The 144,179-nt window shown below is 46.8% G+C and overlaps 1 protein-coding gene across 1 annotated transcript; it reads left to right on the forward strand.

The window, feature by feature from the left end:
- Positions 1-7,480: 7,480 nt before the first annotated feature.
- Positions 7,481-65,106, forward strand: FMOD (fibromodulin). Its single transcript, XM_073666571.1, has 3 exons — positions 7,481-7,944; positions 8,401-9,331; positions 62,648-65,106. Exons 2-3 carry the CDS (start codon positions 8,410-8,412, stop codon positions 62,797-62,799), a joined length of 1,074 nt encoding a protein of 357 aa, XP_073522672.1. The 5' UTR covers positions 7,481-7,944; positions 8,401-8,409; the 3' UTR covers positions 62,800-65,106.
- Positions 65,107-144,179: the final 79,073 nt, after the last annotated feature.

Below are 144,179 nucleotides of genomic sequence, written 5' to 3' on the forward strand. Positions count from 1 at the left end.
AAAATGCTTCAAACTTTGAAATGTTAATAGTTTATTTTGTATTAATTAACAAAATGCAAAGTGAATTAACAAAAGAGAAATCTTAATCAAATCAATATTTTTGGTGTGCCCACCAAGGGCCGGCTCCAGGTTTTTGTGGGCCCTGGGCGAAAGAGTCTCAGTGGGCCCCTTTAACACATACCACGATTCATGATGCACAGATACAGCAGAGAAATATATATATAGTACAATGTCGAAGATTTCACTTCTTACATTATATGACCGATATCTTTTGTAAATTCCACAATAGCTCAGAAACCCGCGAATCCTCGCAGCGCACAGTGCAGACCGGACAGTATAGTCCTCCATACAGTATTATGGGCACCGCTAAGTCCTCCATACAGTATTAGGGGCCCCATGTAACTCTCCATACAGAATACTGGCCCCCATATAACGCTCCATACAGAATACTGGCCCCCATAAAATGCTCCATACAGGATACTGGCCCCGATATAACGCTCCATACAGGATACTGGCCCCCATATAATGCCCCATACAGGATACTGGCCCCCATATAATGCTCCATACAGAATACTGGCCCCCATATAACACTCCATGCAGGCTGTTCCCCCCACATAATGCCTCATGCAGGCTGTTCCCCCCACATAATGCCCCACACAGGCTGTTCCCCCCTTATAATACCCCACACAGGCTGTTCCCCCCACATAATGCCCCACTCAGGCTGTTCCCCCTTATAATACCCCATGCAGGTTGTTCCCCCCTTATAATACCCCATGCATGCTGTTCCCCCCCATATAATGCCCCATGCAGGATGTCACACCCCCTTATAATGCCCCATGCAGGATGTCACCCCCTTATAATGCCCCATGCATTATGTCACCCCCCTTATAATTCCCCATGCATTATGTCATCCCCCTTATAATGCCCCATGCAGGATGTCACCCTCCCTTATAATGCTCCATGCAGGATGTCACCCCCCTTATAATGCCCCATGCATTATATCACCCCCCTTATAATGCCCCATGTAGGATGTCACCCCCCCATATAATACTCCATGCAGGATGTCACATCCCCCCTTATAATGCCCCATGCAGGATGTCACCCCCCCATGTAATGCCCCATGCAGGATGTCACACCCCCCTCCCTTTTAATGCCCCATGCAGTATGTCACACACCCCCTTTTAATGCCCCATGCAGGATGTCACCCCCTTATAATGCCCCATGCAGTATGTCACTCCCCCCTTTTAATGCCCCATGCAGGATGTCACCCCCCCCTTATAATGCCCCATACAGGGTGTCACCCCCCTTATAATGCCCCATGCAGGATGTCACCCCCCTTATAATGCCCCATGCATTATGTCACCCCCTTATAATGCCCTGTGCAGGATGTCACACACACACACCCCCTCCATATAATGCCCCATGCAGGATGTCACACACACACCCCTCCCCCGCATAATGCCTCATGCAGGCTGTTCACCCCACATAATGCCCCACGCAGGCTGCTCCCCCCTTATAATACCCCACGCAGACTGTTCCTCCCACATAATGCCCCACACAGGTTGTTCCCCCTTATAATACCCCATGCAGGCTATTCCCCCCCTATAATACCCCATGCAGGCTGCCCCCCCATATAATGCCCCATACAGGATGTCATCCCCCTTATAATGCCCCATGCATTGTCACCCCCTTATAATGCCGCACGCATTATGTCACTCCCCCTTATAATGCCCCATGCAGGATGTCACCCTCCCTTATAATGCCCCATGCAGGATGTCACCCCCCTGATAATGCCCCATGCATTATGTCACCCCCCCTTATAATGCCCCATGTAGTATATCACACCCCCTTATAATTCCCCATGCAGGATGTCACCCCCCCTTAGAATGCCCCATGCAGAATGTCACCCCCCCTTATAATGCCCCTTGCAGGATGTTACTTCCCCCCCATATAATGCCCCATGCAGAATGTCACACACCCCCTCCCTTATAATGCCCCAAGCAGGATGTCACCCCCCTCCCTTATAATGCCCCATGCAGGATGTCACTCCCCCTTATAATGCCCCATGCAGGTTGTCACTCCCCCCCCTTATAATGCCCCATGCGGGATGTCACTCCCCCCCTTATAATGCCCCATGCAGGATGTCACCCCCTTTATAATGCCCCATGCAGGATGTCACCCCCCTTATAATGCCCCATGCAGGATGTCACTCCCCTCCCTTTTAATGCCCCATGTAGTATGTCACTCCCCCCCTTTTAATACCCCATGCAGTATGTCACCCCCCCTTATAATGCCCCATGCAGGATGTCACCCCCCTTATAATGCCCCATGCATTATGTCACCCCCCTTATAATGCCCCATGCAGGATGTCACACACACACTCACACCCCTCCATATAATGCCCCATGCAGGATGTCACACACACACACCCCCATCCCTCGCAGGATATCACTCCCCCCCTTTTAATGCCCCATGCAGGATGTCACCCCCCTTATAATGCCCCATGCAGTATGCCACCCCCCTATAATGCCCCATGCAGTATGTCTCCCACCTTATAATGCCCCATGCATTATGTCACCCCCGCCTTATAATGCCCCATGCAGGATGTCACACATACACATCCCCCTCCATATAATGCCCCATGCAGGATGTCACACCCCCCCCCCCCTTATATTGCCCCATGCCTCCATACATTAAAAAAAAAATCAAATACTCACCTCACTTCTCACCTGCTGCCGCTGCTCTGGACTCCAGCGTCGCCCTGCTCTGTGACGGCTCAGGAGAGAGCGCAGTGTAAAGACGTCACCGCACCCTCTGACCTGAGATGTCACTGTGCAGCAGCCGTGGAAGAGACAGGACCTGCTGCGGAGGCACGGGGAGAGGTAAGTATTGTGCCACCGGCTGCCGGAGCCCTGAGCAAGTGGGGGAGAGAGCGCTGACACCACTCTCCTCTGCTCACGGACCCCATAGCGCGGCGGGGTGCCCGACAGCGAGTGGGCCCCCCCGCCTGCTCAGGGCCCCGGCACTTGCCCAGGTGCGCTGGGTGCTGACGCCGGCCCTGTGCCCACCCTTGCCTTTAAAGCAGTATTGATTCTTCTTGCATACAGTTTTGAAAGAACTCAGAAGGAATGTTGCTTCAAACATCTTGGAGAATGAACCACAAATCTTTTGTGGATGTATGTAGGTTTGCACAGATCTTTCAGTTTCTTCATTTAATTCCAGACTGACTCAATGATATTCAGACCAGCACCATGTGGGGGTCATATAATAACTTTCAGGGCTCCTTAATGTGCTTTACACTTAAGATAAGTCTTAACCCCTTCACCCCTGGGCGATTTTCCGTTTTCGTTTTTTTCTCCCCCCCTTAACTTTTATAGGTTTCCAGCCGTATAATAGCCATATGAGGGCTTGTTTTTGTGGGATGAGTTGTACTTTTGAATTACCCTATATATTCTGCCACATAGTGTGCTGGAAAATGGGAAAAAAATACCAAGTGCGTTGAAAATGGAAAAAAATGCGGTTGCGCAATGTTTTTTATGTTTTTTTATTTACCATGTTAAATATATGGTAAAAATTGACTTTGCAATATGATTACCCATGTCAGTACAAGTACGCGGATAACAGACGTGCAGTTTTTCTTTTATTAAGTGGTGAAAAAATTCAGAAATTTGTAAAAAAATTGTGGGTTTTGTTGCCATTTTCCAAGATCTGTAACTGTCTCATTTTTTGGGGCTGTGTGAGGGCTTTTTGTTGTTCCCTGAGCTGATGATTTTACTAATACCATTTTGAGGTAGATATGATGTTTTGATCACCTTTTATTGAATTTTATGAAAGTATTGTCTGATCTCATCAGACAGTACTCATTGGTGGACACCACAAAGTCTTAGCAAGCAATTGGGAAAAGGGAAAAGGGAAAGGATGTGAGTAAAAATTAACTTCTATTGAAAATTAATAAAATATAGCTAATAATTTATAATCAACAACAGAACATACATCCAGTTGAGGATGCATATTGGATCACGGTTAATATTGGCTGTGTATTTCTAAATTACTGTGATCCACTAGAATCCTGATAGAACCAGACAGTAAATGTATTGATTAAATGTGTCCCTAACCAATGCCCCTTATAAATTAATGGCTGGGTTTATATGAAATAATTGCCATATGTGAAGAATATTGTAGATATAATCCCATGTCGATCATTGTGCCCTGTTTGGTGGGGTATTATAGAGATCTACAATGTACTGCTGTAATCTAGAGAAGGGAGGGGGCTGAGGGACAGTGAGTGACAAAACCCCCACCATCTTACTGTGTGCTGCTATATAAAGACCCCCTGGAGATCCCAGCCATGCGGCCGTCCCTTTGTGTCAAACAATTATAATTATGCTGAGTTATGGGAATACTATATGTCCCAGTTATTCATAACCTAGATTTTCGAGATCCCAGGAGAATGAGGAATGCCACTCTGGCTTCCAGCACAGTCTAGCACGTAGGGATAGGAAGATACACGGCACAGCCATTTCGGAAGCCCCTAGGGCCACTGTGTTTGGTCTCCACGCGTAACAGGGGACCGGCTGGATTCGATGACACCAGAACTGGCTCCCTAGGACCGTATTTCAGTGTTTTTTTTATGTGTTTTTTTATGAAAATTTGCAGCTGTGTTTTACAGTACCAGCATAGTCTATGAGATTCCAGAAATCTCATGCGCACATCTTGTTTTTTTCTTATCAGGATTTTGTGTTTTACATGTTTTTTTTGCAAGATACAGCATGTCACTTCTTTCAACGTTTTTTCAGCGTTTTTTCACCGATTGGAAGTAATGGATAGTGAAGAAACGCTGAAACGCCAAGTGTGAACATAGCTATTAGATTTTGCTGCATTTTTAGTTAAAATATGCAAGTACAACAGTATGTGAAACACATTTATTTTTGTGACTTTACCATCTTGTCTTGGTCACTGAGATGGTAGTTTGTATTAGGAGAGCTTAATTAAATTAATGTGAACAGTGTAAACATTGGCTGAGCTATGTGTGAGATTGAACAATGCCTGTGGCCCAAGGAGGTGTAAAATTGAACAATGTCTGTGCAACTGAATGTCAGAGGATAGTGTGAAAGTAAATAGTGTCATACAAACTCAATTCACTGCCAGTGTCTTAGATAAACTATTCCTGAACAATTCACCTCCCCCACTGTTACATTTGAAATTCCAGTTAATATGGTTTCACATATGTCTTGCATTGGTGACCTGTGTTCATGCTTCTGTGGTGGAAGCAAAGCTAAACTTTTGGATCCTGAAAAACGCACCAAAAAATGCACCAAAACCTGTGTTTTTGATGCAGCTTCTTTCCTGCCAAGAGATCAGGTTTTGCTGCAGAAAAAAAATGCTGAAAAAAATGCAATGTGTGAACATGGCCTAAGGCTATGTGCCACGATGCAGAAATGCTCAGGATTTTTTCCTGAGCGTTTCTGCATCTCCCTGGCAGAAAAAACGCATGCGGATTATACATGCGTTTTTCCTGCCAGGGACATGCGGATGTGAAGCGTTCTTCACATGCATTTCCGCATGCGGGTTGACAAGCGCTTTCCAAGCGATTTTAGCATCACTTGCAACTGGCATGGATTTATATAGTGTGACCGAAAGAATGGTAAAAAATAAAAAAATAAATTTATACTTACCTTCCGATGGCCCCCGCAGTCTTGCTTTGCTCCGTCCTCGCTTGCCGGCAGCTCACGGTACACTACACTGAAGGACCTGCTGTCACATGATTATGATGTCAGCGCAGGTCCTTCAGTCCACCGCGAGTTGCCGGCAAGTGAAGACAAGGACACCGGGGGCCGTCAGAAGGTAAATATAATATTTATTTTTTTATTTTATTCTTTTTTTTACAGATACTATGGTACCCGGGTCCGGAGGAGAGTCTCCTGTCCTCTACACCCGGGTACCATCCGCACATTGGAACGCATGGATTCCGCATGTACAGATGCAGTGATGCGTAATCCATGAGATCCAATGAAAGTCAAAGGTGGCGAAAACGCAGCGCTTCAGCAAAATAATTGGTAGTGCTGCGTTTTTTTACGCAATGATAACCCGCAGCGGAAGTTTCCGCAGCATGTGCACAGTATCGTGGACACACAGCCTTACACTTCTGAGAGAACCTTTTACCAGACCAAAATGAAGGTGTGTGTTCACTAATGCACTTATGCAAGGGAAGAAAAGTGTTATGCTATATAATTACTCTGACATAGTTGCCTTTTATTGACACACCAGTGCAGAGTGCCGCTTTTCACGTTCTATACATTCTGCTGTTCTAGATTAAATTTGGATCAATCAGTATTAAATCAATTGAAAATGGTATAGCTTGACGGATAAGTTTCTCCCTGTATTTCTCAGCATTGAGGACACCATTAATCATGTCTAAATTCCTAACTCCATTTCTGGAAATGCAGCCCTAAACTTGCAAGTAACCCCCACAATGATTCACTATTGTCTGCAGACACTCATTATTGTACCATTCTCCAGCCCTTTGGCTAACAAACTGGCCTTGTCTCGATGTCAAAGGTATGTTATCTGAAGACAATATTTCCATGAAGACAACTTCTGTCCAGACGTCTCCAAATAGTAGATTGTTGTAGCTGGGTCCTACTCGTTGCTGCCAGTTCTGAGCTGATGGCACTGCTGGACATCTTCAGATTTTGAAGGAAAGTAAACATGCTATGTTTTTCATCTGCTGCACTAAGATTCCTTGGCCGACTACTGAAATGTACGATTCTCAACATTGCCAATTTCTTTGTGCATCTTCAAAATAGCTTAATGAGCACTTCTTTGAACCCCAGTCTGCTTTGAAATCTTAGCCTGGGAGAGACCTTGCTGATGCAGTATAACTATTTTAGGTTTTGTTGCTGTGCTCAGTTTGTCCATGGTGTATGAGCTGTTTTATGAAAATGTCTTTAACAACCTCAAATTTGTAGCATAGTTTGCTGTTCTTCAACCAGTTTTAAGACTCCTACATAGCTGTTTCTGTTACAGTTAATGCCTGTGTTTCAACTTACCTATAAAACTGGTGATCGGCATTATTACCCGTTTGATATAATTGGATACACAAACACCTGACTATAGTTCTACAAAATCCCCGAATTTATGCAAGTTAAAATAGAAGAATTGATGCTGCTTTGAAGGCAAAGAGTGGCCAAACAGAATATTGATGGATTTAGATCTCTATTTTGTTCTTCCACTTTCCATCTTGATAAATGAAAATAATAAACTATCAACACTTCGATTTTTTGAAGGCTTTCCTTCTTTGCAGCCTCTTTCCACACCTGCTCAAATCAATAGCATTATACAGTATGTCAATTTTTATAAAAAAAAATACTGTGACTTAAAATAATTAGCTACAATTAAGTGCTTGTTACTGATAAAAAGAATAAGCTCATAATAGCATGCAGACATTCTAAGAGGGCCTTATTGCATGAGAATAACTCTGGCAGTACAGTTAAGGGCAGAAGTTAAGGAGGAGCCACAAAGAAGTTACAAGTGAAGGTTGTAATTGGCAGGAGACAGAGGAAAATTTCCACTTTCATCCCAGGTCTAAACTTCCATAAACACCTCATAGGAACACAGGGAAAGGAGCTCATCAGAAAGGAAAGAGAGAGCGTGACAGAGGAAAAGAAAAAAAAAAGAATCTAGCTAAATGAAAGGGGGAAGTATTTTTTTTTTACTAAGAAAAAAAAGAGTGTGAAAGGAAGTCGAGGGTATAGAGAGAAGAGATTTTTTGGTGACCTGAGAAAGACACATCATTTTGTTGGACTCACATGCACTACTGTATGCTATTAATAAAATACAACATAACGCAGTGTTCAGATGTAAACTCTGCAAGGCACCTGAAGAATCGACTTACCAGACAACCTTTAAGGATACTGGACTGAAGTTACAGAAAGGACCTATAAGGTAAATACATTACGATATATTTCATTTTAATTGTATATTGTGTCAGACTGCAAACCTTTAATTGTTCAAGAATTCAGGACTGAAAGCTTACTTATTCTTAAAATCACAAAATCACTATTTTCTTCCTAATTGTAAAATTGTAATAGAGGATAAAAATTGCTTTTGATTTTAAATATTGCATATCATAATGCATTGTAAAACCATTATATTTAATAAGAAATGCTTGCTTTCATGTTCAGTCGTCTGCCCAAACGGCAATGTATTTTAAATTTGTCTCCCTTACTATATGTCTCCTGTTTAAATATCCATACGTATTGTGATCCCATTGATCTCATAACTCTAATTATACTAGCTTTCAGTATATGGTTCTCAGTAAAAAAAACAATGTCAAGTCTTGTTACATTTTACAAAATTGTTTTATATGTCAAGTAAAGATTTTTCCTTTTTCTTCCTAAGGTGACCACAATGAAGTTCCTTGCTATCATTCTTTTGGTCTCCCTCTGTGAGGTCTCATGGTCACAATATTACGAATATGATTCCCATTGGTGGATTGCTTATTTGCACAGTCAGCAGTACAGCTATGGTCCCTCTTATGATTATGATCCAGATCCCCCAAGGTCATCTGTCAGCGACTGTCCTCAAGAGTGTGAGTGCCCCCCAAGTTTTCCCACTGCTTTGTATTGTGATGGACGCAATCTGAAATATTTGCCCTATGTTCCATCTCGTGTTAAGTATGCCTATTTTCAGAACAATCAGATTACTGCTATTCCAGATGGTGCTTTTGACAATGCCACTGAACTAGTGTGGCTGGCTCTGCATGGGAACCAAATTTTAAGTGATAAAGTCGGCAGAAAGATTTTCTCCAAACTTCGAGGGTTGGAAAGACTTTATATGCAAAATAATAATTTGACCCGCATTCCTAGTGGCCTGCCTCGCTCACTCCGTGAACTACACCTATCCTCGAATCAGATAAACCGAGTTCCCGCTAATGCACTGGAAGGGTTGGAAAATCTAACTGCTCTCTATCTTCATGAAAACCAGATTCAAGAAGTGGGAAACTCACTGAAAGGTCTGAAGTCTTTGGTGCACTTGGACCTTAGCAACAATCAGCTCCGTAAACTACCAGATTCCATTCCAGATTCTCTGGTGCAGATGTATTTGGAATACAATCAAATGAGCTCTGTGCCAAATGATTATTTCAAAGCTTACCCAAAACTACAATATGTTAGAATATCACATAATCGACTTACCAGTGATGGGTTGCCCGGAACCACATTCAATACGAGTAGCCTCGTGGAACTAGACCTGTCTTATAACCAACTTCATCGTATACCACCAGTTAACACCAACTTGCAACACCTGTACTTACAAGGGAACCAGATTGCAGGTGAGAGTAAGATGCATAAATACTCATAATTGTTCCTGTTGATGGTTGCACTATATAAAAGCTTAATTGTTGGGAAATGCTTTCGCATGCTTAGAACCGCTAGGGTCCGTACAAATTGAGAGCTTCAGCTAACTTGAAATGTTTTATAGCCTTTACATCAGCAATGATTCAAAAAGCTTGTTCTTTATACTAGTTCTCTATCAGATGCTTGTTTCAAACTTGAAAAGGTTGTCCAACCAGGAAATCAATTTTTTTTAGCTAATATGTGCTGTATTGTAATATACAACACCCCTATATATTTTGTTTTTTGTTTCTACCTTTCGTTCCTCCTGAATTTCACTTAATTCCCTGCATGCAGTTTGTTTATATCTGGCTCTACCAGACCAGGCACCTTACTGGGCTCTTTTTCTCTAAGCTCACAGCCAAAAGTGGCACCACCGCCAGCCTCATAGTCCAGCACTGCCCTGTGCCCGCCCACTGCACACTCATTGACTGCTAGTATCTGCCCCAGAACCGCCTTCTATCATTCATTCCATCATTGGAAGTGACAGAAGAGTGATCCTCGTCCTCTCATCTGTAGTGCATTAATCTACCTCACATCACATCCACAGTGGTGACAGAGCCGTCACATGTCCCCACATCACATTCACAGTAGTGACAGAGCCATCACATGTCCCCCCATTACTCCTGACATAGGAATACTATGATGTGAAAAGTGTATAGTCATGTATGTGTGCAAGAGTGTAAGTATATATGTATGTGAGTGTATTTAAATGTATATTTATGGTAGCCCATACCCAAACCTCAGCTGTTGCAGAGCATCATAATACACACCTCAGCTGCTGCAGAACCTCAAAATACACACCTCAGCTACTGCAGAACCTCATCATACACACCTCAGCTATTGCAGAACCTCATAATACATTCCTCAGATACTGCAGAACCTCATAATACACACCTCCGCTACTGAAGAACTTCATAATACATACTTCAGCTGCTGCAAAACATCATAATACACACCTTACCTACTGCAGGACCTCATAATACACACCTCAGCTGCTGCAGAACCTCATAACACATACTTAGGTTCTGCAGAACATCATAAAACATACATCAGCTACTGCAGAACCTTGTAATACATCTTAGCTGTTATCGTTGCATGAAATTGATAGAATCACTTTTATTTCCACATTGAGCCATTTAATGGTGATCTGGAAATAGCAGTATGTAATGTATGACTCTGAGGCTTCCAATGTTCTTTTTCCACACAGTAACCTGACAGCTGATTCTTACTGCACAACATCCCGGCCAGAATGAATCATATATTATTGCAGTCATGTATGTTTTATTCTGATTCTGCAGCTTTTCTGATAAAACATACATTTAATATCCGTCCAGTGATTATGATGACTAGCTCAATAGTCCGATACCCTGTGGCTTCTCCCTGCTTTGCTCCCCTAGACGGACAGGTGTCCCCTTGTGTTTGTAATCCTGCAAATTGACATTGACATGCTGAGACCTAAAGGTGTGTAATATGCGCTCTGTTAGGATTTTGCTCTACTTGCTGATTCCAGCAGTCGTCACGTAATCGCTCACATGCGATTTGCAGACTTGTGGTCATGTGACGACTGACGGTCCTCCTGCTTCTCTCAATTGAAAATTTGAACAAAGAGAGAAGCAGGAGGAATGTCAGTCATCATATGACCACAAGTCTACAAATCGCATGTGAGCTATCACATGATTGACACGCCCCCTGGGCCGTGTGTGTAGGGGAATACCCGGAGCCGGGTCTCTGTGTAATGCTGGGGGTTGTAGTCTCCGTGGCGGCGACCCGGTCCCATGGCTCAGGGTGGTCAAACCAGTGGCGGATCTGTTTCTTTGGTTTTGTAATGTTTAAATGTCCGACTACGCCACCCGTGGATTGCGGTCACTGAGAACCGCCGCTGTGGGGCAGACCGCTGAGGCTGATGTTGTGTGCGCAGCAGAGGGTAGTATAACTCCCCACGGGAGGAGTATAGCCTCAAGGCAGCGTCTATAGATGGTGAGGGTTGTGGTGCGTGGGTGCAGCAGAAATGACTCAGAGTCCATGCAGTGCAGTTCAGGGTCTTTACTGTTGGCAATGAAGAAGGCCCTGCCGGGAGTACTGGCTAACATTAGAGGCCTGGTCAGTCTGTGAGCAAACAAGAGTCCCCCTGGCCAGGTGGAGGTATAGGCCTTCCCGTCTGACTGCACTCTTCCTGGCTACCCTGCTGTAGTCGTGTAGTAGCCCACGTCCCTGAGTGTACCGTGTGGTGCTCACCCGTATGGCTGGTGACTTGGGGCCTTTGCTTCCTTCCGCTCCTCGATGGCGGTGCCGGTCCCTTGCGTGTGACTGAGCCTCCGGGCTTTCTATGGCCAGAGGACCTGAAATCCCCTGCCAGGTGTTTTCTGCTGCTGGATGTAGATATCCTCACAGCCTCGGACTCCAGTGTCCGGTTCTCTGCGTCTTTCTGCCAGGACGAGCTCTGCTGCTCCAGTCCCTGGTCTTCAGCTCCTGGCTCCTACAGAGCTCCTTGCTGCTGCTCTGTCCCTTCCTCTGGAACTAGACTGTCTAACCCCGCCCCAGATCCAGTTTATAAAGGGCAGGTTCCTCCCCTCCCTGGACTGGGGCAGGAGGTGTTGCATGCAAATGTGCTCCTGACCAGGAAAACCCATGCTCGCTCTCAGACATGGTATTTCTACCACTGTGGCAACCAGACCCCCTGAGGTGCCACATGATGACCACTCAAATGAGCAAGTACAGCGAAATCCTAACAGAGCACATATTAAACACATTTAGGACTTAGCATGTCAATGTCAACTTGCAGAATTACAAACATGTAAATGACATGTATATATGAGGCCTCCTTCACACGTCCACATTTCCAGTATCCGTGGTATCCATTTTTTTCACAGATATCACTCATACCCATTATAACCTAACCATGTGTCCATGCAAAAACCCACTGAGAGATGTCTATTTTTTTCTGGCAGCATAGATGACAAGGCCCAATACAAGTCAACGGGTCCGTGCTCTACATGTTTAATATTGTAAAGTACAGGAGAAGTTTTGTAATTTCTTCCTTCATTCCTTTCTTTCTTTCTCCATACTGGAAAAACACTAATGACCACACTGATGATAGAAACGGACACACGGATAACACACTGATGGAAAACACTGATGTCACCAGTACCGTTTTTTGTGGAGATCTTACATATATGTATATACAGTTGAAACCAGAAGTTTACATACACTATATAAAAAGACACATATGCATGTTTTTCTCAATATCTGACATGAAATCAGAATAAACCTTTCCCGGTTTAGGTCAATTAGGATTACCATAATTTTTAGTATTTGCCAAATGCCAGAATAATGAGAGAGAGAGAATGTTTAAAGGCATTTTTATTACTTACTGCTGTGTCAAAAGTTTACATACACTAAGATTACTATGCCTTTAAGCAATTCTAGATTCTAGAGAAACTAGATTGCAAAGGGTCACGAAGAGCATTATTTGAGACGGCAGTTAAACAGGAGTGGACCAAACATTCCAGAAGTTTAGAAATGAAGGGTAGATTAGAGACAGGTCTGTAGTGAACAGCGCGTTATGGTCGAGGGATGTTTTTTTAAGAAATGGGTGTATGCTGGTGTGTTTGAAGGAGGAAGGAAAGATACCGTATGAGAGAGAGTGGTTAAATATTTTAGTTAGGTGAGTGGTGACAGCCGAGAAAAGGGACTGGAGAAGACGTGAGGAAATAGGGTCACTGGTGCAGGTAGTAGGGCAAGAAGATGCTAGAAGCTTGGTAACCTTTTTCCTTGACCGGTTCAAAGACAGAAAGTGAGCTAGATGAAGTGCAGAAGGGAATGCATGATATTAGGGGATTGGGAGAAAATTTCCTGTCTGATATGGTCAATTTCTTCTTTGAAATAATTGGCCAGGTGGTCAGCCCTGAAGTTCATTGATGGGTCCTGAACTCTTGGACTGAGGAGGGATGAAAAGAGTCGAACAGTCATTTATAATTGTTGGATAGTGAGGTGATGAGGATGTTGAAGTAAGCTTGTTTGGACAGATGAAGGGCAGAGTTGAATGTGTAGCATTGGCGTCTCTGTCTCCTGCCCGGCAGAGACGCCGTTCCCCTCACCGCCGCGGTCCTCCTCTGGCGTCTTCCTGCTCCCCCACTGCTTTGGCGCGCACCACGCTCAGGGCACGTGCACTCCCTCCCTCTTAAAGGGGCCGCGCACGCCGTCCTAAAGAGTCCCCGACCAATGGCCGGAGGACTTCTCCTATATAAGGCACCTCCTCCAAAATGGAGGTGCCTGTGCAAGGTTGTTGTTCCGTGTGCTAACATTTGCTTCAGCCCTCAGATCCTGCTGTCTGTCAGTCCAGCCCTCCAGTCTGTCTAACAGTCCAGCCCGCCAGTCTGTCTACAGTTCAGCCCGCCAGTCTGTCTAACAGTTCTGCCTGCCAGCCTGCCTACCTGGAGCACCTGCCAGTTATCTGCGCTGCCCGCCAGCCTGTCTACCTGGAGCAACTACCAGTTACTTGTCGTGCCCGCCAGCTTGCCTACCCGGAGCACCTGCCAAGTAATCCGCCGTGCCCGCCTGCTTGCCTACCCGGAGCACCTGTCTGACTATCTGCCGCACCTGCCTGCTGATCTACCCGGACCACCCGTCTGCCTTCCTGCTGTGCTCATCTGCTGTACCGGTCAGTTCCTGTCATCTGACCCGTGGGAGTCACCTGCTCTCACACAAGGTCGGTCCCAGAGTGGCACCTGGTTCACCTGCCCGGTCCCTCCCTGGTTCACGGAGTCAACTAAGCCGCCATGTGACCTGGGTCAGGCCGAGTAGGCACTTAGTCGAGCCCCTCTGGTCCCTCCTTGCACCGAAGCACAGAGGTTCCACCACCCGGACCCATAACAGTTTGCACAGGCTATGGAACTCGGTGGCCCCCAGGCTCCTTCTCCTGTACCAGGAGGTCTCACGTCAGAGATCCCAACAGGAAACTATCCTGTCCTATTTGCGGGCTGTCAACCCCCGCCTGGACACGCTGTCCACCCCGTCTGTGTCCGTCTCTAGCCAAGCGGCACCCGCTCTGGCGGGACCTCAACTCAGTGGCGCTGTGGCACATGGCTTTGGACCCCGGCTCTCTGCGTCTCCATGTTTTGGTGGTGAATCCCGTCTTATGTCGGGGCTTCGTAAATCAGTGCACGCGGCACTTTGAACTCCTGGCACACCAGTTCACCTCCAACCGGGCCAAGGTGGCGTTCATCGTGTCTCACCTCACCAGGAAGGCATTGGCATGGCTAAACACTCTGTGGGAAAGAGGGGATCACCTGGTATCTCATCTTCTGGCTTTCCTCGCTGCCTTCTGGAAGGTCTTCGATGAGCCCGGACGAAAATCTTCTACTGCCTCCTCACTTCTCCGTCTCCACCAAGGGAGTCTCACTGTGGGCCAGTATGCCATACATTTCCAAACCCTTGCATCTGAACTTGCCTGGAACAACAAGGCCCTGGTGTCCACCGGTCGTGACATCCCTTCCACCCTGGATGACCTGGTGTCATTAGCTACCCGGATTGACATCCGTTTTCTGGAACATGCTAAGTAGACAACCCGGGAGAGAAGATTTCTGCGTCTCGCTCCAGCATTGCAAAGGCCAGCCTCGCAAACAGCAATTCCCTGGGCATGTTCGTCCGAGCCTATGCAAATTGACCAAACCAAGATGGTCAAGTCTCGCCTGGAGACACGCCGAGCCGAGGGGAGTTGCTTCTACTGTGGCAGTATAGAGCATCTTATCCGTTCCTGCCCGGTGAGGCCGGGAAACACCAGTGTCTAGGACCGCTCGGAGAGGTCGTCCTAGGCAAGAGTAAATCCTCTCCGTCCTTGACTCTGTCTGTCTCCATTTCCAGTGGTGAGACCCACTTCTTCGAGATGGCCCATTTGGATTCCGGAGCCGCTGGGAATCTCATTCAACAGGCTGTTGTGGAGCGGTATCAGATTCCTACCGTACTGTACGTCTGGCTGAACTGTTGGTGGTTGCCTTCGTGGATGGGAGGCTTCTTCCGGAGACCATCTTGCTCGTCACAGAGCCTGTAACCCTTCAGGTGGGAATGCTGCACTCGGAGAAGATCTCCTTTCATGTGCTGTCCAGTCTCTCTCACCCCCTATTACTTGGTCTACCCTGGTTACAAAGGCATGAGCCCGTCCTGAATTGGAGATCTGGTGAAGTGCTCCGTTGGGGGCAGGAATGCCATGAGACCTGTCTGGTTCCGGTTCGTCCAGCTCAACCCCCGTCTACTCCGGCTAATCTACCTGGTCTGCCGGCACCCTACTGGTCCTCTGTGGACGTCTTTGTCAAGAAGGAAGCGGAGACACTCCCACCTCATAGGCCATATGATTGCCCCATCGACCTGGTACCTGGTGCTTCTCCTCCCCGAGGGCAAATCTACCCCCTGTCGTTGGCTGAGACCTGGGCCATGTCTGAGTACATAGAAGAGTATCTTGCTAGGGGATTCATCCAGAAATCCACCTCTCCGGCTGGAGCAGGATTCTTCTTCGTCAAGAAGAAAGACGGCTCTCTACGTCCCTGTATCGATTACAGGGGTCTTAACCAGATTACCATCAAAAATAAGTACCCCCTGCCTCTCATCTCGGAGCTGTTTGACCGCCTTAAAGGTGTGAAGATCTTCACCAAGCTTGATCTTCGTGGGGCGAACAGTTTGGTCCGGATTCGCCAGGCAGATGAGTGGAACATGGCATTCAACACCCGGGAAGGTCACTACGAATACCGCGTGATGCCCTTTGGTCTCTGTAATGCTCCAGCCGTCTTCCAGGAGCTGGTTAATGACATCTTCCGTGATCTCCTGTATTCTTGCTTGGTGGTGTACCTGGACGATATCTTGGTTTTCTCTCTGGATCTGCCCTCATACCGGAGGGATGTTCGTCAGGTTCTGCTAAGGCTCCAAATTCGAGAAATGCCTCGTTGAAAAGACCTCCCTACCATTCCTGGGCTATATTATCTCTGAGACTGGTCTGCGGATGGATCCAGAGAAGGTGTCTGCCGTCTTAAAGTGGCCCCGACCGGAGGGGTTGAAGGCGATTCAGCAATTCCTGGGCTTCGCAAACTATTACCGCCTCTTCATTCCTCATTTCTTCTCCCGGACAGCTCCCATCCCCGCACTCACCCGTAAATGAGCAAATCCTAGGGAATGGACTTAAGAGGCGGAGAAGGCCTTCGTCTCCCTAAAACAAGCCTTCTCCTCCGCTCCTGTGCTACACCTTCCGGATTGCAACAAGCAGTTCTTCGTAGTGGTTGATGCATCCTCCTCCAGGCCGGAGCGGTGCTCACCCAGAAATCCTCATCCGGGAGAATGGTAACCTGCGGTTTCTTCTCCAAGCTCTTCTCCTCGTCCGAGCACAACTACTCCATAGGAGATCGTGAACTGCTGGCTTTGAAATTAGCGCTGGAGGAGTGGCGCTACTTGCTGGAGTGGGCTCTGCACCCGGTGGTAATCTATATTGACCACAAAAACCTTGCTTATTTGCAGAACGCCCAAAGAGTAAATCTGCGTCAGGCCAGGTGGTCTCTATTCTTTGCCCAATTCTGCTTCACTCTGCATTACCGCCCGGCGGACAAGAACATTAAGGCTGACGCTCTATCCCACTCATTCCTGTCTTCCGACCAAGAGGAGGAGCCTCTACATATCATTGACCCCTCCAAAGTAATGACTGTTGCTCCGTTTGACCTGTCTCATCTTCCACCCGGTAAGACCTTTGTAGCGGTTCCGGATCGAATGAAGGTTCTACTCTGGGGCCATTCATCCAAACTAGCCGGCCATGCTGGCCAGAGGAAGACCTTTCTGCTAGTCGCCCAACATTACTGGTGGCCTTCCCTGCGCAAGGATGTTGCGGACTTTGTCGCGGCTTGTTCCTCTTGTGCCTGTAACAAGGTTCCCAGGCACCTTCCATCCGGCCGTCTCCTTCCTCTTCCTATGCCTTCAGCTCCATGACAACACATTGCAATGGACTTCATCACGGATCTCCCTGTCTCTGCCAGTTGTACTGTCATTTGGGTGGTTGCTGACCGCTTTTCTAAAATGGCCCACTTCATCCCTCTGCCTGGTCTTCCGTCTGCATCTTTGCTGGCTAAGGACTTCATCCATCACATCTTCCGTCTTCACGGCCTACCCCCTCCACATTGTGTCGGATCGCGTGGCTCAGTTCACTTCGAGCTTCTGGAGAGCTGTGTGCAAGCTTCTGGATGTCTCCTTGGATTTCTCTTCTTCTTATCATCCTCAATCCAATGGTCAAGTGGAACGTATCATCCAGATCCTTACCAGCTTTCTTTGGCACTTTGTCAACGCTCACCATAACGGTTGGGTTGAGCTCCTGCCCTGGGCCGAGTTCTCCTATAACAACCAACAACCATGAGAGCGAGTCTTCTTCTAAATCTCAGTTTTTTGTGGTCTACGGTCGACACCCCCAGATTCCGTTTCCCGTCTCCTCTTCAGTGGACAATCCTGCGGCGGAGTCTCTTGTTAGCGATACTTCAGCTATTTGGGAAGACACTAGATCTGCACTTCTTCAGTCCTCCGAGCAGATGAAGAGACATGCTGATAAGAGACGTCTAGATCTGCCTCAATTCCGTCTGGGAGACAAGGTCTGGCTTTCCTTCAAATATGTCCATCTCAAGATACCTTCTTATAAGTTGGGTTCAGGGTTCATCGGTCCGTTCGAGGTTTTGAAACAAATCAATCCTGTGGCTTACAAGCTGAAACTCCCGGTCACCTTACGGATTCCCAACTCCTTTCATGTATCCCTCCTCAAACCAGTTGTCCTTAATTCTTTCTCTTACGATCCAGCTAGCACTCCAGCTCCAGTCTCCGCTGAGAACGTCTTTGAGGTAGAAAACATTTTGGCCACCAAGAGGGTAAGAGGAAAGACTTTCTTTCTTGTGGATTGGAAGGGGTTTGGCCCAGAGGAAAGGTCTAGGGAACCCAGGGAGAACATTCATGCACCTCATGTTCTTAAAAAATTTCTCACGGGCCTAAAGAAGAGGGGGCATAAAGGGGGGGTACTGTAGCATCGGCATCTCTGCCTCCTTCCGATGCTACAGTGCCCCTCCTTCCTTCCCCTCACCGCTGCAGTCCTGGTCCGGCGTCTTTCCTTTCCCCTGTTGCTGTGGCGCGCATCGCGCGCAGCTTCCCGGGCACTGTGCCATCCTAAAGAGTCCCCGGCCAATGGCCGGAGGACTTCTCCTATATAAGGCACCTCCTCCAAAATGGAGGTGCCTGTGCAAGGTTGTTGTTCCATGTGCTAACACTTGCTTCAGCCCTCAGGTCCCGCTGCCTATCAGTCCAGCCTGCCAGTCTGTCTAACAGTCCAGCCCGCCAGTCTGTCTACAGTTCAGCCCGCCAGTCTGTCTAGCAGTTCTGCCCGCCACCCTGCCTACCTGGAGCACCTGCCGGTTACCTGTCATGCCCACCAGCTTGCCTACCCGGAGCCCCTGCCAAGTAACCTGTCGTGCCCGCCAGTTTGCCTACCCGGAGCACCTGTCTGGCTATCCGCCGTGCCCGCCTGATTGCCTACCCGGAGCACCTGTCTGACTATCTGCCACACCTGCCTGCTGATCTACCCGGACCACTCATCTGCCTTCCTGGCGTGCTCATCCGCTGAACCGGTCAGTTCCTGTCATCTGACCCGTGGGAGTCACCTGCTCACACACAAGGTCAGTCCCAGAGTGGCACCTGGTTCACCTGCCCGGTCCCTCCCTGGTTCACGGAGTCGACTAAGCCGCCATGTGACCTGGGTCAGGCCGAGTAGGCACTTAGTCACGCCCCTCTGGTCCCTCTTTGCACCGAAGCACAGAGGTTCCACCACCCAGACCCGTAACAGAATGTTTTAAGAATAAACTTATAATGGATGACATTTTTTGCCAGATTGGATTTTCTCCACAGATGTTCGGCGCACTTGGAGCACTGCTGGAGAAAACGTGTTTGCAGAGTGTGCAAAGGTTATCGCCATATGTAGCGAGTTGTTCTATGTATAGGAGGTACAGCTTCATCCAGTGCACTTTGCAGTGTTTCATTATAATGTTTCAGAGCAAGTCGGGACAGAGGGAGGAGATTAAAGCCAATGATGACTGCAAATTCTTCTAACGTTTCTGGGTAATAAAGACACGTATATTCTTATAAGAGTGGTAAGTGGGAGCATGCTGAGCGGGGTGACAGTTCTTTATAAAGAATGAAAGATGGTTGTGATCAGAGAGAAGGGGAGGCGAGTTAGTAAAATCATGCACTGAACAGAGCTGGGAGAAGATCACGTCCAGTGAATTCCCATCTTCATGTGTAGGAGAGTTAGTTAGCTGTGAAAAGCCGAGAGAGGATGTTAGAGATGAAAGATGACCGGCAGATGAGGAGATGCGATTTTCAATAGGGACGTTAAAGTCCCCCATAATGAGAGTGGCAATGTCACAGAATAGTAAGTGTAGAAGCCAGATGGCAAAGTGATCGATGAACTGACGGGAAGGCCATACACAATTGTCACTCACAGGGAGAAGGGCTGGAAAAGTCTGACAGTCTGGACCTCAAAAGAAGTGAAGATAAGTGAGGGTACTGGTTGGATAAAATGAAAAGTACATTTTGTTTAAAGGAAAATACTAACACCTCCACCTTGTCTGCTCTCAGGTCTGAAGGTATGTGAAAAATGTAGGCCGCCCTACAAGAGAGCAGCAGCGGTGGTGATGTCCGACTGCTGGATCCAGGTTTCAGTAAGAGCAGATTAAAGGAGTTTGAAAGGAAAAAGTCATGGATGTAGGAGCGTTTCTGACACGCTGACCGTGAGTTTCAAAGGGCACAGTTAAAGAGTATATAACGCGCCCCCTGGGCCATGGGGTACCCGGTGCCGGGCCGGCAGATGCTGGGGGGATGTCACAGTGGCGGTGACCCGGTCCGTGACCCAGGGCGGTCAATAAAAAAAGGGGTTATTGATAGGGGATTAATAGTGTTTGTATAAAGTTCGTGACGCCATCTGTGGTATGCGGCTAGGGGAGCCGCCGCTGCGAGCAGGTCCTCTGGAACTGATGTTACTGCAGCAGGGATAGTGTGGCTCTCCACAGGTAGAGCTTGGCTGCAGGGCAGTGTAGATGTTATGGGCTATGCTGGGCGTTGTAGTGCAGGGGTTGATGGCGCAGCAATAATCAGTCCACAACTTAATGGCGGTTTCCTCTTATCTTTACTGGTGGTGATTAGACAAGCCGGGACAAGGGCACTGGCTAGAAGTGGAAGCAAGTAAAGAATCCTCCTTGCCAGGTGAAGTTGGAGGCCTTCCCTTTCCACTAAACTCTTTGGCCCTGCTGCTTGAAGCTGTGCGGTGGACCTCGTCCCTGAGTGCAACGTTTCTTTGCTCACCTGTATGGCAGGCAGCTCGGGCCTTGCTGGTGCGTCGCCCCCCGCGTGACCGTGCTGGGCCCTCTGTGCTGCTGAGCCTCCGGGTGACTGATGGGGCCAGGAACCTGCAGTCTCCTGCCCTCCGGTTTCTACTCCTGGGCCTTCGGTACCCCACTGCCTCGGACTCCCGTGTCCGGTTCTTCTGTGCTGGTTCTTCTCGGGTGAGCTGCCGCACAGCTCCAGTCCCCAGCTCCTCTCTCCTCGACGTCCTGACTTCAACTCCTCACACTAAGTCTAACTAACCCCGCCTCCAGATCCCAGTTGCCAAGGGGAGGAACTCCCCTTGCTGGTCTGGAGCCAGGAAAGTGTTGCATGCTTAGTAAAACCTGATTAGGGGACCCCTGCTTGCTTCCAGGCATGGCATCACCTCTTGTGAGGGAGGCAATGCCACTGTGGCAACCGAACCCCTGGGGTGCCACATATATAAGGTATATTAAAGGGAATCTGTCAGCAGGTTTTTGCTATGTAATCTGAAGACAGCAGGAGATAGAAGTTAAAAGAGAATTCAAGGATGTGTCACTTGTCAAAGTGCATACTGTTGTTTATGCTATTTGTGTCTTCAGAGAAGAAGAGAACTAAAACTCTAGTGCCACCTATTGGAAGTAGCAATCCTAAAAGTCAATATTGACCCTTTATCGAGCCTTGTTACATGAGTTAGGATATAAGTCAAAACCAGAAACTCAATTTGCAGACACTGTGTTTCTTTTTTTTTTTTAAAACCATTCAGGTTAGTTACAAACAAATCAATATAAGCTCATCAACTTAAACGTATTTGTTTCAAACTGTCATCATAATGGTTCATATTTATTCTAGTATATAACAAACCAAAGGTATAAAAGAAAAAGACCCTTTCGCTAAACATCAATAAAACTCACTGATATTTGATCAAGTGCTGCCATTTTTTAAACTTCCAAACGCCCTCTACATCAGAACCACCACCGCCTTTGCTGTCTAATTTATAAATCAAGAATAACCTAGAAAGGATCAGCCTGACACACTTATTCACAGATAGATGCTTCTCTTTGAAAAGTCCTAAATTCCTCACATCCCACAAACTCTGCATCACACAACTCATAATTAACCATAATATAATACTCTATTTTTCACATGACCCCATGCAACAATTCCAAACATCGCAACATGCCAATCAATAAAACTGACACCCGCTAACTCTTTACACAAACCACCTACACTCTTCCACACACTGTACGCATAATCACAGTCGCACATAGTATGGCACACAGTTTCACATCCTCCACATCCTTCTCTCGGGCACACATCCGTTCTTGTCAGACCTCTTCTCTTCTGAACCTGTCTCACAGGCAAAATATTGTGCAAGGACATCCATACAATATCCCTTTGTCTGTTAGACGTCCCATGTATTCCCAAACTCTTCCATGCAACCGAAACTTCATTCCCTCTCAACCCCACAATATTACTCTCCACCTCTTACATATTATTTTCATCACATTCTTAGCCATTCTAAAAGCATTCATCGCCACACTCAGTAAATCATGCTTCCTCACATGGGCTTACCCACCGTGGGGCAAGGGGGGCAGCTGCCCCCCCATAGAAGCAGGCACGCAAGCCGCACACCAGGGCCGGCGTCAGCACCCGGCGCACCCGGGCAAATGCCAGGGCCCTGAGCAGGGGGGGACCCCTCACCGTCAGCGCCCGCTCCCCCCCGCTTGCTCAGGGCCCCGGCACCCGGCACAATACTTACCTCTCCCCGTGCCTCCGCAGCAGCTCCTGCATCCTCCACAGCTGCTGCACTGTGACGTCTCAGGTCAGAGGGCGCGGTGACGTCTTTACACCGTGCTCTCTCCTGAGCAGTCACAGCGCAGAGCGGGATGAGGCCGGCGACGCTGGAGTCCGGAGCAGCGGCAGCAGGTGAGATGTGAGGTGAGTATTTGATTTTTTTTTTATTGTATGGAGGCCTGTGGCAGTATAAGGGAGGGGGGTGAGGTGGGTGTGTGTGACATCCTGCATGGGGCATTATAAGGGGGGGTGACATCCAGCATGGGGCATTATAAGGGGGGGGATGTGTCATCCTGCATGGGGCATTATCAGGGGGGGTGACATCCTGCATGGGGCATTATAAGGGAGGGGGGTGTGACATCCTGCATGGGGCATTATAAGGGAGGGGGGTGTGACATCTTGCATGGGGCATTATAAGGGAGGGGGGATGTGTGACATCCTGCATGGGGCATTATAAGGGAGTGGTGTGTGTGACATCCTGCATGGGGCATTATAAGGGAGGGGGGTGTGACATCCTGCATGGGGCATTATAAGGGAGGGGGGTGTGTGACATCCTGCATGGGGCATTATAAGGAAGGGGATGTGTGTGTCATACTGCATGGGGCATTATAAGGTGGGGTGACATCCTACATGGGGCATTATATGGGGGGAACAGTCTGCATGGGGCATTATGTGGGGGGAACAGCCTGCGTGGGGCATTGTGTGGGGGGAACAGCCTGCGTCGGGCATTATGTGGGGGGGAACAGCCTGCATGAGGCATTATGTGTGGGGAACAGCCTGCATGGAGCGTTATATGGGGGCCAGTATTCTGTATGGAGCGTTATATGGGGGCTAGTATTCTGTATGGAGCGTTATATGGGGACCAGTATCCTGCAAGGAGCATTATCTGGGGGCCAATATCCTGCATGGAGCGTTATATGGGGGCCAGTATCCTGCATGGAGCGTTATATGGGGGCCAGTATCCTGTATGGATTGTTATATGGGGGCCAGTATTCCGTATGGGGCATTATATGGGGGCCAGTATCCTGTATGGAGTGTTATATGGGGGCCAGTATTCCATATGGAGCATTATATGGGGGCCAGTATTCTGTATGGAGCATTTTATGGGGACCAGTATTCTGTGTGGAGCATTATATGGGGGCCAGTATCCTGTATGGAGCATTGTATGGGGGTCAGTATTCTGTATGGAGCGTTATATGGGGGCCAGTATTCTGTATGGAGCGTTATATGGGGGCCAGTATTCTGTAAGGAGCATTATATGGGGGCCAGTATCCTGTATGGAGAGTTATATGGGAGCCAGTATTCTGTATGGAGCGTTATATGGGGGCCAGTATTCTGTATGGAGCGTTATATGGGGGCCAGTATCCTGTATGGAGCGTTATATGAGGACCTGTATCCTGTATGGGGCATTTTATGGCGGTCAGTATACTGTGTGGAGCGATTCGCCGGTTTTCTGAGCTATTGTGGAATTTACAATAGATATCACTCATGTAATGTAAGAAGTGAAATCTTTGCATTGTACTATATATATATTTCTCTTCGGTATCTGTGACCATGGCTTGCCCCCCCTAGTTTTGATCCTGGGTACACCCATGCTTCCTCACAAAGTTTTCAATCACCTCATAGCAGACCGGACACTTGAAAGCAACAGGCACACTAGCATCCCTCTTTCTTCAACATAATCCATACAACATCCAACCAGCTGAATAACTTGCCATATACGCTCCCTTATTCTCTTTATTCAACAACATAACTACCGTTTTGATATACTGAAGCCCCAGAAAAATCTCAATGTTTGGAAAGGCCATGCCACCATGGTGACAAGCCTTGAAAAGAGTTTCTCTCTTAAGTTTCTCAATTTTACTGCTCCAGAAAAAAGTAAAAACCAACTTCTCCACTATTTTGATTTTTCCATAAGATGGTGGAAAAACTGTTGGAATAAAAAGCAAAATCGGAAGAATCACCACTTTTATGATCAAAATCGTACCACTCAAGGTCAAGTCTCTCAAGCGCCAAAAATGTAACTTACGTTCTATGCGCAATCCACACTCCTCCCAGCTCTCCTTACCTTCCAAATCCTTATTAAATAATACTCCGAGCACTTTGATATCACCCTCCTCACACTTTACCCCCTCCATTTTAACCATGTCATCCTCAAAATATTTAAAACAACATTTATTTCAATTCACTCTAAAGACAGACGTACCACAGAAAAAATCTAAAAGCAACTTAATCCTACTCATAGACACAACATCATCCATATATCCAAGAAGTTTCACATGCTTCCCACCACTCCCAGGTACCAACAATCCTAGCACCATTTTATCACATCTCACCAAGCACAACAAAGGTTCAATCACACATACAAACAAGACAGGGGACATGAGACACCCCTGCCTTACACCAGACATAACATTCGCTTTCTCACTCAACCATCCATTAACAAGAAACTCACTAGACACACGATCATGCAAAGACATTATCCCATTCACAATTTTTTTAGGAAATCCCATTCTCTCCAGAACTTTAAACAAAAACACATGTGAGACCCTATCAAACGCTTTCTCAAAATCAATTGCAAGAACCATACACTTCTGTTTCCTCACCATACAATCTCCAATCAAATCCCTTAATAATAACAAGTTATCACTCATACTCCTTCCAGGCACAGCACACACTTGATCCTCACCCACAACACTACCAATCACTTCACGCATACGATTCGCCAACAATTTGCTGTAGATTTTGTAATCTGAATTCAACAACATTATAGGTCTCCAATTCTGTAGACACTTTATCTCACCTTTCTTGTACACAAACACAACCACACCCGCTTTCATAGATTCACACAACTTACCATTCTCCCACATATACTTACATATCTCAGTCAAATCAGCACCCAGAAAATCCCATGCTTTCACATAGAACTCTACCGGCAATCCATCTTTACCTGGTGTCTTATTCTTTTTACTACTCTTCATCACATTTTCCACTTCATCCATAATCACATCTTCATTCAAAATATCATATTCATCACTATCCAACTTATTCTCTAACCCATTCAGCACTTCTGAAACAAGACCAGACTCAATCCATTTTTTATCATATAACTTACTATAGAATCTATTCACCTCCTTTATCACATTCTCACTTGACGCACACAAACCGTTCCTATCCAAGACTTTATCCATATTAACCTTTCTCCCATTCATTTTCTTAAAAAAGAACCTCATGCACTTTTCATCTTTCTCAAGATTTTCTATTTTGGTACGATAAATTATTTCTTTCCCTTTTTCATCCATAACACACTTTAATTCACTCTTTGTCTCAACCAGCAGATCAGACACATCCATCCCACTTGCTCCACACTTTCTTAACCAGTCTATCTGCCTGTTTAAATGATTAAATCTGCTCTGATAAATAGCAGCTTTTTTATAGCCCCATTTTTTGAAGAATTTTTTGCAACACACCTTAACCCAGTCCCACCATTCAAGCACACATGCAAAATTCCTTTCCTGTTACATACTCTCCACTCTTTATACTCTATTTTTAATTCATTCATCACATCCTCATCTTCTAACAATCTTATATTCAACTTCCATACCCCCCCCCCATACACACGGTCATCGATCGCACTAAACACACCTCTCAAACATTCATTCATGAAAAAGGTACAACATTTTGTTCAAAATTCATGCACAACATATTTTTGGAAAGCAAAATTTTATCTATTCTGGATACAATACCACCCCTATCAGCATGGTATGTTGGTGGTGATGGGATGTCAAATTCAAGAACAGCAACATCTAGAAGGGAGAAATCAGAAATAAAATTGGATAACTTTTTAACAGTTATGTCACAATTCCCTTCTGTGATGCAATTAAAGTCCACAACTAAAACTGTAGGCATTTTGCCCCAAAGAAACAAACTTAATTTTTCCAAAAGAGCCAGCCGCTCCTTTTTTTGTCCTTTCCTGATGGACAGTACACATTAATAATTCTAACCCGTCACCCTCTATAGCTAACATGTGTAATTATACATCTACCCACCTCTACCACTGTGTAGCTATCTAATCTAATCTCCCTGTTACCCATTAATATCCCTACATGATCAGTCCTATTAACACATGAGCCAGATCATACATGCTGTAAGTAAGGACAGTACTTATCACTTGGAGAGTCCACAATCCCGCATTCCTGAAGACAGAAGATGTCAGCATTCATCTGTTTGATATAATCAAGGACGGTTGCCCTCATGGATTTGGATCTAATTTGCCTGACATTCAGGGACGCAATCCCCCAACCAGCCTGGGGAGCCATAACATGATGGTATTATATACATGACGTAAACAGGCCACTTCCTCTTCAACCGTTTTCGTCTTCCATCTGGAACTGCAACTCCTCAAATCTATTTACGTCTGCGGGAATGCCTAAAAAAGCACTGGTGCCAGGAGAGAAGACATTTTGAGGGTAGCTATGTTCAAGCACCGGACTTAAAACATTTTCACCGGCGTCTGCCCAATCCGTTCTGGGCTTCTTACAGGAAGTTCCATGCTCCTCATCTTCAGAGGACCTTACAAGAGTGAAGTCATCTTGACCTCCACAACTGGCCAACTCCTCCTCAGTGGCTATCCAAGTCCTGGGGGACTTACCAAGAGAACCGCCCAACTCCACCTCCCCGCAGACATCAGACTGATGAGGGAGTTCACACTCAACTTCAGCAAGTTCCAAACTCGCTGCCTCTGGGTTGGGAGACTCCGTTTGGGGCAGGGCCTCCTCATGTGCATACATGATTTCAGGTTCCTCATTAAGATCCGAGCCTGTAACCTGTGGAATGTCAACAACAGCAGCAGCAGGGGCACAGCCGCTTCACCTGAGACCTCAGTGTAAGACCTACGACTGGTCCTTGCCTTACAGTCCCGATACTCATGGCCCTCCTCACCACAAGCATTGCACATAACAGGATTTGTGCAGTCTTTTGCCATATGGTCATAACCATTGTAATGCCTGCAAGTTGGCATCTCCCCACAACTATCCTGGATATGCCCGAAATTCTTACACCTCCTGCAGTACATCGGGGCATCCGGGAAAAACAAAACACACTATTCTTCCCAATTGAAAAATTAAAGGGGTAATGGATGCCTCCGGGGCATTGGGGATCCATCCCAAATCTCACAAAAAAATTGTACTTCCCAGTCCAGAGCCCTTCTCCATTCAGGACCCTGTGGGAATACTGAACATAAATGCAATGTCTTTTTAAAAATAAAGTAATGTCATCCAGGCAAACAAAAGGGTTGTGCATAAAAACTACAAGTGGGACATCACCCTTAGAGTAGAGCACAGTAAAGGTAAGACCTTCCAGCAAAGGATTTGCAACTCCATTTGTCAGGGCAGTAAACATATTCTGACCAGCAGCCATAGAAGATATTACCAGCACATATCTGCCTTCTCTCCTGAACGCCTGCAGGCATATTATCTCACACTTGTGAATCTTCAGGTTGTCATAAAACACCATGTTGACCAAATGTCCCAGAGAAAAATGCAAGTTCTTATCTTCAGCAATGTCAATCCTAAATCCATTTTTGACCCGGCTATCACCGGTGCCAGAGAACTGAAGTTTGACTCCCATCATTCACAGCTTCCAGAATCTCCCTTCCGACACCTCCTGGCTAACTCCCAAAAACAGCGACAGGCTTAAGTCGCTGGAGTAGCGATGACGGAAGGCCAAGAGACAGCACTCAAGGTGTTCAGGAGACTTTGCACCTCGTCAGTGCAAAGTGTGAGTTCTGGCTTGGCTGGGTGAGAGGCGTCAGACCGGTCTCTAAGTAGTGACATTTCTCCTTGTGGAGAGCGACATGCTAAGCACGTCAAGGGGAGGAGACTTTGCTCCTCTGGGAAATATGCTAATTGTCTCTTCTGACAATTAGAATATTGGAAGTAGCAATCCTGAAAGTCAATATTGACCCTTTAACGAGCCTTGTCACATGACTTGGGATAAAAGGCAAGACTAGAAACTCAATTTGCAGACACTGTGTTTCGGGGTACTGCCCCTCGTCAGTGCAAAGTGTGAGTTCTGTTTAGCTGGGTGAGAGGCATTAGACTGGTATCTGAGAAGTAACGTTTCTCCTTGCGGAGAGCAACATGCTAAGCACGTCAAGGTAAGGAGACTGTTGTTTACTAACTGTGAAGGATTTATCACTAAGAAAATAAAATTGATGAACTACATTAGTTCAGAAACGCCCCCTCCTATGGTCAGTACTTCACTGTCTATCGACTTTGTATGTAGAGAGCCTGCTGTGGACAGGGTTAGCTTTCTCGGTTCTGCTTCATTCTAAATCTAAAAGCTCTGATTGTGTCAGAGCTGCTGCACCCAGTGAACAAAGTGATACATCATTGGATTCAACTTCTCTTTGCCTACATTACGCTGCTCTCAGATGAGGTAGCAAAAACCTGATGACACATTCCCTTTAGTGAGATTTGCAGGGTTTCTAAGTGTAGCAGGAAAGGCATAAAAGTTACTATTACAAGAAGAGCCTGGGTTCGGGTAGATACCTCCTGCGACTAGGAGTAGGATAATTGAGAGAGTGAGAAGAAAGTTAAGTAATTTGTGAGAGCGTCTCTTGTGTTGAATGGTGGGAGTAAATGGATTTGTGTGGTTTAAGACTGTAGAAAGAGCGTGACAGCTATACATAGGTGAGGGTAGGAGAGAGGTGCTGATATGGATGGCGTGCACAGAGTGTGTCAAAGGGTGGTAGATATGAGTGACTGCAGCAGCTACAACATAAATTGTACAAATACATTGGGTGAATACATTTAGCAGTAGACATGAACTGGGAACAAGATAGTTTGGACGTCTTAACTGTCTCCTGCCCTGTCCAACTGCCATGTTTAACTGCCCTGGCACTTTGAAAAATATGGCACTTCGATATAATCTGCACAAGTGCATTGGCTAGGTCTAAATATGTAGGGAAGTTTGTGCTTAGATCTAGCACTAATTTAACTCATTAACAGCTAAATAAATCTTCACTTCCTTCAAATTCAAAAGACTGCACTATGTCTTGGAAAATAGGCTCATGTTATAATTCTCGTTGAACCATAGTCTTGCTCCCAAACATATAAAGTGCCTTGAAAAAGTATTCATACCCAGTGAATGTTTCTACATGTTTTCAAGTTACACCCACAAACTTAAATGTATTTTATTGGGACTTTATGTGATATACCAACACAAAATAGAAAGTATTTGTGAAATGTAAAGGAAATGATGCCTGGTTTTCTAATAATTTTTAAAAGATTAATCTGAAAATTGTGACGTGCATTTGAATTCAGCTTCCTCTAGTCTGATACCCATAAATAAAATCCTGAGTGATCAATTGCCTCCAGAAGTCACAATTGAGTCCACCAGTGTGCAATTTATTCTCAGTATAACTACAGCTGTTCTGTGAAGTCCTCCAATGTTTTTTTGAGAACATTAGGGATCAAACATCAATATGTAAACCAAAGAACACACCAGACAAGTCAGAGATAAAGTTCTGAGGAAGAGTAAAGCATGGTTATTTTATAAAACAATAGCCAAAGCTCTGAACATCTCAGAGCACTGTTCAATCCATCATCCAAAAATAGAAGGGATATAGCACAACTGCAAACCTACCAAGACATGGCCATCCACCTAAACAGACATCCCAAGCATGGAGAACACTAATTAGACAAGCAGCCAAGAGGCCCATGGTTACACTTGAGGAGCTTCAGAGATCCACAGCTCAGGGGGGATAATCACTCCACATGACAACTATTAGTCATATACTCCACAAATCTGGCCTTTATGAAAGAGCAACAAGATGAAAGCCATTTTTTAAAGCAAATCACAAGAAGTCCCATTTTCAGTTTTGAAAAAGCCATGTAGTGGACACATGTAGCATGTGAAAGTAAATGCTTTACTCAGATGAGACCAAAGTAGAACTTTTTGGGCTAAATACAAAACGCTATGTGTGGTGGAAAAATGAAACTGCACTTCACACTGAGAACACCGTCCCCTCCGTCAAACATGGTGGTGGGAGCATCCTGCTGTGGGGATGCTCTTCAACAGGGACGGGGAAGCTGGTCAGAATTGATGGGAAGATGGAAAACCTGTTAGAGGCTGCAAAAGATTTGAGATTGGGGTGTAAGTTCACCTTTCAGCAGGACAACTACCCTAAACATACTGATAGAGCTACAATCGAATGGATTCAAACTGTATGCACATGTTTGAATGGTCCAGTCAAAATCTAGACGTAAATCCCATTGAGAATTTGTGGCATGACTTGAAAATTGCTGCTCACAGAGGCTCACCATCCAATCTCACTGAGCTAGAGTTAGTTTGCAAAGAAGAATGGGGAAAAAAATGTCAGCCTCTAGATATGCAAAGCTGATAGGGACACACTCCACAAGACTTGCCGCAGTAATTTCAGTGAAAGGTGTTCCTACAAAATATTGCCGTAGGGGGGGGGGTTGAATGCAAATGCACGTCACAATTTACAGAATTATAGTTTGAAAATATTTAGGAAAACATGTATCATTTAATTTACACGTCACAAATACTACTTTGTGTTTTTCACTTGCTATTTTATAGACACAATTATATAGGGAAGGGAGAGCATGCACTTAGTGAGTGTAATATACAAATCTACTTACATATTTAGTATAGAAAGGTGACACCAGCATCCTGCTAATTGAGCTACTGTCCCTTTTGACAGTTTAACAGTTGATTTGCCTAGTTTATGTCTGAACATGTGTTGAACCATAGCAACACATACCATCACATATATGGTTTGGTGCAAAGCTAATGAACACTCTGCTCATTGAGTATTATAACCTGATCCTATTTGCCAGTACATTGTGCAATTTGTGTATTTGAAACAACTGCACACAAACACATTTACTTTAAAATTGTAATTAATTAATTCAATATTTTATTTATACTCTTAATCATCTTTATTTTATTTTCCTTTCAAAATTAAACCTATAAAAACTGAACTGAAAAACAACAAAATAATAATGTTGGTACTCTCACACAATAACAGCAGTTAACAAAGGCCCGCTGGCACAAAGTCCATAGTCCAGTAATACAAATGTTCATAGAAATCTCAACCCAGGGTTCTTATGGATTAGGTTGTCAGTGTTAAAGGTCCAAGACGTGCTTGGCAACAAAAATTTAATTGGGCATATTGTAGACAAGATGCCACAAACTCTTTAATGTACTGCTTTCATTTTGGCCACCAGTAGAAGTAGGAAATGAGTTTTGCAGATCATTTTATTTCTGAGTGATAGATGAGAGAAAAATGGGGCCAAATGTAGTACTTTCAGCAAAGTGTTTTAAAGACAAGGGAACGTCCTTTAGTTGGATAACTAGTTGAAAAGGAAATGGAAGCATGAATATGTTTTAGTTCAATTACATGTGATGGTGTATGTACATCTGATTGGTGTACAGCTGGATCCTAATAAAAACAAGACTGAAGGTAATTGAAGGCTTGAGTAGCTAAATTTGCCAGTTCTGAGAATTAACACCTTTCTGAGCGAGGGTGGTAAGAGGGGCTATCACTTGGGAATAGTTTTTAATAAACAGCCAAATTCAAAACACAATTCAAAAGGCATGATGAGATATGCATGGTGATTATCTTGGGTATTGAACATGTTCTCCAATTCAACATTCCTCTTCAATGTGGATTAGGTTATATGCTGTATGCAGCTATAATTTGGTATAGATGGAGGCACCCTTAACCCAGTCAAAAAGTGTTCAGATGAGGGACATAGAATAGTTCTCTTTAACAGTGAGTTTATTTAAACCTCGCTAACCAATGCATGGTCCAAGAGACTCATCTTTTTTCTTTAGGAAAAGACATCTGCAAAAACCTTATATGGAATCAGCAGATTGGAAGGGATAGATGCAGAGAAAAGTTTTAGAGAAGGTAGTTGAAGTACAACTTTGATGCAATTTTGAAAAGTGAATTCCCACTAGGTGACCAGGTCAGTCAACCAATTCATTACCAGAGTATATAGTCTTAGCCAAAAAAGTCCTAAGAGCACCGATCATTAGTAAGTTGCAAAACTAAAAATGAAATGTCCTCAATAATACTCCAACTTGCAGAGTAACCTACTCAAAGAGGAAACTGGACGTGCCAAATGAGAATTGCAGAAAAAAGTTTCAGAGGCACCTGTAGAGAAATTAAAGGAATTTTCAGCCTTCTGGCTTATAAGAGACCAATAAAATCCTCTGCCGCTGCAGAATCTAAAAAAGCTTGTCCCGTGAACTTAGAGAAACTGAAAAAAATAGAGATAAGCATCACATGCCTGACGTGAAGGATACTGTTCACCCAGGGTCTATGATTTCCCTGTTTGGCCTTGAACTTGGAACAGTCCATGCGAGAATGATCATTTTCACTACAAAATAGGTAACGTCTTTCTGTCAAGAAGTAGGCAAACAAGATTTTTATGAGGGATAATTTGCATGGGCGCCAATGTGGCCTTTCTGTGAGGAGATTTAGAAGAAACTCTAATATTTGGGACTTGAGGATCTTGAGATTTCCCCCTTAACCTTCCTTTAAAATTTAAGTCCACACAGGTGGCAAGAGGAATCTTATTGTCAAAAGAAATAGGCAAAACTCTACTAGGAAGTTCATCCTTTATCCACCTAGATAGACCAATGTATAAGATTGCCATAAGAGTATCATAGTTCTATGCCATTTGTGATAACAAAGTTCATAATTGGATGGCATAGTTCCTTTCATTAGAATATAGATCAGTGGCAGAATCAGGAACAGAGTGAATTTGACCTAGTTCAATAAAAACACTTTACTGAAAGAAGAGAATAAGGCTAGTAAGAAGTACATCATTGAATCATCTCATTTCTATAAAGTTACGGCCAATGCCGAGGCTTCACTGAAAAGCAAAGAAAAAATATAGGCCACATTTGTCCAGTAAGAGTAAAATTGTTAAGTACAAAGTTCAAAAACTATGGTGCATTGGTTGACAAAACCATGTCAGGCTACTGGATCTCCATCACAGCGAGCAGGAGAAGTGAAATGTGAAGCTGATCCTGAGTTGTTAGTTAGTTATTGGAGCAATTTTTGTTTATATATAAGGATAGACCTGAATAATTTGCAGCACCCTTTATAAATATATACTAACTAGCTATTGAGCCCGTTCTACACCCGGGTAGCGAGCATTTTTATTGGTATATGGTCTCCCATTCTGGTATGTGCTGCCCCCATCCTGGTATTTGTGCTTCCCCCATCCTGGTATTTGAGCTGCCCCCATCCTGGTATTTGTGCTCCCCAATCCTGTTCCCCCATCCTGTTATGTGCTGCCCTCATCCCTATCCTGGTATGCATGGCACGCCTCAACCCTTTCCTGGTATGCATGGCACCCCTCACTTCCAACCCTGGTACGCATGGCACCCCCCACCCTCAATCCTGGTATGCATGGCAACCCTCACCCTCAATCCTGGTATGTATGGTACCCCTCATCTGTATCCTGCTATACATGGTACACTTCATGCCTATCCTGGTATGCATGGCCCCTCATCCAAATCCTGGTATGCATGGCCCTCCCAGATCCCTATCCTGGTATGCATGGTACCCCTCATCCCCCAATCCTGGTATGCATGGTACCCCTCATCCCCCAATCCAGGTAAGCATGGTACCCCTCATCCCTGGTATGCATGGTACCCTTCACCCCTCAATCCTGGTATGCATGGCACCACTCTTCCCCCAATCCTGGTATGCATGGCACCCCTCATCCCAATCCTGGTATGCATGGCACCCCTCGCCATCCCCAATCATGGTATGCATGGCACCCCTCATTTCAAATTTGGTATACATGGCACCCCTCATCCCAATCCTGGTATGCATGGCACACCATCTCTCATCCTGGTATGTATGGCACCCCCATCCCTCCATCCTGGTATGTATGGTACCCAATCCCTCATCCTGGTATGCAAGGCTTTCTCATCCCCAATCCTGGTATGTATGGCACCCCTCATCCCTATCCTGTTATGCATGGTGCCCCTCATCCCCCAGTCCTGGTATGTATGGTACCCCTCATCACCCAATCCTGGTATGCATGGTACCCCTCATCCCCCAATCCTGGTAAGCATGGTACCCTCACCCCCAATCCTGGTATGCATGGTCCCCTCACCCCCAATCTTGGTATGCATGGTCCCCTCATCACCAATCCTGGTATGCATGGCACACCTCATCCTCCAGTCCTGGTATGTGTGGTCCCCTCACCCCTCAATCCTGGTATGCATGGTCCCCTCATCCACCAATCCTGGTATGCATAGTCCCCTCATCCCCCAATCCTGGTATGCATGGTCCCCTCACCCCCCCAATCCTGGTATATATGGTACCCCTCACCCCCAATCCTGGTATGCGTGGTACCCTCAGCCCCAATCCTGGTATGCATGGTCCCCTCAGCCCCAATCCTGGTAATCATGGTCCCCTCATCCCCAATCCTGGTATGAATGGCACCCCTCATCCCCCAATCCTGTTATGAGTGGTCCCCTCACCCCCAATCCTTGTATGCATGGCCCCCCTCATCCCCTAATCCTGGTATGTCTGGTACCCCTCATCCCCCAATCCTGGTATGTATGGTACCCCTCATCCCCCAATCCTGGTATACATGTCCCCCTTATCCCTCAATCCTGGTATGCATGGTTCCCTCACCCCCAATCCTGGTATGCATGGCACACCTCATCCTCCAATCCTGGTATGTGTGGTCCCCTCACCCCTCAATCCTGGTATGCATGGTCGCCTCATCCGCCAATCCAGGTATGCATAGTCCCCTCATCCCCCAATCCTGGTATGTATGGTCCCCTCACCCCCCCAATCCTGGTATGTATGGTACCCCTCACCCCCAATCCTGGTATGCATGGTACCCTCACCCCCAATCCTGGTATGCATGGTCCCCTCAGCCCCAATCCTGGTATGCATGGTCCCCTCATCCCCAATTCTGGTATGAATGGCACCCCTCATCCCCCAATCCTAGTATGTGTGGTCCCCTCACCCCCTATCCTGGTATGCATGGCCCCCCTCATCCCATAATCCTGGTATGTATGGTACCCCTCATCCCCCAATCCTGGTATGTATGGTACCCCTCATCCCACAATCCTGGTATACGTGTCCCCCTTATCCCTCAATCGTGGTATGCATGGTTCTCTCACCCACAATCCTGGTATGCATGCTCACCTCATCCCCCAATCCTGGTATGCATAGTCCCCTCACCCCCCAATCCTGGTATGTATGGTACCTCTCATCCCCCAATACTGGTATGTATTGTCCCCTCACCCCCCAATTTTGGTATATATGGTACCCCTCATCCCCCAATCCTGGCATGCATGGTCCCCTCATCCCCCAATCCTGTTATGCATGGTCCCCTCACCCCCAATCCTGGTATGCATGGTCCCCTCATCCCTCCAGTTCTGATATGTGTGGCACCCCTCATTCCCCAATCCGGGTATGTGTGGCCCCCCTCATCCACCAATCCTGGTATGTGTGGCCCCCTCATCCCCCAATCCTGGTATGTATGGCACCCCTCATCCCTTTCACGCTGCACACATGCAAAAAAAACCCCACTTACACTCACCTTTCTTCCCTGTGCTCAAGCGCTGCTGTGTCCTGTTCTGCCGGAAGCCAGGGGAGGAGTGCGGCGTCGGAGCACCGCGTTGTCAAGCGCCATTTTTCTGAAGACACACTGTAAATGTGTCTTCAGCAAAATGTCGCCGGATAGCGCTATGTGCATGCGCCGATTCCGACGCCTTCACTCCCCCTGGTCAAGAAGAGAGGCGCTGCGTCAACACTCCTGCCGGTCAGGTAAGTATGTAAGTATGGTGCTGGAGATCGCGGTATGCATTCAGTGTCTACGCATACCGCGATCTCCGGCGCCATACACTCCTCTTACCTGTAATGGCTCCATGCGTTCTTCTGTCTGGAGCCAGACTGCGCGTTGCGCATGCGCAGTCTATAGAGGCTTCAGACAGAGGGACGCTTGGCCGATTAAATTATAGATTCAGGAATGGCTATACATTGTATAATTTCTAATGGAATGTCCATGATTGAATTTACAGTAGAGCTGGAATCGGTTAGGTACAAATGAGCAATCTGATGTCCTTGGCAAGTCAAAGAAATAGCTGGATAACTTTCCGTACTGGGCAGTGAACAGACAAAATGACATCTTGTTTAAATATCTACTGACTTAAAGTATTAAGGTTAAGGTACTATGGATATTTTAAGCCACTGTGAAAAGGGATCAAATACAGTATTTAATTGATAAAAGATGATGTGCCTTCTACTAAAGGTAATCTTAACCTACACAGTTTATAAGGATATTGCTGATCTAAAATGCTGAAAATTTTCTGAAGTACTGCTTCGGCAAAGAGTGGTTAGAAACAATGGTACCTAACGGTTTGCCATTTTTATATAAAATTTAAAATATCATTAGAGGTTCCTTCATTATAAAGCCACATATCTGATCAAAAACAACCATGAAGGATTGTTTCTACAGTGCCACAAAAGGGCCATCATTTTAAGTGTAGAAAGGGATGCAAAGTAAACTCAGCTCAAATTTTTAGCTAGATTTAGCTAATTTTTGCTACCTTTGTGCATTTCGCTGATAAAGAGTTTTTATGCTGAAGATGGGCTCTTTGCATACTACCTAGAGAAGACAGAAAGTACCAGCAATCAGAAAATTCTTAGCTACCTTTCTGGCTATTGTTAATTGTTAACTGCATTATTCCCACCAGGGCTAGGGGCACTGACAAACTAATAATAATCAAAATAATCTAGTGGACCGCACATTTATATATAAATAAATCTACTGCGGTTAAGCAAAATTCACAAAAACAAACATAAGGTTCATAAGAAACCTTTTTATTAAAATTGTTTGGCGTATTACCAAGTCATAGCAACCTCTGTAAGCTGGTCCCTACTCTATGGGATGCATCATTGCATGAAGATCCCCTCTACCGGAGAGAGCGACTCAGGTGCCCAATAGCACCCCTGCTGCCAGGCTAAGCCCCTTTGGCTTCAACCCACCACCCCCCAAAGGCATCAAAACAACTTTTGCTTCTCCAGTAAAGTTCACCTTTTCATATAGACTGCTGACTGAGGTGAAATAGATGGGATTATTTGTATTTTTTTCCAATTAAAACATCTGGAAAATATGGGAGGAGTGCTGATACGAAGGGAAAAAATGACTTGGCGGTTGTCTTACACAGTTTGATCAAAATACCTAAATAATGACTCTTCCTTCTCACATGTGAAATGGGCAAAGCATATTGCCATGTAAATAGAGAAATATGAGTGTTTTTTCACACAATGGGGATGATGGATGAATGAATAAATAGGTAGTGTAGTGATATGATGTTTTCCCGGCATACCAAAGTTTTTTGATGGTCCTTATGTAGAGAGGAGCACCCAGGGCCGTTACCATCATGCTATGTGCTGGAACTATCTTTTCTTCACCTAATATTCCCTCTACTATTAAGGACTGAGACCGGAGTGAGTGCTGCAATGGAGGATTTGCTGTACTCACAGTTACACCGTTCATGGAACCGACACCGACATCAAGCAAGACAGGAGATCATAGATCCGGGTTAACAGACTCACTTTACTGTGCAATTCTTCCATGCACGGCTGCAGTATACAGATCAAGACAAATCCTTTGGTTAGTGAAGTACCCTTGGTAATGGGCCTTTCCAGTGTTTGCTCTCGTCCCTTCCTGAGACCCAGCATAATCCACTTATTCTGCAACCCAGCTGAGATTCTCCCCTCTAGGGATATAAAGGCCTTGCCTTGAGCACCTCTGACAGGCCATGAGCCTAGGACTGTGCCGTCGTCCAGATTCCGTTTCAAATGTGTCCTCATTCTGTTCTGATAACTTGAACTAGTAAAACACTTCATCACTGCTGCTACTGCTGATGGAGTCTGTTTTCCTGTCTGCTCAGTCTTCCTCTAAACTCCGTCTCTCTCTGTACGTAGGACAGAACCTACACCGGTCCTGTGCAATCGTGTCTTGAACCTAGGGATGAGGTGGCCTGACACAGGCCTCCCTTGACAGCAGGCGTACACTGCCTAATGCTCCTCATTGCTCACTCTCCCCAACTCTCTGCAACCCGGAAATTATTTTCTATAAAAACAAAAACTGCTCTAATGGTGTAACTCCTCCCAGCTAACGATGTAGCCCCTGTATTAACTACCTAGTGTCTAAGCAGTGTAGTGTACTAAATGCCTATCTCTATTGTATGGTTCCCCCTTCTCAGCAGATCTCCCGCATCCCAGGGACAGCCTTAGGCAAAGCCTATAGGAGAACCGGCATACAATAATCGGCCATAGGGATTTCACACAAGAAACACTTTTATCACATAAATAACCATCATCACATATAACAATTATTAACCTCTTCTTCAACTCGACGTCTTCATCACCCCCAGCCCCCTACACTTATGGCATCCATTTTTTTTCTCACACTGAACTGATTTCAGAATTAAATCGCAGCATGCTGCAAATGTTTCCTTATTCCAAATACAGATCAGAAAAAAACGTAGAACTGCACTGCCTCATTGAATGACATGGGTCTGACTGCAATATCTTTTTTTATCGGATTGCACTCATCTGAGTTGTACTCTCGTGTGAGTGAGCCCTTACATCAAGTCTCTCAGACTTACACTGGGAAAGCAACTTCATGTCTACACTAGCAGGTATGTGATTTGAGATTATGTGGTTCAGAAGAGGATAGGAAATATTTGAACGCATGCGCACTAGATTACATATACACTCCTCAATATTGAAATAACAACACCAAGATGGAAAAGTCATGCAGTTGTTGAAATCTCAAGATTTTTTGAAAGGTTAATAATATGCAAATCATAAAAATTTGAAACTAAATTTTCAAAACACTGCGATTAATTCAGCATTGAGTATGAGTGCAACTTGCCAATTTCATACATTTGGTATGCTATCAGTGGAGTTATTAATGGTTATCTGAGGAATATCCTGCCACATTGAATGTACTTGGCCGGGCATGCAAATCATCAAGATCCATTGCTGGCAGCTACCTTTGCAATTGTCGACCAATGATATCCCAGATGTCTTTGATGGGAGACAAGTCAAGAAACGCTGCAGGCCATCACAGCACAATTAGGCCAAGTAGGTTGCTCACAGTAATTTTGAAAAACTGAAGAGGATAGACCAACTTTCCAGCCTCCATTGCTCTACTCCAGCCTCTGGTATTCATGACAAGGTAGGCAATGCTACGAAGAGCTCAAAGTGCATAAAGTGTGACAGACATGGCAGTTTAGAGGGCATGCTCCCCCGATTCCCTTTGAGAGATCATGTGATAGGTCACATGATAAACTCAGGTGCTCTGGTGCACATCTACATATGCAAAATGACAGAAACAGTCAGTAGAAGTTGTGATCACTAAAGGCTGATTGGGACAGGATCAGCGTCGATAAAAGATCTCCCACTCCATTCCAGCGCTGAAATAAAAAAGCGCTGGATAAACAAACTCTACTACACCACGTTCTACTAAGTCACCCAAGTGGTGATGTTTAACGTCGATATGTTTAGTCCTTGCACTAATCTTCTCACTGCTGGTAAGTTTAATACTAGTGTTGAGCCACCCCCGTAGTGTTCGAGTTCGGTTCGGTTCGTCGAACACCCGTGTGTTCGCCGAACTGTTCGTCGAACACCTTCGAACACCGTTAAAACCAATGGCAGGCAAACAAAAACACATAGAAACACATAGAAAACACCTTCAAAGGTGTCCAAAAGCTGACAAACTGCTCAGAAGACATAACTAACACATGGAAAAGTGACAAGTACATATAGTCATGCGAAAATAAAAGAGGTGGAGGAGTAAAAGGAGGGGGAGACACAGATATAGGCATGTCATGCCCTTCTAAAATCCAAAAAGTGAGAAGCCGACACGGCCAGTCCGCTCCTGCCCGTGCCACCTCCGTGTCGCCGGGTTTGTGCCAGAGCCGCGGTGAGCCCTGACGGCCAGCCCCCCTCTCCCAATACTGGTGCCTGTCCGCTGGTGGGTCGAGCGAGCCCCCCTGTGGTGGAGGCAGCTCTAAGCTTTTTAATTTAAATTGTCTCTCTAATTTGAATGAATACACTTTAAATCCATTTACAAGGATCTATTGGAGGGCAAGTCTCATGCCAGCAGCCGCGGTAATTCCAGCTCCAGTAGCGTCCACTAAAGCTGCTGCAGTTAAAAAGCTTTTATAAGGATCGAGCTCGGCTGTCCACCGCAAGGCATCCTACTGCCAGTCCCAGCCCCTATGCCTTGGGGTGCCTCCTGATGCTCTTCACTAAGTATCCCATGGTCCCGAAGCATTTCCTTTGAAAAAATTAAGTGTCTAAACTACAGGTGGTGCAGCTTGCTTAACAGCCGGGATAATCCGCTGACTAGCAGACACTGCTACTAGGCACAAAGTATTTCCTGGGCTAGATACAGTTAAAAATTTGTAATTAGATACTCTCGTTGGATGCTGAGAAAGCATTCCATAGAGTCTCCTGGCACACCATATATGATTCTCTTAAAAAGCTTGGGGTAGGGGTCTAGGGGACCCTTTTATAGCCAAAATCATGGCCCTGTATCACAATACGTCACCTAGGCTGAAGATAAATGGAACTGTAGCACCCTGAGGGCTCGGTTGCTACAGACGTATTGCACCTCACCCAGAGGTGTGATATCTCACTCTCAGGTAAGGATGGAGTGTGGATCAGGACCCGACACCTGCATGCATTACACCACATTGCCGTGGGGCAGGGCGACCAATATGCCCCTGAGATGGGCACGACAGTCCCTGTCCCTGGCTGGAGTGGGGGGAGGGAACACTGAGGAAGGGGAACCCTGTAGTGCAGGAGCAGGGAGGAAGCAGTTCCTGGGTGCATTGAGAAGGGAGTATAAAAGGTGGGCACCATCTTAGTTCAGTGCAGAGAAGTCTGAGCAGAAGTGGCAGGGAGCAGGGGCTCTGCATGAGCTCTGCTCCGGAGGCGGGCCTAGTAACAGAGGCCCAGGCCTGGAAGAGGGAGAAGGAAGGAAGAGGAGCGGAGAAGGCTCCAGGAACGAGGAATGAAGGGATCCCAGGGGTGCGGACGGGCGAGTCGCCACCGCACGCCTGAATCCACCTGCGTGGAGGGGCCAGGCCAAAGGGGGAGACCGGTCCCCGAACTAGTGGAGGCAGGAAACGACCCTCAGCTAGAAACCGGAGGCTCTGACATTTTATGTGGCGCAGCCCCTCGCTACACCCGCTAGGAAGGCACCACATAGGGTCAGGGAAACTGGCGCCAAGTTTACCAAGAGGAGGCCCGAGGCAGCCGGACAGAAGTGTTGGTAAGAAAGGCCAGACAAAGGACACACAAAGGGGGTCCTGTGAAGTGCTCCAAAGTTATCTGGGAGTTGTCTGAGCCCCTCACCTGGTGAGCACAGTACGACGTGGGCAGCCGTTACCTGCAGACGTGGTCTGGATAATAAGAACTGTGAGTAAAGGCCCTGAACTGCATCACTGACTCCGTGTCGTTACTGCTGCTGCCCTGCACCATCACCCCCATCCTCCGCATACACTGCCCTGAGGCTATACTCCTCCCGTGGGGAGTTATGCTACGCTCTGCTGCACCCACAACACCAGCCTCAGCGGTCTGCCCTGTAGCGGCGGTTCACTCTGACCGCAATCCACGGGTGGCGTAGTCGGACATTTAAACATCAAAACCACATAAATAGTTCCGCCACTGGTTTGACCGCCCTGAGCCACGGAACCGGGTCGCCGCCACGAAGACTACAACCACCAGCATCCACCAAAAAGGGTCCGGCTCCGGGTGTCCCAAGGCCCAGGGGGTGCGTCAGAACATTTTCATCACCTTTCACAATCACCAATGGGACAAGGCAGTGATGTCCTCTGTCCCCTCTCTTATACATCCTAGTGACGGAGCACCTGCTCTCATTAATTCGCCATAACCCCAATATTAGGTGGATTGAGGTGGGAGGCACCGAGTACAAGTGCTCTCTATTTGCTGATGATGTCCTAGTATATATCACTCAATCACATATATCCATCCATGCTGTTATGGCTGAAATAGATCACTTTGTTACATGGTAAAATTTTAAAATCAATGCAGCGAAGTCTGAGGCCCTCGATGTCTCCCTCCCCAAATCCATATAGGATTCCATCCAGTCCAACTTTCCCTTTGCCTGGCCCTCACAGGGTATCAAATACTTAGGAATTCCTATTCATAGAGACCTCTCCCATCTATGTTATCTTAATTTTGGGCCCTTTATTGAACAACTCCATACAGACCACGGTTGGCAAGTTAGAACTGTAAGATTCACTACGTGAACCACTGGTGTTTTGTGGAAAAGCACATGTACACTGCGTTCCAAATTATTATGCAAAAAGTGTTTAGGAGTGATAAGGGAAGAATTTGTTTATTTGTCAGTTAAACTCATTGATGGTGATGTGTGTCAGGGCTCTTTATATCACTGTAAGCAATTGCAGACACCTGTGCTAATTAGTTTGGCAGGTGTGTCCAATGAAAGGCAAGACTACTTAAGAAGGGTCTCTCACATTATTAAGCAGCCTACATTTTCTGCCAAAATGGGAAAGAAAAAGGATGTGTCGGCTGCTGAGAAGCAACAAATTGTGGAGTGTTTAGGTCAAGGCATGACTACAATCAACATTGTGCGATGATCAGGATGAAGTGTCTTGGCAATCAAGAAGTATGTAGCTGATTCACAGTACACACGTGTGCGTGCTGATAAGGGCAAATTGAGGACTCTTTCCTACAGGCAATTACGTCAGGTTGAAAGAGCAGCGGCAAAAAAGCCTTGTCATAGCAGCAGACAAGTTTTTGAAGCTGCTTGTGCCTCCAACGTCCCCCGAACAACAAGATGCAGGGTCCTTCAGAGGTTTGCAGCTGTGCATGCGCCATCCTGTCGACCTCCTCTATCCACTTCACACAAGCAGAAACGGCTCCAGTGGGCCAAACATTACATGAAGACTGATTTCAAAACTGTTTTGTTCACGGATGAGTGCCGTGCAGCGCTCGATGGTCCAGATGGATGGAGTGGAGGATGGCTGGTTGATGGACACCCCACGCAAACACGGCTACAGCGCCAACAAGGAGGAGGTGGAGTAATGTTTTGGGCTGGAATCATGGGGAGAGAGATTGTCGGCCCCTTTAGGATCCCTGAAGGCGCTAAAGATGAACTCCATAATGTATGTGGATTTTCTCAAACAGCACTTCCTGCCATGGTTCAAGAAGAAGAACCGTGTATTTCACAGCAAGATCATTTTTCTGCATGATAATGCACCATCTCATGCTGCACATAAAACATCTGCATCTCTGGCTGATATGGGCATAAAAGGGGACAAACTTATGGTGTGACCCCCATGCTCCCCTGACCTCTACCCCATTCAGAACCTTTGGAGCATCATTAAAAGGAGTGTCTATGATGGCGGGAGGCAGTTCACATCTGAGCAACAGCTCTGGGAGGGTATTCTGTCCTCATGCAAAACAATTGAAGCAGAAACCATCCAAAACCTGACAAATTCAATGGACGAGAGAGTTCAGAAGCTCCTTTCGAACAAGGGGTCCTATGTGAAAATGTAACATCACCTAGAATAAAGTTTTGAGTTGAAAACTGTTTGATTTCAGTTTCTAACAACCTGCTAATGCTTATAATTTCAAAAATGACCATTTTTTTGGTCTTTATTAAAATGAAAAGGTTGATCGAAAAGTTTGGGGGATCTAAGAGTGTGGCAACCCAGTAGTCATGATTACTTCGAATTCTGACAATATGAGGGTCATGCTGCAGGTAGTGCAGCAAGAAGGCACTTATGTGCCTTGCGCATCTTGGAGCCCCAAAATTATTTTCCGGGCTAGATGCAGCTAAAAATATTATTTTTAATTTTAAATCTGGTGAAGCTTTAGTATAGATGGCCTAATAGGATCAGTGCTGCACACTGCTACAAAGCCCAAATTATTTTCCAGTCAAGATACAGATAAACATGATTAGTAATTTGAAAGCTTAAAACGGTTGGTAGGGTGATTTTAACCAATCATCAAGCTTTTACTCTCCCCAGGATGACACAGGGGTAGAAAAGTCGTTTCGGATCCATGATTTGTTCATCTTTATGAACGTGAGTCTGTCTACATTATCAGTGGAGAGCCGCGTGCGCTTATCTGTCAGCACACCACCAGCAGCGCTGAACACACGTTCAGACAGAACGCTGGCTGCGGGGCATGACAAGATCTCCAAGGCGTAAGTGGCTAGCTCCGGCCATTTATCCAGATTGGAAGCCCAAAAAGAGCAAGGGTCCAGTGACACAGTCGTGGCTTCAATGTTTACTTGGAGATACTCCTGTACCATCGTCTCTAGGCGTTGACTATGTGTCAGACTTCTTGTCTCCTGTGGCCTTGCAAAGGATGGGCTAAAAAAGTGGTGAAATGATTCCGCGAAATTGATGTTACCAGCAGATACTGTGGTTCTGTTACGGTTTGAGTGCTGAACACTTGACGGTCCCACGGTTGGCAAGTTGGAACTGTGAGATTCACTACGTGCACCACTGGTATTTTGTGGAAAAGCACATGTAAGATTCTGCAACAGTCTCTGCTGATACTCCTGCATGCGTGCATCCCTTTCTATGGCAGGAATAATTTCTGCAAATTTACTTTTGTACCGGGGATCTAACAGTGTGGCAACCCAGTAGTCAGGATTATTTCTAATTCTCACAATTCGAGGGTCATGTTGCAGGTAGTGCAGCAAGAAGGCACTCATGTGTGTTGCGTATCCAGGAGCACCAAGTCCCTGTTGTGTTGGTGGCGAGGTAACAATCATGCTTCCTTCCTCTGTCCTCTCCCCCCAACCTCGCACAACAGAAATGTGATCAAGGTCTCCCTCATCTGATGAGTCTTCCATCAGTTCGTCCTCCACTTCTTCCTGGGCTCCTGCACCTTCCTCACTAGTTTGGCTGCTACCATGCGCCCTGGTAAAACCATCTCCCCCACCCTCACATGCCTGCCGCCTTGGTGCTGCCGACCGTCTGGACCTTGCAGATGTTAGCCCTTCCGCATACAACTCCTCCTCCTCTACTTCCTCCACCTCCTCTTGTGCCACCACCTGACTCCGAATTCTGTTTAACATGTGCTCCAGCATGTAAATCACCGGAATAGTCATGCTGATAATGGCATCGTCAGCACTAAACATCTTCGTCGCAATTTCAAAACTGTGCAGAAGGGTGCATAGGTCCCTGATCTGAGACCACTCCTCCAGCGTGATTTGCCCCACCTCTGAATCTCGTTGGCCCAGGCTATACATCAGAACGTATTGCACCAGGGCTTGTCGGTGCTGCCACAGTCGCTGCAACATGTGCAGAGTTGAATTCCACCTGGTAGGCACATCGCATTTTAGCCGGTGAAGTGGCAGGCCCAACGACTTCTGTAGAGATGTAAGTCGCTGAGCTGCGGGATGCGAACGGCGGAAGTGAGCACACAGCGACCGTGCCCTCTGCAGAAGGCCATCTAGTCTGGGATAGTGGGCTAAAAATTGCTGGACAACCAGGTTCAACACGTGAGCCATACAAGGCACGTGTGTGACATTGCCCCGGCGAAGGGCCGCACCCAGGTTTGCAGCATTGTCGCACACGGCCTTCCCTGGTTTCAGGTCCAGTGGAGACAACCATTCATGAAATTGGTTCTCCAGAGCTGACCACAACTCCTCAGCTGTGTGACTCACATTTCCCAGACATTTCAATGTAAAAACCGCCTGATGACGTTGAGCCCTACTGCCAGCATAGTAAGGAGGTGTGCAGGATCCCTTCTGCGCAGTTAGAAAGCTTGTGGCATGACCAGACAGGCTTTGGGTGCAGGTGGAAGACCGAGAGGAGGTTGAGGAGGCAGAAGCAGTGGAGGAACTCTGACATAAAGAGGATTGACGCACAACTCGTGGGGACGGCAAGACTTGGACAGCAGCCCCTTGTCCTGCTGTCACCATAGTTACCCAGTGCCCAGTCAGCGACATGTAACGCCCCTGTCCATGCCTACTCGTCCAAGTGTCTGTGGTGAAATGCACCCTGTCACACACAGAGTTTCTCAAAGAAACGGTGATGTTATGTGCGACATGCTGGTGGAGCGCAGGCACACCTTTCTTTGAGAAGTAGTGCCGACTGGGCATCTGGTACTGGGGCACTGCGACGGACATAAGGTCTCGAAAATCCTCTGTGTCCAGCAGGCGGAAAGGCAGCATTTCTGTAGCCAAGAGCTTGCAGATGGTGAAATTCAACCTCTTAGCTTTCTCATGGCTAGGAGGAAATGGTGTTTTACTTGTCCACATCTGAGGGACCGAGGGCTGGCTATTGTGCTTATATTGTTGATAAGGGTGTCCCCGGCAAACTGCCGGTCTGTGAGGAAGATGCAGGCGGACATGTTAGGTTGCCTTGATCCAAAGGTGGTGCTATCGATGTCGGACAGCGCTCAACACCAGCTGGTGTTACCACCTCCAAAGAAAATGATGACCTGCCAATCACGCTGGCTGTTGCGGGTAAAGAGGTGGCAGGTCTGCGCCCCAAAACAGGTGTGACTGCTGTCCCCCCAGTCACAGAGGATGAAGAGGCCGCGGATGCACAAGATATGGCAGACGGTGATTGGCCCGGCCGGCTAGGCCGCATTGTAGCACACTGAGCTTCCCACTGCAACTTATGCTTCATGTCCATGTGCCGGTTCATGCATGAAGTACTCAAACTATGTATTTTTTGGCCTCTACTTAGCTTTTGCTGACAAATGTTACAGATAACACGAGTTGGGTCATCTTTATCGATCTGAAAAAATGCCCAGGCTATGCAAGGCTTAGCACCCATGCGACCTGAAGAGCCACCACGACTTGTGGTGAGAGGCAGAGTTGTGTTTGAGGATGCAGTTGTTGACGTGCTTCCAGTACTACGTCTCTGTCCAGGAAGGCGCAACCTGACCTCGTCGTCACTAGCATCTTCCTCCACCTCCTCTGCTGACCTCATCTCTTGGCTGACTGTGGGTTGACAGTAAGTGGGATCTCCGACCTCATCATCATCACCCTGTGCGTTATCACACCCGTCGTCCTCAGAGCCAACCTGTTCCTGTCCTGACAAAAAACTAAAGTTGTCGCTCCAATCAGGTATTTGAGTCTTATCATCGTCTTCCTCATTGTCTCCACCAACAGGAGTTACAGTTTGGGAATGAGGGTCTACATTATGGTCAGAACCTTCTGTGTCTGGTCCTGGATCCGACTCATAAAGATTCTGGGCATCAGTGCAGATCATTTCCTCGTCTGGATTCACAGAAGCGCTGGAGTCGACCTCTGATTCCCAGGCTAGTATGAGTAAACAGCTCTGCAGACTCAACCATCTGTTCTACCTCATACTCAGACGGGCAGCTCCAGATTTGGGAGCTGTGAGGAAGCAAGTGCGATTTGGGTGACACCTTTGAGGACTGGAGTATTTGTGATGTTGAAGTTGATGTGGAGGAGAGCCCACTTAAAGGAGCACTTGATATCCGTTGAAGCACCTGCTGTTTTTGTGCCTCATCTGGAATTTGTAGCGATTGGCGTGGCCGTAAGAAAGGGATCTTATCACATTGTCCGCTAAAAGAAGTAGACATTTTAGTTTGGCTGGAAGATGGTCTTTCTTCTGCAGATGTTACTGTTGCTTTAACACCTACCCCACGGACACAACCTTTTTTCCCCTTCCCAACACGCCTATTCCCCTTTCCACCAGCAGCAGGCCTTTTTCCACTCATTTTGGTGGTTAACTAATTCACAACTCCGGAGTTGTTTGCACAAAAAAACAATGGATGGTAACCGAGCAGAGCTGAGTGGCCAAACTGTGGTATTAGGCCAAAACTATTGGCTGGGTTAGATGCAGAAAAAAATTATTTTGAATTTGCAACCTGATGGAGGTCAGTATAGATGGATTAATAGAACAAGACCCACACACAGCTAGAAGCCCAATATTTTTTCAGAGGTAGATGCAGGAAAAAAATATATTCAGTTTGCAACCTGATGGAGGTCAGTATAGATGGACTAATACAACAAGTCCCACACACAGCTAGAAGCCCAAATATTTTTTCAGAGGTACTGTAGATGCAGATAAAAATTAGTTTTAATTTGCAACCTGATGGAGGTCAGTATAGATGGACTAATAGAGAAAGTCCGACACACTACTAGAAGGCCAAATATTTTTTCAGAGGTAGATGCAGAAAAAAATATATTCAGTTTGCAACCTGATGGAGGTCAGTATAGATGGACTAATAGAGAAAGTCCGACACACTACTAGAAGGCCAAATATTTTTTCAGAGCTAGATGCAGAAAAAAATTATATTCAGTTTGCAACCTGATGGAGGTCAGTATAGATGGATTAATAGAACAAGACCCACACACAGCTAGAAGCCCAATATTTTTTCAGAGGTAGATGCAGAAAAAAATATATTCAGTTTGCAACCTGATGGAGGTCAGTATAGATGGACTAATACAACAAGTCCCACACACAGCTAGAAGCCCAAATATTTTTTCAGAGGTACTGTAGATGCAGATAAAAATTAGTTTTAATTTGCAACCTGATGGAGGTCAGTATAGATGGACTAATAGAGAAAGTCCAACACACTACTAGAAGGCCAAATATTTTTTCAGAGCTAGATGCAGAAAAAAATTATATTCAGTTTGCAACCTGATGGAGGTCAGTATAGATGGATTAATAGAACAAGACCCACACACAGCTAGAAGCCCAATATTTTTTCAGAGGTAGATGCAGAAAAAAATATATTCAGTTTGCAACCTGATGGAGGTCAGTATAGATGAACTAATACAACAAGTCCCACACACAGCTAGAAGCCCAATATTTTTTCAGAGGTAGATGCAGAAAAAAATATATTCAGTTTGCAACCTGATGGAGGTCAGTATAGATGGACTAATAGAGAAAGTCCGACACACTACTAGAAGGCCAAATATTTTTTCAGAGGTAGATGCAGAAAAAAATATATTCAGTTTGCAACCTGATGGAGGTCAGTATAGATGGACTAATACAACAAGTCCCACACACAGCTAGAAGCCCAATATTTTTTCAGAGGTAGATGCAGAAAAAAATATTTTCAGTTTGCAACCTGATGGAGGTCAGTATAGATGGACTAATACAACAAGTCCCACACACAGCTAGAAGCCCAAATATTTTTTCAGAGGTACTGTAGATGCAGATAAAAATTAGTTTTAATTTGCAACCTGATGGAGGTCAGTATAGATGGACTAATAGAGAAAGTCCGACACACTACTAGAAGGCCAAATATTTTTTCAGAGCTAGATGCAGAAAAAAATTATATTCAGTTTGCAACCTGATGGAGGTCAGTATAGATGGACTAATAGAGAAAGTCCGACACACTACTAGAAGGCCAAATATTTTTTCAGAGCTAGATGCAGAAAAAAATTATATTCAGTTTGCAACCTGATGGAGGTCAGTATAGATGGATTAATAGAACAAGACCCACACACAGCTAGAAGCCCAATATTTTTTCAGAGGTAGATGCAGGAAAAAAATATATTCAGTTTGCAACCTGATGGAGGTCAGTATAGATGGACTAATACAACAAGTCCCACACACAGGTAGAAGCCCAAATATTTTTTCAGAGGTACTGTAGATGCAGATAAAAATTAGTTTTAATTTGCAACCTGATGGAGGTCAGTATAGATGGACTAATAGAATGATGCTATGCCCAAAAGATTTTACTTCACTAGGTGCAGTAAAAAAATTGGTATTCTATACACAGGTGGTATATCTTGCAACACAGATAGGCTACTCCACTGACTAACACACTCTGCAATAGGCCAAAAAGGATTTGCTTTGCTAGATTCAGCCAAATGCTGTGAAAAAAACTTGCACAGCACTGGCACAGACCTGCCTGGCAAAAACTGATAGGAACTGATGTAACCTAGTCCTGAAAAGGACTCCAATTACAATTAGTCTTTACTCCCACAACCTATCTATTTAAGAGCACAGACCTGCCTGATAAAAGTCGTAGGAAATGCTGTAACCTAGTCCTTAAAAGGACTGCAATCACAACTATTCCCTACTCCCAAGCTATCTGTATATTTGTGCGAAAATTGGCTTGAAATTAACAAGGTATAGCGCACACATCAACAGCGGTGCCGTCTAACACGCAGCTGCAGCAGTGAGAAAATGGTGGCGACGGGGAAAATGGCTTGGTCTTATAGGGCAAGGACATGTGACATACACTGCCAATGACACATGCCCTTGCTTGTGTGAAAAAAAGCACTTCGCTCCGTGTGTGCGCTGCTGATAGGCTGACAGATTGCACCTCCCCACTGTAAATGCGGGAAAGAGAAAAAAAAATGGAGATCTTCATTGTTCCTGCAGAGATCCATCCCCTGCCCCTCCCCCCACCCCGCTGTACACTCAAACTGCGTATTAACATCAATTTTCATCATTACTGAGAAAAAATCCAGTTATGATTTTGGTGCACGAACAGTTATCGAACATAACCTCGAACAGCCGAATTTTTCTCAAATTGTTCGTGTTCGCCGAACGGCTCGAACACCGCCCAAAACAGCTCGAATTTGAGATTGGCGAACAGTTCGAGTAGAACAACGCTCATCTCTATTTAATACCTCCTTGGTTGTCCTCATAGATAACTTTTGGCTGAGCTAGTGGCTTGCCGAAATCTTCCAAAAGTTGTTTCAACCAAATAACTTCTTGACTTGCATAAGCAGCTGACACATATTCTGCTTCTGTAGAAGACAATGCAACTGACACTTGTTTTCTGCTGGACCAAGAAATTGAATTTTCTCCTAACCTGAACAAGTAACCACTTGTTGATTTCCGATCACTTGTATCTCCAGCCCAATCTGCATCCACATAACCTCTGAGAGTGAGATCTCCTGATGCAGATATCTTAAGATTAAGCCTTTGAGTTTCCTTAAGATATTGTATAATTCTCTTAGTTGCGTTCCAGTCTCTTTGGCGTGGCTTGCTTTCATGTCATCAGAGAATTCCAACTGCGGCTGTAATATCTGGACGAGTTGTGGTTGCTATGTACAGAAGCGCCCCCACTGCTTGTCTGTAACTCTCATTGGTGGGTAGCAGATCTTCTTCTCCTTCCAACTTTAAGTAGGATGGATCAATTGATGTTGACGCACCTTTGGCTTCTGACAGTCCAAATTGGTTCAGGAAGTGTTCTGACCATATAAGAAAGGCGTATAGCTGGGATACCTTTGTTTGGTCTTTCTGATCTCCTGACTGGAGGTTGACTTGGTTCTTCTGTTTCTTTCTTGCTGGCTTCAGAGCTTATCCAGACTTCAGTGTTTTCTTTTTCAGTGTCTTGGTTTGGTGATTGAGATTCTTGTTCTTGTTTCTTGGCTTGAATGGCTGGTGTAACTTCATGGAATTTGAGCGAAACTGAGTTATCATCAATCACTACTTCTCTGCAGATTGTTACTGTGTTGGTCTCTGGGTGCAAGATTCTGCATCCCTTTTCAGTTTCGCTATAGCCCACCAGGACTCCTTGCTTTGCATGTGATTCCCACTTGGAACTTTTTTCTTTGGAAACATACACAAACGTTTTACTTCCAAATATCCTTAGGTTCTTCAGGTTAGGCTTCTCACAGTTCCATAGCTCATATGGAGTTTTATTTGTGGCTTTACCTGGCAGTCTGTTTTGAAAATAGCAAGCTGTCGTGATGGCTTCTCCCCAATACGTTGTAGGTAGATTCTCATCAAACAACATACTTCTTCCACTTTCACAGAGAGTGCGTTTCTTTCTCTCTGCAATTCCGTTCTGTTCTGGATTGTATGGAATGGTAGTCTGGAACACGATTCCATTCTTTTTCAAAATGGTTTGTACCTTACCACTTGTATATTCAGTCCCATTATCTGCACGCAGGGCTTTTGGCATTCTTTCAAATTTGTTAAATACTATGGCAAGATATGCTTCAAGTTTCTGTGGAACTTCATCCTTACTGTGAAGCAGGTAGGCGACTATATATCTGGAGCAGTCATCAATAAATGTGAGAAAATATCTCTTCTTGCTTGGAGTTTGAACAGTCATTGGACCGCAAACATCTGTATGTATCAACTCCAGTGGCTGTGCAGATCTAGAGGTGTTTACTTTAGGAGAGGGTTTTCAGGACATTTTCCCTTTAAGACAGCTAGTGCACATCATCATTTGACTACATTGCTTGATTTGCACACCATTTGCAAGTTGACCTAGCTTCTTTATTGCTTCTGGGTCTCTGTGCCCAAGACATCTGTGCCATATATGGATACAGGTCTTATGCAGATCTTGTCTAGCACTGTACACTCTTTCTTTGCATTTTAGCTGATAAAGTTCATTTTGGATTTTTCCTTCTGAAAGAGTGTGACACTTCATTGATATAATGCATTTTGTCTTTAAAAGTAACTACATTCCCTTTTTGCGTAAGCTTCTTTACTGACAGAAGATTGCTTTCAAGACTGGGAACATAGAGAACATCCTTTACTGGGATCTTTCTGCTTTGTGCTGAGGAAACTGGACAGTGGAGGTAGCCGTCTCCTATTCCTTCTGAAGTCATATATTGACAATTAGCTAAGATGACCTTTTCTGGCTTGCTTTCATCAAGGTCAGTGAAGAAATCTTTGTTATTCGTCATATGGCTGCTAGCACCAGAGTCTATACACCACATATGCTTTTCAGATGAGCCTGTACTGGTATTATATGCAGTTTCAACACATGCAGACTTTTCCTCTACAGCTGTTTTCACCTTTTGATCACTGTTCTGCTTTTTAAGCTGAATCATTCTTGCTTTCCAAATTCTGCAGTCTGCTTTAAGGTGGCCGGGCTTTCTACAGACAAAACATTCACGAGTTTCCCTTAGATTGCTCTTATTTTTAGGAAAGTCCTGTGTCTTTAATGCTGCTTCTGCTCTAGATTCATTACTTCTGCTTACATTGTGTGTTTTTCGCTTGAATTCATCTACAAGCTTGCCTTTGACATATTCTAGTGTGAGCTCATCATCTGGCCGTGCATCTAGTGCAGTGACAAGTGTGTCATAACTTTCTGGAAGACCACTTAATAGTAGTGCAGCAACATGAAAGTCTTTAATTTCTTCTCCAATGCCCCTGAGACGCTCCACAATCTCTAGGGTGTTTCTTATATAGTCCTGCATATTCTGTCCATCACTTAGCTTAGACTGATACAGTTTTCTCATGAGATAAAGCTTATTGCTGAGATTTGATCTTACATGCACTTTCTGTAATTCATCCCACATCTCTTTGCAGTTGCACATTTGCATATATGCACAATCTGATCATCATCTACACTGAGGGAGATATTGCTTTGTGCTTTCTGATCCTTCTCTAGCCAATCATCTGGTAATGGATGAGGCACTTGTTCCTGCGTATATTTTCACGTACCTTCTCTTATGAGCAGCATTTTCACCTTAAATTTCCAAGATTGATAATTCTGATTGGTGTGACTTTGCACTGAGAACTTGCACTGATCCCTGCTTGTGGACATATTCTCTGTTGCTCTGTGCTGCTTTTGCTTTGGGCATCTGTTGCTGTATTACTCTTCTGAGTCACGCTGGGGTTCTGTGTCACGCTGGAGTTCTGTGTCACGCTGGGCCCATAACCTGTTGGCAGCGGATCATTCAGGATCATATCAAAGCATGTTGACAACAGAACAAAGCTTTAATTAGCTATAAACAGGTACAGATATGATAGGCTTTGTGGAATCAGGAATATACATATCTTAAGTGTCTCTGTGCAGCATCAGCAGGCTGCTTCTCCTCTCATGCACAGACACAGGAAACTGAACACAGTCACATGGCCTTTTCTGTGTGTGAGCCTCTGGGAGTTTTTTTAACTTTATAGACAATACACAAACCAAGCAATAGAACATTTACATACACAGGAATGGAGTTGTTGCACTAAACATATTCCAACAGAGTCTATATTTCTGTGGGTTGAGGTCATACTCCATACTGAAGAAATCTTGATGTTTTGAAAATTTTGTTTCCAAATTTTCATCATTTGTGAATCATCAGCATTTGTATTGATCCTATGATTTTCATAACTACATATATATACTTTAATGCAGGGGTCTCAAACTAAAACGGGGTCGGGAGCCTCTGTTAGGGTGTGGGCAGCATTGTTAAACTGTTAAATTTAGATTGGGGCTAGACAGCACTACAGAGGTTACGAGGCAAAAATTCATTCTGTGTAGCTGCTACATCATGGTGTCATACAAGTCAATGGTGTCACATTGTGTTGCCCAGTGTACTGCAACACCACAGTCAGTATAATGGTCCTATAAGTCCTCTACATATAATATGATGGCAAAATAGCCCCTCAAATACAAAATGATGGCCCCACAGTCATTATATACACAGTATGATGATCATAATGTCCCCATATATAGTGTGATGGCCCAAAAACTCCTATATACACAAAATGATATCCCCACAGCCCCTTATATATAGCATTATGGCCACATAGCCCCCCCACGTACAGAAAATAACTCCACAACTCATTTATACACATTATTTATGATAGCCCCAGAACTCCCCCTATTTAGAGATTGATAGTGCCACAGCTCTTCTATACACTGTACAATGTCTAAGCAGCCCTTTATATGCAGTATAATTGTCCCACAGGTCCATACGTACATACATATGATGACCCTAAAGCTCCCCTATATACATAATGATGGTGCCACAACCCTCTAACATACAGTATGATGGCCCACAGTCCCCATACATGTCTTGCACATAGTAGTGTAGCAGAGAGTGACGACTCCTACAGTGAGCTGTACTTTGACTGAGCTACCCTTGCTGACCACATTGAAGGCCCTTTATAGGAATAAACAGCTTGACATGGGCAGTACAAAAGCAGTAGAGATTGGTCTCAGCTATAATGATTGCAATACGACTTCCACATATAACTACTATTCCTAATTCCACTAAGTAATTTTCGTGAGAATGAATATTTATACAGTGCCCAGTATAAATGAGTACACCCCATTTGATAAGTAAGATTTTAGTCAATATCTCAACACAAGAACAATATGCAAGATTTTGACAAGACTGAGTTTCATATAACATGTTTTTAACCCATAACATGAAAGTAAGGTTAATATAACTTTTATTACAAAATCTTTAGTTTTACTCAAATTAGTTGATACAAAAATCAATACACCCCACATCAAAAACTACTGAATGTAGTATTTATATGACCTCCATGAGTTTTAAGGACAGCATCTTTATCTTTTCCCATTCTTCAAGAACAACCTCTTTTAGACCCTGGATGCTGGATGGAGAGTGATGTTCAACTTGCTACTTCAGAATTCACCATAGATGATCGATTGGGTTCAGATCATTAGGTATACTTGGATACTTGGCCACTGAATAATTTTCACCCTTTTCTTCTTCTTCAGAAATGCAATAGTTGACATGTTGAAAAAATGCACGTCAACTAATGGCACGGAGTGCTGGTAGCATCTTCTCTTTCAATACATCTGTGAATTCATGATACCATCAATGAAAGGTCAATATTGACTTGTCGGATTGCCACTACCTATAGGTGGCACTAGAGTTTAAGTCCTCTTCCTCTCAAAAGAGACAATTTGCATATTTGATACCATCAATGAAATGTAGCTTCCCAATACCAGTAGCACTCATACAACCCTATATAAGGACACTTTCAATGTAAGCACCATGCATTTTTCTTTGTACTCCTTACCTTTGCAATGTTATACCATTCAAGCACAGCTGTATTTGCTTGCTTTCCCATCCCATTGGCAACTTGCACCCAACAATTGCAAGTCACCTTTTGCTTCTCCGCCTGTCCTTTTAGGTGGGAAACATTCAGTGACAACAGCAAATACATTGTTTTGGGAAATTGAATCCTCTGTTTTGTTCGAATGCAAAACCTTGTTGTGCAAAAAAAGTTTTAGATATTATTATTATTTATTTATATAGCGCCATTGATTCCATGATATCAATCTTTTTTATGCAATAAACAGAAACGAGAAAAATAAATGGAAGAGTTATAAATCTTTCCGTTGCAATTTTCGATGTTTATTTGCAATTATCATGATTTTGTCGCACAAACACTGATACAAAATACTAACTAAATACAGATATGTGATTAACCCCTTAAGGACGGAACCAATTATGTCCTTAATGACCAAGCCAATTTTTACAATTCTGACGAGTGTCACTTTGAGGTAATAATTCTGGAACGCTTCAACGGATCCCCCAGATTCTGAGATTGTTTTTTCGTGACATATTGTACTTCATGATAGTGGTAAAATTTTTCAATAAGACTTGAGTTTACTTGTGAAAAAAACAGAAATATGGTGAAAATTTTGCAATTTTCAAACTTTTAATTTTTATACCCTTAAATCAGAGAGATATGTCACACAAAATAGTTAATAAATAACATTTCCCACATGTCTACTTTACATCAGAACTATTTTGGAACCAAAATTTTTTTTTTGTTCGGAAGTTATAAGGGTTAAAAGTTGATCAGCGATTTCTCATTTTTCCAACAAAATTTACAAAACCATTTTTTTAGGGACCACTTCACATTTGAAGTGACTTTGAGGGATCTATATGACAGAAAATACCCAAAAGTGACACCATTCTAAATTATTGACCCTTCACGTGCTTCACAGGAACTGAAGCAATGTGGAAGGAAAAAATGAACATTTAACTTTTTTCACAAAATGTTTATTTCAGACCCAATTTTTTTTTTATTTTTACAAGGGTAACGAGAGAAAAAGGACCACAAAATTTGTTGTGCAATTCCTCCTGAGCACGCTGATACCCCATATATGGGGGAAAACCACTGTTTGGGCGCACGGCAGGGTTCGGAAGGGAAGGAGCGCCATTTGACTTTTTGAATGTTAAATTTGCTTGAATAATTAGCGGACACCATGTCGCGTTTGGGGAGCCCTTGATGTGCCTAAACATTGGAAACCCCCAACAAGTGACACCATTTTGGAAACTAGACCCCTCAGGGAACTTATTTACATGTGTGGTGAGCACCTTAAACTGACAAGTGCTTCACAGAAGTTTATAACGTAAAGCTGTGAAATTAAGAAATCAAATTTGTTTCCACAAAAATGTACTTTTAGCCCTATTTTTTTTATTTTCACAAGGGTAACAGGAGAAAATAGACCCCAAAATTTTTTGTGCAATTGCTCCTGAGTATGGCCATACCCCATATATAGGGTAAAACTATTGTTTGGGCAGGGCAGGGCTTGGAAAGGAAGGAGTGACATTGGGAACATTTTATTTAGCAGTAATGCAGTTTAGCTCTTATGCTCCCAGTGTTTTCATATATCTTGGCCCTTACAGAGGGCTGCTGTGCTTTCTGTTTGTATGTTATGCAGTCATTTCAGCGCTCACCTGTTCACACTATATGGAGGTGCTGGTCAGCTTTTTTGTTCTTTGCAGTTTACTATGGAGGTTTTGACTGCCTCCTTTTCTGACTCTGCACTCCACCCATCAACCCAAGGGTACTTTTAATTAATGTTGGTTTTTACCTGCCCACTTAAATTTGTAGGTGTCTTGCCCAAGAGAGGCATGTTTGCCCATTTGTACTGCAGGCTTATAGCCCAAGAGAGGCATGTTTAGGAGGTTAGTTACCCATCATGCGGAGGCTACCTTGTCGTGGTTGATGGGCATATATGAATTGGCCAATTTATACGATAAGAGCCTTCATTTTTTGTAAGTACATTTTATTTAGCAGTAATGCAGTTTAACTCTTATGTTCTCAGTGTCTGCATATGTATTGGCCCTTACAGTGTGCTGCTGTGCTTTCTTACTGTTTGTTAGTGAGTCATGTCTGACTCACTGACTCTGCCTGTGAGATCCAGCTTATTGTTGGATCTCACAGGCCACCGTACCGTGGGATCATCTCATGATCTCAGGGTACCATGGTAGCCATTGGGACCCGCGATTCATATCGCGGGGCTCCGATGGTTACTAAGGGGGTCGTAAGACCCCTTGTAACAACTTAAATACCGCTGTCACAATTGACAGTGGTATGTAAAGGGTTAATCTGCTCCGATTGGAATCGATTCAGGAATCGCCGCCGCTAGGGCGGCGCTATTCACTTATTCCACAGCTCCACTTTTTAACGGAGCTGTGGAATAAATACACTTAATGACAGCAGTAAAAATGCGTTATGGTGGTCGTTAAGGGGTTAAGTTCAAGAGAAGATATTCTTAAAGTGACTGTGTCAGCACAGGATGACTGTTCAAACTAAGTCCCGCCGCTCGGTACTTTCCAGAACTGCCAATTATTTAAATACACCTTCCCAGCTGCTTGTTTTCTATCCATCTCCACCTCTTCTCTTCTTTGATTGACAGCTCTGGATTCATAGGGCCAGAGAAAGGTGGAGATATATGGAAAACAAGCAGGTGTGGAGGTCTATTTAAATTATTGACACAAAGCGTCTGTACTTGGTTTGAACGGTCGTTCTGTGCTGACATAGTCCCTTTAAGACTAAATTCACATTTATTTAGAGTATTTTGAAGTGGACCACTCCAAAATCCTTCTCAAAAACAGCTTCAAATGCTCTTTGAATACTCTTATTGTTCATTTAGAAGCAAAAATCCACTCTGCTGTTGATATTGAAGCTTTTCGAGAGAAAACAAACAAGTCTAATTGGCACATGACCGCAAGTATGCAAACTGTAGACATGTTGACCACTGACTAACAAGGGGAATAGTGACAACATGGACACCACTCGCTCTCATGATTTGGCAGTCTGATGTCACATGGAGTGACTGCAGACTATTGTCCCTAGCCTGGACAACCTGTTTAATTAAGGCATATGAACAAAAGTATTGGCATACACCTCTTAATCATTAAATTTAGTTTTTTCTTTTGGTCCCATTACTACAGTTTAAGGGTGGTGGACAATGGCTGTCTCATTGCAGCCCCGGAAGACACCAATCGCATTAGTGTGATGTTTACATCTTTAGTGTAATGCTTGCGTCATTTGTAAATATTGTTTCATGTGAATTGTATTGTATTGTGATGATTGCCAGTGTAATGCATAGTGTAAAGAGATTTGAGAGTTAATAGTTGGGACTAGCCAATAGTGGGAGGGGCTAGTACTAGGAAGACAGATAGCGTCTGGAGTGCAGAGTGAGCAGTGCCGCTTACGAGGTTGACCCTAAATGAGAGGAGAGTGAACAGGAGGGATAGTGAGATCCTGAGGATGTGACTAAGAGAGACAGAGTGGCTTCCGGAGACAGGACCTAGGAGAGGACAGCTAGCCACGACACCTTCGGCTAAACAGTACTGAGAGACTGGAACTAGTGAAGGGTCCAGAGCGGGGATTCCAGGGTACCAGTAGTGGAAGAAATAGGATGTGGAATCGCTGAACAGGTAGAGATTTGTTAATCAGGACTGTAGCGTTGAGGCTGGGTTGTGGTGAAGTAGGGAGAAAGAGCGGATGTAAAGATCACTAGATTATACAGCGGAAGGATACTGTGTGCAAAAAGCTTCATGTTGCAAAGGAAGCGTTCATAAGACTTTGTAGCCAGAATCCCTTATATATAACTCTTACCAAACTGCCGCTTAGTAAAGATTTTATTTTTGAACGGTGGTCTTCATCATTGAACTGTGAAACATCTGGTCCTGACAAAGCAGCAACATCAGTTACATGCGGACTGCACGGGTGTAATGAATTCACAGCAGTCCACACACCCAGCCAGGACCTCCATTTTCATGCAACGTGCCAGGGCGCCACAGACGAGTGCCTCACCGGCGGCGACCGCCCCATACCACGTTACAACAAATATATAAATTCCAGGCCCTAAACATGCAGTCTACCTCTGCAAACACTTGTGAAATAATGGCTTATTTTAAAGAGCTCACTGAAACCAAACTATGAATCTATGAAGTGGCAGTAACGTATGGAGCGGGGTTGCTAAGCACTGTATGTTGAGGTTTATATTGTATAAAAGTTGCCAAGGCTCTCCTGAATTTCTGCAGAGTTCACAAACCGCCTCTGTAATTAACATCAGCACAGAATCTTTGCACTAAGAGTTAATGACATGAGTTTCCATGACCGAGCAGCAGTATTCAAGCCTTACATCACCAAGCACAATGACATACATCTAATGGAGTTTTGAAAAGCAGCCACCAATGGACTCTGGAGTTTTGGAAATGTGGTCTGATGAGTGATGAATTAATCTTCTGTATCTAGCAAACTGATAAACCAGTCTGGTTTGATGAATGCCAGGAGAATGTTGCCTGCCTGCCTGCATTGTTCCAACTTTAAAGTTTGGTGGAGTATAGTTAATCTTATGGGGTGGTTTTTCAGGGGTTGACCTAGTTCCATTGAAGGGTAATCTTACGGCGGGGCCAATTTCCGTTTTTGCACTGTCGTTTTTTCCTCTCTTTCTTCCCAGAGCCATAGCTCTTTTATTTTCCTGTCCACATGGACATATGAGGATGTTTCTTTGTTGGACGAGTTGTACTTTTGAATGACACAATTCATTTTAAAAACATAATGTTCTAGAAAATGGGAAAAAAAATCCAAGTGGGGAGAAATTGTGAAAAAAAACACAATTCTGACATTGTTTTTTGATTGTTTTTATGGTGTACATTTTGTAGTAAAAATGAACTCACAATATGATTCTGCTCATCAGTATGATTACAGCAATACAAAACACGTCCAGTTTTTTTTTTATTATTTTAATGATGAAAAAAACAGAAGTTTGCAAAAAAAATGTTTTGGGTTGTGTTTCCTTTTTCCGAGACCCGTAACGTTTTTATTTTTTGGTCAATGGAGCTGTGTGGTGGCTTATTTTTTGCAGGAAGAGAAAATGTTTTTATTGATAGTATTTTAGGATAGATGTGACTTTTTTTTACAGCATTTTGCAGAATTGCAGACACCAAAAAAATGCAATTTTGGAGTTCTTGATTTTTTTTTCACTTATGGTATTTATTGTTCGGGTTAATTATGTTTATATTTTGATAGAATGGACTTTTCTGAATGCGGTGAGATCACATATGTGTATTTTTTTTCTTTTTAAATTATTTTAATGCGACAAAAGGGGGGTGATTTGTACTTTTACGAGTTTTTATATTTTTTTCATATTTTTTAAAATCTTTCTTTTAACTTTTCAATGTACTTGTTAGTCCCCTTAGGGGACTTGAATATGTGATTGTCTGATCATTTATGCTATACATCACTGCATATAGTGAAAATCACCATCTCTTTTGAAGCCTGGCCACAGAAGCCTGAAAATGATGTATGACAGAGCACACGTTGACTCTGTGAGCACTGTTATAGTCAATAGCCCCATCAGCACATACACCCGAATTTCGTTTTGCGGGGGGTTTGGACGTAAGCCCTGATGGGACCACTGAGCGTGGCGAAGAACACAATGTAAAATGACCCTAAAGAAGAATTGACTGGCCCACACAGAGCTCTGACTTCAATCACATAGAAAAACTTTGAAATGAAATAAAATAGATATTTTGAGCCAGGCCCTCTCATCCAACATCATTGGTCATTTGACCATACAAGTGAATTTTTTGAATGAATTGGCAAAAATTTCTTGAGACCCACTTTAAAATCTCATCCAAAGTCTTACCAGAACAGTAGAAGCTGTTTTAGCTGCAATGTGGAGGACCAACTCCATATTCATGCCATACTACATATAAATGCTAGTGTCATATTAATCCACAGATTTAGAAAGGGATGTCATAAAAGCTTCTGCAGGTGTGATGTGTAGTTGTCTCAATACTTTTCTCCATATAATAATAGTCTTATGTTATGCCCAATTGAAAAATAAAAGTTTTCCGAAAAACTAAAATATAGAGTCGTATTTATGTGTATGGTGAGTCTTGATAACCTAAGCAATCTTTAATGTACATACATTCTTTGCTTTTACCCTTCTGTGTGTTGTTGTAAAACTAATTGACTGCAAACTTGCATTACATGTTGCAGAATCTAATCTGTTGTGCATTCAATGCCTTGAATGATATTAAGTATGATAATAATTTTGATTTTCTCATCTCTAGAATTTACAGTCAAAAGTTTCTGCACTCATGTGGACATCACCACCTTCTCTCGGCTGCAAATTTTACGCTTGGATGGTAATGAGATTGAAAATAATAATATCCCTCCGGATACACCCTTATGCCTGCGAAATGCTGATATTATCAATATGTAACCAGCAAAGAGAACATGCTCCTTATATTCTCTATTCACTTATTCCTCCCTGCTCACAAATAACTGGGAAGCGACCAATGGCATATGCATGCAAAGCAAGCACTTGATTACAGAAGTTCTAGTTTAAAGAACACCATACTTCTTGCAAGACTAGTAGTACATTATAATTAAGATAACAGGGTAATTGTTAGTTTGATGAAAATAAGCAAGGCAAAGGTGAAATCATTGCTCACTGGTTAAAAATCCAGCACCATAAAAATGTTCTAGTTACAATGTCTTAAAGGGGTTATCCGGTCTTCTGATGTAAGTTTGCAGTCACTCTATGTGAACCCCTAAAGCACGCACGCCACATGCTTTCAGGAATCTTCATTATTGCTGCCAAGAGCAGCCAGACAAGTGACTACTGCAAGTATGGGAATTGCATACATGCAGTCACATGCAGACTAGATATGTGCAGCCTCACTCAATATAGGTGAATTGAGAGAGGCAGAGCATGTCTAGTCGGAATATAGCAGGAAGTATGCATATAGCTTACTTGTGGTTATGTGACCGCCTGCAGACTGGAGAATCCTGACAGTATGCAGTGAGCGCAATGTAAAGATGAAGAAGTGGCCTCATCTTCATAAATAGGAAAAATTCCTATGGACACCACTTGCAGCTCTTTGCTACAGAGCTTGTAAGTGCTGCTCTCAGGCTGGCCGGATTGCTGCATCTGATCCAGTCTCAGTGCCCCTATGCTCCTTTGAGACGCAAAACTGCTTGCAACATAGGAGAGCACACGCTGTTCGAGTTAGTGGCTCAGCCATGCTGCTGTCAATCATCAGGAGCACGCCATTCTCCAGCATGCAGGAAGCCAGAATGATGGGGAGAAGTGAGCAGCTGAAGAGAGAAGGTACTACAGCCCCTTTAATCAGAACTAGTCGGCTACATACAATTATAACAGAAGGTATAAATAGTGGTCATAAAGTGTTTTCTAGACATTACTCAAAAAGTTAGTGTCTTATCTTCTATAGCAGAACTATGTATGAATATGTTCGCACTGTTTAGAATGCATTTTCTTCATATTTAGTTAAATACACTTTGCACCAAAAATAGATCTGACATGAAACACATTGGCCTTGATTCATCAAGACTTACGATGCGCACAATGTTCTTGATAAAGGGGCTTTCTGGAGTCAGATGCACCTGATTCATTAAGAAGCACACACCTCTGAAAGGGGTTGTCCACTACTTGGACAACCCCTTCTTGAACTAAATGTTTGGCCCCGATAAAATAAAAAAAAGAATGCTTACTTCCCATGCCAGGGCCGTTCCAGCGGAGTCAGAACTCGCGGTCCCAGGACTGCTGTGTGGTTGTTGTGATACATTAGCCCAGCGCCCAATCAGCGCTGGCATCATTGTTTCTGGCTTAGGAAAAATCGAACATGAAGAGGAAGTCCAGGCTGCGGCTACTCTCTGACTTCCTCTTCTTGTTCAATTCGACAGGAGGCTGGAACAGTGAGGCCAGCGCTGATTGGCTTCCGACATCACAAGTCAACACAACAGTACTGGAGCCCCGGGGAGAGTGAGTGCTAACACTGTGGGAGTGGCGACAGCACAGTAGGTGAGTATAAGCTTTTTTATTTTATCAGGGCCAAGCGTGGGGTATGGGAAGGAGTAGTCCAAGTAGTGGACAACTTCTTTAATGAATCAGGAGCATATGACAAGTGGTGTGCGCCTCTGTGAGCCTAGTCACAGATCTTATTCCAGTCACAGACTGGAGTAAGAATTCTGGCAATAGGTGCACCACAGTCATCATGAATTCAATGAACTGTGGCGTCATGCCCCCATCACATCCCCTTCCCACCCCAGTCCATTTTGGTGGAGCTGGGCAAAACAGACGAAAGTTGCTACATTTTTGCACAACTCTGCATTGTGCAAAAATCTTGCAACTTTTCAAAGTGATTTGAAAAGCAAATCACTTTGATAAATCAGAGTCATTGTGTGTGATTTTGAAATTTGAGTCTTTTGTTGATGTAAGCAACTATATGGCATACAGATGCATAAATGAGGGACACATAAACAGTAGACTTCCGTAGTTTATATGCCAAGAACACATTGCCAGCGTGGTGCAAACAGAGACTAAGTCAAGCGTATGTCTGCTCCATGACATATCAGGTTTACAATATGTTCAATAAAATGCTAACATTTTCTTATGTGGAAGACAAGCATTTGACCTATTTTCCATCAGCATTTAAAAGCATAAGACATGCTGAATCACTCTGAAATGTTTTTTGCCTGCTTTTCGCAATATATCCGGCTTCATATATCTTTCTTGAGTTGATGTATATATAACAATTTTAATAAAAATATGTTTATTCATTCAAGCATCAAGAATCCCTTTATTTGATGTTTGCACGTGTCCCGCATAGAGGCCCACTCGTTGGTTGTGAAGTGGTGTTATTTCGCAGAGTGACTCACCCGTGCGTGCTGCAGCTGAAACTCTAGTATCACATTGTGGGTATGTCGCATATGAGGTGGTGAAGGCAGAAGAGAAGCTGCAGCGTAGACAGGCAAGCAGCAGCAGGATGAGAATGCAGAAAGCGCACACAGATGGCCCGCATTTTCAGGAGCAGCTATGATTTATCTGTGCAATGTTTAAGAATGTTCTGCACTACCAAATTCAGCACATGCGCCAGGCAAGGAATGTGCATCAAACCGGCTAGATCCAGAGATTTCGCCCATTATCGCACACCACCAGGCCGGGCTTGAAGTTCAGCGACACCAACCACTCATCTGTCTGTTCTTTGATCCCAATTCACAGCTCCTGCATGGTTTGTGATTTTTCCCACAAACGAGTTTCAGAACAGTCTGTTGTCATTTCCCGCTGGCTGTGCTGAAGCTGGTGGTGCAGGTGTTACACTGACCAGATGAGGAAGCGTTGGAGGAAGTGGATTAGGAAGAGGACATATAACATGGACAGAAAAACATCCGAAAAACATCCAGCAATCCTTGGTGATGTTTGGACATGCACCAAAACACTTTCTGCCTCACGCCCAGCTGCCACAACATTTACCCAGTTGGCAGTTAGAGATATATAATGTCCCTGCACATGCTTACTGGTCCATGTATCAGTGGGTATGTGGACCTTTACACTGATGGCATTGTGCAGTGCACACCTGATTTTGTCTGCAACACGTTCGTGCAAGGCAGGGATGGCTCACCTGGAAACCACGTACTGTGGTTCCCATGATCCCACCGTATTGTTAGCCCTTTAGAAATCATTTGTGAGGCCACATGTAGAATATGGAATCCAGTATTTGGGGGACGTACAGCTGAATGCTTCAATGGGATGGCGTGGAGATGCTCTGTGATGATGCTGTCACATCCTCTCTCTGCGGGGGGGCAGGTGGTCCTATTGTTTGGGAGGGGGAGGAAAAGGCTGAGACTATAGCAGAAGAGGGAGAAGGAGGAGGCTTATATCTTTCCTGTTTTTTCAGGTGTGTACTCCACTGCAGCTCATGCTTTGCATTCAGATGTCTCATCATGCAGGTGGTGCAAGGGTTAAGAACATTTATGCCACCCTTCAGACTCTGATGGCACAGTGTGCAAACCATCAGTGTATTGTCAGGGAGCTCCTTTGAGCTGGCTTTGGTGTGCGCATTTTGTCGGCGCGGTGTCCAGTAGCAGCCTGCTCCCTGCTCCCTCTTTTTCTGGGTAGCTGGGCCAGCGTGACCAACACCTCTTCCTCCTAACTGCCCACATCACTTGGATGGCCTTGACTCCATGTGGGGTCTATGACCTCAGCATCCTCCATAGCATTATCGTACCTCTCCAGTCTGTCCTTTACTTTGCTGTCCTACAAATCCACTTGTGTCCTCGCTACTCCTCCACTTTTTCCCTCTGCAAATCCCTTCATTGTCTCCCAATTCCACAATATATCCACTTCAAGCTACTAACAATGACCTACAAAGCTGTCCATAATCTGTCTCATATCTCTGAACTAATCTCCCAATATCTTCCACCATGCGATCTCTGGTCCTCCCTAAGACCTCCTTCTCTCCTCCACAATTGTACGTTCTTCATCCAATCGCCTGCAAGACTTCTCCTGAGTATTCTTCACCCTGTAGCATTCTGTGGCCCAACACATCCAAATGTCCCCTACATTCGGAACATTCAAGCGGTACGTGAAAACCCATGTCTTTAGAACTGCTTACAGCCTGCAATGATCCTGTTGCCACCTCACCAACACCAGAGATGCTGTAACCCCCGAACCTACTGTCTGCCTCTCCATTATCCTGTATAATGTAAGGCCGCAAACGTAGGGCCCTCTCCTTCTCAGTACCTGTCTGTCGGTATTAGCTTGTTCATTGTAATTTCTATTTGTGTTTTGTATGTAACCCCTCCTCATGTACAGCACCATGGAATTAATGGTACTCTAAAAGAATAATAATAATGCCCCGCATGATTTTCCAACCAGTCCTCACCCCTGCCGTCTTTGCCAGTCTACACACATCGGAAAGCTGCAGCAGTTGGCATCTGTGTTTCGTTATCATCATCATCAGAGATCAACTGCGGTGGTCCGCTGACCGTTTGCACTACCCCTCCCACGTACTCATCCTCAAACAGAACAAGTGGTTGGGCATCAGTGCACTCAACTGCTTCCAATTGTGGGGCAGAGCCAGGTGGATGGCCCACGGGTCCACAGCCAGCTGAGTCATCAAAAAGCAGAAATGACTGCTGCATTACTTGGGGCTCAGACTGCTTGCCTGGTTTGCAAGGGGGTGAGGTGGAAGACAGATGCTCATGGGCCACAGGTGAAAAATCTGCACTTTCAACAGGGGACCACATGGAAGACAAAGAGAAGGAACTGAAGGCACTCTCAGCCATCCAATCTAAAACCACCTCTACTTGCTCTGGCCTCACCATTTATACAGCGGTACTCAGGCCTATGCAATTACACAGAACGTCCTGTCGTCTGCATGCACCAGAGGAAGGTGTTTCATTTGGGTGCGTAGCAGGCACAGATCGACCACGTCCTCTCTCTCCCTACTGCAGCTACATGACCACCAGCAGCAACACGGCTATATCCCCTATTTGATGCTCTCCTTATTGTTTTCATCCAAAAAAGTGCAGAGTATTAATCGGCCAGTATACAGAGAGAAAGTGGCCAGCAGATAATTACGCTGCCTGTTTTCAGATTACCCCCCAAAAAAATCATTACAAAAACAGTGTTAGCCACCTCATCCTCCACCTACACCTACACCACCATGTCCACCTCCTCTTCAAACACCCACATCCAGTTGGACATCTGCTTCCTGGCTCTAGATTGTAAATTTTTATTTAATGTTATTTTAAATAATTTCCCTATCCACATTTGTTTGCAGGGCAATTGTCCTGCTCTTACCTCCATTTTGCTTCCTTTTTTCAGCTGTCATGGGTGTATTAGAGGTGACAGACAGTCGCCCTGTAGTTGGTTGCAGGAGATCTCTATGTTTGGCATTACAGACATCTTCTTAGATGAGAGGCTGTCTCTAGGACCTAGTGGCTACCTCCCTCTGGTAATTAGCTCCGTGGCCTGGGTGAATATATACCTGGTGTGTCTGAGAGGGAGGTGCCAGCTATATTAATTTCTACTTGTGAAGGCTTAGCGAGAGCAGTACTTCTTCCTATCTGGAGGTTGAGGCCGAGTTTGCATTTTTCTGGAGTCGTCTAAAGCTAAGCATTCTGCCCCTGTTTGTCTACCCTTGTTGTCTATAGAGTTTAGTGGAGATCGACTAGTGCTCATCTCCTCCCATCCCTAGCCTTAGCCTTAGCCATATGCCAGGGAAAGAAAGGACGAGGCACGCGTGCGGCGATTGCTGAAGAGTAGTGATGAGCGAATGTGCTCGCCACTGCTCGGTACTCACCCGAGCATCACTGTGCTCAACAAGCTCGGCGCTTGGTGAGTATTTCCGGGTTGCTTGGGCAGGAACTCAGGTCCCCTCCCTGCATGTTTGGCACTCATTAGAGAGCCAATGAACATGCAGGGATTGCCTGCCACAGACTGTAATGCCGTAGCCATGTTGGCTGTGGGCATTAGAGTAATTGGCTGGCCTCATGGCATGATCAGGTCTATATAAGACCTGGCGCCGCTATGCTCATCACAGTGTACTCCGGAATCAGGCAGAGTAGGGAGAGGTACTGCTGCGTCAGGGAGAGATTTGCCTGTTTATAGTTAGTATAGGTATTCCACAACATCTATAATATAACCGGGGATGCGTGTCTCTGTCTGAAGCCTTTATAGACTGAACATGCGCGACATGCAGTCTGGCTCCAGACAGAAGCACACATCCAGCCGTTACAGGTAAAAGGAGTGTATGGCGCCGGAGATCACGGTATGCGTAGACACTGAACGTATACCGTGATCTCCGGCCCCTCACCCACATCCTGGTATGCATGGCACCCCTCACCCCCATCCTGGTATGCATGGCACCCCTCATCCCCATACCCATCATATAACACTCCATACAGAATACTGGCCCCCATATAATGCTACATGCAGGCTGTGCCCCCACATAATGCTCCATACAGGCTGTTCCCCCCACATAATGCCCCACGCAGGCTGTTCCCCCCTTATAATGCCCCATGCAGGATGTCATCCCCCTTATAATGCCCCATGCAGGATGTCACCCCCCTTATAATGCCCCATGCAGGATGTCACCCCCTTATAATGCCCCATGCAGGATGTCACACACACCCTCCCATATAATGCCCCATGCAGGATGTCACTCCCCCCCATATAATGCCCCATGCAGGATGTCAGTTCCCCCCCTTTCAATGTCCCATGCAAGATGTCACACCCCACTCCCTTATAATGCCCCATGCAGGATGTCACCCCCCCCCTTTTAATGCCCCATGCAGGATGTCACTCCCCCCCTTTTAGTGCCCCATACAGGATGTCACCCCCCTCTCTTATAATGCCCCATGCAGGATGTCAACCACCCCTTTTAATGCCCCATGCAGGATGTCACTCCCCCCCTTTTAATGCCCCATACCCCCCCTTATAATGCCCCATGCAGGATGTCACTCCTCCCCCTTTTAATGCCCCATGCAGGATGTCACTCTCCCCCTTTTAATGCCCCATGCAGGATGTCACTCCCCCCACTTTTAATGCCCCATGCATGATGTCACTCCTCCCCCTTTTAATGTCCCATGCAGGATGTCACTCCCCCCCTTTTAATGCCCCATACAGGATGTCACTCCTCCCACTTTTAATGCCCAATGCAGGATTTCACCCCCCCATATAATTCCCCATGCAGGATGTCATCTCTCCCCCCATATAATTGCCCATGCAGTATGTCACCCCCCCATATAATGCCCCATGCAGGATGTTACCCCCCCCTTTAATGCCCCGTGCAGGATGTAACTTCCCCCCCATATAATACCCCATGCAGGATGTCACTTTCCCCCCCATATAATGCCCCATTCAGGATGTCACTCCCCCCCCATATAATGCCGCATGCAGTATGTCACTCTCCCCCATATAATTCCCCTTGCAAGATGTCACTCCCCCCCTTTAATGCCCCATGCAGGATGTAACTCCCCCCATATAATGCCCCATTCATGATGTCACTCCCTCCCATATAATGCCCCATGCAGTATGTCACTCCCCCCCATATAATGCCCCATGCAGGATGTCACTCCACCCCCCTTTTAATGCCCCATGCAGGATGTCACTCCCCCCCTTTTAATGCCCCATGCAGGATGTTATCCCCCCTCCCATATAATGCCCCATGCCTCCATACATTAAAAAAAAAATCAAATACTCACCTCAGGGGACGGAACCGACGTTGCCCGACAAGGCCCGCAGGTACCGGATTATATGATGGCCACAAAAACCTGGAGCCGGCCCTGTACACAGCAGTCTGCTACATACACTGCCTGCCTGCATAACACTGATTATATGCAGCTGGATTAGTCCTCAGAAGGACTGTTAGTTCAGTTGGACATATATATATACTAGCTATTGAATCCGTTCTACACCCGGGTGGCTAGGATTTTTATTGGTATATAGTCTCCCATGCTTGTATGTGCCGTGCCCCTCCTGGTATTTGTGCTGCCCCCATCCTGTCCCCACCATCCTATCCTGATATGTATGGCACCCTTCGCCCCCAATCCTGGTATGCATGGCACCCATCAACCCCAATCATGGTATGCATGACACCCCTCACCCCCAATCCTGGTATGCATGGCACCCCTCAACCCCAATACTGGAAGGCATGGCACCCCTCACCCCCCATCCTGGTATGCGTGGCATCCCTCATCCGCAATCCTGGTATGTGTGGTACTCCTCATCCCTATCCTGGTATGCATGGTACCCCTCATCCTGGTATGCATGGGCCCCTCACCCACATCCTGGTATGCATGGCACCCCTCACCCCCATCCTGGTATGCATGGCACCCCTCATCCCCATACCCATCATATAACACTCCATACAGAATACTGGCACCCATATAATGCTACATGCAGGCTGTGCCCCCACATAATGCTCCATGCAGGCTGTTCCCCCCACATAATGCCCCACGCAGGCTGTTCCCCCCTTATAATGCCCCATGCAGGATGTCATCCCCCTTATAATGCCCCATGCAGGATGTCACCTCCCCCTTATAATGCCCCATGCAGGATGTCACCCCCTTATAATGCCCCATGCAGGATGTCACTCCCCCCCATATAATGCCCCATGCAGGATGTCACTTCCCCCCCTTTTAATGTCCCATGCAAGATGTCACACCCCACTCCCTTATAATGCCCCATGCAGGAAGTCATTCCCCTCCCTTTTAATGCCCCATGCAGGATGTCACTCCCCCCCTTTTAGTGCCCCATACAGGATGTCACCCCCCTCTCTTATAATGCCCCATGCAGGATGTCAACCACCCCTTTTAATGCCCCATGCAGTATGTCACTCCCCCCCTTTTAATGCCCCATACCACCCCTTATAATGCCCCATGCAGGATGTCACTCCTCCCCCTTTTAATGCCCCATGCAGGATGTTACTCCCCCCCTTTTAATGCCCCATGCAGGATGTCACTCCCCCCACTTTTAATGCCCCATGCAGGATGTCACTCCTCCCCCTTTTAATGCCCCATGCAGGATGTCCCTCCCCCCCTTTTAATGCCCCATACAGGATGTCACTCCCCCCACTTTTAATGCCCAATGCAGGATTTCACTCCCCCATATAATTCCCCATGCAGGATGTCACTCCCCCCCCATATAATGCCCCATTCAGGATGTCACTCACCTGCTGCCGCTGCTCTGGACTCCAGCATCACAGGTGTCTTCCCGCTCTGTGCTGTGACGGCTCAGGAGAGAGTGTGGTGGAAAGACAACACCGCGCCCTCTGACCTGAGACGTCACAGTGCAGCAGCCGCAGAAGAGACCGGAGCTGCTGCGGAGGCACGGGGAGAGGTAAGTATTGTGCCAGCTGCCAGGGCCCTGAGCAAGCGGGGGGGGGGCCGGCGCTGACACTGGCACTGCACTGCTCACGGATCGGTCCCATAGCACACCGGGGTGCCCGACGGCGAATGGACCCCTCCCCTGCTCACAGCCCTGGCACTTGCCCGGGTGTGCCGGGTGCTGACGCTGCCCTGGCAGTGTATGTGGCAGGCTGCAGTGTATGATACAGCACAAGAGGGTCCATTGAAGTCCTGTTAGTATAGGTATTCCACAACAAATATATATATGCACTGTGTGCAAAATTATTAGGCAAATGAGTATTTTGATCACATGATACTTTTTATACATGTTGTCCTACTCCAAGCTGCATAGGCTTGAGAGCCAACTACCAATTAAGTAAATCTGGTGATGTGCATCTCTGTAATGAGGAGGGGTGTTGACTAATGACATCAACACCCTATATAAGGTGTGCTTAATTATTAGGCAACTTTCTTTCCTTTGGCAAAATGGGTCAGAAGAGAGATTTGACAGGCTCTGAAAAGTCCAAAATTGTGAGATGTCTAGCAGAGGGATGCAGCAGTCTTGAAATTTCCAAACTTTTGAAGCGTGATCACCGAACAATCAAGTGTTTCATGGCAAATAGCCAACAGGGTCGCAAGAAACGTGTTGGCCAAAAGTGCAAAATAACTGCCCATGAATTGAGGAAAATCAAGCGTGAAGCTGCCAGGATGCCATTCGCCACCAGTTTTGCCATATTTCAGAGCTGCAACGTTACTGGAGTATCAAAAAGCACAAGGTGTGCGATACTCAGGGACATGGCCAAGGTAAGGAAGGCTGAAAAACTACCACCTTTGAACAAGAAACATAAGATAAAACGTCAAGAATGGGCCAAGAAATATCTTAAGACTGATTTTTCAAAGGTTTTATGGACTGATGAAATGAGAGTGACTCTTGGCCAGATGGATGGGCCAGAGGCTGGATCGGTAAAGGGCAGAGAGCTCCACTCCGACTCAGACGCCAGCAAGGAGGAGGTGGGGTACTGGTATGGGCTGGTATCATCAAAGATGAACTTGTGGGACCTTTTCGGGTTGAGGATGGAGTGAAGCTCAACTCCCAGACCTACTGCCAGTTTCTGGAAGAAAATTTCTTCAAGCAGTGGTACAGGAAGAAGTCGGTATCGTTCAAGAAAAGCATGATTTTCATGCAGGACAATGCTCCATCACATGCATCCAACTACTCCACAGCATGGCTGGCCAGTAAAGGTCTAAAAGAAGAAAAATAATGACATGGCCCCCTTATTCACCTGATCTGAACCCCATAGAGAACCTGTGGTCCATCATAAAATGTGAGATCTACAGGGAGGGAAAACAGTACACCTCTCAGAACAGTGTCTGGGAGGCTGTGGTGGCTGCTGCACGCAATGTTGATCGAAAACAGATCAAGCAACTGACAGAATCTATGGATGGAAGGCTGTTGAGTATCATCATAAAGAAAGGTGGTTATATTGATCACTAATTTTTTGTTTTTTGTTTTTGCATGTCAGAAATGTTTATTTCTAAATTTTGTGCACTGATATTGGTTTACCTGGTGAAAATAAACAAGTGAGATGGGATATTTGTTGTTTATTAAGTTGCTTAATAATTCTGCACAGTAATAGTTGCCTGCACAAACAGATATCCTCCTAAGATAGCCAAATCTAAAAAAAAAGCACTCCAACTTCCAAAAATATTAAGCTTGGATATTTATGAGTCTTTTGGGTTGATTGAGAACATAGTTGTTGATTAATAATAAAAATAATACTCTAAAATACAACTTGCCTAATAATTCTGCACACAGTGTATATAGCTATCTGAACTAACAGTCCTACTGAGGACTAATCCAGCTGCATATAATCAGTGCAAGGCAGGCAGGCAGCGTATATGTGGCAGACAGCAGTGAATGATACAGCACAAGAGGGTCCATAGAAAGTCCTATCTTCTGCTGCTATAATAATTACAGATATTTGTAGACATAGCCCCAGATATCATGGGCCAGGACAATTTTTTTTATCTTAATCCTGGTTATTTGCTTAAAAAGCAATCCAGAGTACACCATTTTTCTGCTCCATTTGCTTGTTCTCACTGCAGAATAAAGCCAGATCTGTTCCATATTTCAGCAATAAAAATCCAGAAATTTGAACTGGACGTGGAAAATATTGGCCTCCTTTTCCATTCTGTTGCAGTGTGTCGGTCAAGTTATTCACACTAGGTGTCTGCGAAAAATAGTATTAGTAAATCACAGGCCAGCTATTTAAAACCGTGGTTCTCTGTCAGACATATCACCTATAAAACTGTTCCAAAATCAGACATTTTTTTCCATTTTAATTCCGTTGCAGTGTGTCAGTCAAGTTAGTCACACTAGGTGTCTGTGAAGAATACTATTAGTAAATCACAGGCCTGCTATTTAAAACCATGGTTCTCTGGAGACAGATGGGGGCAGCCATCCCTCGGTACTCGGTCCCCAGCCGCCACTATTTCTCCCAGTGTGCCGTCCCCACGTTACACCAGCACGTGTCCCACAACATTAGCCGTGCCATCAACAGCGCAGTTACTGGGAAAGTCCACCTAACCACAGCCACGTGGACAAGTGCTTGTGGCAGGGACAGTACATCTCAGTGACGGCACACTGAGTTAATATAGTGGAAGCCGGGACCCAGTCGGACCTTGGCACGGAACACGTCCTCCTGACGCTGAGGATTGCAGGCCATGGGTCAATCAGGGTTTCCCCCAAATTCTATAGCTCCTGCACCTCCTCCTCATCCTCTTCAGCCTCCATCTCCAAAATGACCACATCAGTCGCAAGCACTGCAGCAGTGCTTCAGCCAAGCGGCAACAGGCTGTGCTGAAGCTAATATGCATAGGTGACAAACCACACATCACTGAAGAGTTGTAGGCAGCTATCAAAAAGCAGGCAGATCTGTGTCTGACACCGCTGGTCGTGGGTCACACGCCGAAACCTGGTGGCGGCACTGAGGCGAGGCAAGCTCACACACATACCATGCCTGGCTCATGTGCTTAACCTCGTGGTTCAGCTGTTTCTCAAAACCTACCCGGATCTGCCAGATCTGCTTGTCAAAGTACGCCACCTGTGTGCCCATTTTATAAGGTCAGCTACAGCTTCCACCACCCTTGCCATGCTTCAGTAGCACTTGCAGCTTCCAGCTCACTGACTGATCTGCAATGTCCCCACATGTTGGAACTCTACATTGCAGATGTTGTGAAGGATTTGTGATGCGCAGTTTGGCTCCAGACAGAGGAACGCTTGGAGCCGTTACAGGTAAGAGGAGTGTGTATGGCGCCAGAGATCGTGGTATGCAAAGACACTGAACGCATACTGCGATCTCCGGCGCCATACTTACATACTTACCTGACCGGGAGGAGCGTTGCCATGGCGCCTCTATTCTAGCCGGAGACCGGGGGCGGAGTGAAGGCGTCGGAATCGGTGCATGAGCATAGCGCTATCCAGCGCCATTTTATTGAACACACATTTACAGTGTGTCTTCAGCAAAATGGCGCCAGACAGCATGGTGCTCCGGTGTCGCACTACTCCCCCAGCCTCTGGCAGAAGAGGACACAGCAGCGCTGAAGCACAGAGAAGAAAGGTGAGAATAAGTGTTTATTATTGTTTTATGTGTGCAGAGGATACCATGCATACCAGGATTGAGGGATGAGGGGTCCCATGCATACCAGGATTGGGGGATGAGGGGTACCATGCATACCAGGATTGGGGGATAAGGGGTACCATACATACCAGAATTGGTGGGAGAGGGGACCACACATACCAGGATTGGGGGATGAGGGGACCATGCATACCAGGATTGGAGGTGAGGGGACCATGCATACAAGAATTGAGAGATGAGGGGCCATGTATACCAGGATTGGGGGATGAGGGGTACCATACATATCAGGATTGGGGGAAGAGGGATGCCATGCAAACCAGGATTGAGGGGTGAGAGGTACTATGCATACCAGGATTGGTGGGTGAGGGGACCACACATACCAGGATTGGGGGATGAGGGGACCATGCATACCAGGATTGTGGGATGAGGGGACCATGCATACCAGGATTGGAGGTGAGGGGACCATGCATACCAGGATTGAGGGATGAGGGGGCCACTTATACCAGGATTGGGGGATGAGGGGTACCATACATACCAGGATTGGGAAAAGAGGGGTGCCATGCAAACCAGGACTGAGGGATGAGGGGGTGCCATTCATACCAGGATTGAGGGGTGAGGGGTACCATGCATACCAGCATTAGGGGTACCATGCATACCAGGATTGGGGGATGAGGGGTACCATGAAAACCAGGATAGAGATGTGGGGGGTACATGCATACCAGGATTTGGATGAGAGGTATCACGCATACCAGGATAGGGATGAGGGGTAACATGCATACCAGGATTGAGGGATGAGGGGTACCATGCATACCAGGATTGGGGGATGAGGGGTACCATGCATACCAGGATTGGGGGATGAGGGGCACCGTGCATACCAGGATTGGTGGGAGAGGGGACCACACATACCAGGATTGGCGGATGAGGGGACCATGCATACCAGGATTGGAGATGAGGGGACCATGCATACCAGGATTGAGTGATTAGGGGGCCATTTATACCAGGATTGGGGGATGAGGGGTACCATACATACCAGGATTGGGGGAAGAGTAGTGCCATGCAAACCAGGATTGAGCGGTGAGGGGTGCTATGCATACCAGGATTGAGGGGTGAGGGGTACCATGCATACCAGAATTAGGGGTACCATGCATACCAGGATTCGGGGATGAGGGGTACCATGAAAACCAGGATAGAGATGTGGGGGGTACATGCATACCAGGATTTGGATGAGAGGTATCACGCATACCAGGATAGGGATGAGGGGTAACATGCATACCAGGATTGAGGGATGAGGGGTACCATGCATGCCAGGATTGGGGGATGAGGGGACCACACACACCAGGATTGGCGGATGAGGGGACCATGCATACCAGGATTGGAGATGAGGGGACCATGCATACCAGGATTGAGTGATGAGGGGGCCATGTATACCAGGATTGGGGGATGAGGGGTACCATACATACCAGGATTGGGGGAAGAGTGGTGCCATGCAAACCAGGATTGAGGGGTGAGGGGTGCTATGCATACCAGGATTGAGGGGTGAGGGGTACTGTGCATACCAGGATTGGTGGGTGAGAGGACCACATATACCAGGATTGGGGGATGAGGGGACCATGCATACCAGGATTGGGGGATGAGGGGACCATGCATCCCAGGATTGGAGGTGAGGGGACCATGCATACCTGGATTGAGGGATGAGGGGGCCACGTATACCAGGGTTGGGGGATGAGGGGTACGATACATACCAGGATTGGGGGAAGAGGGGTGCCATGCAAACCAGGATTGAGGGGTGAGGGGTGCCATGCATACCAGGATTGAGGGGTGAGGGGTACCATGCATACCAGGATTGGGGGATGAGGGGTACCATGCATACCAAGATTAGGGGTACCATGCATACCAGGATTGGGGGATGAGGGGTACCATGAAAACCAGGATAGAGATCTGGGGGGGCCATGCATACCAGGATTTGGATGAGAGGTATCACACATACCAGGATAGGGATGAGGGGTAACATGCATACCAGGATTGAAGGATGAGGGGTACCATGCATACCAGGATTGGGGGATGAGGGGTACCATGCATACCAGGATTGGGGGATGAGGGGCACCGTGCATACCAGGATTGGTGGGAGAGGGGACCACACATACCAGGATTGGCGGATGAGGGGACCATGCATACCAGGATTGGAGGTGAGGGGACCATGCATACCAGGATTGAGTGATGGGGGGGCCATGTATACCAGGATTGGGGGATGAGGGGTACCATACATACCAGGATTGGGGGAAGAGGGGTGCCATGCAAACCATGATTGAGGTTTGAGGGGTGCTATGCATACCAGGATTGAGGGGTGAGGGATACTGTGCATACCAGGATTGGTGGGTGAGAGGACCATACATACCAGGATTGGGGGATTAGGGGACCATGCATACCAGGATTGGGGGATGAGGGGACCATGCATCCCAGGATTGGAGGTGAGGGGACCATGCATACCAGAATTGAGGGATGAGGGGGCCACGTATACCAGGATTGGAGGATGAGGGTACCATACATACCAGGATTGGGGGAAGAGGGGTGCCATGCAAACCAGGATTGAGGGGTGAGGTGTGCCATGCATACCAGGATTGAGGGGTGAGGGGTACCATGCAAACCAGGATTGGGGGATGAGGGGTACCATGCATACCAGGATTGGGGGATGAGGGGACCATGCATACCAGGATTGGAGGTGAGGGGACCATGCATACCAGAATTGAGTGATGAGGGGGCCATGTATACCAGGATTGGGGGATGAGGGGTACCATACATACCAGGATTGTGGGAAGAGGGGTGCCATGCAAACCAGGATTGAAGGGTGAGACGTAGTATGCATACCAGGATTGGTGGGTGAGGGGACCACACATACCAGGATTGGGGGATGAGGGGTACCATGCATACCAGGATTGGGGGAAGAGGGGACCATACATACCAGGATTGGAGGTGAGGGGACCATGCTTACCAGGATTGAGGGATGAGGGGGCCACGTATACCAGGATTGGGGGATGAGGGGTACCATACATACCAGGATTGGGGAATGAGGGGTGCCATGCAAACCAGGATTGAGGGATGAGGGGTACCATGCATACCAGGATTGAGGGGTGAGGGGTACCATGCATACCAGGATTGGGGGATGAGGGGTACCATGAAAACCAGGATAGAGATCTGGTGGGGCCATGCCAACCAGGATTTGGATGAGGAGTACCATGCATACCAGGATAGGGATGAGGGGTACCATGCATACCAGGATGAGGGATGAGGGGTAGCATGCATACCAGGATGAGGGATGAGGGGTACCATGCATACCAGAATGAGGGATGAGGGGTACCATGCATACCAGGATGAGGGATGCCATGCATGCCAGGATTGGGGATGAGGGGTGCCATGCATACCAGGATTGAGTATGAGGGGTGCCATGCATACCAGGGTTGGGGGTGAGGGGTGCCATGCATACCGAATTGGGGGTGAAGGGTGCCATGCATATCAGGATTATAGGTGAGCGGTGCCATGCATACCAGGATAGGGATGAGGCGTACCATGCATACCAGGATAGCGATGAGGGTTGCCATGCATACCAGGGTTAGTGGTGAGAGGTGCCATGCATACCAGGATTGGGGATGAGGAGTGCCATGCATACCAGGATTGGAGGTGAGGGGTGCCATGCATACCAGGATAGGGATGAGGCGTGCCATGCATACCAGGATAGGGATGAGGGGTGCCATGCATACTAGGATTGGGGGGGAGGGGTGCCATGCATACAAGGATTGAGGGTGAGGGGTGCCATGCGTACCAGGATTGGGGGGTGAGAGGTACCATGAATACCAGGATAGGGATGAGGGCAGCACATAACAGGATGGGGGAACAGGATTGGGGAGCACAGCTACCAGGATGAGGGCAGCACAAATACCAGGATGGGAGACCATATACCAATAAAAAAGCTCACCACCCAGGCGTAGAACGGGCTCAATAACTAATATATCTATATCTGCTACGCCAGATGACCTGGCCTCCACAGTCACCAGACCTGAACCCAATCGAGATGGTTTGGGGTGAGCTGGACCGCAGAGTGAAGGCAAAAGGGCCAACAAGTGCTCAGCATCTCTGGGATCTCCTTCAAGATTGTTGGAAGACCATTTCCAGTGACTACCTCTTGAAGCTCATCAAGAAAATGCCAAGAGTGTGCAAAGCAGTCATCAAAGCAAAGGTGGCTACTTTGAAGAACCTAGAATATAAGACATATTTTCAGTTGTTTCACACTTTTTTGTTAAGTATATAATTCCACATGTGTTAATTCATAGTTTTGATGCCTTCAGTGTGAATGTACAATTTTCATAGTCATGAAAATACAGAAAAATCTTTAAATGAAAAGGTGTGTCCAAACTTTTGGCATGTACTGTATATATAAAATAAAAAGCCACTTTCCATTTCAAAATAGAATAGGGCCAGAAAAATATTGGTAGAATTATGTCCCAATAGCAAGCTTTTGCAATTGGCCTCTGTATTCAGGTTGCGTGTGTATATGTCAAACATTAGACTATTAGAGCAATGAAGAGTGCTCAAAAAAGTATTTTAAGCAATGCCCACATTTTGGTAGGTAAACACTTGTGTTTAAGTTTGAGGATTAGGATGATTTCCCTTTAACTGCTTTACGACTACCAATCCAGGCAGTCCAGCTCCTTCTCTGCATCTAAATCATCATTGCGTAGGAGAGCAGCTACTGTACACGAGATTATGTAGTTAAGGGAACGCAGACCCAGCTAGCCCATTAAAGACGCTTCATTACCAACTGTGTCTTCTCTATCACTGTATACAAAGAGCTAAACATGCACTGTGCATGCAGTAATAGGTAGCAATCACGGTTCTTTCTCCTCCATACACAGTGATCATGTAATTGCTGTGTATAGGGAGTGAGCAGTATCTGCTGGGTTATAGAAAACCCAGACAGCTCTGCTATGCAGCCAGTGGTCATAAAACAATAAGAAAAACAGACACTTATTTCCCTACCGGTATTATAAAAAAAAAAGAGAATATGACATTGAAATAAAAATGAAACTCCTTTTATAAAAATAAAAGTGCAAAAATGATTTAAATATTGGAATGAGAAATTTTTTACAGCTCTTTAAACCGCATGTATGGAAAAAAACTGAAAATGTGCCCTGGCAGGAACAGGGGTATGTGGCCCTGTTTTCAACTGGTTAAAAAAATGGTGAGTCCCAAAATATGGGGCTCAAACTTTAATTTACAAATGCAAACAAGCCCTGAATTCAAAATTTGCATTTAGTTGCAATATTTGCAATGAGTGGTTTAATACTATCTTTGCTTTTTGTCACTGTGTGAGAAAAAAATAGCTCCTAAGATGCGGTTGTGACAGTGTATCAATGATTTATTAATTCACAGTCACACACTGAAAGCTGATGATGAGACACCTACAACAGCTCACAGTATATCACTTGAAACTTGGAATTCTATACAAAGACTGAGACTATCGCTTCCATTTTAAATCAATTTCAGCACTGAAGTAGTACACCACAGCCTTTTCCTATCCCTTTGCAGTGTGCTCTGATCGCTCCTATCCCTACACAATCCAGGTATAAAATTGTGTTCCTATGTTTTATACTGCCTGTGATAGCTCCCCTGCTTGACTGTGCTATACCATATGATCGGATTGTTGCAGGGTATTATGTGTAAGTCCATACCATCGCACCTGACACCACTATCAAAAGACAAACCATCACTTCCAAACAGGAAAAGACAAGAGTGAAAAGGTGCAAGCTAAGAGAACCTCTCTACCAGTGTTGAGCCACACCCCTAAGTGTTCGAGTTCGGTTCGGTTCGTCGAACACCCATATGTTCGACAAACTGTGCGTCGAACTGCTCAACGAACACCTTCGAACACCATTAGGCTATGTGCCCACGATGCAGAAATGAAGCAGAAAATTTCTGCAGCATTCCTGCATCTCCCTGGCAGAAAAAACGCATGCTGATTGTGCATGCGTTTTTCCTGCAGAATACATGCGGATCCACATGCGGATTCACATACGTTTCCACATGCAGATTGACAAGCGCTTTCCAGGCGATAGCATCACTTGGAAAGTGCTTGACAACTAGGTCACACTATATAAATCCATGCAACCGGCATGGATTTATACAGTGTGAACCGTAAAAATTAAAACAAATAAAGCTATACTCACCCCCGAGGCCCCGGCGTGTGCAGCAGCGCTCGTTCCTGTCTGGTTCCTGGCTGCCGGCATATCGCGAGACAGAGCGGTGAAGGGCCTGCGGTCACATGACTGTAACGTCACCGCAGGTCCTCAAGTGATGCCGGCATTCAGAGAGAAGCCGCCGGACAGGTGAATATAACTTTATTTGTTATTTTATTCTTTTTTTTACAGGTACAATGGTACCCAGGTCTGGAGGAGAGTCTCCTCTCCTCCAGAACTGGGTACCATCCGCACATAGAAACGCATAGAAGCCGCTTGTAGAAATGTACAGTCGCGGTTTCTATGCGTTTCAATGCAAGTCAATGGCGGGAGTTCCGCTGCGCTTCCGCAAAATTAAATGACATGCTGCGGATTTTTGTACGCAGCATAAACGCTGCGGAAAAATCCGCAGCATGTGCATAGAACATGCGGAATCCCCTTGGGGACCATGGGGTGCGGATTACCTAGCGTTTAACAAGCGTTTACGCTGCGGAAATTCCGCAGCATAAACGCTTGAAAAACGCTACGTGGGCACGCAGCCTTAAAACCAATGGCATGCAAACAAAAACACATAGCAACACATAGAAAACACATAGAAAACACTTCAAAGATGTCCAAAAGCTGACAAACTGCTCAGAAGACACAACTAACACATGGAAAAGTGACAAGTACACATAGTCATGTCAAAAGAAAAGAGGTGGAGGAGTAAAAGGATGGGGAGACACAGATATAGGCATGTCATGCCCTTCTAAAACCAAAAAAGTGCAAAGCTGACACGGCCAGTCCGTTCCTGCCCGTGCCACCTCCGTGTCGCCGGGTTTGTGCCAGAGCTGCGGTGGACCCTGACGGCCAGCCCCCCTCTCCCAATACTGGTGCCTGTCCGCTGGTGGGTCGAGCCCCCCTGCGGTGGGGGGGAGTAACATCTGCAGAAGAAAGACCATCTTCCAGCCAAACTAAGATGTCTACTTCTTTTCGTGGACAATGTGATACGATCCCTTTCTTACGGACACGCCCATCGCTACAAATTCCAGATGAGGCACAAAAACAGCAGGTGCTTCAACAGATATCAAGTGCTCCTTCAAGTGGGCTCTCCTCCACCTCAACTTCAACATCACAAATACTCCAGTCCTCAGAGGTCTCACCCCAATCGCACTTGCTTCCTCACAGCTCCCAAGTCTCCAACTGCCCGTCTGAGTATGGGGTAACACAGATGGTTAAGTCTGCAGAGCTGTTTACTCATACTATAGCCTGGGAAACGGAGGTCTGCTCGAGAGCTTCTGTTAATCAAGACGAGGAAATGATCTGCACTGATGCCCAGAATCTTTATAAGTCGGATCCAGGACCAGATGAAGAAGGTTCTGAGCATAATGTAGACCCTCGTTCCCAAACTGTAACTCCTGTTGGTGGAGACAATGATGAAGACGATGATGAGACTCAAATACCTGATTGGAGCGACAACTTGACTTTTCGGTAAGGGCAGGAAGAGGTTGGCTCTGAGGACGACAGGTGTGAGAACACACAAGGTGATGATGACGAGGTTGGAGATCCCACTTACTGTCAACCCACAGTCAGCCAGTCGATGAGATCAGCAGAGGAGGTGGAGGAGGATGTGACTAGCCCAGGGGATGGGGATGACTTGGTACCCGGGCCTTTGCCTGGCCTTGGGGATGTCGCGGTGGTCGGCTCCCGGGCCCGTACCCTGGGGTCACTCTTTAAAAGGGTGGATAATTGTTAATTTTATAAGAGTTCGTGACGCCACCTGTGGTATCTGATGAGAAGCAACAGCGCTGCAGCAGTCCACTGAGGCCAGTGATAAGGCAGCTCGATGGTATAGCTCCCCACAGGTGGAGCTAGGCCTCAGGGCAGCGTATGCAGGGGGAATGCAGGACAGGCGAGACCCAGCTGGGTCAGAGCAAGAACGGGAACGGACACGGTAGTCACTTCAGTACCTTTTACTGGTGGAAATTCAGGCACATCCCGGAGCACTGTAGGGTGAAGGGTGCATATCAGGATCCTCCACAATGAGCAGGTGTAGGGCCTCCTGTTTCTTGCCTCTGCGTAGTAAGTTTCTGACCTGCCTGGAGCTAGGCCTAACTTTGTCTCTGTCCTGCGCTGGCTGACCTTGTGGTAGGGCCTTGTCTTGGAGTTCACGCTCCCAGTATGCGGGGCCTAAGCGTCTCCTGGCTCTGTTACAGATCAGCACCTTAGCGATACTGGGACTTGTAGTTCTCCAGGGATTCCGGTTATGCCTTACTGGGTCATAGAGATCCCGGTAAGCTCGGATCCGGTGCCCGGTAAATGCTTCGGGGTGAGCTGGTTAAGCTCCTCTGCCCCCTATGTACAAACTCTCCACTCGCCTTCGGCCTACTCGGACCCTCACTAGGCTATGCACACTAACGGCAGCTTGCCGCGCTTCACCGATCTTACGGCGCCGGCACACCTTAAGCTCTAACTGGGCTCCCTGAATCTAGCTAGCAGGAGCCTCATGCTCCACTGCTGAACTATTAACTGAGTTCTCTAGACTAGACTGAGCTCCACTGCAGACTGACCTCTCTTAGGCTTCTCTACTGCAGGAACTCTTCAGAGTAACTGAACTGCCTAGCTCCACCTTCCCTATTTATATCCCTAACGGGCTCCCTCTGCTGGTCTGAGGTGGAAGGTGGAGATGTGTGAATGTTTATGGGGGCCTCTTGTGGAGGATTCCATCAATGCACTCTTCTAGGATCTGTGATACCAAGAGCAGCGGGGCGTCACAGATGCTATTGACGGCGAGGTTAGGTTGCGCCTTCCTGGACAGAGACGGAGTACTGGAAGCACGTCAACAACTGCATCCTTAACCACAACTCTGCCTCTGACCACAAGTCGTAGTGGCTCTTCAGGTCGCATGGGCTCTAAGCCTTGCATAGCCTGGGCATTTTTTCAGATCGATAAGGATGACCCAACTCGTGTTATCTGTAATATTTGTCACCAAAAGCTAAGTAGAGGCCAAAAAATCCATAGTTTGAGTACTTCATGCATGAACCGTCACATGGATATGAAGTATAAGTTGCAGTGGGAAGCTCACTGTGCTACAATGCGGCCTAGCGGGCCGGGCCAACCACCGTCTGCCCCATCTTGTGCATCCGCGGCCTCTTCATCCTCTGTGACTGGGGGGACAGCAGTCACACATGTTTTGGACACAGACCTGCCACCTCTTTACCCGCAACAGCCAGTGTGATTGGCAGGTCGTCAGTTCATTTGGAAGTGGAAACACCTGCTGGTGTTGAGCGCTCTCCGACATCGAGAGCACCACCTTTGGATCAAGGCAACCTAACATGTCCGCCTGCATCTTCCTCACAGACCGGCAGTTTGCCGGGGACACCCTACTCAACCCCGTCTAAGCACAACAGCCAGCCCTCGGTCCCTCAGATGTGGACAAGTAAAAGACCATTTTCTCCTAGCCATGACAAAGCTAAGAGGTTGAATTTCACCATCTGCAAGCTGTTGGCTACAGAAATGCTGCCTTTCCGCCTGGTGGACACAGAGGATTTTCGAAACCTTATGTCCGTCGCAGTGCCCCAGTACCAGATGCCCAGTTGGCACTACTTCTCAAAGAAAGGTGTGCCTGCGCTCCACCAGCATGTCGCACACAACATCACCGCTTCTTTGAGAAACTCTGTGTGTGACAGGGTGCATTTCACCTCAGACACTTGGACGAGTAGGCATGGACAGGGGCGTTACATGTCGCTGACTGGGCACTGGGTAACTATGGTGACAGCAGGACAAGGGGCTGCTGTCCAAGTCTTACCATCCCCACGAGTTGTGCATCAATCCTCTTTATCTCGAAGTTCCTCCACTGCTTCTGCATCCTCAACCTCCTCTCGGTCCTCCACCTGCACCCAAAGCCTGTCTGGTAATGCCGCCTGCTTTCTAACTGCACAAAAGGAATCCTGCACACCTCCTTACTATGCTGGCAGCAGGGCTCAACGGCATCAGTGTTTACTTTGAAATGTCTGGGAAATGTGAGTCACACAGCTGAGGAGTTGTGGTCAGCTCTGGAGACCCAGTTTCATGAATGGTTGTCTCCACTGGACCTGCAACCAGGGAAGGCCGTGTGCGACAATGCTGCAAACCTGGGTGTGGCCCTTCGCCGGAGCAATGTCACACACGTGCCTTGTATGGCTCACGTGTTGAACCTGGCTGTCCATCAATTTTTAGCCCACTATCCCGGACTAGATGGCCTTCTGCAGAGGGCACGGTCGCTGTGTGCTCACTTCCGCCGTTCGCATCCCGCAGCTCAACGACTTACATCTCTACAGAAGTCGTTGGGCCTGCCAGTTCACCGGCTGAAATGCGATGTGCCGACACGGTGGAATTCAACTCTGCACATGTTGCAGCGACTGTGGCAGCACCGACAAGCCCTGGTGCAATACGTTCTGACGTATAGCCTGGGCCAATGAGATCCAGAGGTGGGGTAAATCACGCTGCAGGAGTGGTCTCAGATCAGGGACCTATGAAGTTGATTTGCCCCCTGGGCCGTGGGGTACCCGGAGCCGGGCCGGTAGACGCTGGGGGTTGCAGTCACTGTGGCGGTGACCCGGTCCGTGACCCAGGGCGGTCAATCCAAGGGTAATTTGTATATATGGGTTTTATAATGTCCGACTACGCCACCTGGGGAGTGCGACCAAAGGGGCCGCCGCTGCGGAACAGTCCTCTGAAGCTGGTGGTTTTGCAGCAATGGTATTATTACTCCCCACAGGAAGAGTGTAGCTTCAGGGCAGTGTGGGTGGATGATGGTGGTTGTAGTGCAGGGAGTCAGTAATGAACACAGAGTCCGTGTGATGCAGTCCCAAGATCTTTACTCACAGTTGTTGCAGTCCAGATTACAGGTACCAGAGCAATCTCCCCCGTCGTGCTGTGCGTACTCAGTGAAGGGCTCAGTCCACCCCCAGATAGCTCCAGAGTACTTAGCAGGACCCCCTTCTGTGTGTCCTTTCTCTGGCCTTCTCCCTGCACCTCACACCCAGTGATACTTCTATCCGGTATCCTCGGGCCTTGGCGGGCGACGTGTGTTCCATCCCCTGGGTCCTATGTGGCTACCTTCTTAGTGAGACTGGTGTGGACTTTGGCCTGCAGTTCATGAAATGCTGCAGCCTCCGGTTTCTAGTTGAGCCTTGCTGTTTCTCCGCTAGTTGAGGGACCGGTTCCTCTTATCTGGCCTGACCCCTCTACCTCCTGGTAGCAGCGGGCGTACGGGTGGCCTTCTGCACGGCCCGTACCCCTAGGGTCCCTTCGGTTCCTGAAGCCTTCCTGCTCCCACTCCTCTCTTCTCTCCTTCAGTCCTGGGCCTCCCAGGCTAGGCCCGCCTCCGGAGCAAAGCTCATGCAGAGCCTCTGCTCCTGTCACTTTTCCTCCTCTGACTGGCTTGCTCTTTCTAAGATGGCTTCCTATTTATACTCTCCCTGTCATGTTCTCCCCTAAGCTGCTCCCCTAAGCACCCATTACATAGGACCCTCCCGCCAGCTAGGGACCTGGGACTGTGCTCTCGCTTAGGAGCAATCTCGCCCTACCCCCACTGCGGGTATGTGTTGGAAGCAGGTGTTAGGGTCCCGAGCCATACTCCTTCCCTGAGGGTGAGATACCACACCTCTGGGTGAGATGCAGTAACTCTGTGGCGACTGAACCCTCAGGGGCGCCACACATCCTTCTGCACAGTTTTGAAATGGCGTCGAAGATGTTTAGTGCTGACAACGATGCCATTATCAGCATGACTATTCCGGTGATTTACATGCTGGAGCACACATTAAACAGAATTCAGAGTCAGGTGGTGGGACAAGAGGAGGTGGAGGAAGTAGAGGAGGAGTCGTATGCGGAAAGGATAACATCTCCAAGGTCCAGACGGTCGGCAGCACCAAGGCGGCAGGCATGGAAGGGTGGGGGAGAGGGATTCACCAGGGCGCATGGTAGCAGCCAAACTGTTGAGGAAGGTGCAGGAGCCGAGGAAGAAGTGGAGGACGAACTGGCGATGGGCATGGAAGACTCATCAGATGAGGGAGACCTTAATCACATTTCTGTTGTGCGAGGTTGGGGGGAGAGGGCAGAGGAAGGAAGCATGATTCTTACCTCGCTACCAACACAACAAGGACTTGGTCCTCCTGGATGCGCAAGACACAAGAGTGCCTTCTTGCTGCACTACCTGCAACATGACCCTCGGATTGTCAGAATTCGAAGTAATCCCGACTACTGGGTTGCCACACTCTTAGATCCCCGGTACAGAAGTAAATTTGCCGAAATAATTCCTGCCATAGAAAGGGATTCACGCATGCAGGAGTATCTGCAGACGCTGTTGTAGAATCTTACATGTGCTTTTCCACAAAACACCAGTGGTGCACGTAGTGAATCTCACAGTTCAAACTTGCCAACCGTGGGACTGTCGAGTCTTCATCACTCAAACCGTAACAGTAACACAGTATCTACTGGTAACAGCAATTTTGTGGAATCATTTCACCACTTTTTTAGACCATCCTTTGCAAGGCCACAGGAGACAAGAAGTCTGACACATAGTCAATGCCTAGAGAGGATGGTACAGGAGTATCTCCAAGTGAACATCGAAGCCATGACTGTGTCACTGGACCCTTGCTCATTTTGGGATTCCAATCTGGAAAAATGGCCGGAGCTCGCCACTCACGCCTTGGAGATCTTGTCATGCCCTGCAGCCAGCGTTCTCTCTGAACGTGTGTTCAGCGCTGCTGGTGGTGTGCTGACAGATAAGCGCACGCAGCTGTCCACTGAGAATGTAGACAGACTCACATTCATAAAGATGAATAAATCATGGATTCGCAAGGACTTTTCTACCCCTGTGTCATCCTGGGGAGACTAAAAACTTGAGGATTTGGTAAAATCACCTCACCAAGCGTTTTAAGCAACTGTGGGGCAATTGATGCCACTTAACCCTAGAACGCATGACCATAAAAATCTACACTTTCACATACCTGGGGCCTTTTAGGCCCGTGTGCAAATAACATGGAATAACTCAAACTCAAATGACAAACAACTATATACATGAAGAATACCTAGAGTTTCAAAATTCTAACTAAAGTAATCTTGCAGAAAATAGAAAACAATTAAGTGGTGTCTGTGCCACAATTTGGGGAAAAAATGGAGACTGTTTTTGGAGTCCCCTTGCTGTGTCTTGCGTGACGTTGGCATCGTCAATTCCAGGTGGGTTGGGTCGCTCCCCCCCCTTTTAACTGTAAGAAACTACATACACTATGGCTTGGGGTAACACAGATGGTTGAGTCTGAAGAGCTGTTTACTCAGAGGTCTGCTCCAAAGCTTCAGTGTCTGCTAGTCAGCGCAGAATTTTTACCTGCATCTAGCCTAGGCAATACTTTGGGCATAGTAGCCCAGCTGCGAAGCAAGCTGCACCGCCTGTGTATCTAATAAGAATTTTTAAATGCATCTAGCCTAGGCAGACTGTGGGGACCCCCAACCAAACCCAGATGCTCAGCCCCCCTACCGCCCCCCTTTCCTTGACAATACAATAATGTAACTCTTACAACTGGATGGGTGAGGATCGGTCACAGCTTTATTAACTCTTTATACTCATTCCATTAGAAAGGCATTTTATTTCTAAAATAATTCAGCTTGTTGCAGCATGCCCTGGGTCTCCACTCCGGCAAGTTGGCCAACAAGTGTAACTCTCCAACATGTCCTTTCTATTTCCAGGCCACGGAGGATCCTACGTACTCGTATGCAGGACTCTGACCCCCACCCATCACTCTTAACGCTTGTTTCACTCCGTCCTGGAGTCCTGACAGGAATATGTCCAGTCCAATATCCATTAAGTGAACACTGTCGGGCCATATGAGGCCTGCTTTATCTCCTTCCAGTTGTCGGTGTCGTATCACTACACCGCTTCTGTCTCTTCTAAATTTTGCCATCCGAATATTTATTACCCGCCTTGTCCGTTCGATGGCCGTGATGTCTCGCGCACCTTGCCATACCGCTATCGGCACAATCTCTGACCATACTATAGTTAGTTTAGTGAAAAATTCTCTAAAGCGCTCAGTGTCTAGTTTCATTATTGCCATTAGTTATGCGCTCTTGTGATGACCTAGGTTGTTTCCCCCGGCCTGTATAACTAAGATGACCAGACCTCTTGCCTCTCTCCCTACCTTGATTACCTCCATTAGTACCTGTGGCCATAGCAGGCTTCTAATACCTCTCCAGTTGAAATATGTGTTATGAAACTCTAATTTCCTCCCGCCTGGGCGGACTTTCGCCCTTTTTTCTGCCCAATATATATACGAGGGGCCTATCACCCACACTGTTGGCTTAGCGTCACCTGTAAAAGAAACAAACCACGCTAGGATAACAAGTCCGGTCTTATGTATCTCGCCAAACACGTGGATCGCCATCTCCCTATCCTCTGAACTTCCGTTTCTGACAGTCCTGCTCTTACTGCTTCCGTGGCCGCGCCTATGCGGAATAAGTGTGTCCCGTAATCTTTGGGGTGGTTCCCTGCCGATGTTATGCATTTATTAAATATAGCTTGGAACTGGTATCTTGATAATGGTGTTCCATCAATGTGTGATAGGAAGAAATTACTTTGTGATCTGATGGTTATTTATGTTTTTACTATTGTTACCCGACTCAGTGTACCATTTGTGGGTTGTAGAAGTACCCAAGTGCCCTTGCCCGCTGGAACCGTTTTTGATTGGCTTATGCGTAGACGTATTGCATTATTGGCTATGACTATGTCCTGGTGTAATAAGCCTCCACTGGTGGTAATTTTGGATTGAGGGACTAATTCGCTTATGCATAGCGCCCCGAAGAAGGCGATCGCAAATGCAGTAGACAGTAGTGTTGCTTCAAATTGTGAGTGTCATGTTAATGGTGTTAGGGATATGATGTGAGAAATCAGTTTTAGTGACACGGGATGGGACGTCTACACTCCTGACTTGGCTGACCCCTTTTCCACCCTTTTATGGATTGTCTGATGATGAATCTTTGTCACATCTCCCCAATTCAGTAGTTGGAAGTGAAATGCTACTCCGGTCAGACACCGCTGCGCTGACGCCCCTGATATGCCCCTCATCATTAGCTGGTGGAGAAATTCTATGGTGACTTGTAATCTGGCTTGTTCACATTGGTCAACCCGTCTGCCTGCTACTAGTTGTGTCCACTCTTCCCATGCCTTACCGTATGCTTGCCACGTCGACGGGGCAACTGACGCTCTGATTAATAGCATCAACTATTCGCCACTAGATCCCATAGGGAGGGTGGGCAACTGTTGCCCGATGGGTGGGTGTTGAGGAAGAGCTCTGTGAAAATCTGCCAATTGAATTGTGATAAAGCGTTAGCAGCAGCTTTAGACCCCTCAGCATCGTGGCTAGCTCGGACCCATACATTGTGTTTTAGGCACAGGAATGCTAGCCGTCGTAGTAGGCCTAGCACTGGGAGAGACGATGATGCCATCTTATTAATGCAGTGTGCTAGGCTGGTGTTTTTTGTTATGAAGCGTATATTTTTGTTAGCCTGGCGCGCGCCCCATATTTCTATTGCTACCACTGTTGGGAAGAAAAATTATTTTCAGGGCTAGATGCAGCTAAAAATTATTATTAATTTCAAAGCTGGTGGAGCTTGGTATAGATGGCCTAATACAATGAGTACCACACACTGCTACAAGCCCAAATATTTTTTCAGAGCTAGATGCAGATAAAAATAATTTTTAATTTGCAACCTGGTGGAGGTTAGTATAGATGGACTAATAGAACAAGTCCCACACACTGCTGCAAGCCGAAATATTTTTTCAGAGCTAGATGCCGAAAAAAATTATATTGAATTTGCAACCTAGTGGAGGTTAGTATAGATGGACTAATAGAACAAGTCCCACACACTGCTACAAGCCCAAATATTTTTTCAGAGCTAGATGCAGATAAAAATTATATTGAATTTGCAACCTGGTGGAGGTTAGTATAGATGGACTAATAGAATGATGCTATGCCCAAAAGGTTTTACTTCACTAGGTGCAGTAAAAAAATTGGTATTCTATACACAGGTGGTGTAGCTTGCAACGCAGATAGACTACTCCACTGACTAACACACTGCAAGAGGCCAAAAAGGATTTGCTTTGCTAGATTTAGCCAAATGCTGTGAAAAAAACTTGCACAGCACTAAAACAGACCTGCCTGGCAAAAAGTGATAGGAACTGATGTAACCTAGCCCTCAAAAGGACTGCAATTACAATTATTCTTTACTCCCAACCTATCTATTTAAGAGCACAGACCTGCCTGATAAAAGTCGTAGAAAATGATGTAACCTAGTCCTTAAAAGGACTGCAATCACAACTATTCCCTACTACCAAGCTATGTGTAGATTTGTGCGAAAATTGGCTTGAAATTAACAAAGTATAGCGCACACAGCAACAGCGGTGCCGTCTAACACGCAGCTGCAGCAGTGAAAAAATGGTGGCGACGGGGAAAATGGCTGGGTCTTATAGGGCAAAGACATGTGACATACACTGCCAATGACACATGCCCTTGCTCGTGTGAAAAAAAGCAGTTCGCTCCGTGTGTGCGCTGCTGATAGGCTGACAGACTGCACCTCCCCACTGTAAATGCGGGAAAGAGAAAAAAAATGGAGATCTTCATTATTTATGCAGAGATCCATCCCCTGCCCCTCCCCCCGCCCCGCTGTACACTCAAACTGCGTATTAACATTGATTATCAGCATTACTGAGAAAAAATCCAGTTATGATTTTGCTGCACGAACAGTTATCGAACATAACCTCGAACAGCCGAATTTTTTTCAAATCGTTCGTGTTCACCGAACGGCTCGAACACCGCCCAAAACAGCTCGAATTTGAGATTGGCGAACAGTTCGAGTCGAACACCGCTCATCTCTACTCTCTACTAATAAATTAATGTTGTACAGTATTCTGAAAACCTAAAGTATGCAATCGTTGAATATATTAAATTGGAACTGCATTACTGCTGGAGAAAATAAGTTAAAAAAATGAAGATATTTAGTACATAAATTGGCCAATTTGTGTGAGCCCAACAGCCAGCAACAAGGCATATCCCTTTGCTGGGACCCTAAACCTAACATGATGCCTCTAGTGGATTTAAAGCCTACAATTATATGGGCAGGTAGGATCAAGCGCTATTTAAAACCACCTTAGGCTTATGGGAGGACTGCTCAGGCAGAAGGCATGCATTATAAATATCAAAAAACTGGCAGGCACTTCCAAACAGACAGACAAATATGAACAGGTGCAAGCTAAGAGAGTCACTCTATATGTAACTAACAAATTAAAGCTGCACTCTGAAGTGCTATAGTATGCCAACATGGAATATATGAAATTGTAACTGCATTACTGCTGGAGAGAAAAAAAGTAAAAAAATGAAGGTATTTAGCGCATAAATTGGCCAATTCATGTGTGCCTAACAGCTGACACCACTGTCCTACTCACTGTAACATGTGTGAAATGGCGCTGGAATTTTTTTTTTTTTTTTTTTCAAATAATCGCCCATCGCAGAATGTTCACATTTGCGTAGAATGGCGGTTTTGAGAAAATTCAGTTAGAATTTGATCCGCTCATCTCTACCATCCATTGCAACGAAGAACTCTTGAGAAGTAGATTGTAGACTGTTATTAGAAGTGCATTTATTAACTTGCTCCAATTGCTACAATCATGTTTTATCTAACAGAAAAGGAATGTAGATGAAGGAACTTGATCGGCATTATTAGACTCAGCCATTAATGCTTACATTATTGCACCTTGGGCGTTTCCCACATACAAGTGCTTCTCATTAAATTAGAATATCATCAAAAAGTTAATTTATTTCAGTTCTTCAATACAAAAAATGAAACTCATACTGTATATTATATAGAGTCATTGCAAACAGAGTGACCTACTTCAAGTGTTTATTTCTGTTAATGTTGATGATTATGGCTTACAGCCAATGAAAACTCAAAAGTCATTATCTCAGTAAATTAAAATAATTAACAAAAAACACCTGCAAAGGCTTCCTAAGTGTTTAAAATGGTCCCTTAGTCTGTTTCAGTAGGCTCCACAATCATTGGGAAGACTGCTGACTTGACAAATGTCCAGAAGGCAGTCATTGACACACTCCACAAGGAGGGTAAGCCACAAAAGGTCATTGCTAAAGAAGCTGACTGTTCACAGAGTGCTGTGTCCAAGCATATTAATGGAAAGTTGAGTGGAAGGAAAAAGGGTGGTAGAAAAAGGTGCAAAAGCAACCGGGATAACCTTGAAAGGATTGTTAAGAAAAGGCCATTCAAAAATTTGGGGGAGATTCACAAAGAGTGTCAAGCCACTCATGACCAATAGACAACACCAGAAGCATCTTACCTGGGCCAAGGAGAAAGACCTGGACTGATGCTCAGTGGTCCAAGGTGGTGTTTTCAGATGAAAGTACATTTTGCATTTCATTTGGAAATCAAGGTCCCAGAGTCTGGAGGAAGAGTGAAGAGGCCACAATCCAAGCTGCTTGAGGTCTAGTGTGAAGTTTCCACAATCATTGATGGTTTGGGGAGCCATGTCATCTGCTGGTGTAGGTCCACTGTGTTTTATCAAGATCAAAGTCAGCGCAGACGTCTACCAGGACATTTTAGAGCACTTCATGCTTCCCTCTGCCAACAAGCTTTTTGGAGATGGAAATGTCATTCTCCAGCAGGACTTGGCACCTGTCCACACTGCCAAAAGTACCAATACCTGGTTTAAAAACAACAGTATCACTGTGCTTGATTGGCCAGCAAACTCTCCTGACCTTAACCTCATAGGGTATTGTCAAGAGGAAGATGAGAGACACCAGACCCAACAATGCAGATGAGCTGAAGGCAGCTATCAAAGCAACCTGGGCTTCCATAACACCTCAGCAGAGCCACAGGCTGATCGCCTCCATGCCGCGCCGCATTGATGCAGTAATTGATGCAAAAGGAGCCCCGACCAAGTATTGAGTGCATTTACTGAACATACATTTCAGTAGGCCAACATTTTGGATTTTAAAGACATTTTTCAAGCTGTTATAAAGTATTCTAATTTACTGAGATAATGACTTTTGTGTTTTCATTGGCTGTAAGCCATAATCATCAACATTAACAGAAATAAACACTTGAAATAGATCACTGTGTAATGACTCTATATAATATAGGAGTTTCATTTTTTGTATTGAAGAACTGAAATAAATTAACTTTTTGATGATATTCTAATTTAGTGAGAAGCACTTGTATAATTTATTGGCTTCACCCATCATAAAATCACTCATAGGCAGTGCTGCTCAATTTTAGCCTCACGTCTGTCGCAACAGCATTCACAATACCAATCACATATTCAATCATTATCACAAATAGCAATGTAATGAGCCTTATCTAGCTTAAGGGGCTTAACACTGCAGTCCAGAGCAAAACAGTATAAGTTGGCAACAGTTCTTAATATTTGCAATATGACTGTGAAACCCATTTTCAACCGTCTTAACCCTCCCATACACATTAGACAAATCAATATTGACGGATTTTGATGATAATATGTTTGAGGAATTATTTATTGTCAAGAGAGTTAAGTATCTGGCATGTCCGATTTCTGACTGCTGATTTTTCTGCTCTCCAGGAGATAAGCCACCACCAGATATGCGAGCTCTCGTGTATGGACAGCCATCTAATGTGTGTGGGAAGCTATAGAAATCAGTCAAGTAAACTGAAGCTATATTACGTGTTGGATAGATGTATAATTACTTCACAGATCTCATTCTTATGATAAGACTACAATAAATACATACAGTATTGTAAAAGTAGATATTACTGAGAATGCAAAGAGTATTACTGCAATGCAACCACTAGATGTCACTGTTCTCGCAGAGAATGAAAACTGCTTCTCGCATGAGCCATAAATATACAAAAAAGGCAATACAAATGAATACTGTACAGTACTTATAGGCTTATAGGTTTATTCACATACACTTTGTGAGTTTCTAGATCAGAGCGATGCCAAAATGTCCTCCTGCCTGAAGCAAAAATTAGAAATCTTTCCCCTCCCATTAATGCAATTAGTGCATAAATGCAATTCCATCATTTTGGAGGGGAATTTGCTTTTACGGTATTCAGGATAGTGTAATAATTGATATGTGAACATGTTTATCCAGGTCAGTGTGATTACAATGATACCAAACTTTTTTTTGCTAAGTATTGTTTGTTTATGCCTTTTTTTAGACCTGTAACATTTTTTTTCCATCCATTGAACAGCAAAAGCTTGTTTTTGTGTTGTGAGCTGATAGTTTTATTGATATAAATTTGGGGGTATATATGACGTTTTTTATAGGGTTTTTTTTTTTTTTTTAGGGAGCTGTGGTAAACTCTGGTGTTTTTTCTCTTTACAGTACTGATGCAGAGATTTTTTGTTAACATCTTTGTTTTTAATAAGGGTGAAGGGATTAAAAATGTTTAATTTATTAGTCCCCTTAGGAGTCTTGAAACTATTATTGTTTGATTGCTTATACTATATACTGCAATACTCTAGCATTGTAGTAAATAGGACAAATAACAGTCTCCTATGAAGCTAAGCCTGTGGCACATTATGTGTGCTATTACAATATGACAGTGACGGTGGCCTTCAAATACAAAGTTTTAATGCTCCAAACGTAAGTTCATATTGTTGTAATGCCAGCCTCCCGGCATGCCTCCGTACCTTTTACCCCGCAAGGATGCCGACTTACTCACCGCCCAAGCCGCCCTACTGCGTCCCCTTATCCAGCTCTCGTGTCCCAGGGTCTGAGCACACCACGCACGTCATCTTAAAGAAACAGAATGCACACTCCTAATGTGTCCGCAGGCAATAGCTGGCAGGTACTTAATACTTAAGGCACCTCCATCTATTGGGAGGTACCTCAGCAACAATTCTGTTAGTTAGTCAGCAAGCTGCTAGTCAGTTTTCAGGTCCTTTTACCTGAAAATCTCACTTTATCAGATTGCCTTTACCAGCCTAGTCTGAATCTATACCTTGAATGTGAAACCACTTGTGCGCTACCTGAGTCTGAAACCGCACCTGCGGTACCTGAACTTGAAACAGCTCCGGCAGTACCTGAACCTTAAACCACTCTGGCGGAGCCTGAAACTAAAACTGCTCTGGCGATACTTGAGTCTGAAACTGAGCCTGCAGTACCTGAACCTGAAATCGCTCCAGCGGTAAATGAACCAGTACCTGTGCTTGAAACCCGGTCCTGTATGAACCAGTTCAAGTATCTGTTCCACCTGAATCCGGTCCCACCTTGGACTCAGAGTCCGTGTCTGCTGTCTGGACCCTTGGGGTCAGCTGGTGCGGTACCCAGATTTGCTCTGGAGTGGCACCTGGCATCTACCTGTAGCTCAAGTGTAACCACACCATCAAGGGCTCTAGTGAAAACCAAGATGCTCGCTTAGTTACACCCCTCCAGGCTCTCCTCGAACTGTAGCGGAGTGGGTCCATGATCCTCCAGCGTGGCAGATGTAATAATCCTTAACTTGTTAGACGGTAGAATAGTTTATTAACATAGCCCTTTGCATTGTCAACTGAAAAGTTATGAATAATAGTACACAAAAATCACTATCAGAACAGGAATACGACATAAGAACCATCATAAGGTGAATTTATCATCAGAGTTATTATCAGTACATGAATACTTCAAAATAATCACTACCAGGACACTCCTGCCCTGCGCTTCCCACTGTGAATCCTGTTCGGGTGCTGCGAGGTTTCCCCTGTCCGTCAGAGTTGCACAGACCTGCTTGACCTTACTTGGATTCGAGTGGGGGTTTGGCTTCTGGCTGTAGAAGTCAGAAGTCTCCGGTTTTTCCAGCCGAGGCCTGAAGCTGCACGACTGGGCCAGGGGCCGGTCCCCTTCTTGCGGCCTAGATCCTCCTGACACTTGGCAGGTTCGGGTGTACGGGTGCCGCCTGCACTCGCCGTACTCCCCTAGGATCCCTTCTACAGAACGGAGCTTACTCCCTGCTCCCCTCCTGGGCCTCAGTCCTGGGCCCTTGTAGTGGAGCAGAGCTCCTACAGAGACTCTGCTCCCAAACTGCTCCTCTGAACCACACTCTCCAACTACCGTTAAGATGTCTACCTTTTATATATCTACTATATGAGTGCTCCCATAAACTACTTCCTCCACCCACACCCACTACTAGTTCCCCCTAACTTTGGGTTCCCCCCACCCCAGCCAGGGTCAGCGCTCAGCAGAAAACTACATTGCGTCTTGTCCCTCCTGCTGGCCTGGGGTAGTGTATTGTTGGATGTAGGTGTTGGGGTCCCGTGCAGCACTCCCTCCTTACCCGAGAGAAGGGAGACAGCACACCTCTGGGTGAGGTGCAGTACCTCTGTGGCGACTGAACCCTCAGGGGCGCCACATTTCCAGTGGTTGGCCAGATCAGCACGAGTGCTGTGGTCATGATGTCACCATTACAACCTGTCAATAAAGATGGGAGCAGCAGAGAAAAGCAAGCATAGGTGCAGGGGAGGGTGAGCATTGGTGTGCTTGTCAGTTTCTAAGTATTTAAGCCTATTGGTTATTAAAATTTGTTATTGGTTATTAAAAATTAACTTGAGGGTAAACTGAGTAATGGAGTGGTGAGGGGAATGACAAAGTAAAGCAAAATTAGCCTTTCCTATGACTGGTATGGGGGAAGGGGAATATAGTATATATGGAAATACAGTCAATAACAGGAGCTACCACGCTAGTAAAGAATGAACCCTAATGCAATGGTTAAAAGAATTCAATAGGGTAATTGCAGTACATGCAAAGGTACCACTTGCTATTACAAGTGGGAAATCACATAATTTCAATCTGCACTTACTGCATCTATATGGTGCTCTGCATACTTGCAGTACATGTGAAAGTGTAAAGCCCCCGTCTCACATAGCGATATCGCTAGCGAGATCGCTGCTGTGTCACGGTTTTGGTGACGCAACAGCGACCTCACCAGCGATGTCGCTATGTGTGACACTTTGCAGCGATCAGGCCCCTGCTGTGAGGTCGCTGATCGCTGCAAAGTGTCCTGGACCATTTTTTGGTCGTTGGCCTCCCGCTGGCCAGCACACATCGCTGTGTGTGACCAGCGGGACCAACGATCAGGCTGGTATCCATGGTAAACATCGGGTTACTAGGGGCACGCGCGCACTTAGTAACCCGCTGTTTACCATGGATACCACTCTGCTACGGTGCGCGGGAGGTTACCGTTCACCTTAGCAGAGTTGTATCCACGATAAACATTGGGTTACTAAGTGCGGGTATGCCCCTAGTAACCCGATGTTTATCATGGATACGACTCTGCTAAGGTGAACGGTAACCTCCCGCGCACCGTAGTAGAGTGGTATCCATGGTAAACATCGGGTTACTAGGGGCACACGCGCACTTAGTAACCCGATGTTTATCATAGTTACCAGCCTGCTCCTGCTTCAGCAGGCTGGTAACCAGGAGCAGGACATCATGGAAAGATTCTTTCCACGATGTCGCTGCTCCCCTGATCGCTGGTGAGCCTGCCTGTTTGACAGCTCACCAGCGACCACATAGCGACGTAGCAACGATCCCTGACAGGTCGTATCGTTGTCGGGATCGCTGCTGCATTGCTTAGTGTGACGGGGCCTTAAGTTATCGGCATTACTAATCTGCCATCCATTTAATTACCCTATTGAATCCATTTAACCATTGCATTAGGGTTCATTGTTTACTAGCGTGATAGTTCCTGTTATTGACTATATTTCTATTTTTTATAGACAGGCACACACAGGGCCTGCCAAACTACCAGCAGTTTTCATAACCCACCTTATGTGAAGCACCAATCTGTATGTGGGGAGTACTACTGGGGACCATCAAAGTGGTATTGTAGTGTGTGGGTACAGTAATGTCTTCACAAAGAGAAATATTTCTGTTTGGGTGTATATAAGGGACTGGCCAAGGTGAGGGAACGGGCTTTGCTAATTCACATTGCAGTATTTGTCCCACTTTCCTGTATTTCGTATTTCAGTCTCTGCAGCACGTCTCTGTCATCACCTCAGCAGCTGCCAGCTCCACTGTCTAACACAGCGTGGCGCGTCATCACACCGCTGCGTCAGAAGCAGAAGAGGAATGATGGGAGAGGGAGTGTCACATGACGTTCCCTCCTCCATCATTGATATCAATCAGGGCTGACTCCAGGTTTTTGTGGGCCCCGGGTGAAAGAGTCTCAGTGGGCCCCTTTAACACATACCGTGATTCATGATGCACAGATACAGCAGAGAAATATAGGTATACAACACAGGGCCCAGGCTGTCCCTTCATCCTTCACATATGCAAATATGCACGCACACCCACAGTACGCAGACATGCACGCACACAGTATGCAGACATGAACACGTACAGTACGCAGACATGCACACACACACAGTATGCAGACATGCACACGCACACAGTATGTAGACATGCACACACACAGTACGCAGACATGCGCACACACACAGTAAGCAGACATGCACATACACAAACATACACAGATACGTACACATACAGGCATACATACATATTTGAACACATTCTTAAGAACACATAAAGCAGACATATATATATATATATATATATATATATACACAGTCATGCACACAAGACACATTAGAAATATATTTAATATGGGGATTGAGGAATCTGGCGAGAAGCCTCAGTTACCTACCCCAGGCTTGTGTCCCTTCCAGCAAATCAGGCATGTGACTGTGCAGGGCCGCCGGCGTGTCTTTGGCCATCAGACACATAGCCTTGGACTATCAGGGGAGCCCACTCGCCGTCGGGGCCCGAACCCCCTTGGGGCAGCAGTTGGTATCGGGGCAGCAGTCGGTAGCGGGGCAGCAGTCGTTATAGGGGCAGCAGTCGGTATAGAGGCAGCAGTCGGTATTGGGGCAGCAGTCGGTATGGGGCAGCAGTCAGTATTGGGGCAGCAGTCAGTATTGGGGCAGCAGTGAGTAGCATCTCCGCAGGGCGCAGGACCTCTGGTGATAGAATCCCGACACTTCATCTGGGCCCCCCTCTTTCTCACCGCCCCTGCATTGGAGGCCCCCTCCTGCTGTGCCACGTCTTCATCGGGGCCCCCCTCCTGCTGCGCCACCTCTTCATCGGGGTTCCCCTCCTGCTACGCCGCCTCTGCATCGGGGCTTCCCTCCTGCTACGCCGCCTCTGCATCGGGGCCCATCTCCTGCTCCGCCAGCGGTGCTTGAATGCCGGCACTTCTCCAGACATTGTGCGGCTGTGTCTGATAGTAATGACGTGGCAGGGGCGACACATAAGGACAATTAAAGGTGCAGTGTTACCCCTGCCGTGTCATTATCATTGCTACCAGACACGGCCACGCAGCAGACAGCGCTTGGCCATGACTGAAGTACCAGCATTCTTGCTGCAGCGCAGCAGGACGGGTGCCCCGATGAAGAGCCGGCGCAGCAGGAGGAGGCCCCTGATGCAGGGATGGCGGGGGTATATGATGCAAGTGACTGCTATGGGGCCACCCCGGCTCACAGGCCCCATAGCAGTTGCATGGCCTGCTGCCATTACACCATAAGTGTCCAACCCGCGGCCTGCATGCATGCCATATGTCCAATGGGCCTCAGTGCTTAAATGCACAATGAGCTGCCGGTCCAGTTTTTTCAGCAGCAGGCTCTTTAATTTTTGTGGAGAGAACCATGCATTAGCATTCAGTGTCCTGTACTAATTGCCACAGTGCAGCGAAGACCACATTAAGTCTAACACTGACCAGTATCTGCATCAGTACGTTCTCTGTGGGTAGATTTAGCACACTCTACCCTTCTGTTCCACTCCTGCCCTTGCAGATCTGTAGTTCCATAGCTTTGAATTTCCAGGGTCTGGGTGACTCTATATACTACAGACTCAAGGTATTCTATGATGTATACAGCAGACTCATGTCTCCTATGTATTGTATATACATCACATAGGAGACTGCTGTATACATCATACGATACACTCAGACTGTTGTATGTCTATACAGCAGTCTTAGTGTCTCCTATGTGATGTATATACATCAGTCACGTGTCCTATATTATGTATATAGCAATCTCTGTGTCTCCTATGTGATGTATATTAAACAGTCTCTGTGTCTCCTATGTGATGTAAATACAGCAGTCTCAGTGTCTCCTATGTAATGTATATAAGACTGAGTCTCAGTGTCTCCTATGTAATGTATATAGCAGTGTCTCAGTGTATCCTTTGTGATGTACATACAAGCCTCAGTGTAGTGTTTTTTTCTACTTTTTCTATATTAATGATTACAATCTTAGGACTTGCGTAATGATTTAAAATACTCTCCAAATGGGCCGATGCATAATTAGGATTATTACATAAGGACTTTTTACTTATCTGCTTTACACCAAAGTTTGAATGCAGCTGCTTGGTGACCAAGCTGTGTAACTTTACATGGTGCGTCACTTCATGGCTGAGCTGCTGTGGTTCTAGTTTTTAATAATAACACAGTTAATCTCTGCCCTTATCCATATGTACGTCACTTGACAAACGGTAAGGTTTTAATATTAGAGTTAGGACTGTCCCATAAAGGTTGCCGTGACGTGGGGAGATGGCTTTTACATTATTTTGATCAAAATTATGTTAACTAAATACCCTTTATTATTTATCATATTTTTTTGCACTGTGCGATTTATCCATTTACTTCCAGTTATTTGGGTATTTTGCTTGTCTTTGGTTTTCTCTGTCTAGTGGCCTTATGTGAACATGCATTTACATTTTGCATGCACATCAATTTACGTTTCAGTTCAGACTCCCAGGTTTTTTCTTTGTAGTTTAGTGTGCTTCAGTGCATATAAGGGTGTGGCCGCCCTTTGTCTGAGTTGAAAGGTTCATTCTGCCTCTCAGGTCTATGCTTCTACTAGGTGTTCAGTCTCTCTGCCCTTATCCATATGTACGTCACTTGACAAATGGTAAGGTTTTAATATTAGAGTTAGGACTGTCCCATAAGGGTTGCCGTGACGTGGCGGAATGGCTTTTACATTATTTTGATCAAAATTATGTTAACTAAATACCCTTTATTATTTATCATATTTTTTTGCACTGTGCGATTTATCCATTTACTTCCAGTTATTTGGGTATTTTGCTTGTCTTTGGTTTTTCTCTGTCTAGTGGCCTTATGTGAACATGCATTTACATTTTGCATGCGCATCAGTTTACGTTTCAGTTCAGACTCCCAGGTTTTTTCTTTGTAGTTTAGTGTGCTTCAGTGCATATTGTAACATCCCTGGCGGTGTGCTTGCATAGTGCACCACCTCCCACTATGCAAGACTGCAATCTTACCTGTCAGTCCAGCCTGCAAACCTTACTCCAGTTCATGCTGTGTGCATGTCTCTTGACTGACTGCTTAGGGCGGCGGCCAGGTTACTTCCTGATTCTTATAGCTGCTGTGGGCGCACCCCTAATGTGTCTCCAGCCTATTGCTGTGAGTCACTGGATATTTAAACCCCCTCCACCCAGAAGGAGGGGCCTGAGCAACACCTTCACTCAGTTAGTCTTTGCTACTGTATTGCCAGGTCCTGTCCTGTTTCTAGTCTGTTTCCGCCATTCTGGGGGCTGTATTCCCAGACCTGTTATCTGTGACTTCTAGTCTGTTTCCGCCTCTGGGGGCTGTACACCCAGGCTCGTTCTTGTATCTCAGTGCAGTAGCAGTTCCTGTCTGAACTGTATACTAGCCTGTTACCTGTTTGTCTCTATGTACGTACCTTCCCTTTTCCTGCAGTATCTGAACCTGCACCTAACTCCAACTCGTTGTCTCTGTACTTCTGTTTGTGAGTTTTGTGTCCACTCGCTACTTCATGTGAAGTACCTTGTGTGTATCTGGTTCTGCTTGTCCCTTTTCCCTTCCTCCGTATCTTCCTCCTGTGTTCTAGCCATCTTCCTGCATTTTCCTGTCTGTTCCATGTGAACAGAGCCCTGTCCTCTCTACCTTGTCCACCGCACCTGCGGTTTCGCTCCGCTCTGTCTTGCCCACCGCTCCGGCGGTTTCTCTCCGCTCTGACTTTCCCACCGCTCCGGTGGCTTCCCTCTGCTCTGCCTTACCCACCGCTCCGGTGGTTTCTCTCTGCTCTGCCTTGCTCACCACACCAGCGGTTGCTCTCTGCTCTGACTTGCCCACCGCTCCAGCGGTTCCGCTCTGCTCTGCCTTGTCCACCGCTCCGGCGGGTTTCTCTCTGCTCTGCCTTGTCCACTGCTCCGGCGGCTTCTCTCTGCTCTGCCTTGCTCACCGCACCAGCGGTTTCTCTTTGCTCTGACTTGCCCACCGCTCCGGCGGCTTCTCTCTGCTCTGCCTTGCCCACCACTCCGGCAGCTTCTCTCTGCTCTGCCTTGCCCACCGCTCCGGTGGCTCCGCTCTGCTCTGCCTTGTCCACCACATCTGCAGTTTCTCTCTGCTCTGCCTTGTCCACCGCTCCGGCGGTTCCGCTCTGCTCTGCCTTGCCCACCGCACCTGCGGTTTTCGCTCCGCTCTGCTTGCTCACCGCACCAGCAGTTCCTCTCTGCTCTGCCTTGTCCTCCGCTCCGGCAGTTTCGCTTTACTCTGCTTGTCTACCGCATCTGCGGCTCTGTACCGGTCTCCCAGTCTTTATTGGACCCTATCCAGCCTGCGCTCCAACCTGCTAGTACCTCCCTGTCTGCACTCCAGCCTTGCTTGCCAGTATCTCCCTGTCTGCATACCAGCCGTGCTTGCCAGTGCCCACCTGTCTGCATACCAGCCGTGCTTGCCATTACCCACCTGTCTGCATACCAGCCGTACTTGCCAGTACCCACCTGTCTGCATACCAGCCGTACTTGCCAATACCCACCTGCCTGTATGCCAGTCTAACCTGCCTGTTCCTGCATTCCCCGATGTGGGTCAACAACTGTGACCGGGGTCTGACCTGGAGTCGCACCTGGTCCCTCTGCTCGGTTCCTCCTTGGTCCACGGAGTCAACTAAGCCGCCGTGCGACCTTGGTCGGATCGGGTTGGTACTTAGTTATGCCCCTCCAGGCACTCCTCGGTTCATGGTACAGTGGGATCACTAATCACGCTCACGCCAGTCAGTCCAGGCACGAGCGTAACACATATAAGGGTGTGGCCGCCCTTTGTCTGAGCTGAAAGGTTCATTCTGCCTCTCAGGTCTATGCTTCTACTAGGGGTTCAGTCTCTCTGCCCTTATCCATATGTACGTCACTTGACAAATGGTAAGGTTTTAATATTAGAGTTAGGACTGTCCCATAAGAGTTGCCGTGACGTGGCGGGATGGCTTTTACATTATTTTGATCAAAATTATGTTAACTAAATACCCTTTATTATTTATCATATTTTTTTGCACTGTGTGATTTATCCATTTACTTCCAGTTATTTGGATATTTTGCTTGTCTTTGATTTTTCTCTCCTATGTGATGTATATTAAACAGTCTCTGTGTCTCCTATGTGATGTATATACAGCAGTCTCAGGGTCTCCTATGTAATGTATATAAGACTGAGTCTCAGTGTCTCCTATGTAATGTATATAGCAGAGTCTCAGTGTATCCTTTGTGATGTACATACAAGCCTCAGTGTAGTGTTTTATTCTACTTTTTCTATATTAATGATTACAATCTTAGGACTTGCGTAATGATTTAAAATACTCTCCAAATGGGCCGATGCATAATTAGGATTATTACATAAGGACTTTTTACTTATCTGCTTTACACCAAAGTTTGAATGCAGCTGCTTGGTGACCAAGCTGTATAACTTTACATGGTGCGTCACTTCATGGCTGAGCTGCTGTGGTTCTAGTTTTTAATAATAACACAGTTAATCGTGGAATATTTAGGAGGAAAGAAATTTCATGATTTGACTTCTTGCAATGGTGGCATCTTATTACAGTGTCATGCATAACCACCAGGGGGCACATGTGCATGCAGAGAAGAGTGAAGACACATAAAATCTGGATGTACTGTATGTACAATACATTTTAAACAATCTGACTGGTACTCTCAATTTTCCTATTTCAATGGCCATGAAACAAATATATAGTATGATTCATAAATATGTACGAAAATATATTTGGAGATTAACAGAAGTTGAGATGTGACAAATTACTGGACATGCCCATATAGTTTTTATGGATTACCTGACTATTATCCAATTAAAAAACATTAGTTTTCCTCTCGATAGCCAGAATTTATGCAAACACAATTTGTACCCTACAGGATACTTGTGCGATATTGATCAGAGTGTCAGATCAAACTAATCAGTGCAAGTTTATGGCTCCATGAAAAAATCAGACTGCATTCAGATGCCATATGTGTGTAGTTCATTTTTCACGGACTGTTTGATAGGAGAAGCTTGAGAAATGGCCATCAGTTTTTATTTCATCGGAGAAATCTGACACTGGCCAACTCTGATGACACACTGATTAGAAACACTAATGAAACTCAGACCTTTTTTTGGGTAAAAGAAAAAAATCTCAGGCTATCTTCATACATAGCTTTTTTAGTGACGTTTTGGTTTGCTTGTATTTAGTGTGTGTGTTTTTTTGTTTTCTTTTGTTTGCTTGGTATTTTCTACCCCAATGTCTATGCCTGAAAATATACCTGCTTTGTTTCGAAAAATGACCAAAAATAGTAGAAGCATACATATGCAACAAGATCATGCCACAAACATGCCGTTTGAGAACATGGGGATCCCATAAAGCCTCATTAAAGACCCGATTCATCATATGCTTCTCTTGATGAGATGTGCTGGAGTCAGACGCTCCTGATTCATGAAGAGGCATAAACCTTTTCAAGAATCCGTAGCGTTGGACAAGTAGCTTGCACCTCTGTGTGTGCCTCGCCACAAATCCTACTCCAGTCCCTGCTGAACAGCCCTAAATAACTCATTTACATATAAGAAAAACATACATTTCTCTGGAATAAGACATCTGATTACAGACATCAAGGTATCATTTTATTCTGCTTCCTACGACCTACGTGCTCATATACACGGCTTAGGAGCGTTGATCCTACTGGCAGATTCCCTTTAAACTTGAAAATCTTCCTGTATGTTCTTAGATAGCTGTCAGCTGTAGACTTTCCTCAGGCTCCTTCTCAGACTTCTGTGCTAGGTGGATCTGATAAATTCCTGGCTTCTAAGCTCTGCCCTGCAGAGATGTCTCCAGGGTTGTAACAGACGTGCCTACAGACAAAAACATGCTGCTTTTTTATAGTTTCTGCATTTACCCTTGAAAAAGGGACTTTATATTGAGTGTTACAAAAGACAAGGGTATATTCATTGCGAGTCTTTGTTTGGGTTGAGAGTAGTGTTGAGCCACCCCCGTAGTGTTCGAGTTCGGTTCGGTTCGTCGAACACCTTCGAACACCGTTAAAACCAATGGCAGGCAAACAAAAACACATAGAAACACATAGAAAACACCTTCAAAGGTGTCCAAAAGCTGACAAACTGCTCAGAAGACATAACTAACACATGGAAAAGTGACAAGTACATATAGTCATGCGAAAATAAAAGAGGTGGAGGAGTAAAAGGAGGGGGAGACACAGATATAGGCATGTCATGCCCTTCTAAAATCCAAAAAGTGAGAAGCCGACACGGCCAGTCCGCTCCTGCCCGTGCCACCTCCGTGTCGCCGGGTTTGTGCCAGAGCCGCGGTGAACCCTGACGGCCAGCCCCCCTCTCCCAATACTGGTGCCTGTCCGCTGGTGGGTCGAGCGAGCCCCCCTGTGGTGGAGGCAGCTCTAAGCTTTTTAATTTAAATTGTCTCTCTAATTGGAATGAGTACACTTTAAATCCATTTACAAGGATCTATTGGAGGGCAAGTCTCATGCCAGCAGCCGCGGTAATTCCAGCTCCAGTAGCGTCCACTAAAGCTGCTGCAGTTAAAAAGCTTTTATAAGGATCAAGCTCGGCTGTCCACCGCAAGGCATCCTACTGCCAGTCCCAGCCCCTATGCCTTGGGGTGCCTCCTGATGCTCTTCACTAAGTATCCCATGGTCCCGAAGCATTTCCTTTGAAAAAATTAAGTGTCTAAACTACAGGTGGTGCAGCTTGCTTAACAGCCGGGATAATCCGCTGACTAGCAGACACTGCTACTAGGCACAAAGTATTTCCTGGGCTAGATGCAGTTAAAAATTTGTAATTATATACTCTCGTTGGATGCTGAGAAAGCATTCCATAGAGTCTCCTGGCACGCCATATATGATTCTCTTAAAAAGCTTGGGGTAGGGGTCTAGGGGACCCTTTTATAGCCAAAATCACGGCCCTGTATCGCAATACGTCACCTAGGCTGAAGATAAATGGAACTGTAGCACCCTGAGGGCTCGGTTGCTACAGACGTATTGCACCTCACCCAGAGGTGTGATATCTCACTCTCAGGTAAGGATGGAGTGTGGATCAGGACCCGACACCTGCATGCATTACACCACATTGCCGTGGGGCAGGGCGACCAATATGCCCCTGAGATGGGCACGACAGTCCCTGTCCCTGGCTGGAGTGGGGGGAGGGAACACTGAGGAAGGGGAACCCTGTAGTGCAGGAGCAGGGAGGAAGCAGTTCCTGGGTGCATTGAGAAGGGAGTATAAAAGGTGGGCACCATCTTAGTTCAGTGCAGAGAAGTCTGAGCAGAAGTGGCAGGGAGCAGGGGCTCTGCATGAGCTCTGCTCCGGAGGCGGGCCTAGTAACAGAGGCCCAGGCCTGGAAGAGGGAGAAGGAAGGAAGAGGAGCGGAGAAGGCTCCAGGAACGAGGAATGAAGGGATCCCAGGGGTGCGGACGGGCGAGTCGCCACCGCACACCCGAATCCACCTGCGTGGAGGGGTCAGGCCAAAGGGGGAGACCGGTCCCCGAACTAGTGGAGGCAGGAAACGACCCTCAGCTAGAAACCGGAGGCTCTGACATTTTATGTGGCGCAGCCCCTCGCTACACCCGCTAGGAAGGCACCACATAGGGTCAGGGAAACTGGCGCCAAGTTTACCAAGAGGAGGCCCGAGGCAGCCGGACAGAAGTGTTGGTAAGAAAGGCCAGACAAAGGACACACAAAGGGGGTCCTGTGAAGTGCTCCAAAGTTATCTGGGAGTTGTCTGAGCCCCTCACCTGGTGAGCACAGTACGACGTGGGCAGCCGTTACCTGCAGACGTGGTCTGGATAATAAGAACTGTGAGTAAAGGCCCTGAACTGCATCACTGACTCTGTGTCGTTACTGCTGCTGCCCTGCACCATCACCCCCATCCTCCGCATACACTGCCCTGAGGCTATACTCCTCCCGTGGGGAGTTATGCTACGCTCTGCTGCACCCACAACACCAGCCTCAGCGGTCTGCCCTGTAGCGGCGGTTCACTCTGACCGCAATCCACGGGTGGCGTAGTCGGACATTTAAACATCAAAACCACATAAATAGTTCCGCCACTGGTTTGACCGCCCTGAGCCACGGAACCGGGTCGCCGCCACAAAGACTACAACCACCAGCATCCACCAAAAAGGGTCCGGCTCCGGGTGTCCCAAGGCCCAGGGGGTGCGTCAGAACATTTTCATCACCTTTCACAATCACCAATGGGACAAGGCAGTGATGTCCTCTGTCCCCTCTCTTATACATCCTAGTGACGGAGCACCTGCTCTCATCAATTCGCCATAACCCCAATATTAGGTGGATTGAGGTGGGAGGCACCGAGTACAAGTGTTCTCTATTTGCTGATGATGTCCTAGTATATATCACTCAATCACATATATCCATCCATGCTGTTATGGCTGAAATAGATCACTTTGTTACATGGTCAAATTTTAAAATCAATGCAGCGAAGTCTGAGGCCCTCGATGTCTCCCTCCCCAAATCCATATAGGATTCCATCCAGTCCAACTTTTCCTTTGCCTGGCCCTCACAGGGTATCAAATACTTAGGAATTCCTATTCATAGAGACCTCTCCCATCTATGTTATCTTAATTTTGGGCCCTTTATTGAACAACTCCATACAGACCACGGTTGGCAAGTTAGAACTGTAAGATTCACTACGTGAACCACTGGTGTTTTGTGGAAAAGCACATGTACACTGCGTTCCAAATTATTATGCAAAAAGTGTTTAGGAGTGATAAGGGAAGAATTTGTTTGTTTGTCAGTTAAACTCATTGATGGTGATGTGTGTCAGGGCTCTTTATATCACTGTAAGCAATTGCAGACACCTGTGCTAATTAGTTTGGCAGGTGTGTCCAATGAAAGGCAAGACTACTTAAGAAGGCTCTCTCACATTATTAAGCAGCCTACATTTTCTGCCAGAATGGGAAAGAAAAAGGATGTGTCGGCTGCTGAGAAGCAACAAATTGTGGAGTGTTTAGGTCAAGGCATGACTACAATCAACATTGTGCGATGATCAGGATGAAGTGTCTTGGCAATCAAGAAGTATGTAGCTGATTCACAGTACACACGTGTGCGTGCTGATAAGGGCAAATTGAGGACTCTTTCCTACAGGCAATTACGTCAGGTTGAAAGAGCAGCGGCAAAAAAGCCTTGTCATAGCAGCAGACAAGTTTTTGAAGCTGCTTGTGCCTCCAACGTCCCCCGAACAACAAGATGCAGGGTCCTTCAGAGGTTTGCAGCTGTGCATGCGCCATCCTGTCGACCTCCTCTATCCACTTCACACAAGCAGAAACGGCTCCAGTGGGCCAAACATTACATGAAGACTGATTTCAAAACTGTTTTGTTCACGGATGAGTGCCGTGCAGCGCTCGATGGTCCAGATGGATGGAGTGGAGGATGGCTGGTTGATGGACACCCCATGCAAACACGGCTACAGCGCCAACAAGGAGGAGGTGGAGTAATGTTTTGGGCTGGAATCATGGGGAGAGAGATTGTCGGCCCCTTTAGGATCCCTGAAGGCGCTAAAGATGAACTCCATAATGTATGTGGATTTTCTCAAACAGCACTTCCTGCCATGGTTCAAGAAGAAGAACCGTGTATTTCACAGCAAGATCATTTTTCTGCATGATAATGCACCATCTCATGCTGCACATAAAACATCTGCATCTCTGGCTGATATGGGCATAAAAGGGGACAAACTTATGGTGTGACCCCCATGCTCCCCTGACCTCTACCCCATTCAGAACCTTTGGAGCATCATTAAAAGGAGTGTCTATGATGGCGGGAGGCAGTTCACATCTAAGCAACAGCTCTGGGAGGGTATTCTGTCCTCATGCAAAACAATTGAAGCAGAAACCATCCAAAACCTGACAAATTCAATGGACGAGAGAGTTCAGAAGCTCCTTTCGAACAAGGGGTCCTATGTGAAAATGTAACATCACCTAGAATAAAGTTTTGAGTTGAAAACTGTTTGATTTCAGTTTCTAACAACCTGCTAATGCTTATAATTTCAAAAATGACCATTTTTTTGGTCTTTATTAAAATGAAAAGGTTGATCGAAAAGTTTGGGGGATCTAAGAGTGTGGCAACCCAGTAGTCATGATTACTTCGAATTCTGACAATATGAGGGTCATGCTGCAGGTAGTGCAGCAAGAAGGCACTTATGTGCCTTGCGCATCTCGGAGCCCCAAAATTATTTTCCGGGCTAGATGCAGCTAAAAATTATTTTTAATTTTAAATCTGGTGAAGCTTTAGTATAGATGGCCTAATAGGATCAGTGCTGCACACTGCTACAAAGCCCAAATTATTTTCCAGTCAAGATACAGATAAACATGATTAGTAATTTGAAAGCTTAAAACGGTTGGTAGGTTGATTTTAACCAATCATCAAGCTTTTACTCTCCCCAGGATGACACAGGGGTAGAAAAGTCGTTTCGGATCCATGATTTGTTCATCTTTATGAACGTGAGTCTGTCTACATTATCAGTGGAGAGCCGCGTGCGCTTATCTGTCAGCACACCACCAGCAGCGCTGAACACACGTTCAGACAGAACGCTGGCTGCGGGGCATGACAAGATCTCCAAGGCGTAAGTGGCTAGCTCCGGCCATTTATCCAGATTGGAAGCCCAAAAAGAGCAAGGGTCCAGTGACACAGTCGTGGCTTCAATGTTTACTTGGAGATACTCCTGTACCATCGTCTCTAGGCGTTGACTATGTGTCAGACTTCTTGTCTCCTGTGGCCTTGCAAAGGATGGGCTAAAAAAGTGGTGAAATGATTCCGCAAAATTGATGTTACCAGCAGATACTGTGGTTCTGTTACGGTTTGAGTGCTGAACACTTGACGGTCCCACAGTTGGCAAGTTGGAACTGTGAGATTCACTACGTGCACCACTGGTATTTTGTGGAAAAGCACATGTAAGATTCTGCAACAGTCTCTGCTGATACTCCTGCATGCGTGCATCCCTTTCTATGGCAGGAATAATTTCTGCAAATTTACTTTTGTACCGGGGATCTAACAGTGTGGCAACCCAGTAGTCAGGATTATTTCTAATTCTCACAATTCGAGGGTCATGTTGCAGGTAGTGCAGCAAGAAGGCACTCATGTGTGTTGCGCATCCAGGAGCACCAAGTCCCTGTTGTGTTGGTGGCGAGGTAACAATCATGCTTCCTTCCTCTGTCCTCTCCCCCCAACCTCGCACAACAGAAATGTGATCAAGGTCTCCCTCATCTGATGAGTCTTCCATCAGTTCGTCCTCCACTTCTTCCTGGGCTCCTGCACCTTCCTCACTAGTTTGGCTGCTACCATGCGCCCTGGTAAAACCATCTCCCCCACCCTCACATGCCTGCCGCCTTGGTGCTGCCGACCGTCTGGACCTTGCAGATGTTAGCCCTTCCGCATACAACTCCTCCTCCTCTACTTCCTCCACCTCCTCTTGTGCCACCACCTGACTCCGAATTCTTTTTAACATGTGCTCCAGCATGTAAATCACCGGAATAGTCATGCTGATAATGGCATCGTCAGCACTAAACATCTTCGTCGCCATTTCAAAACTGTGCAGAAGGGTGCATAGGTCCCTGATCTGAGACCACTCCTCCAGCGTGATTTGCCCCACTTCTGAATCTCGTTGGCCCAGGCTATACGTCAGAACGTATTGTACCAGGGCTTGTCGGTGCTGCCACAGTCGCTGCAACATGTGCAGAGTTGAATTCCACCGGGTAGGCACATCGCATTTTAGCCGGTGAAGTGGCAGGCCCAACGACTTCTGTAGAGATGTAAGTCGCTGAGCTGCGGGATGCGAACGGCGGAAGTGAGCACACAGCGACCGTGCCCTCTGCAGAAGGCCATCTAGTCTGGGATAGTGGGCTAAAAATTGCTGGACAACCAGGTTCAACACGTGAGCCATACAAGGCACGTGTGTGACATTGCCCCGGCGAAGGGCCGCATTCAGGTTTGCAGCATTGTCGCACACGGCCTTCCCTGGTTTCAGGTCCAGTGGAGACAACCATTCATGAAATTGGTTCTCCAGAGCTGACCACAACTCCTCAGCTGTGTGACTCACATTTCCCAGACATTTCAATGTAAAAACCGCCTGATGACGTTGAGCCCTACTGCCAGCATAGTAAGGAGGTGTGCAGGATCCCTTCTGCGCAGTTAGAAAGCTTGTGGCATGACCAGACAGGCTTTGGGTGCAGGTGGAAGACCGAGAGGAGGTTGAGGAGGCAGAAGCAGTGGAGGAACTTTGACATAAAGAGGATTGACGCACAACTCGTGGGGACGGCAAGACTTGGACAGCAGCCCCTTGTCCTGCTGTCACCATAGTTACCCAGTGCCCAGTCAGCGACATGTAACGACCCTGTCCATGCCTACTCGTCCAAGTGTCTGTGGTGAAATGCACCCTGTCACACACAGAGTTTCTCAAAGAAGCGGTGATGTTATGTGCGACATGCTGGTGGAGCGCAGGCACACCTTTCTTTGAGAAGTAGTGCCGACTGGGCATCTGGTACTGGGGCACTGCGACGGACATAAGGTCTCGAAAATCCTCTGTGTCCACCTGGCGGAAAGGCAGCATTTCTGTAGCCAAGAGCTTGCAGATGGTGAAATTCAACCTCTTAGCTTTCTCATGGCTAGGAGGAAATGGTCTTTTACTTGTCCACATCTGAGGGACCGAGGGCTGGCTATTGTGCTTAGACGGGGTTGATAAGGGTGTCCCCGGCAAACTGCCGGTCTGTGAGGAAGATGCAGGCGGACATGTTAGGTTGCCTTGATCCAAAGGCGGTGCTATCGATGTCGGACAGCGCTCAACACCAGCTGGTGTTACCACCTCCAAAGAAAATGATGACCTGCCAATCACGCTGGCTGTTGCGGGTAAAGAGGTGGCAGGTCTGCGCCCCAAAACAGGTGTGACTGCTGTCCCCCCAGTCACAGAGGATGAAGAGGCCGCGGATGCACAAGATATGGCAGACGGTGGTTGGCCCGGCCGGCTAGGCCGCATTGTAGCACACTGAGCTTCCCACTGCAACTTATGCTTCATGTCCATGTGCCGGTTCATGCATGAAGTACTCAAACTATGTATTTTTTGGCCTCTACTTAGCTTTTGCTGACAAATGTTACAGATAACACGAGTTGGGTCATCTTTATCGATCTGAAAAAATGCCCAGGCTATGCAAGGCTTAGCACCCATGCGACCTGAAGAGCCACCACGACTTGTGGTGAGAGGCAGAGTTGTGTTTGAGGATGCAGTTGTTGACGTGCTTCCAGTACTACGTCTCTGTCCAGGAAGGCGCAACCTGACCTCGTCGTCACTAGCATCTTCCTCCACCTCCTCTGCTGACCTCATCTCTTGGCTGACTGTGGGTTGACAGTAAGTGGGATCTCCGACCTCATCATCATCACCCTGTGCGTTATCACACCCGTCGTCCTCAGAGCCAACCTGTTCCTGCCCTGACAAAAAACTAAAGTTGTCGCTCCAATCAGGTATTTGAGTCTTATCATCGTCTTCCTCATTGTCTCCACCAACAGGAGTTACAGTTTGGGAATGAGGGTCTACATTATGGTCAGAACCTTCTGCGTCTGGTCCTGGATCCGACTCATAAAGATTCTGGGCATCAGTGCAGATCATTTCCTCGTCTGGATTCACAGAAGCGCTGGAGTCGACCTCTGATTCCCAGGCTATAGTATGAGTAAACAGCTCTGCAGACTCAACCATCTGTTCTACCTCATACTCAGACGGGCAGCTGGAGATTTGGGAGCTGTGAGGAAGCAAGTGCGATTTGGGTGACACCTTTGAGGACTGGAGTATTTGTGATGTTGAAGTTGATGTGGAGGAGAGCCCACTTAAAGGAGCACTTGATATCCGTTGAAGCACCTGCTGTTTTTGTGCCTCATCTGGAATTTGTAGCGATTGGCATGGCCGTAAGAAAGGGATCTTATCACATTGTCCGCTAAAAGAAGTAGACATTTTAGTTTGGCTGGAAGATGGTCTTTCTTCTGCAGATGTTACTGTTGCTTTAACACCTACCCCATGGACACAACCTTTTTTCCCCTTCCCAACACGCCTATTCCCCTTTCCACCAGCAGCAGGCCTTTTTCCACTGATTTTGGTGGTTAACTAATTCACAACTCTGGAGTTGTTTGCACAAAAAAACAATGGATGGTAACCGAGCAGAGCTGAGTGGCCAAACTGTGGTATTAGGCCAAAACTATTGGCTGGGTTAGATGCAGAAAAAAATTATTTTGAATTTGCAACCTGATGGAGGTCAGTATAGATGGATTAATAGAACAAGACCCACACACAGCTAGAAGCCCAATATTTTTTCAGAGGTACTGTAGATGCAGATAAAAATTAGTTTTAATTTGCAACCTGATGGAGGTCAGTATAGATGGACTAATAGAGAAAGTCCGACACACTACTAGAAGGCCAAACATTTTTTCAGAGGTAGATGCAGAAAAAAATATATTCAGTTTGCAACCTGATGGAGGTCAGTATAGATGGACTAATAGAGAAAGTCCGACACACTACTAGAAGGCCAAATATTTTTTCAGAGCTAGATGCAGAAAAAAATTATATTCAGTTTGCAACCTGATGGAGGTCAGTATAGATGGATTAATAGAACAAGACCCACACACAGCTAGAAGCCCAATATTTTTTCAGAGGTAGATGCAGAAAAAAATATATTCAGTTTGCAACCTGATGGAGGTCAGTATAGATGGACTAATACAACAAGTCCCACACACAGCTAGAAGCCCAATATTTTTTCAGAGGTAGATGCAGAAAAAAATATATTCAGTTTGCAACCTGATGGAGGTCAGTATAGATGGACTAATACAACAAGTCCCACACACAGCTAGAAGCCCAAATATTTTTTCAGAGGTACTGTAGATGCAGATAAAAATTAGTTTTAATTTGCAACCTGATGGAGGTCAGTATAGATGGACTAATAGAGAAAGTCCGACACACTACTAGAAGGCCAAATATTTTTTCAGAGCTAGATGCAGAAAAAAATTATATTCAGTTTGCAACCTGATGGAGGTCAGTATAGATGGATTAATAGAACAAGACCCACACACAGCTAGAAGCCCAATATTTTTTCAGAGCTAGATGCAGAAAAAAATTATATTCAGTTTGCAACCTGATGGAGGTCAGTATAGATGGATTAATAGAACAAGACCCACACACAGCTAGAAGCCCAATATTTTTTCAGAGGTAGATGCAGGAAAAAAATATATTCAGTTTGCAACCTGATGGAGGTCAGTATAGATGGACTAATACAACAAGTCCCACACACAGGTAGAAGCCCAAATGTTTTTTCAGAGGTACTGTAGATGCAGATAAAAATTAGTTTTAATTTGCAACCTGATGGAGGTCAGTATAGATGGACTAATAGAATGATGCTATGCCCAAAAGATTTTACTTCACTAGGTGCAGTAAAAAAATTGGTATTCTATACACAGGTGGTATATCTTGCAACACAGATAGGCTACTCCACTGACTAACACACTCTGCAATAGGCCAAAAAGGATTAGCTTTGCTAGATTCAGCCAAATGCTGTGAAAAAAACTTGCACAGCACTGGCACAGACCTGCCTGGCAAAAACTGATAGGAACTGATGTAACCTAGTCCTGAAAAGGACTCCAATTACAATTAGTCTTTACTCCCACAACCTATCTATTTAAGAGCACAGACCTGCCTGATAAAAGTCGTAGGAAATGCTGTAACCTAGTCCTTAAAAGGACTGCAATCACAACTATTCCCTACTCCCAAGCTATCTGTATATTTGTGCGAAAATTGGCTTGAAATTAACAAGGTATAGCGCACACAGCAACAGCGGTGCCGTCTAACACGCAGCTACAGCAGTGAGAAAATGGTGGCGACGGGGAAAATGGCTTGGTCTTATAGGGCAAGGACATGTGACATACACTGCCAATCACACATGCCCTTGCTTGTGTGAAAAAAAGCACTTCGCTCCGTGTGTGCGCTGCTGATAGGCTGACAGATTGCACCTCCCCACTGCAAATGCGGGAAAGAGAAAAAAAAATGGAGATCTTCATTATTCCTGCAGAGATCCATCCCCTGCCCCTCCCCCCACCCCGCTGTACACTCAAACTGCGTATTAACATTAATTTTCATCATTACTGAGAAAAAATCCAGTTATGATTTTGGTGCACGAACAGTTATCGAACATAACCTCGAACAGCCGAATTTTTCTCAAATTGTTCGTGTTCGCCGAACGGCTGGAACACCGCCCAAAACAGCTCGAATTTGAGATTGGCGAACAGTTCGAGTAGAACAACGCTCATCTCTAGTTGAGAGCAGCTGCAGCCTTGAGACAGTAACAAAGGCTGGTAATGCCAAGTGGTCTTCATAGCCAGGAAACAGGAGAAGAGGAGGTCAGCCAGACCCAGGGGTGGAAGACGAGGAGGCATCCTGTTTCTTCACCTGTTCTTAGTCTGTATGAGGTTTAACACCCATGTGTGCAGATCTGTGTTTGCTCATGTATGGATACTGCTTTAAAGCCATGGATCACATTCTCAATAAAAATATGATCAAATACGAGAACAAATATTTCATTATTTTCAGATGAACAGTATATGTAAAGAACACAACTTTTGCTGACTACTCACTGAGAAGATAATACAATAAGGCTAGGTTCACATGACAGTATAAAAAACGTCATCCAGAAAAGTGGGACTATTTTTTTCTCACTTGTCATCCGTGGGCAATCTATCTTTTTTGCAGCAGCTATTAATCCATTTACAGTTTCTATGTTACAGAACTGCAATGTATCCGTAAAAAATCAGATGCCATACTGATGGTCTGTACAGCATCCGATTTTTTACTCACATCCATAGACTTGAATGGGTGAGTCTCATCCGATTTATAGAAGAAACTAGTGCATGCTGCGATTTTTTTCACATGCAAATTCAGTCAGTGAAAAAATAGTTCCCCTGCACTGCCCCATTGAATAACATTGGTCTGAGTGCAATCTGATTTTTTAGCACTTGAACAGAAGGTACGGTTGTGTGCACACGCCCTATATAGAACTGATTAGTGAATAGCATTGGCTTGTTCACATGTTGTGTTTTGCCACGGAAAGAAAAATGCAGCGTTTTACAGTACCAGCAATGTGAATGAGATTTGTGAAATATCCAGTATGCGCTGCCTATTTTTACCCTGCAGGTTTGAACCATCAGTGCATTTTTTCATATCTGCAGCATGTCAAATCTGTTAGTATTTTGCAGCGTTTTTTATCCATTCACATGAATAGGGAAAAGAACGCATCAAAAATAACCGCAAAAATTTGTCAAAAAAAGTGTGTATTTTACACAGTGTTCTAGCTGACAACACTGGTTTTTGCTACAGACACATCTGCTGCAAATACACAACGTGTACACAAAGTCTATCTGTAATAGAACCGGAGATGCGTATCTCTGTCTGAAGCCTTTATAGACTGCGCAAGTGCGACACGCCAGACAGAAGAACGCATGGAGCCGTTACAAGTAAGAGGAGTGTACGGCGCCGGAGATCGTGGTATTCGTAGACACTAAACGCATACAGCAATCTCCGGCACCATACTTACATACTTACCTGACCGGGAGGAGCGTTGTCACGGCACCTCTCTTCTCGCCAGAGACCGGGGCAGGATTGAGGCGTCGGAATCGGCGCAGGCGCATAGCGCCATCCGACGCCATTTTACTGAAGACACATTTGCAGAGTGTCTTCAGCAAAATGGCACTGGACAGTGCGGTAAGAGCACACGCGTACTCCAGCGCCGCACTCCTCCCCCGGCCTCTGGCAGAACAGGACACAGCGGTGCTGGAGCACAGAGAAGAAAGGTGTTTATTTTTTTGTATGTGTGCAGCGTGAAAGAGATGAGGGTTGCCATACATACCAGGATTGGGGGGCAAGGGGGCCACACATAGCAGGATTGGGGGATGAGGGGGCCACACATGCATACCAGGATAGGAATGTGGGGTACCATGCATACCAGGATGAGGAATGGGGGACCATGCATACCAGGATTGGGGGGTGAGGGGACCATGCATACCAGAATTGGGGGATGAGGGGGTACCATACATACTAGGATTGGGGGGTTAGGGGACCATGCATACCAGGATTGGGGGGTGAGGGGTGCCATGCATTCCAGCAATGGGGATGAGGGGTACCATGCATACCAGAATAGGGATGAGGGGTACCATTCATACCAGGATAAGGGATGGGGTGCCATGCATACCAGGATTGAGGGATGAGGAGTGTCATGCATACCAGGACAGGGATGAGGGGGGCCATACATACCAGGATTGGGGGGTGAGGGGACCATGCATACCAGGATTGGGGGGTGAGGGGTGCCATGCATACCAGCAATGGGGATGAGGGGTACCATGCATACCAGAATAGGGATGAGGGGTACCATCCATACCCGGATAGGAATCCAGGGTACCATGCATACCAGGATGAGGGCTGGGGTGCCATGCATACCAGGATGAGGGGTACCATGCATACTAGAATAGTTATGAGGGGTACCATGCATACCAGAATAGGGATGAGGGGTACCATTCATACCAGGATAAGGGATGGGGTGCCATGCATACCAGGATTGGGGGATGAGGAGTGCCATGCATACCAGGACAGGGATGAGGGGGCCATACATACCAGGATTGGGGATGAGGGAGCCATGCAATCCAGGATGAGGGATTGGGTGCCATGCATACCAGGATTGGGGGATGAGGAGGCCATACATACCAGAATTGGGATGACGGGTGCCATGTTTACCAGGATGAGGGGTGCCATACATACCAGAATAGGGATGTGGGGTACCATGCATACCAGGATGAGGGATGGGGTGCCATGCATACCAGGATGAGGGGTACCATACATACCAGAATAGGGATGAGGGGTGGGGTGCCATGCATATCAGGATGAGCGGTACCATACATACCAGGACAGGGATGAGAGGTACCATACATGCCAGAATAGGGATGAGGGAACCATGCATACCAGGATAGGAAGGTGGAGCACCATGCATACCAGGATGAGGGATGGGGTGCCATGCATACCAGGATTGGGGGATGAGGAGGCCATACATACCAGGATTGGGAAGAGGGGTACCATATATACCAAATTTGGGATGAGGGGGCCATACATACCAGGATGAGGGATGGGGTGCCATGCATACCAGGATTGGGGGAAGAGTGGTGCCATGCATACCAGGATGAGGTATTGGGTACCATACATACCAGGATTGGGATGAGGAGTGCCATGTATAACAAATTGGGGATGAGGGGGTCATGCATGCCAGGATGAGAGATTGGGTGCCGTGCATACCAGGATTTGGATGAGGGGTGCAATGTATACCAGATTTGGAAAGAGGGGTGCCATGCATACCAGGATTGGGGATGAAGGGTGCCATGCATACCAGGATTGGGGATGAGGGGTGCCATGCATACCAGGATTGGGGATGAGGGGGCCATGCATACCAGGATTGGGGATGAGGGGTGCTATGCACACCAGGATAGGGATGAGGGGTACCATGCATACCAGGATAGGGATGTGGGGGGCCATGCATACAAGGATTCGGATGAGGGGCCATGCATACCAGGATAGGGATGAGGGGTACTATGCATACCTGGATAGGGATGAGGGGTGCCATGCATACCAGAATAGGGATGAGGGGTGCCATGCATACCAGGATAGGGATGAGGGGTCTCATGCATACCAGGATAGGATGGTGGGGACAGGATAGGGGCAGCACAAATACCAGGATAGGGGCAGCACAAATACCAGGAGGGGGGCAGCACATACCAGCATGGGAGACCATATACCAATAAAAATGCTCGCCACCTGGGCGTAGAACGAGTTCAATAGCCAGTAGGTAAATAAGGACACGTTCATTGATTGAACAACATGGGGATAAAACTTCATTTTTTTATAGAATCTCCTCTAATCTAGAGCCTGCTATTGGAATATCACCATCACTCCAAATGGCCAAGACAATGTTGGGAAGTTTGATCAGAGAGCAGATAATCCGCTGTGCCAGCTGCTTTGATAGCTGCCCCTCGTCTGAGTGAGACATGTCTAGCACAGGTTTATGATCTCGTCACAGGCTGATGCTTTAAGACCTTATGATTACGACACATACAGGATCTGTATGATGACACCTTTACAGTAATATGTCACATTAAGGGTTGTCCTCACTTGGGCTAGAAGGCTCCAGCCACTCTATGTGACTGCTGAGTGGTGACAGCATGTGGTGCGCTCACAATGACAATTCCCCAGTATTCCCAGGGCATATATATGATTTGCGCACATATGGTCACGTGACCGCACGCTTACACCGGAAATACATGGAAATTGTGACGGTGCGGCGTACGCTTAGTCACAATTTGGCAGCCCGCAGTTGCATACAGTGACTGCACCCTTTTGTCTCAAGTCTGGACAACACCTTTAAAATTGTGCCATGAATGTTATGTCTATATCTGGTTTTGGCCACATTGTCGGTCCACACTACACCTACAAAGCATCTGGCCATTATGGTATATTAAAGGGAACCTGTCAGGTCCCCTGGTGCTGCTATTTCTGGGGATTTCCATATACTGATCACGTGTTTTATGTACATACTAATGCTGAAGAGTGAGTTTACTCCTGCAGCTTCATATGCTAATAGGACAGTACTTGTCCTGCAGGGCATCTCTGCCCCTGGACTATGCTCTTCTAATCTTTCCTCCCTGGTGTGATTGATAGCCTGCAGAATGGTAGGACTGTTATGCGAGCTGTCAATCATGCCCAGTGGGGCATAATTAGAAGATCCCAGGAAGGACTAGTCAGGGGGAAGAGATGCCCTGTAGGACTAGCACTGCCCTATTAGCATGTGAAGCTGTTGGATTACTCACTCTTCATCCACTGCATTGTTAATATGTACATAAAACATGTTAACAGAATACAGAAGTCCTGATTTATACCGCTATATTAGCAATTTTGGACAGTCAAGGGACCTGACAGGTTCTCTTTAATCACAGAAAATATTTTTGGCCAGAACTGACCAATTATACATTAGTAGGGGTACAAAGCACTCATAATTGAAAAGTTTCGATGAGATACACTACCATTTTACCTCAATATTTCTCCTGCAATCTCATTCACCTTGAATTACAGAAGCACTCCCTCTAAACTTTTTATGGCCTATACCTGCCTAACTGTATTTGTAGCATAGTGTAATATACTTACCGATCACCATCTTCCCCGATTTCCATCACTGTTCCAGTCCTCTTCTGGATCACGTGGCTTTCGACTTGCCGCATCACACAGATGTTTATGTATGAGCCAGAAGCTGCTTCTATGGAGACTTGTTCTAACTCTGCACAGACTCACATTGTAAAAGCCATTTCTGGCTGACACATAAACCGCCCCTGGAAAGTCGGAAGTCACATGATCCAGAAGAGGATAAGAGCACTTTCACTAGGCAAAATATACATTTAAAGAGGTTTAGGCAATAAAAAGATTTGTGAGATTGCTTCTTTAACTCATCCAATACTCCAGCCTCTGAGAATCCACAACTCTTCAAAAACTAAGATGAGTCCTTATCAATATGAAGCTCCAGCATGTCTGTTCCACAAGAGTGCGGAGATCAAGAAACCTCAATCACTGCCAGAACACGGCAGAAAAATGTTATGTGCAGGAGCCTGTGAGATGGCACAAAGCCGCGGGGACTCCAGGTGCTTATGGTGTTTCCTCAGGGGCTGTGTCCGAGGGAGTATTATCTAAAATAAGAATGGAGAACTTTGCAATTCATTCAGAATTTAGCAAAAAATAACCTTCATATGAAATTGGAGTGATAAGAACGGTGGCTCACTGGTTAGCACTGTAGCATTGCAGCACTGGGGTCATGGGTTCCATTCACCAAGGACAACATCTATGAGGAGTTTGTAGGTACTCCCTGTGTTAGTGTGGGTGTCTTCACTCCACAGATATAATAAGCTGCCATAGTTCCTGTTTATACAGGATGATGCTCCGCTGAGAACGATGATCTTTTGTGCTGCAGAAAAGATCATTTTACCAGATGAACGAGCATTTTGCTCATTCTTCTGTCGATGGGCAGCCTGTTTACCAGTTTTAACAGCGCTCGTTCACAATTATCTTGCAGTGTAAATGTCCCTTACTAGGGCACCTCTAAGGGCCTTTAATTGGGTTTCCAATGAATTCGGCCTTTCATTAATGTTAGAATTTCCTCTCTGAATTGAACTATAATGATCTTGGGAAGCCATCGTTTCCTTTCTTCTATTTCTTATTTTGCATTAATAGAACAGCTTGGTGAATACAGACAGTTTAATACAGAATTGTTTGTGCAGTCATATATAGCATATACTTAGCAAATTCTAACATTTCTTATTGCCATTATACATTTGACAATATTATTTTGGTTATTTCAGAAAGAAACAAAAACATATAGATATGACAGTGCTTCACCTTTTTGCTGACTGTGATAAGTCTACATATTGCAGTGGAAGTTTGGGGTTTTATTTATGGCATAACTGTCTGAAATTGACCTGACAAATTTTAGAGTCGGAGACTTTATTCTCTGTATAAAATTGCATTGAAAAAGTGCATGCAACTAAACTTTTCAATTAGTTTAGTCTGTGAGATCCATAAGTACATAGCTACTAAACCTATTAAAAAAGACACCATATAGATATGCTGGCATATATTTGAAGAGACTTTTGCCTTACTTTGCAAACTGTTTGCATGCAGTCTTAGGCTCCTTTCAGACGTCAGTTTTTTAAGTACATGTGGTGTCTGTTTCCACATGTACTTGAGGCACATACATACAAGTAGACCCATTCAAATTAATGGGTCTGTGCACATGTTAGTGTGTTTCCACGGACAATGCATCCGTGGGCAAAACACGCTGACATGTCAGTTTTTTTCTCACAGCACGAGCTGCAAACCATCCCGCACACATACACAGTGATGACATACGGATGATGTCCGCGTGTCATCAGTGTGACATTTACCAATGCCTGGGAATCAGAGGTACAGGTAGTGCTGTTCACAAGCATCGGCTGCTGAACGCTGCCCTCTTCATTGTCCCCTGCCGGCGCTGCGATCAACACTAGCCAGGGACAATGATGAGAGTATTATTCTGTGTCCTGGTGTAAAAATAAGAATAATATTAAAAAATCCTTGTACTCACCTGTCTTAAATGTCCCCTGCTGTAATCCATCTGACCGCTCACACCAAGAAGCTAAGGAGAATGACTTGCTGCAGTGAGCGAGCCCCAGACCTTCACTGAGCTCAGTGAGTGACAAGACACCACTCAGTGAGCTCAGAGCAGATCAGATGGATTACAGCGGACTTAGGACAGATGAGTATAAGGATTTTTTTATTTTATTCTTATTTTTTTTTACACCAGGACACATCAAGAGAAGAATACCACTCTCAACATTGTCCTTTGCTAGCGCTGATTGCAGAGCAAGCAGGGGACAATGTTGAGGGCAGCGTTCATCACCCGGCGCTTGGGTACAGAGCTAACTGTACCGCTGTGCCAGTTCGTGTGATACTGATGCAGCACACATTTCCATACGTATGCCACACAGGTGCACACCGGCACGGATATCTCCGGTACTGTTTTTTCCAGTACCGGAAATATCCAGACGTCTGAAACGCGCCTTAGGGTGCGTTTACATGGATCCACTAAAGGAACCCTTTCCGTTGCCTGTTTACACCTGCATACCAAAGTAAACCATGCACTCTGCGTGATCTATAGTAGATAGTTCGGTGCATATAGGCTGCCATAGTTCTCGGCAGTGCACTGCTGAGAACAATGATTATTTTAGCAAAAAATATAATTTCACCCAATAAACAAACGTTTTGCTTGTTCATTAGTTAATTAGTAGCCTGTTTACACGGCAAGATAATCATGAAACAAGCATTTTTAACAACACTCCTTCATGATTCTCTTGCAGTGTAAATGCAGCTTTAGGTTACGTTCATATTCAGTGGCCATGTGGTGGCTTTTAACTGCAGAACCCTGTACCTCTGTGGTCTTCCCAGTGTTTCTCTGCAGAATCACTTAATCTTTTCCCTGCGAGACTAAGGGATTGTGCAAGGAATCAATGCAAAGACCACAGAGGCACAGGGCTGATGCAGTTAAAAACTGCAGCATGACCTCTGCATGTGAACGTAACGTAAAAATTTCCTTTTCAATATGGAAGTAGTACAAATCTTGGATATTTGGAACATTCAATTTCTCACTACAGTAGATTAACATGTAAAGTGTCAGGATTTAGAATCAAGCTAAGAATATAGAACTAAACAATCTATATAGCATCACTCCAAAGCCATCTACATCCTGGCAATTTATTCACTTGTAACCACTAGAATTTCACTATTGTTCTCAAACCCTGTACAGACACTGTGTATACACAAGATAAAATAGAGTTGTGTAAGCATCATACATATGGCTTCAGTATCTAAAAATACACTAAACACAGGCATCTCTCCCACAAGCAAAATATTTTCTTAAAATATGTATCCAAAAAAAGGTATTAATACATTCATTCCATATTGACACATAAAAGATAAACAATATAAAATATATTTATTTGGTAAATAAATACTAAGTTTTTCAGCAAATATTGCATATACATAGTATGTCAGCCATTTAGATCTACACAGAGGCATAAAGAGGGGTTCAGCTAAGGGAGGGTGGGGATTCATAACTTATGAGTGGGCCCCTAACAAGGTATTTTTGAAACTATGGTGATACACCCTAAGCCCACGGCCCCACTATCAGTATTTGGTCAGTGTTCGCTCAGTATTTTTTCTCAGGAGTGGGAGCCAAAACCAGGTGAGGAACAATCAGAGAAAAGGTATAATAGAAACAAGTCACCAATTCTGCATTGATCACCCTCTCCTGGTTTTGGCTCCAGTAAAAATACTGACCGAATTCTGACAAAATACTGATAGTGGGGCAGTGGCCTAATAGAGGAACCTCAGCAGATGACCATGCTGATTCTTAAGATAAATATCTATACAAAGACTAACACCAATATTATTATATGGTGACATATAGTGGTAAAAACCAATCCTGCAGAACATATAAGAGATTACAGTACAGTTATAGATAGTGATTTAAAGATGACGTTCCTTCGTTCAGATGTTCACTTTTCCCATATATTCCAACTGGCCCAGACTGACATGAAAATTTTTTCCAGCCACAACTCATCTGCAGAGTTTACAATAAAGACACATTTGACTTCTCACATTTTTAGCACCATCTCCATTTATTCCCAACCTGCACAACCACCGCATACTGCTGATACCCCAATGCTGAGCCCTGCTCACTGCTGTTTCCCTATTACTGTACCTGCTGTGTGGTACAAAAACAGTGCCCCACATAATAATACCCACCATTGTGCTCCTTACAAAGCAAAATGCCTCCTTTATACCCTCTAGATGATAAAATTGCCCACAGCTCTCCTATACACAGAGTGATGGGCCCACAACTCCCCTCTACACAGTGTAATGGTCCCACAGTTCCCCTATACACAGTATGATGGGCACACAGCTCCCGTATACACAATGTGATGGTCCCACAGCTCCCCTATTCACAATGTGATGGGCCAACAGCTCCCCTATACACAATGTGATGGGCCCACAGCTCCCCTACACACAATGTGATGGGCCCACAGCTCCACTATGCACAATGTTATGAGCCCACAGCTCCACTATACACAATGTGATGGGCCCACAGCTCCCCTAAATGCAATGTGGTGGATGGGCGCAGAGCTTCCATTTACACAATGTGATTAGCCCAGAGCTTCCCTATGCACAATGTGATGAGAAAACAGCTTCGCTTTACACAATGTGATGAGCCCACAGCTTCCCTATACACAGTGTGATGGGTCCATAACTCCCAATACACAGTATGATGACCCCCAAAATGTATGATGTCCCACTTAGTAGCCCCACTCAGTAGGATGGCCTCCTTAGTAGTTCTCTTAGTATTCTTAGAAAAATAAACATCATATATTCATCTAACTCTGGTGAGTCCACTATCAGAGAGTCAAAAGACTTGAGTAGACTGATCCAGTGATGTTATCATTCCGAAGCATACACAGGATGTCACAGGAGTTCTGGCACAATGATGGCATCATGTTGCATCATCTGGGGCTTGTATTTCTGCAGTCTGCAGGCCTAAAACTACTGTGGCCTACAAAACGGAGAGCAGTAGTTCAGGTAGACCACGTCTCCCTGCTCTATCACAGAGATTAATTGTATCAGCGTGCTGCACATTGTTACGGGTCCGGGTGGTGGAACCTCTGTGCTTCGGTGCAAGAAGGGATCAGAGGGGCGTAACTAAGTGCCTACTCGGACCGACCCAGGTCAAATGGCGGCTTAGTCGACTCCGTGAACCAGGGAGGGACAGGACAGGTGAACCAGGTGCCACTCTGGGACTGACCTTGAGTGAGAGCAGGTGACTCCCACGCGTCAGATGACAGGAGCTGACCGGTACAGCGGATGAGCACGGCAAGAAGGCTGGCGGCTGATCCGGGTAGATAAGCCGGCAGGTACGGCTGATAGCCAGACAGGTGTACCGGGTAGGCAAGTTGGTGACCACGGCAGATAGCCAGACAGGTGCTCTGGGTAGGCAAGCTGGCGGGCACGGCAGGTAACTGGCAGGTGCTCCAGGTAGGCAGGCTGGCAGGCACGGCAGGTGACTGGCAGGTGCTCAAGGTAGGCAGGCTGGTGGGCATGGTAGGTAACTGGCAGGTGCTCCAGGTAGACAGACTGGAGGGCATGGCAGGTAACTGGCAGGTGCTCCAGGTAGACAGGCTGGCGGGCACGGCAGGTAACTGGCAGGTGCTCCAGTTAGACAGACTGGCGGGCAGGGCAGGTAACTGGCAGGTGCTCCAGGTAGGCAGACTGGTGAGCACGGCTGATAGACAGACTGGCGGGCTGGACTGTAGACAGACTGACGGGCAGGACTGTTAGACAGACTGGCGGGCAAGGCTGACAGACTGCGGGACCTGAGGGCTGAGGAAAGTGTTAGCACACAAAACAACAACCTTGCACAGGCACCTCCATTTTGGAGGAGGTGCCTTATAAAGGGGAAGTCCTCCGGCCATTGGCCGGGGACTCTTTGGGACGGCGCACGCGCCCCCTTTAAGAGGGTGGGAGCACGGTGCACGCCACAGCAGCAGCAAGAGGGCAGCAGGAAGACGCCGGACTGGGACCACGGCGGTGAGGGGAACGGCGTCTCTGCCCGGCAGGAGGCAGAGATGCCGATGCTACAGTACCTCCCCCTTTACGCCCCCTCTTCTTTAGGCCCACGAGAAATTTTTTAAGAAGATGAGGGGCATGAATCTTCTCCCTGGGTTCCCAAGACCTCTCCTCCGGGCCAAACCCGTTCCAATCCACAAGAAAGAAAGTCTTTCCTCTTACCCTCTTGGTGGCCAAAATGTTCTCTACCTCAAAGACGTCCTCAGAGGAGACTGGAGCTGGGGTGGTACCTAGATCTTCAGAGAAAGAATTAAGAACAACTGGTTTGAGGAGAGATACATGAAAGGAATTGGGAATCTGTAAGGTGACTGGGAGTTTCAGCTTGTAAGCCGCGGGATTAATTTGGTTCAGAACCTCGAATGGACCAATGAACCACGGACCCAACTTATAAGAAGGTATCTTGAGACAGACATATTTGGAGGAAAGCCAGACCTTGTCTCCCGGACGGAACTGAGGCGGATCCAGACGTCTCTTATCAACGTGTTTCTTCATCCACTCGGAGGACAGAAGAAGCGCAGATCTAGTGTCTTCCCAAATAGCCAAAAATTCACTGACGAGAGACTCCGGGGCAGGATTGTCCACTGAAGAGGAGACGGGAAACGGAATCCGGGGGTTTCGACCGTAGACCACAAAAAACGGGGATTTAGTAGAAGACTCGCTCTCATAGTTGTTATAGGAGAACTCGGTCCAGGCCAGGAGCTCAACCCAATCGCTATGGTGAGCGTTGACAAAGTGCCAAAGAAAGCTGGTAAGGATCTGGTTGATACGTTCCACTTAACCATTGGACTGAGGATGATAAGCAAAAGAGAAATCCAAAGAGACATCCAGCAGCTAGCACGTGGCTCTCCGGAAGCGCGAAGAGAATTGAACTCCGGGATCTGAGACAATGTGGAGGGGTAGGCCGTGGAGGCGGAAGATGTGATGGATGAAGTCCTTAGCCAGCACAGATGCAGACGGAAGACCAGGCAGAGGGATGAAGTGGGCCATTTTAGAAAAGCGGTCAGCGACTACCCAAATGACAGTACAACTGGCAGAAACAGGGAGATCCGTGATGAAGTCCATTGCAATGTGTTGCCACGGAGCGGAAGGCACGGGAAGAGGAAGGAGACGGAGGGCTGGAAGGTGCCTGGGAACCTTGCTACGGGCACAAGAGGAACAAGCCACGACAAAGTCCCCAACATCCTTGCGCAGGGAAAGCCACCAGTAATGTCAGGAAATGAGCAGAAAGGTCTTCCTCTGGCCAGCATGACCGGCTAGTTTGGATGAATGGCCCCAGAGTAGAACCATCTTACGACCCGGAACCGCTACAAAGGTCTTACCGGGTGGAAGGTGAGACAGGTCAAACGGAGCAACAGTCATTACTTTGGAGGGGTCAAAGATAGGAAGAGGCTCCTCCTCTTGGTCGGAAGACAGGAATGAGCGGGATAGAGCGTCAGCTTTAATGTTCTTGTCCGCCGGGCGGTAGTGCAGAGTGAAGCAGAATCGGGCAATGAATAGAGACCACCTGTTCTGACGCGGATTTAGTCTTTGGGCGTTCTGAAAATAAGCGAGGTTCTTATAGTCAGTGTAGATGACCACCGGGTGCAGAGCCTCCTCAAGCAAATAGCGCCACTCCCCCAGCGCTAACTTGATGGCCAGCAGTTCTCGATCTCCAATAGAGTAGTTACGTTTGGACGAGGACAAGAGTTTGGAGAAGAATCCGCAGGTCACCATTCGCCCGGACGAGGATTTCTGGGAGAGCACTGCTCCGGCCCCAGAGGAGGACGCATCAACCTCCAGGAACAACTGCTTGTTGCAATCCGGACGGTGTAGCACAGGAGCGGAAGAGAAGGCTTGTTTAAGGGAGACGAAGGCCTTCTCTGCTTCGGAAGTCCACTCCTTGGGATTTGCTCCTTTACGGGTGAGCACAGAGATGGGAGCAGTCCGGGAGGAGAAATGAGGAATGAAGAGGCGGTAATAGTTTGCGAAGCCCAGGAATCGCTGAATCGCCTTCAACCCCTCCGGTCGGGGCCAGTTTCAGACGGCAGACACCTTCTTGGGATCCATCCGCAGACCAGTCTTGGAGATAATATAGCCCAGGAACGGCAGAGAGGTCTGCTCAAAGAGGCATTTCTCGTATTTAGCGTATAGGCGATTCTTTTGGAGCCTCAGCAGAAGCTGACGAACATACCTCCGGTGTGAGGGCAGACCCAGAGAGGAGACCAATATATTGTCCAGGTACACGACCACACAAGAATACAGGAGATCACGGAAGATGTCGTTAACCAGCTCCTGGAAGACGGCTGGAGCATTACAGAGACCAAAGGGCATTACGCGGTATCTGTAGTGACCGTTCCGGGTGTTGAATGCCGTCTTCCATTCGTCTCCCTGGCAGATCTGGACCAAATTGTACGCCCCATGAAGATCAAGCTTGGTGAAGATCTTTGCGCCTTTAAGTCGGTCGAAACAGCTCCGAGATGAGAGGCAGGGGGTACTTATTTTTTATGGTAATCTGGTTAAGGCCCCTGCAATCAATACAGGGACGTAGAGAGCCGTCTTTCTTCTTGACGAAGAAGAATCCTGCTCCAGCCGGACAGGTGGATTTCTGGATAAATCCCCTAGCAAGATTATCCTCTATGTACTCAGACATGGCCCGGGTCTCAGCCAGCGACAAGGGGTAGATACGCCCGTGGAGAGGAGAAGCACCAGGTACCAGGTCGATGGGGCAATCATATGGCCTAAGTGGTGGTAGTGTCTCTGCTTCCTTTTTGTCGAAGACTTCCGCATTGGACCAGTAGGGTGCCGGCAGACCAGGTAGATTAGCCGGAGTAGACGGGGGTCGAGCTGGATGACCCAGAACCAGACAGGATTCATTGCATTCATGACTCCAATGGAGCACTTCACCAGATCTCCAATTCAGGACGGGCTCATGTCTTTGTAACCAGGGTAGACCAAGCAAGAGGGGGTGAGGGAGACCGGACAGCACATGAAAGGAGATCTTCTCCGAGTGCAGCCTTCCCACCTGAAGGGTTACAGGCTCTGTGACAAGCAAGATGGTCTCCGGAAGAAGCCTCCCATCCACGGAGGCAACCGCCAACAGTTCAGCCAGATGTACAGTAGGAATGTGATACCGCTCCAAAACAGCCTGATGAATGAGATTCCCAGCGGCTCCAGAATCCAGATGGGCAATCTCGAAGAAGCGGGTCTCACCACTGGAAATAGAAACAGACAGAGTCAAGGACAGAGAGGATTTACTCTTGCCTAGGTTGACCTCTCCGAGCGGTCCTAGACACTGGAGTTTCCCGGCCTCATCGGGCAGGAACGGATCAGTTGCTCTTTACTGCCACAGTAGAAGCGACTCCCCTCGGCTCGGCGCGTCTCCTGGCAAGACTTGACCTGCTTGGCTTGGTCAATTTGCATGGGCTCAGGCTAACAAGCCCGGGGAATTGCTGGTTGCGAGGCTGGCTTTTGGAATACAGGAGCGAGACACGGAAATCTTCTCTCCCGGATAGTCTCCTTAGCATGTTCCAGAAAACGGATGTCAATCCGGGTAGCTAATGACACCAGGTCGTCCAGGGTGGAAGGGATGTCACGATCGGCTAGCTCATCCTTGATCCGTCCGGAAAGACCCTCCCAGAAGGTGGAAACCAGGGCCTCATTGTTCCAGGCAAGCTCAGATGCGATGGTTCGGAAACGTATGGCATACTGGTCCACGGAGAGACTCCCTTGGCGGAGACGGAGAAGTGAGGAAGCAGTAGAAAATTTTCGTCCGGGCTCATCGAAGACCTTCCGGAAGGCAGCGAGGAAAGCCAGAACATCGGACACTAGGGGATCATCTCTGTTCCACAGAGGGTTTAGCAATGTTAATGCCTCCCCGGTGAGATGAGACATGATGAACGCCACCTTGGCCCGGTCGGAGGGGAACTGATGTGCCAGGAGTTCAAAGTGCAGCGTGTACTGATTCAAGAAGCCCCGACATAAGACGGGGTCACCACCAAAATGTGGAGGTGCAGAGAGCCGAGGTCCAGAGCCGGGTGCCATAGCGCCAGTGGGATGAGGTGCCGCCGGAGCGGGTGCTGCTCAGCTAGAGATGGACACAGACGGGGTGGAAAGCGTGTCCAGGCGAGAGTTGACAGTCCACAGATAGGACAGGATAGTTTCCTGTTGAGATCTCTGACGTGAGACCTCCTGATACAGATCAGAGAGCAAAGGAGCCTGGGGGCCACCAGGTTCCATAGCCTGTGCAAACTGTTACGAGTCCAGGTGGTGGAACCTCTGTGCTTCGGTGCAAGGAGGGACCAGAGGGGCGTGATTAAGTGCCTACTCGGCCCAACCAAGGTCACATGGCGACTTAGTCGACTCCGTGAACCAGGGAGGAACCGCGTAGGCGGACCAGGTGCCACTCTGGGACCGACCTTGTGTGAGAGCAGGTGACTCCCACTGGTCTGACCGGTATAGCGGATGAGCACGGCAGGAAGGCTGGCGGGTGGACCGGGTAGACAAGCAGGCTGGTTCGGCAGATAGCCAGACGGGTGCTTCGGGAAGGCGAGCAGGCGGGCACGGCAGGTAACTGACAAGTGCTCTGGGTAGACTGGCTGTCGGGCACGACACGTAACAGGCAGGTGCTCCAGGTAGGCTGGCGGGTGAGCACGACAGATAACAGGCAGGTGCTCCAGGTAGGCACACTGGCGGGCACGCCAGGTACAGACAGGTGCTCCAGGTAAGCAGGCTGGCAGGCACAACTGTAGACAGACTGGAGGACAAAACTGTTAGACAGACTGGCAGGCTGGACTGACAGACAGACTGGCAGGCAGGACTGACAGGCAGCGGGACCTGAGGGCTGGAGCAAGTGTTTAGTACATGGAACAATTTACCTTGCACAGGCACCTCTATTTTGGAGGAGATGCCTTATATAGGTGAAGTCCTCCGGCCATTGGCCGGGGTCTCTATAGGACGGCGCGCGCGGCCCCTTCATGAGGGAGGGAGCACGCGGGCACCCTAAGCACAGTTCCCCGGAAGCTGCGCGCGGTGCGTGCCACAGCTGCAGGGGGGCGGGAAGACGTCGGACCTGGACCGCGGTGGTGAGGGGAACGGCGTCTCTGCCCGGCAGGAGGCGGAGATGCTGATGCTACAGGACGCAGTAGAAGATTTTTGTCCGGGCTCATCGAAGACCTTCCGGAAGGCAGAGAGGAAAGCCAGAAGGTCGGACACCAGGGGATCCCCTCTTTCCCACAGAGGGTTAAGCCATTCCAATGCCTCTCTGGTGAGGTGAGACATGATGAAAGCCACCTTGGCCCGGTCGGAGGTGAACTGGTGTGCCAGGAGTTCAAAGTGCAGTGTGCACTGATTTAAGAAGCCCGACATAAGATGGGGTCACCACCAGAACGTGAAGGCACAGAGAGCCAGGGTCCAAAGCCGGGTGCCACAGTGCCACTGGGTTGAGGTGCCGCCGGAGCAGGTGCTGCTCGGCTGGTGACAGACCCAGACGGGGAGGACAGCGTGTCCAGGCGGGAGTTGACAGTCCGCAGATAGGACAGGATAGTTTCCTGTTGGGATCTCTGACGTGAGACCTCCTGGTACAGGTCAGAAAGCGAAGGAGCCTGGTAGCCACCGGATTCCATGTCCTGTGCAAACTGTTACGGGTCCGGGGGGTGGAACCTCTGTGCTTTGGTGCAAGGAGGGACCAGAGGGGAGTAACTAAGTGCCTACTCGGACAGACCCAGGTCACACGGCGGCTTAGTCGACTCGGTGAACCAGGGAGGGACTAGGCAAGTGAACCAGGTGCCACTCTGGGACCGACCTTGAGTGAGAGCAGGTGTGAGAGCAGGTGACTCCCACGGGCCAGATGACAAGAGCTGTCCGGTACAGCGGATGAGCACGGCAGGAAGGCAGGCGAGTGATCCGGGTAGACAAGCAGGCAGGTACGACTGATAGCCAGACAGGTGCACCTGACGCGCCCCCTGGGCCGTGGGGTACTTGGCAGCGGGGCCTCTGGTTGCCGGGGGATATCATGGTGGCTGGCCCGATCCGTGACCCAGGGCGGTCAGTAAAAAGGGGAGATTTATAGGGGATTTGGGAAAGTGTTCGTGACGCCACCTGTGGATTGCGGCTAGAGGGAGCCGCCGCTGCGGAGCAGTCCTCTGGAGCTGGTGTTATGGCAGCAGGGATGGTGTGGCTCTCCACAGGTAGAGCTTGCTCCAGGGCAGCGTGGGGTGTAATGGATGGTGGTGCAGGGGTGAGATGGCAGGACGGTCCCGGAGGAAAGACGGACACTCACAAGCGGGTAAGCTTCAGTACCTTTACTGGTGATGATGCAGGCACGGTCCAGGGTACTCTGGACGAAGGGCACACTTTTGGACTCTCCCCAGTGAGCGGGTATAGGGCCTCCTGATCCGTTGCTTTACTCACTAAGCTTCTGGCCTGCCTTGAACTAGGCCTAGTTTGGTTACTGTCTCTCTTTGCACCTGCCAACCTGGTGGTAGGGCCTTCTCTTTGGAGATCACTCGCCCTGGACGCTGGGGCCTCCATGACTCCTAGCCCTGGTACTTTAGTCAGCGTTTGGTGAACCTGGGACCTGTAGTCCTCCAGGGGTCCCGGTGCTTCCTATTGGGTATAAGGAGTCCCTGTAGGCGCGGACCCGGTGTCCGGTATATATATCGGGGTGAGCCTGGTATGCTCCTCTGCTCCCTCACTACTACTTCCTTTTCCTCTCGCCTTCGGCCCACTCAAGGCCCTCACTAGGCTTTCACACGTGCTGTAGGCCTTGGCTCGCCTAAGCACAGTAGCCAGCGTGCTGCTCTCTTTGCTGCTCTCTGAGCATCAGCACGCTCTCTGCTCAACTCTGAGCTGTGTTCCTCTCTGTCTCTGAACACTAATCTAACTGAGCTGCCTGGCTCCACCCTCACTATATATATCCCTAACGGGCTCCCTCTGGTGGTCTGAGGTGGTAGGATGGAGGTGTGTGAATGTGTGAGGGCCTCTTGTGGAGAAGTCCATCCATGCACCCTTCTGGGTTCTGTGGCACCACTGCGCAGCAGGGCGCCACATCCCCCCTAGTAAAACTCAGTACTCCTGGACTGAAGCATTTTTTTCAAAACAGGTTAACAAATAACAATTCTTCCCTTTATGGGAGGCACTTTTCTTGAACGTTACAGGTAACATTATGATACAATAATTGCAACTATAAATACCAATAAAGTTACAGCAAGTCCCGTAACCTGGTGTCCATTTCACCGATGAAGGAACATGAGGAACCCGCCTGAAAACCCTCAACGTAGGCCCTGGGCGTGGCTACAGGGCATAGGTGATCCAGGTGCTGGACCATGTCTTCGGCCACACCAAACAGGTTTTTGTTCCGTGGTCACTTAAGGGGCACTTCAGGGAGTGCAACTATGTACATGACAGTTTTTGGGCTGCTCACAGTCCTCAGTCACTGAGTCCTTTATATATACCCTTACGGGTAACCAAATAAACACATATATTTTTCAGTTTATACAATAAACATTATGCAATACCCTACTGGGTAACTATTTATACTACAGGTATTTTTAACTTACTCCTTATACCTGCAGGGGTCTGGCCTTTTGTGCTATTCGATGACCTACGTAGTACTGGAATGCGTGTAGTGTGGATGTTTGTGCTATTTTCCGCTCTATGTGTTGGTGGACTGCAACACTGCCTTAACCTCTCTACAGGACTGGCAAGTACACTGGTCACTGGGCCTACTGGCTCTGCTTCTACCGGTGATCCTTCTTCCGGGGATTCTTCCTGAGCAGGCTCTTCTGGGGCACTTACAGGTTCTACTTGCAGTAGAGGGTCTTCTGGCTGTTGGAAGAAGTGTAGCACAGGTATTATTACCGCTCCATCCAGTTGAGGCCAATTTGCCGGGAAATCTCCTAAGACAGTATGGAGTACTTCTTTAGGCTCCTCCGGTACGGTGAGAGGCACTTCTTCCTGGGGCTTCAGTGGACTTGGGCACAACTTCAGATGGTCTCTTCATACCGTTGCAGTTGTTCTTCCTCCGTCTTTGCTAATTAGACAGGTTTCCCTATTATCAAATCTGGAAATCAACACAGTGTAAGGTTCCCTTTCCCACTGGTCGTCAAGCTTGTGGCTTCTTCTCTTTCATTTCAGCACAACTTCTCCAGGTGTCAAGGGTTTGGCTGGTGCATTCTTGTTGTACTGTGCTTCCTGCTTATCTCTCACCCTACTTAGACTGTCTTCGACACAGGCCTGTACTCTCTTGTACTGCTCCTGTCGAGTCGCATCCCAGTCTTCAGTGGACATATCTGCTTCTGGCTCTACCACTCCAAGCTCCAGGTCCATGGGCAACTTTCCGGGTATTGCTCTCATGAGGTACGCTGGAGTACAGTTGGTGGAACTCACAGGTATGTGATTGTACAGATCTACCAGGTCAGGTAGCTTGTCTGGCCACTGGTTTCTTTCTTCTAGAGGTAAGGTCTTCAACAGGTCGATGATTATGTTATTCATCTTTTCACATAACCCATTGGTTTGGGGGTGGTAAGGTGTAGCCTGGATCTTATTACACCCATACAGATGGCAAAACTCTTTGAAGAGCTCGGCTTCAAAGGCAGGGCCTTGATCCGTCAGCACCTTATCCTGGTATCCATGGGGCCTGCAGAAGGAGGCTTGAAACGTCCTTACCGCAGTTTCTGCCGTCAGATCCTTGATGGGGGCTACCACCAGGAACCGGGAGTAGTGATCCACCATGGTCAGGGCATAGGAGTAGCCTGACCTGCTGGGTGACAGCTTGACATGATCCAAAGCGACGATCTCCAGAGGCTGGGTTGTCCTGATGGACTGCAAGGGTGCCTTCTAGCTGCTGTAGTCTTTTCTTCTGAGACTACAGGGTCCACAATCCCGGCACCACCTCTCTATGGAACTCCGCATTCCAACCCAATAAAACCAATTCTTCAGGAGGGTTTCCAGCTTCTTCCATCCAAAGTGCCCTGCTTGATCGTGGCAGGCCTCCAATACCATCTGGATGTCTGTCCTGGGCACTACGATCTCCCATACCATCTCATGGGTTCTGGGGTTGACATACCTTCGGCACAGCTTCTCTCTATAGATGAACAGCCGGCTTCTCTCATTCCACAGTTGCTTGGCTTGTGGAGAAGCGTCCTTCTCCAGGGAGGAACCTTCCTGGGTTATCAGTACTTTGATACGGCTGACAACCGGGTCGCTGTCCTGGGTCTCCTTCCAACTGTGATGAGGTAACGGGTTTAGTGTCTTACCACGATACCTCCTGGAGGTGCGTTGCTCGTGGACCATCCCATTTCTGTGGAAGGCAGGTAGCTCAATCTCCTCCAGGTCATCCACTTCTTCGTCAGTGTCCGACTGGTGAGGCATTCTGGATAGGGCATCGGCGTTGGTGTTCTTGTGGCCTGCCCGGTACTTGATGGTGAACTGATAGTTTGACAGACGGGCCATCCAACGCTGTACCATGGCGCCCAACTTGGCTGTCTCTAGATGTGTCAAGGGGTTGTTGTCAGTGTAAGCCGTGAACTTACTGGAGGCCAAGTAGTGCTTGAATCGTTCAGTGATGGCCCAGAACAAGGCCAGGAGCTCCAACTTGAAGGAGCTATAGTTTTCTGGATTCCTCTCGGTCGGACGGAGCTTCCTGCTGGCATAGGCAATCACCTTCTCTTTGCCATACTGCTTCTGGCTTAACACAGCTCCTAGTCCCTCGTTGCTGGCATCAGTGTACAGCAGGAATGGTTGGCTGTAGTCAGGGTAGGCCAGGATTTCTTCGCCAGTCAGGATCTCTTTCATCACTGCAAAGGACTCAGCCTGCTCTTTACCCCACTGGAAGGGGGGGTTCTTGCCTCTGTGGGACTGTCCTACCAGGAGATCTTGCAAAGGTGCTTCCTTCTTGGTGTAGTCCTTTACAAACCTCCGGTAATACCCGACCAATCCCAGGAACTGACGTACCTCCTTGAGATTCTTCGGCTCCGGCCATTTCTGGATGGCAGTGACCTTCTCCGGGTCCAGTGCCACTCCTTCTGGACTGACGATGTGCCCCAGATACTGGACCTTCCATTTGAGCAGGTGGCACTTGGAAGGCTCCAATTTCATCCCATACCGGGACAACGACTCAAATACTTCCGCCAGGTGCTTCAAATGGTCCTCATACGTCTTGGAGTACACTATCACGTCATCCAGGTATAGCAGCACAGTCTCGAAGTTACGGTGTCCCAAACAGCACTCCATCAATCTCTGGAACGTTCCAGGGGCGTTGCAGAGTCCGAACGGCATACTGTTGAACTCACAGAGTCCCATCGGAGTAGTGAAGGCCGTCTTCTCCCAGTCCTCCTCAGCAACTGCTACTTGCCAGTACCCACTAGTGAAGTCAAGGGTAGAGAAGTAATTTGCAGACTTTAATGCAGCCAGGGATTCCTCTATATGGGGCAAAGGGTATGCATCTTTATGTGTTATGCGATTTACCTGTCTGTAATCTACACACATCCTCATGCTTCCATCCTTTTTCCTGACCAGGACCAGGGGAGCTGCCCAGGGGCTACAGCTATCTCTTATTACCCCTGCCTTCCTCATGTCATGCAACATATCCTTCGCTTTTTGGTATTGTGCTGGTTGGATTGGCCTGTAACGTTCTTTGATGGGTGGATGGTCACCTGTGGGTATATAGTGTTGTACCCCTTTAATCCTCCCGATATCAAGTGGGTGTTTACTGAATACCTGCTCGTATTCCTGGACCACCCTGTATACACCTTGTTTTTGATGGACTGGAGTGGCGTCATTCCCAACATGGAGCTGTTGACACCAATCCTCCAACTGAGCTTCGGAATCATTGTCCTCCACTGTATCTGGTGGGGTCAAGGATTCCACTGTGTGTATGGCGTTGTTATCCACAGTATACAACCTGGCAACAGTGGCGTACCTTGGTAATTTAACTTCATCCTCTCAATAGTTTAGGAGGCGTACGGGCACCCTCCAATTGCGTACATCTACTACCCCTCTGGCAGTTAAGAGTGTAGGTCTGTGCTCCGAACTAATGGGCTCCACTACTGCCTGATAGTTCTGTCCTCTAAGTCCTATTGCTGCTCTACAGCAAATCAGCATTTCACTCATTGGGGGAATCACAATGGGTATCGGGTCTGTCACCCGTACATTACCAATCTCACCACCTGTTAGCTTTACCTGTTGCTGGTACATAAGGGCTTGGATCTCTTTCTGGAGCACCAGGGCCGGCGTCAGCACCCGGCGCACCCGGGCAAGTGCCGGGGCCCTGAGCAGGCAGGGGGGCCCACTGGCGGTCGCGCACCCCGCTGGGCTATGGGCGGAGGAAAGCGGTGTCAGTGCCCGCCCTTCTCTCCCCCACTTGCTCAGGTCCCCGGCAGCCAGATACTTACCTCTCCCCGTGCCTCCGCAGATCCGCTGTCTTCCTGCTCTGCGCTCCCTGTGACGTCTCAGGTCAGAGTGCGCGGTGACGTCTTTCCACCGCGCGCTCCCCTGAGCCGTCACAGGGAGCGCAGAGAGGGACGACGCCGGCAACGCTGGAGTCCGGACCCGAGCAGCGGGCAGCAGGTGAGGAGGAGGGAGGTGAGTATTTTTTTTTTTTTAAATGTATGGAGGCATGGGGCATAATATGGGGGGGGTGACATCCTGCATGGGGCATTAAAAAGAGAGGGGGGGTGACATCCTGCATGGGGCATTATAGAGAGAGGGGGTGACATCCTGCATGGGGCATTATAGAGAGAGGGGGTGACATCCTGCAGGGGGCATTATAGAGAGAGGGGGTGACATTCTGCATGAAGCCTTATAAAGAGGGGGGTACATCCTGCATGGGGCATCATAAAGAGGAGGGGTGACAGCCTGCATGGGGCATTATAAGGCGGGGAACAGCCTGCATGGGGCATTATAAGGGGGGGGGACAGCCTGCATAGTGCATTATGTGGGGGGACCAGCCTGCATGGAGCATTATAAGGGGGGGGGACAGCCTGTATGGGGCATTATGTGGGGGGTAACAGCCTGCATGGAGCATTATAAGGGGGAGACAGCCTGTATGGGGCATTATGTGGGGGGTAACAGCCTGTATGCAGCATTATATGGGGGACAGTATCCTGTATGGAGCGTTATAAGGGGACCAGTATCCTGTATGGAGCGTTATATGGGGCCAGTATACTGTATGGAGCTATATATGGGGGTGTTTAACAAATGTCTGAAAAGCAATGTCTAAAGCATTCCAAATGTTTTGTTATTATATGTGTCATGTTCGAGATCTGTGTTCTGCTGCTGTGATACCGCAATTTCCTCCGGGATAAAATAAAGTATATCTTATCTTATCTTATCTTATCTTATCTTATAAGGGGACCAGTATCCTGTATGGAGCGTTATATGGGGCCAGTATCCTGTATGGAGCTTTATAAGGGGACCAGTATCCTGTATGGAGCATTATATGGGGACCAGTATCCTGTATGGAGCATTATATGGGAGCCAGTATCCTGTATGGAGCTTTATAGGGGGACCAGTATCCTGTATGGAGCATTATATGGGGGCCAGTATTCTGTATGGAGCCTTATATGGGGGCCAGTATTCCGTATGGAGCCTTATATGGAGGCCAGTATTCTGTATGGGGGCCAAGTATTCCGTATGGAGCCTTATATGGGGGCCAGTATTCCGTATGGGGCCTTATATGGGGGGCAGTATTCCATATGGGGCCTTATATGGGGGCCAGTATTCCGTATGGGGCCTTATATGGGGGCCAGTATTCCGCATGGGGCCTTATATGGGGGCCAGTATTCCGTATGAGGCCTTATATGGGGGCCAGTATTCCGTATGGGGCCTTATATGGGGGCCAGTATTCCGCATGGGGCCTTATATGGGGGCCAGTATTCTGTGTGGAGCGATTCGCTGGTTTCTGAGCTATTGTGGAATTTACAATAGATATCGCTCATGTAATGTAAGAATTGAAATCTTTGCATTGTACTATATATATATATTTCTCTGCGGTATCTGTGCATCATGAATCGTGGTATGTATTAAAGGGGCCCACTGAGACTCTTTCGCCCGGGGCCCAGAAAAACCTGGAGCCGGCCCTGTGGAGCACCCTCCTCTGCCCTGGTTTGGCGGTGTCAGCAATCTGTTGGAGCAAAAACAACACTTTTCCCTAACAGTTACCGACAATATTTGTACCAAGTATTATATACAAGTCTGCATCACCAAGATTAGACTCCACTACAATTAGTCCTTGGTCCTTTAGCTCCGCTCTCCCCACCTTCACTGTCACATTCTTAACCCCTACTAGGTTAAGAGGAAGGCCGTTAGAGGCACACACGGAGAGGTTCGGGGCTGGAGGCTGGATTTCGTCTATGGACCAGAACCTTTTGTAGAGGACATCAGGCATGATGGTTACCTGAGATCCAGTGTCCAGCAGGGCAGGTGTCGCGATACCGTCCAGCACAATGGACAGGAAAGGTCTTCCTCCCACGAACCGATGGTACCAGTTTGATGGGCCTGCTTGATTTACTCCTGGGTGTCGGCCCTCGGCCCCAGGGTTTGCTCGTTTAAAGGACAGTTCCGCGCTGTGTGGCCAGCCTTTTGGCAGCGATAGCAGATGAACTCTCCTGGAGGGCGACGTTGGTCGTGGGTCCTCCCACGGGGTGGCGTTGTCCTCCACCGGGGTGGCGTTGTCCTCCTTCTTCTTCTCATCCAGGGGACATCCTCAGGGCAGCCGGCGAGTAGTATCCTTCCTTCCGGCTCGGGCTCCTCCTGTAGCTGCAGGGTGCTCAAGACAGTGGCCAGGGTTTTTCTTAAGTGACGCACTTCAGATCGCAGGCTGTCCAGCTCGCTGGGGGGCACTGTTTGCATCTTTGTTTCAGCCGTTAATGAAGGAGCAGTGGGTGCTGCGGGCACTGGGGTGGTCCCACCCTGGTAACGTTGGACAGCAGTATCTGTTGTTTCCAGGGGTTGCAGATCATTTACAGCCATGTCCTTAAGGGTGTCAAAGGTGGCATCTGGATGGTCTAAGGCCCACCACAGTACAGTTCTGCTCTCCTCCTGGGACCTCAACCCCCGGATGAACTGTTCCGTCAGCATTTTATTTTCATTTTCTATGCTGGCTGGACTAACCTGTTTCAGGGCCCGCAGGGTTTCCTGTAAGCGCCAGGCGTAGTCCCGGACACTGTCCTCAGGCTTCTGGACGCAGTGATAGAACCTCATCCAGAGATCTGTCTCAGTGAGGTTTTCAAACACAGTTTGCAGTCTCTTAAAGATGATGGATACTGATTTCTGGTCTGCGGCTGGCCAGGTTTCAACTTCCCGCTCTGCGGCACCAGTCAATTGTCCCAGCACAACAGCGGCTGTTAGAACTCTCCTGTTAGGTTTTTTCTAGTTTGCTGGTCACATGACCATTTTTGCCTATTTAATCCGGCTCCGCCCTCCTGGCCTTGCTGGACTTCATTGTATTTACTACTCTTGAGCTAGCTTGGTGCTCTGTTACCGTTCTCTGTTAGTTTTGCTAGGTCTTCGGACCTCTATGTTCTTTGTTGTGTGTTTGTATTTGACTGCTACAATTTCTGCTAGGAGGTGTCCAACTTTATCCCAGTCCCTAGTTCTTGTAGGGATCCTTCCCTTGCATCTATAGGTCTTCGTACAGACTAGCCGAGGACTTTAGCGGGTATGATCGCTGGATCAGGTTCCCCGTTACATCGTAGGGATCCAGTTTAGTTCTATTGTAGCGACAGATCTCCTGTCTTTCCTTAGTGCTTGTAGCAGATCATAACAGTAAGTCCAGCCCAAAAAATTTCTCTAAGGAAAGACCTCCAGTTTCCATCATGGTCTCGGTTCAAGATTTGGCTCAATGCTTGCAGGGACTCTCTCTGGAGGTGGCCGAGCTCCAACAACACGTGAGTAGCTGTTCTGGAGCACATTTGGTAGAGCCAAAGGTACGTCTGCCTGATCTATTTTTTGGTGAACAACAAGATTTTTTTTCTTTTAAAAATGCTTGTTTATTGTATTTTCGTTTAAGACCCGGATCCTCTGGTAATGAATCACAGCGCATAGGGTTCATAATGTCACTTTTGCGCAAGGATCCTCAGGGATGGGCTTTTTCTCTCCAACCTAGTGATCCGTGCTTTTGATCAGTGGATAGTTTTTTTCTGCTTTGGGTTTGTTGTACGATGATCCTGATCGTGTCTCATCTGCTGAGTCTGAATTGAGACGTTTGAGGCAGGGATCAGGTAATGTGGAAAAATATTGTTCTCACTTCCGTCGGTGGTCTGCCCAGGTGGGGTGGAACGATTCAGCTTTGAAAAGTTTGTTTCTTGCGGGGCTAAGTGAAAGGGTTAAAGATTTGCTGATTGCTTATCCCACACCTGGAAACTTGCAGGAGGCTATTCAATTAGCTATACGGGTGGACAGGAGACTGCGTGCAAGGGTTAATGAGAGCAAATCCTCTGCTATGTCAGCTCCGAGTCTTGAGAGGGTCTGTGTTGACAAAGGAGAGCCGA

Source organism: Phyllobates terribilis, unplaced genomic scaffold (assembly GCF_046119375.1).
Source record: "Phyllobates terribilis strain yellow unplaced genomic scaffold, ASM4611937v1 Scaffold_2__4_contigs__length_985480577, whole genome shotgun sequence".
NCBI lineage: Eukaryota > Metazoa > Chordata > Amphibia > Anura > Dendrobatidae > Phyllobates > Phyllobates terribilis.

Excerpts from the sequence above, each read along its gene's own strand:
- FMOD (XM_073666571.1), top strand. The coding sequence starts at position 8,410 with ATGAAGTTCCTTGCTATCATTCTTTTGGTCTCCCTCTGTGAGGTCTCA. Across the intron at positions 9,332-62,647 it reads ACAAGGGAACCAGATTGCAG|AATTTACAGTCAAAAGTTTC; the intron begins GTGAGAGTAAGA and ends TCTCATCTCTAG.